General features: G+C 42.8%; 2 protein-coding genes and 1 pseudogene across 3 annotated transcripts; 1 reads left to right on the top strand and 2 right to left on the bottom strand.

Moving 5' to 3' along the window:
* Positions 1 to 31,074: 31,074 nt before the first annotated feature.
* On the bottom strand, positions 31,075 to 31,481 carry LOC100604792 (annotated as a pseudogene).
* Positions 31,482 to 60,874: 29,393 nt separating this feature from the next.
* COG2 (component of oligomeric golgi complex 2) lies at positions 60,875 to 111,644 on the top strand. 2 transcript variants are annotated; one of them, XM_030812712.1, is made up of 18 exons: positions 60,875 to 61,099; positions 77,882 to 78,043; positions 79,178 to 79,243; positions 81,568 to 81,648; positions 82,897 to 83,000; positions 86,923 to 87,031; positions 87,602 to 87,781; positions 89,768 to 89,892; positions 92,564 to 92,690; positions 96,491 to 96,630; positions 101,160 to 101,221; positions 102,691 to 102,842; positions 104,541 to 104,738; positions 105,672 to 105,744; positions 106,028 to 106,167; positions 107,608 to 107,747; positions 109,032 to 109,212; positions 110,955 to 111,644. In XM_030812712.1, exons 1-18 carry the CDS (start codon positions 61,028 to 61,030, stop codon positions 111,054 to 111,056), a joined length of 2,214 nt encoding a protein of 737 aa, XP_030668572.1. In that variant the 5' UTR covers positions 60,875 to 61,027; the 3' UTR covers positions 111,057 to 111,644. The 2 variants fall into 2 exon arrangements, with proteins under 2 accessions (XP_030668572.1, XP_030668571.1); XM_030812711.1 differs by having other exon boundaries at positions 106,025 to 106,167.
* Positions 111,645 to 120,174: 8,530 nt separating this feature from the next.
* Positions 120,175 to 131,931, bottom strand: AGT (angiotensinogen). Its single transcript, XM_003267249.4, has 5 exons — positions 131,709 to 131,931; positions 127,646 to 128,504; positions 123,588 to 123,855; positions 121,841 to 121,985; positions 120,175 to 120,978 (listed from the first exon to the last, which is right to left on the bottom strand). Exons 2-5 carry the CDS (start codon positions 128,499 to 128,501, stop codon positions 120,790 to 120,792), a joined length of 1,458 nt encoding a protein of 485 aa, XP_003267297.1. The 5' UTR covers positions 128,502 to 128,504; positions 131,709 to 131,931; the 3' UTR covers positions 120,175 to 120,789.
* Positions 131,932 to 144,179: the final 12,248 nt, after the last annotated feature.

Below are 144,179 nucleotides of genomic sequence, written 5' to 3'. Positions count from 1 at the left end.
CATATGGTAATTGTTTAATTTTTTGAGCAACTGCCATCCTGTTTTTCACAGTGGCTGCACAATTTTACATTCCCACAAAAAATGCACAAGAGTTCCAATTTCTCTCCACATCCTCACCGATATTCATACCTTTATAATAACCATTCTAATGGTTGTGATGTGGTGTCTCATTGTGGTTTTCGTTTGCATTTCTCTAATGATTAGTGAAGCCAGGCATCTTTTCATGTGCCTTTTGGCTGTTTTAATATCTTCTGTGGAGATGTTATGTCTGTTCAAGTCCTTTGCCCACTTTTTAATTGGGTTAGATTTTTTGTTGTTGAGTTGTAGGAGTTCTTTACACATCCTAGATATCAATCCCTTATCAGATATATGATTTACAAATATGTTTTCCCAATCCATGGGTTGCCTTTTCACTCTGTCGCTATTATCTTGTGACATTGTCTTGTGATGCACAAAAGTCTTAAGTTTTGATGAAGTCCAATTTATCTGCATTTTCTTTTTTTACCTCTGCTATTGGGGCCATACTTAAGAAAGCATTGCCAAATCCAGTGTCATGAAGGTTTTCCCATATGTTCTCTTCTGAGAGTTTTATAGTTTTTTGTCTTACGTTTCAATCTTTGATCCATCAAGTTTATTTTTATATATGGTATAAGGTAAGGATCCAACTTCTTTCTCTTGCATGTGGATATTCAGTTTTCCTAGCACCACTGTTGAAAAGACCATCCTTTCCCCCATTGCATGGTCTTAGCCCCTGTTACTTGTACAAACAATCTAATTAAATCTGAATCCAAGCCCCCATTCCCATCATTGGGGCTTCCCCAATCCCAGAGTGGCACAAAGATCCCCCTGGATATATACCAGCCAAGGAGGTCTTCATCTGCTGTGTGAGCCCACAAGGTCCTTTCAGGTTAGGCGGCTTTGCTGATGCCGTGCCAAGTTTGAGGCAGGGCATTGGCAGCTTTGACAAGCACAGGTACCTTGTTCTCTTGGGGCACATCAGATTTCACCCTCATAGAGGTTTGCTACTTCCTTGAGCCATACGAAGTTTCCCTCTTATCTTGTCTAAGCCCCTGCCTCCTGCTCTGTTTTAGTCATAGGGAAATCTCTTGCTCTCTCTTGCTACTTGTTACTGTAAGGCATTCTCTCTCTTCTCTGACTCTCAAAGGCACACCCTAGTGTAATCTCTTCAGTGATTTGGAATTTCACACAACACAGGAAGACCTATTGACTTCTAACAGCTTCTGTTTTCTGCCCTGTAAAACTCATGAAGCAAGAAATTACTAAAGACCTTGAGGTAGGGGGTAAACAGAGAACAACGCACAAAATAGTATAAAACACACACACAAATAAAACAGGATTACAAAGTTGATCCTACCATACATAATATTCTCCAGCTTGCTTTTTTAACTAAAGAATATATCAGACAAAGCTTTTCTTCTCAATTAAAATTACACCAATTCTATCTTTTAAAAAAGAATATAACAGACATATTTTTTTGCCAGATGTAGATCCTGAGATCTACGTCTTTTTAAAACAACTAGGCAGTATTGTATTCCATAATTTATTTAGCTCTCTCTCTCTTAATGGAGATGTTTTTTTCCGTGAAAAAAAGATGCTACCCTCGTACATGTGTTTTTGTGCACATAAGCATATATTTCTGTAGAAGAGAAACTTAGAAGTTGAATTACTGCATTATTGGGTTGTTGGGCATATACTCTTCATATTTAAGTAAATATTGCCAACTCCTTAAAAATGTTGAACTAATTTCTACTTCCAGAATATCTGAGCACATCAATTTTCACACATCCTTACCAATCCTGGTCATTATCAATCATTTTATTTACCCACCTTGTGGGTGAAAAATAACATTTTATTATTATTTTGTTCAGCATTTCCCTAATTACTGGAGAGGTTGAGCATCTTTTGGAGTTTATCAACAGCATCTACTTTGTCTTCATGATTATCTTCTCCTAATTTTAAAATTTTTTCTTTCATTGATGCTAAAGAGAATGCAATTTTCTATTTCATGGATGTTAAACTGTTGTCTTATATAAGTTACAATGTTAGATTCCAGTCTGTAACTTATGTGTCAACTTTATTTATGGTTGAGATTCAGACTTAATTAGCAAAAGATGGAACCACAGCAGCAGTAAATTTTCCAGAGCTCCCCCAGGTAACTAACCAGCCAGGGTTGAGAATCACTAATGTAAAGGATAAAATACACAAGGACCAAGAAGCAGGAAATGCTTCATATGTAACTGATTTACAGAGCAGTCTTAAGTCATTGAGATATAAACAGAAGGCCATTGTTATTACCAGCCCTACGATTTCCCTAGTTTTCTCTTGCTTTCAATTTCATGAAGGCCAAACGTTTCTTTCCAGCCCAACTTGCCCCCATGGCTTCCTGTTGCCTTTATAATTAAATCTAAACTTCTTATATGGCTCCTAAGGTCCTGTGTGATCTGGCCCTGTGGATTCAACTTCATTTTAAACCCCTCCAACCCTTGATCATTTGTATTCCTCACATCCTTCTGCTCTTTGACTGCACCGAGGCATTTGAAATTCACGGGCTTTACTCTTGCCTCTTCTTTCCACCTTCCATCTCCACTGCTCCCTTTTGCACAATGAGCTCCTCATTCACTCTCCTTCACAGCCCTTCAGAGATGTCTAAGAAGATGCCACCACCCCAGCACTCACTCTCCACCTCTGCACCCTTGTTATTAACATTTCCTTCATAACACCTACTATGATTTGTCATTATGTAATGTATTTCTTTATGTTGCTTTTGGAAACAAGCATTCCCATTGATCTGTCACCCCTGTGGTGTGGCCCATTGTGTTCACCATGACACCTGGATATCCCATTGCCTGTCACACTTCTTGGCACATACAGGCGCTTTGATCACTCTTTGTTAAATGGGCAAATCACAGCCTGGCCCCACTGTTGTTTCTTCCAACTCTGTTCCCTTCCCCCCACGTAGAATACTGGCTGAGGGGAGGAGGAAGACGTGGCCCTAAGGTGTAACATGAATGGATGCTGTTCTTCTCTGTGGCCTCCCGGGTCACTGAGGTGTTTGTCAAGCTCAATGATCAGTGGGTGCCCAGGGACTCTGCCACTGCTTAGAGTGCCTGGCCCCCCATCTGTGGTGCAGGGCTGCTAATTACCAATCCCAGGAGAGGACTCTCACTGCATGGTGAAAAGCAAAGATCATAATTATGCCAACTAGGAGACACAGGAGTCCATATACACTTGCCCACCGCATCTCAGGTTACTACCTAGGATCATGAAGCACCGATCACCAATGTGTCTGAGTCCATCAAGGCAGAACACACATACACACGAGGTATGTGAAGTCTCATCCATTATGAGCCAGGTCCTCAAGGCTCAAGAAAGCTGCTCAGGGTAGCTGGAGCCACTTTGTGCCACAGCAGATGACCCCAAAAGGCAGCCTGCCCCGGGTTATATGCCTCAGGGACTATGTGACACAGGTGGCAAAGCATCGAAGGGCATCCTGCTTTAGGGGAGAGAGGAACAAAGCCTGCACTGCCCTGGGTAGTGCCTTTCCAACTCAATACACTACACTCCCTAGGAGGAACAGGAACAAGTCCAGGCTGTCCTGCTCCCTGTCTCAGGATATGTCATTCACAGCACATCCTATGGTTATTCCTGTGGACTACAGGCAAGAAAAGGGGGAGAACTGGGTTGGTGCAAGGCCACCAAGAGAACTGTCCTGCATTGCCCACAGCTCTCAGCTGGGCCAGTACTCTTTCTGGCTGTTGCTCTTGGTCTCTGCTCTTCAGCACTGGGATTTCTCTGTCTGGGACCCTTGTTCCAGCTCAAGATGTTTTTGAACTGAACCGGAGTCCTCTTGCCCAGCGCAGCAAACCCAAACACTGATATTGGGATAGCACTGAGAGAACGTGAGGCATTTATTGCCGGGTGCCAAGCAAAGAGAAACAGGCAGCTCGTGCTTCAGACCCAAACTCCCAGATGGCTTACAGGTAAGAGTTTTTAAAGGTGAGGAGGCAGACATTGCAGGCAATGTCATCAGTCTATACATGGAGATTATAGATTGGTATGACCTAAAACGGCGGGACACCTCAAGGGAGGGGGGTGCCCACAGGTCATAGGTAGACTGAAAGATTTTCTGATTTGTGAGTAATTCAGGGGATAATGCTTTGTCTAAACATTTAGGATCAGCAGAAAAGAATGTTAGCTCTAACTCATGAGCATAACCTCTTCCAGGCCCCTCTAAGAAATTTAGAACAAAGAATGGTGGCCAGCATTCATCCCTCAGTTTCCCCTGATCTAATGTCTGTGTGCCAGCAGATCTATTTAGTGGAGGTCTGGGGTCCTGAAAAACAACACAGGGACATATGTTAGGCTGTTATCTTTAGTTTCTATGGAAACAGGATGTTTCCTGACTCTAGCGTCCTCGGCTATTGCTTTAAGTTATGATTACCTTCTTTCTTATCAAGTTGCTCATTTATTTTTCAGGGCTAGCTTGGTGCCTGGAAATTCCCTTGAAGGGACTCAAGAGTTTCCTTTATTTCCATGCATGGGAGGGCCCCACAGCTCCTAAGTAGAGTCCTTACTTCATCTCAAAGGTAGCCTTTCACCTTCTGCCATTTTGAAATTTGAGGAGAGAAGGGAGGATGAGAAAGTCCCTTAGAGGCATTTTGTCCCTTTTCTGAAATAGACCTAAAGCTCTCAAACAAGCCAGGCATGAGCCCCCTCAACTTTTCCATTTCCATCATCACCTACATGGGTGAATGTTAGGCTGACTCAAAGGATCCTGATGACAAACCTTCACTCTGGTCTTTCTGGAAACCGGTAGCAACCAGCAAAGGGCTGCCCACTGGGAGCATATTCAGAGGGATGCCCCACAGTGTTCTGTGATGGGCGTGATCCCTGCCCAGTATCAGGGTGCAGTCCCTCTGTCACTTCCACTGTTTAACATGCCAGTCTTGGCTGCAGCAATCTTTCACAGCTCTTTGCACTGACAGCATGCAACCCAGCAGACTGGAAAACAGGAATATTACATCCAGTAGAATGCTGAGTCAATTGACCACCAAATACTGCTGGTCCCACCCAGCCCAAAGGGTATTCCTGACAGCACGATGGTGTCCGTCAGTGAATCTACATGCTTCTTCAAGGTGACCAGGAACACAGTTGTGGGTATGAAGACAGGTAATTTGGCCCTCAAGCCAAGGCAATTTTTGTAGTAAATCTTGAATCCTTGGAGAAAGGTGGCCAGGCAAGAAAATAACCTTGTTCCTGAACCAAACCGTGGTCCTCCCACCCTATGCAGCAAAGCCAAACACTGACGTAGGATTGCAGCGAGAGAAAGTGAAGCATTTACTGTGAGGCGCCAAGCAAGGAGAATTGGGCAGCTCATGCTTCAGATCTGATGTCCCCAGCGGCTTGCACATAAGGGTTTTTAAAGGTAGGAGTAAGTTTCAGGAAAGCAGAAGCCACAGGCAAAACTGTACATTAATACGTGGTGGTTACACATCGGTTTGGCCTAAAAAGGGTGGGATATCTTAAAATGGGGGCTTACAGGTCATAGTCAGATTCAAAGATTTTTCCGGTTTGCAATTGGTTAAGAAAGAGAAACTTTGTTTAATACTTTGGGGTCAGCAGAAAAGAATGTTAGTTCTGGTTCATGGGCATGACTTCCTCCAGGAACCTCGGGATACGACCAGGTTGTGGTCAGAGCTCCGTCTTCAGTTTCCCCTCGACCGAGGTCCATGTGCCAGTGGATCCACGTGGTGGGGGGCTGGGTTCCTGAAAAGCAACTCGGACATATGGTAAGATGTTATCTTTAGACTCTACAGGGAACCAAACATCTCATGATTCTTTCTTGGCTATTGTTTTAGCTACTATTATGTTCTCGTTTATTAAGATACTCTTCTATTTCTTAGGGCTAGGTAGGTGCCTGAATTTCTCTCAAATGAACTCAAAATTTTTCTTTATTTTCAAGCTTCTGGGTAGGAGTGCCCAGCAGGCTCCTAAGAGAAGTCGCTGTTCTGTGCCACTGTGAAACATGAGTCATTCTCCTTACACTGAAGCCCAGTACCTTTCCCCACATAAGGAAGCTCCAACAATTCTCTCAGGGAAAGATGTCAATGACCTGGAGAGGTCTTTGGGAATGGAGGATATGTCTGGTAGAGATGAGCATCAGTCAGTTCAGCTCACACCCATTTCTAGACAGCATCAAACGGTCTTAGAGGAGCATAAAAGAGGCATCACCAACACAACCTGTCCCTCTTTCACTCCTGTTTTCTTTAAATCTACCTAGGCTGGTTCCCCACGCCCCTCCCTTTAGGTCTCTGGAGGGAATGCTGGCATGATCTCAGCTTTCTCTGTACCCTGTTGCCCTGCCATTAGGTCCTGGGCCCCATGGATAGTTGAAGTTTCCTCCTTCAGCACAGATTCAGTACTCTGGCTTAAGGTCAAAATATTTTTTCACTCAAAATAAAAATAACTTTATTGAGTTTCATTTAAAAATGTGTTTTTTAAATTGGATTACCTACTTTATTGACTAAAGGGATTCAAGAAGAAGTCACAAATGTGTGTGTGCCCTTGTCTGGTTTTGGATTCAGGCTAATGCTGGCTTCATAGAGTGAGTTTGAAAGAATTCCCTCCTCTTCATGTTTTTGGAATAGCTTGAGAAGAATTCAGTCTAGTTCTTTAAAGGTTTGGTAGAATTCATCAGTTAAAACATATGGTCCTGGGCTGTTCTCTGTTGGGAGACTTTATTAGTAATTTGATTTCATGACTCGTTATTGGTCTGTTCGATTTTCTGTTTCTTTTTGGTTCAATCTTAGTAGGTTAGATGTGTCTAGGAATTTAACCAGGAAGCACCCAAGGCTTATTGTCCACTAGCATGTCAAAGTTCTGCTTTACGCAAGAGGTGAAAACGCAGAAGCAGCTTTCTAGGACTTCGTGCTGAAATTAGATCAGGACTCTACCCACACTAGGAACCGGAGGTTGCTTTTCACTGTCTTCCCTACTCTCTCAGGGTAGTTTCGTCCACTTCCATGGTGTCAGCTCTTGTCCCAGGATAATCACTAAGAATCACTAAGATGCTCCTTACCTTCAGCCAGTCTTCAGCTTCCTGGATACCTGTACATGGATGTGCTGCAGAACCTTCAGACTCACCATGTCCAAAGTCCAAACTGGCCTAACCAACCCTCCCATAGTTCTCCCTGCATTTCAGACCCTGGGATACAGTCCCTCCAGCCACCCAATGGCCCCACGTTGAACTAAGCTCTGAGTGCTTCTGGTGATGCTGCAGTTGTGCCTTTAAAATCCTCCATCTTTGCTTTCTCTAACTACTACCTTGGCTCAGACCCCGCCAGCCTGGGCTAGTTTTCCTTTCTCCATTATCTCCTGAAATCCTGCAATACCCATCTCATGTACCCACCACATGACCTTAACACTTTGGTTCTGCAGTGTTAATGGCAAAACCAAATTCTATAAAATATTTTAAAGAGGTTTATTCTGAGCCGATATGAGTGACCCTAGCCTGGAGAAACACAGTCTTGAGAAAGTACACCCAAGGCGGTTGGATTGCAGTTTAGTTTTACACATTTTAGGGAGGCAAGAGTTGTAAACAAAGACATAAATCAATACATGGAAGGTATACATTGGGTCAGCCTGAAAAGGTGAGATATCTTGAAGTGGGGGCGTGCAGGTCATAGGTGGGTTCAGAAATTCTTTAATTAGTAATTGATTAAAGGAGTAAAGCTCTGTCTAAAAATTTGGAGTCAACACAAGGAATGTTTAAGTTAAGGAAGTCAGCTAATCTTCCCGTGATGTTATGCAAGAGCTGGGCTGCAAAAGCAAGCCACATTGCTCTGGTCAGAGTGACCTGTGGGGGCATGCGATTTAACCCTTGCCTGGCCTGGCTTAGGTCCTGTTTATAATCTGGTATCTTATTGCCACACAGAGTCTGCCCTGTCAGTCTTGTAATCTCTATTTTGACATTAATCCTTGTCAGCTGTTTTGTCTAAACTGTGAAGGGGTCGGGGGAGTGTAATGAGGTGTGTCTGACCTCCCATTCTGTCACGGCTAGAAACTCCATTTCTAAGGTTTCCCTGGGGTCCTCTTGGCCAAGAGGGGTCTGTTCAGTTGGTTAGGGGGCTTAGGATTTTTTTTTCAGTTTACATCCTGCACCAAGCACAGCATTTGATGCACAGACAATGCTCAAGAAAGCTTCTGAAATGAATGAATCAACACACTGGTGGTGGCAGCATGGCATCTGGTTTGAGGCCGCGTGCCTGCAGGCAGGGAGACGATAGGAGGGCACTGTGCTTGTCTTAAAGAGACCACGAGGCCAGGCATGGTGGCTCATGCCTGTAATCCCAGCACTTTGGGAGGCCGAGGCAGGCGAATCACCTGATGTCAGGAGTTCGAGACCAGCCTGGCCAACATGGTGAAAACCTGTCTCTACTAAAAATACAAAAATCAGCCGGTCGTGGTGGCAGTCACCTGTAATCCCAGTTACTTGGGAGGCTGAGGCCAGAGAATCGCTTGAACCAGAGAGGGGGAGGTTGCAGTGAGCCCACCTCACGCCATGGCACTCCAATCTGGGCAACAAGAGCAGAACTCTGTCTCAAAAAAAAAAAAAAAAAAAAAAAAAAAGAGAGAGACTGCAAGCCTGATTTAAAACAGTGGGGCTCGAAATACAAAAGACTGGTGGATTGGAGTGGCAGTCAGTGGCAGAATCAACTTACCTTAGTGATTCAGTAGGTGCGTAAAAGAGAAGAATCCAAGGACTCATTCAACAAGTACTTTGGCTTCTGTCCGGCTTTGTCAACTGGTGAGCGGTGATGCCCTTCACTACACAGAAGATACAGGAAGGAAACACATTTCTTCTCTGTTGTTCACTCAAGGTCCTGTGTTCCTCTGCTTGGGCCCAGGGAAGTTTCCAATACTTCCCCATGTTCCTCCAGGAACAGAGCTGCAACCATCCTCATAACAAACATCTATGAATACCTGCTCTGTTTAGTACAGGGGTAGCTGTTTCTGGATTCCTGTCACTTAAAAAAAAAACCCACAAATTCCAAAATAGGAAAATTCTGACATGAATATGAGTTTCTTATTTAGCTACAATTTTACTGTGAAATGATGGTTTGAATTTGCAACTTCAAAATTTTATCAAATGGCTAAAGATAAATATGATTGATTTCCTGCACTTAAGATGCAGATTCTGCCTCTGTGAGAGATGAGACTAGAAATGGGGCTGCCAGCAGGTTCAGGGTGTGGATAAGCCTCTCCCACCTGTGTGGCTCTGAGGGCAGCCCATCGTTCTCCTGCCTTTAGAGACTGTGAGTCTCTCTGGATGTGTTATGTATCTTTATTTCTATCTGTCACTCTGATTCATTGATCAGGGAGCTCTTTATCTACACTGAAAAATATCCATAGGCGGGAAGGAAATTAAGACTGTGTTAAGATGGGGTGTGCATGGGGGTGGTGTGGGGTGTGCATGTGTATGTGTGTGAGATATGTATTGCATTGTGCTGTGTGTGGTGTGTATTTGGTGTGCATGTGTGTTGTGTGTGGTGTGTTTGTGTGGAATGTGTGCATTGTGTTTTGTATGTGTGTGGTGTGTGTATGTGTGTGGTGTGTGATGTCTGTTGTGTATGTGTGTGGTGTGTGTGTGTGTTGTGTCTGTTGTGTATTTTGTGTGGGGTGTGAATGGTGTGTATGTACGTGCGTGTGGAGTATCTATGTGTGTTGTGGGTGTGTTATGTATGCACAGGGCGTGTGTGTGTTATGTGTTGTTTATGTAGGGTATGTGTGTGACAGGGATGTGCAGCTGGTTTGGTGGGTTCAGCGTGGATTCTTTCTACAACCACCTCACCTTTTTGTATGGAAGTTAAAGTTGGTTTCTTAATTTACTGAGATTTTAATTAATTCCGTCTTTTAAACTTTCATGTGTGCCCAGGGATAAATGTAGATTTCAAATGCAGAGTCCTAAGCCAAGACCCTAAAATATTTTGGTTTGCAAAAATCTACAGCTCAAACCCATCACTCCAGAATTTTCTGAAAGAATGAATTCATTTAGTATTGCCTATTTTAACAGCGGTTCTCAACCATAACTGTGTCCCATAATCACCCAGGGAGATATTTTTTAATGTAGATTAAGAGCTTCCAGACCAATCAATCAGAATCACCAGGGTGGTAACCAACTTCTTCTTCTAAGCTGCCAAGGTGATTCTGATGGGCAGCCACTTATAGAACTGATAACAGATTGGCACCAGCCCTCTTGGGGTGCAAGTTTGTCCTGTGTTCCTGAGGACCTTTGGTGTCAATTTCTATAGGCAGAACTACACCCTTTGGGGCTGGCTATGTGAACTGTGGTCCATTGACCAGCGGCATCCATGTCACCTGGCAGCTTGCTGGAAAAGCCTCATCCCAGAGCTACTGAATCAAAACTGGCCTTTTCCCTAGACTTCCAGATGCATCACAGGCACATTCAAGCTTGTGGAGCACCACTGAGTGCCAGCAGTCTCAGTACTGGCTGCACAGTAAAATACTGATGCTTGGGCCCCAACGCCAGAGATCCAGATGTGATCCACCTGGGTATTGGGAATTTTTACCATCTCCCCAGGTGAATTCTAATGGAGAGGCAAGGCGGAGAACCACTGATCCAAATGGCCTTCAGTGATTTGCAACCTGTCTTTCATCCTAGCAGGTTTTGTTGGGATATGCCTCATGGTGGGAGTTCAAATCCTACAAAAATAATCCCAACCTCTTCTTCACCAGAACAGAAACCAAGTCAACTTTAAGCCTGGGTCTTCCCTTTCTTTTCGGTATTTGGAATAAAAAGACTTACGCTTACATAGGGTTATTTATATTTGAGGCAGTTTCCTCCCAGCAGTTAAACATTTAAAGTTTGAATGTTTTGTATATTTCGGATCTTCACACAGAGAAAAAACCAACCACAATAGAGCTACTAATAGCTGAAGGGGGTCAAGAATTTACCAGCCCCAAATATGCAGCTCTGGCATATTGACTATTTTGAGTTAAAGGCACTTAAAAAACAGCAGGTGCAAGAAGATCGCTCTGAGCTTCTTTCTGTTTCTAAAGAGGAGAGGAAATTCTCATGTGAAAAGATATCATCCTATACCAAAAGAAGTGTTATTCTTATCATCAGGGACTAGAAGTTGAAGCCAAGGGAAATTTGTACAAACAAACCTTGTTAGACTAGCCCTTATCTTCCTAGTCACTTCTCTACCCAATTAACTGCCCAGCCCAAGTCTTATCACATTTTCACAGTTTACTACTCTTTGTCCAACTCAGTATGTAAGTGTTTGACTCCACTTGTATCTTTGGGTCTTTATTTCCTTATGAAGGCTCCAATGCCACATAAAACTTGTATTAAATGAACGTATATGCTTCTTTCCTATTGATGTGTCTTATGTCAGTTTAATTCTCAGGCCTAGCAAAAAAAAAAAAACAACAACAACACAAAACAACAACAACAACAACAAAAAAACACTTTCAAACTCCCCTACATGGTAATTCTCAGAATGGAACATAAACAGACAGGCTCACAGTAGGAAGAAAAGAAAAAGAAAAGGAAGACAACTCCACAACACACGATGCTAGGCCAGAGGATTACCCCAAAGGTAAAGCAACACCTGGGACCCTGCAGCAAGATCCTGTGATCTTTAACTTCTTGCCAAAAAGAAAATGCCTCAAACTACAACCTTATGAGAAGTCTGACCACTTCAAAGTAATCCAATGTGACTTTTAGAGTGGACAGAGCCACCAGGAGTGGTGGCTTGCCCCTGTAATCCCAGCTACTTGGGAGGCTGAGGCAGGAGGATCCCTTGAGGCCAGGAGTTTGAGGCCACAGTGAGCTATGGTCTCACCACTGCATTTCGGCCTGGGCAACAGAGCGAGATCCTGTCTCTATAATTAATTGATTAAAATAAAGTAGACAGATCCTTTGATAAGGATTTTCTGCTGGACTTGCAGCTTTTTGCTTTGTTTTTACCTGAGCTTCTCAAGAGAGTTGAAGAGATGTTGCAGAGAAAGTAAAGTTGAATTGTGTGTGACAGACATGGAGGAAAATACCTGTCTGAAAATCTTGTGATGGTAGATGAAGATAACTCTTTTCCAAACATTTTCTAGAAAGCTGGAGGAATATATGCCTAAAAGCATGGGTTCTGCCTCTGCCTGAGTTTAAATTCTTAGTCTCCCCTTTGTATCTATGATGGAGAAAGTTACTTTCTGAACTATAGTCTCTTCATCTGAAAATAGGGGTAATAACAGTATCTATCTCCTAGGTAAATGTAATGCATGTCTGAGACGTGAAGCATGACACCTGGTATCTCATAAACCCTCAGGAAATGTTAGCTATTATTAAAAATCTTACTAATATACCTATTTTGTGGATAAGGCAACAAAGGGCTAGAAAGGTGAAGTATAACAGGCCCAAGGTAGAGGCAAGATTTGAACCTAGGCATTCTGACTCCAGCACGTCATACGTAAGTACCTAATTACTACACACTGGTGCCTCCTGATGGCCCCTTCCCCTTCCCTGGCAGCCCGTCCCACTCCCCTCCTCCTCCTTCTTCTCCTCTTCTTCCTCCCCCTCCTCCTCCTTCTTCTTCTCCTCCTCCTCTTCTTCCTCCTCCTCTTCTTCCTCCTCCTCCTCTTCTTCCTCCTCCTCCTTCTTCTTCTCCTCTTCCTTCTCCTCCTCCTTCTCCTCCGCCTCGTCCTCCCCCTTCCTCCTCCCCCTTCCCCTTCCCCTCCTTCTTCCCCTTCCACTTCTTCCACTTCTTCTTCTTCTGCTTCTGCTTCTGCTTCTTCTTCTTCTTCTTCTTCTTCCTCTTCTTCTGCTGCTTCTTCTTCTTCTTCTTCTTCCTCTTCCTCTTCCTCTTCCTCTTCCTCTTCCTCTTCTTCTTCTTCTTCTTCTTCTTCTTCTTCTTCTTCTTCTTCTTCTTCTTCTTCTTCTTCCTCCTCCTCCTCCTCCTCCTCCTCCTCCTCCTGCTCTTCTCCAGACAGGGTCTTGTTCTGTTGCCCACAGTGCATTGGTGCAAACATGGCTCACTGCAGCCTCAACATCATGGACACAAGTGATGCTCCGGCTTCAGCTTCCCAAGTAGCTGGGACTACAGGTGCACCACCATGCCCGGCTATTGTTTATTTTTTGAGGAGACAGGGTCTTGCCATGTGGCCCAGGCTTGTCTTGAGCTCCTAGGCTCAAGCGATCTTCCTGCCTCAGTGCCCAAAGTGCTGAGATTACAGGCGTGAACCACCATGCCTGGCTCACCTGACTTCTTAACGACTGTCTTCCTGTGTCCCAAGACTCAGTCAAGCCATTTCTATGAGGTTTTTCCTGGCTATTTCTTACCAAATGGATCTGACCCCTCCTCCTTTTGCGCCCTGTTTCTGTACATCCTTCTTTACAACATCCACACCATCACTCTGTGGCTCTCTGTTTACTTGTAGGGAGCAGGGCCCAGTTTGAGTAGCCAGCCTGCCTGAAACCCACCCAAGCTCTGGGCTTTAATAAGCAGACATATTCTCTTTTTGCTTAAGGCTGTTTGAGTTGGTCTTTCTGCCACTTGCAGAAGAGACCTGATGTACATCTTTCATATCCCAAGGTTCATTCCAATCATGGACCATACTTGAACATGAAAGAGCTGTACACAGGGTCCTGGAAACCTTCCTTTAAGTGGACATCAGTCAATTAATCAATACGCTTTGGGTATGGTTATTAAACCAGTGACTACTCTACTTAATTGTAAATAGCATCTAATCCATATTTCTTTACACAGTTCTTAAGCAGGTCACGAAAAATTGCCAAATTACTGGTGCACTTTCCAGATCTACCTATTAATGCCATCCACATGGAAACAAGAATTTTCTAAGTCACTGGTTCTTAGACCGGGGATGGTTGTCACCACTGATAACACTGCTCGTGCAGTGGGGGGTATGGGGTGTGGTTCTCATCTATGTGGTTTCTCATGCATCTCCTTGATGTCAAGAACTTTCTAAGACTCTACAAAGTTTCTTAGCTCTCTCCCATGTCTCCTCCACTTCCAAGGTGGAGTTCTTTAGCATTTGTGCACATGTGAGCCAATTGTCCCTATAGCACTTAGAGACAAGTAGCCCCATGTTGGGAAAGAAAAATAAAAACTTGGGACCCCAATTCACTTTGACAGAAGGAAAAAAAAATAAGCTGAAAGCTGAATCATGCAAGAAGCTGCCTTTCCTTTTGTTACTAAGCAGATAGCTACAGATAATAAGTTAAATATCCCCACAGACAGCTACTATATGTTCACCTTACCTTACACAAAGTGCCAACTCACTGAGCACAAGACTAACACATAATTGACTATTCCCTTACCTGCTCCTTTTCTCTTGCAGCTTGTGGCTTCTGTACTGTGACCATATCCTCCTTCTTTCCTTTTCCACCTGCTTTTCCCTTGTAAATATTGAAGCCCTCAAAACCATCTTTGGAAAATGGCATGGAACACAGATTGTTCCCGCAGATTTGTAATCCTTATTTCCGGGCGTGTTTTTAACTTTGGCAAAATAAACTTCTAAATTGATTGAGACCTGCCTCAGATACGTTTTGATTTATAATGTTATGTATACACCCGTGTTTCCCATATTCTGTCCTGTCTCAGTCAACTTATTGTATCTATTTTTTTTTTTTTTTGTAATGATTGGTTGCGTGGCAGATCTACAGTCACTCAGACTCTTGGACTCAAAGAATAGCAGACCAACAGCAGCAATCAGCACCACCTGGGAACTGTTAGAAATTCAGAATCTCGGGCTCCATCCCAGATTTACTGACTCTGAATCTGCCTTTTAACAGGACAGCAGGTCATCCACATGCACGTGGAAGCTTCAGAAACACAGAGCTAAACTTCGCATAGCGGAAGGGCGAGTGGTGTCCTTCTGGGTTGCCTTTGCCAGTTTGTGTGTTTTCCAACTCTCTGTGACATCTCCACATCAAACGTCCTCCTGAATAATTGGTCGTTTAATGCCTAAGTTGTTAAATAAAACAAACTTTGAAAGTCAGCTTTTTTTTTTTTTTTACAAGCCTTAGCTCACAGTGGCCTTTTGCTTCCTACTGTTTTTCTTATGTATCTGGGCTGTTCTGTTCTGTTTCTGCATGGCGTTTGCCTTGTATCCATCATTGGTATAGCGTGGTGATATGCTTTCTTTCTTTGAATTTGCTTTAATTTTTTATTTTTAATTTTTGAGATATATATATATATATATATATATGGTACCTGAGATATTTTGTTACAGGGATGCAATGTGTAATAATCACATCAAGGTAAATGGGGTTCCATCACCTCAAGAATTTATCCTTTCTTTGTGTTACAAGCGTTCCAATTATACTCTTTTAGTTCTTTTAAAATGTACAATAAATTATTGTTGACTGTAGTGCTATGGAAGACTAGATCTTTTTTTTTTTTGAGATGGGGTCTCACTCTCTCCCCCAGACTGGTGTGCAGTGGCTCGATCTCAGCTCACCACAACCTCCACCTCCCAGCCTCAAGCAATTCTCCTGCCTCAGCCTCCCAAGTAGCTGGGACTACAGGGATGCGCCACTACTGCCTAGCTAATTTTTGTATTTTTAGTAGAGACGGGGTTTCACCATGTTGGCCAGGTTGGTCTCAAACTCCTGACCTCAAATGATCCACCTGCCTCAGCCTCCCAAAGTGCTGGGATTACAGGCATGAGCTACCCCGCCTGGCAGGATACTAGATCTTATTAATTCTATCTAACTCTATTTTTGTACCCATTAACGGTGATATGCTTTCTGGACAGGCAGACTTCTTCTTTGCTAATGCCTCCTTTTCTTCCAATATCATTTGCAATTGCACAGTTATTTGGCTTCTTATACCACCCTATCCCCACCTGTTGTTTGCTATCCCCCATCTCTCAATCACAGGTTTATTGTAATTTTGGTTAAATCACTTTAATTGCCTTTATATTGTTAATTACACATCTAATATATTATAATTCCTTTCTTTTATAATTAATTGCTAATTATGGATTTAACCATTGCTTAAATTTAAGTGCTTAAATCACTTTCATTTTCTTAGGCATTTTCTTGTGCCTCTAGCCAGTTCTTCCCATTTTCTCAGTTAACTCCTCAATATAATTTTCTACGTGATGAAGTAAATTTTAATTCTCTTATGATTCTTTGTATGTGTAGATAATTCTTCCCATGCCCTCTACAGCTTTTCAGTTAACTTTTCCATGAGATGAGAGAAGCTATCAGTTGTCATTTTGTTCCAGAGACATCCCTCCTTGGAGCCGTCTGGCTTCCTGTTGTAATTGGAACGAGTTGACGGACAGGCCAGCGGCCCAGCTGACGTTCTGGGGCTTCCTTTCATTATCATCTTGCTTATCAGTGTGGGTCCAATCAGGAGACAGAAAAAGGGGAAGTTTAATATAAGCAATTATTAAACTATCATAGGAGAATAACTATAAAAATGTAAAGAAAACAAAAACGGGTACCCGAGGGTTGGGGGAAAGGCCCTAAGGAGGGGCTGCCGGGAGGGGCGCTTCTTCCCCAGGTTGCATCCTTGCTGAGAAGGTGCGGTTGCAGACTCTTGGATGGCCAGGGAGTTTCTGGGCTACTGGGGCTTGAGCTTCTCCGCCGTCCCTTGGTAAGCAGGAATCCAGCCTCTTGAGTGTGAGCCAGCCAAGGCTGGTGCGGGGCATGCAGAGGGAGCGGAGGCCACACTGCAGTCAAAGGCCTGAAGCGCAGTGTCTGTCCCGGGGCTGGGCAGTGAGTGGAGGATGGGGGCACAGCAACGTGGTTCCTTGGCCCCAACCAGGACCGCAAAGCCTTAGGAGGCTCATGCTCCGGACGTGTGGCTGGGGCAGAGCACCAGCGATGTCTCCATACAGAGCACACTGCGGGTGGTCAGAGCGGCGGGTGCAGGAAAAGCAAAGCACAGCCACTGCAGCCGAAAAGGACGTTCCCTAAGTGCCCCTCCACTGCCCTCTACTGACGAAGCTTAACATCGTGTTCGCTATGAAAGAAGAAAGCTTGAAAGCTCAGTTCATTTTTGCACAGCAGGTACTGACGGGTGAATTTAGAGCTGACAGGCCATAAATGGACCCCTGGCACAGACTACCCCTTCGAATATCCAGCTTTCATATGCACTCTTCTACACACATTTGACTGTCATACAAAAACCAAACAACTCAGTATTTCTACCTAACAAGATATGGCTCTCCTTACGAGGAAGGAATTCTCACCTTTCCCCAAGATAAAAAGTAGCAAAATCCCAAAAGATGCAAAACCCCAATTACTGTATCCATCACTGCCTCTATTACTCTTCAAATTTAGTCATGGTCCCATGGAATATTCTATTACCTAAAGACTAAATTGTAAAGTTGACCTCCAACAACTTTGATAAAAATTTTAAATAGGAAGGAGATATTTAAAAATGGTTAGTGTATGTCAGTAAACACATGCATACAGAAAGCAAAGAGAAAATATGCAAAGCTTCTACAGTCCTCACTTCTGTAGTTGGTCCTGAGCTCCTGGTTAGTATCTGTGGCTTCTTTCTTCCACAGTCCAGTCTATAGCTTTCTTTTCCTCCTGGCCCAAATCTCAGCAGCTCAGGATTTTCTACCTGGTAGAATGACTCAAACTTTCATTCCCAAAAGGTCTGAGTCCCAGCTGTGCTGCTTTTTCTTTTGTTGCCACATAGTCCATTAATCTCTTAATTTCTTTTGTTGCTACATTGTCCATTGATTAATGGAAATGTTGCTACATTGTCATTAATTAAAAAGAAAATTAATTTCTTTTGTTGCTACATTGTCCATTAATCTCTACTGCTGGACAAAGGAGTACTAAGAGATGACTCAGTGACTTCCCTTGGGTTCCAGACATGGTCCTCCTTGCCTCCATTACATAGCAGCAGCCCAATCGACCCAGGTAATTGGGATCAATCACTTCAGCCAATCAGCATAATGTCATCAGTGTCATGGACCCAGTGGGATGTTTTGTGGAACATCAAGATGATCAAGATCTCTGCGGACTACATGACAGCAGAGAGCTGGGAAGTTGATATCGCTCTGAGGCAACACTGTGAAGATATACCGTTGGACCAGACAGGTAAAAGCAAACTGCTCTGTTAGCCCTTGAACACTGGTATGGAGAAAGGGCATCGGCCAGATCGGTGGCATCATACCCAGTGCCAGAAGCTGTGTTGATTTGCTCCAGTAAAGACACTGCCTGGGGACAGCAGCTTCAAGTGGAGTCTCACGATTTGATTTAGTTTAAGATGGTTCACAGTCATCCTCCAGGATCCATCTGGCTCTGCACAGCCCAAACAGGTAAGTTAAATGGGGGTGTGATAGACATTGCCCTCCTATTTCTTTCAAGTCTTTGATGGTGGCATTAATCTCTGCAGTTCCCCCAGGAGTGCAGTATTGTTTCTGTTTTACTATTTTGGTAGGAAAAAGACATTACAAGGGCTTTGACTCAACATTTCCTACCAGCATGTCCCTTGTTGCCAAGTTCTCAGGAACTGGAGAAATAGCCACCGAGTGGGCCCGCTGTGAGTTAGACTCCACTGATCACCTGACCATCATAAGCCTTTGCATTGACTGGTGGGCCACAGTGTTGTTTTTTTTTGAGACAGAGTCTTCCTCTGTCACCCAGGCTAGAGTGCAGTGGCACAATCTCGGCTCACTGCAACCTCCCCTTCCTGGATTCAAGTGATTCTCATGCCTCAGCCTCCTGAGTAGCTGGTATTACAGGTGTTCACCACCACACCCAGCTAATTTTTGTATTTTTAGTAGAGATGGGGTTTTGCCATGTTGGCCAGTTTGGTCTCAAACTCCAGACCTCAAGTGATCTGCCCACCTCGGCCTCCCAAAGTGCTGGGATTACAGGCATGAGCCACCACACCTGGCCCACGGTGTCTTTTGAGTGAGCTGACATTTGGCACTGCTTTTCCTCTGGAGTCACTTGCTGATTCTAAAGCTGTAACTAAGAGGCTGAGAAACTGAAAGAAAATGCAGCTGAAAGTCTGAGAAGCTGAGTAGAACTATCAGAACTCTTATGGGGCAGGGAGAAAATATTAAAACCCACCAAGGAGGAGAGGCCCCAATAAATCCCAAGGCTTGCAGTTGGGACCCCCAAAAGGGTATACCATTGAAGGAAGGAAAAACTGGAAATAAACCTTCCTCCTAGCATCCAATCAGCTCAATCCACAATTCCTGCCATCTGCCCCAAACTGTCTGCAGAAACAAAAGCTAATTCTTTCTGGGAGAAGATAACATTATTCAATGTCTCAAATTATCACTCCACTTTTTTTTTTTTACTGAATTAAATGTAAAGACATGCAATGATACAAGCATTAGGGGAAGGGATGGTTTTTTTCAATACGGTGTTGGGCTGGTTGCAATCCACACGGTTAAAAAAGTAAATTACACCACATAAAAAAATCAATTTCATATAGACTATAGATGTAATGTGGAAAGGAAAACAATAAGCCTACTAGACGATTACATGGAAAGCAATTTCAAGACACTGATTTGGCAAAGATTTCTTAGAATATCATAAACATGAACAATAAAGAAAAAGATTGACAAACCATATCACATTAAAATTAGAACTTCTGTTCATCAAAAAATGATGATAAAGAGAATGGAAAATGTAATATACAGTGTGGAGAAAATATTTGTGATAAAACTGATAAAAAGATTGTGTCCAGAATATATATATTTTAAAGTTCTGATATGCCAAAAAGAGAAGCTCAAACAGCCTAAAATAAAAACGAATAAAAGGCCTAAATAGGAACTTCACAATAGAGGACATTCAAATAGTTAATAGGCCTATCAAAATGTGCATAGTAATCAGAAAAATGCAAATTAAAATCACAATGAGTTCCTACAGCAAACTCACCAAAATGGCTCAAATTAAAAAGACTGACCCTACCAAGTGAAAATGTGGAGTAACCAAAATACTCATATGTTGCTTGTGGGAGGCTAAGTTGGTACAACTTGGAAAAAATATTGGGCAATATTTTCTAAAGCTGAACATATGAATGCTCATGACCCAGCAAGTCCATTTTAAAGTATATATCTGTGGTAGGCAGACAAATGGCTCTCAACGATTTTAACATCCTAACCCCAGCTCTTGTGAATATGTCACCTTACATGGCAAAATGGACTTTGCAGACTTGATTAGGTCAAGGATCATGAGATAGATTATCCTGGATGATCCTCCTGGACTCTAAATGTGATCACCAAGGTCCTTATAAGGGAAAGAAGAAGGCAGGAGAGTCAGTGTGAGAGAAGGCCATGTGACAGTGGAAGCAGGGTTTGGAGTGATGCCATTGCTTTCTGGAATGGGCCACGAGTCAAGGAATGTGGACAGCCTCTAGAAGCTGGAAAAGGCATGGGAACAAATCCTCCCTAGACTCTCCAGAAGGAATGCAGCCCTGTCAACACCTTGATTTTACCTCATTGAGACCCATTTTTGGACTTCTGACCTCCAAAATTGTATTAAATTTGTATTGTTCTCAGCCACTAAATTTGTGGTAATTTGTTACAGCAGCAATAGGTAACTAATACAATATCTAGCTGAAATAAGTACATACGTGTACTGAAATACATCCAAAAAGTGTTTCAAGAGCATTATTTGTTAAATACAAAACTGTAAATCATCCAAACTTCATTCACAGTAGAATAGATAAATACATTGTAGTATAATCATTCAATAGAATACCACATAGTAATGCAAATGAATAACTACTGTTGCACACAACAGTATACAATGTGGATGAATCCAGTGGTGTATGTAAATTTTTAATGACTGTCTCTGGATGGGGGGTTATATACATACATGTATGTTTGTGTACACACATGTGTGTATATATATATATATGCTTATTATAAATGTTGCTAATATAAAGGATGTATAAGATATAATTTACAAAAAATAAAATATATAATACTTATTGTAAATTCCATATTGCCAATTGATTCTCAATCGATTTTGTTGATTTTTGCCAAACTCTTGAACCTGTAGTTCTGTCATGAATGTTAGTTGACAGTTTTATTTATGTTAAAGACTAAGACAAAAGACAATAAAGATTTATGTCAAAACTTCTTTCATTTGTTGGCCAGGCACGGTGGTTCATGCCTGTAATCCTAGCACATTGGGAGGCCGAGGCAGGTGGATCACCTGAGGTCTGGAGTTCAAGACCAGCCTAGCCAACATGGTGAAACCCCGTCTCTACTAAAAATACAAAAATTAGCCAGGCATGGTAGGCAGGCACCTGTAATCCCAGCTACTTGGGAGGCTGAGGCAGGGGAATTGCTTGAACCTGTGAGGCACGGAGGTTGTGCCCCTGCACTCCAGCCTGGGCAAAAGAGTGAGACTCCGTCTCACAAAAAAAAAAACAAAAAAAACTTTTCAATGACTTCAGCAAAAAGAGAGAAAAACTTCTCTCATTTGTCAAACTATCATCTTGAACTGGATAGTATATTTGAATACTGGAAGAAGAATTCCTCAATTATTTTGTGTACTTCAGTGTAATGGCCACAGACACAACACACTTAAGTTTAATCTGCAATATTAACATTTTTTCACCACTTAAGTCTAGACAATCAAAAAAAAAAATCCATCCCTTTTTATTTATAGCATTTTCTGATTTCTGTGATGTAAAGATTCCTACTGTGGCCAATTTTAAGCTATCATGGTGACACAATTGTAAACAAGGTCAGGAAGAAACACACAATAGCACATCGTCATATAGTATTCCACTCAATTACAACAGGTAGAAACAACCCCAAAGCAGAGGGCATACTACAGTGTAGTTAGAGAAATAGGAAGTAATCAGTTTGAGTATTTATTACTTGTGTTTTTAATTGTGATTTAATTATGTTTTTATAATTTAACTTTTCTAATAATTATGTTTAAAAAATAAATTTCAAAATTTCTGAAAATGTAACCATCAGCTCTTGTGAGGTAGTACAAAACATACTCCTGAACACACGTTGGACAAAACTTTAAAAATAACATTGAGTGAAATTAGCTAGACGTAAAAAAATACTGTATGAGTTCATTTATATAAAATCCTAACAGAAGCGAAGCTTAACTCTTATGCTAGATGTCAGGATAGCGGCCTAACTAAGCCCCATCTACATCAGCTGACCCCCAGGCACACAGGTGAACCCAGGGTAGCAGAGCCAATGGGCTGAGCCCAGCCTGGATCACTGACTCTCTTGCTAACTCACACATCCATGACAATAAGTGACTGCTGATCCATGATTTTAAGTGATTGCTGTTTTAAGCCATTGAATTTTGGCATGGTTTGTCATGTGGCATTTTTCTGGCAATAGCTAGCTAATAGAGAAATTGTATGAAGGTACTATTCCGCCTTTGAGGAGGAAGGTGAGGAGGGTGGCCAGAAGGGGATGCAAAGGAGACTCCTAGGTGCTGGTAATGTTCTACTTTTTGACCTGTGGCTGTTACATGCATGTATTCCCCTTGTGATAACTCACTGAGCTATACTTATGATTTGTACTGTTTTCTTTACTCGTGTTTTGCCTCAATAAAAAGGTTTATTTAAAAAATACAATTGGCTGATTAATTCATGAAGAAGTGCTCAATTTCTCTAGTAATCAAAGATAGTGAAATTGAAATCTTTAAATACTATTTTCCACCTAACTGGTTGGCAAAGACTTTTAACTTTGTTACTCAGTGTTTAGAGATTGCAGGAAAATGAGTATTTTCGCATATTGATAGTGTGATAAGATGTTGGAGGGGTGATTACATATTAGTACAAACTTTTTGGAGTGTTATTTGGCAAATTTATAAAACAATTAGCAAAATATCTTTTGACTTGCAATCTTACAGTTGGAAGTTCATATTAAGGAAATAATTATAATTATTTGCATAGATCTGGTTATTGGTACGTTCATCATAGCATTGCTTTTGATAGTGAAAAATACAAAAATATGAAATGTTATAAAATTGGGTTTGGTTATATAAATAAGGTATATTCCCATAAATGTGGTCATTTTATATGATGAAAAAAATGTGTAGTAAATTTCACAAAAAGCTGTTTGTGATCTGTTACTTAATGAAAAAGAAAGCAGTTCATTAAACAATGTGCTGTATACAATGGTATACTCTGGCCTTTGTAAAAATAGCTACATATTGTATAGGTAGATTTACATGTCTAGGTATTATAGATAGGTGGATGGTAGCCATGTAAGTAAGCAGGTAGGTATGCAGGTAAGTAGGTAGGTGGGTGTACAGGTAAGTAGGTAGGTGTGTAGGTAAGTAGGCAGGCATGCAGGTAAGTAGGCAGGTGTGTAGGTAAGTAGGCAGGCATGCAGGTAAGTAGGCAGGTGTGTAGGTAAGTAGGTAGGTGTGTGGATAAGTAGGTAGGTGTTCAGGTAAGTAGGTAGGTGTGTAGATAAGTAGGTAGATGTGTGGATAAGTAGGTAGGTGTGCAGGTAAGTAGGTAGGTGTGTAGATAAGTAGGTAGATGTGTGGATAAGTAGGTAGGTGTGCAGGTAAGTAGGTAGGTGTGTGGATAAGTAGGTAGGTATGCAGGTAAGTAGGTAGGTGTGTAGGTAAGTAGATAGCTGTGCAGGAAAGTAGGTAGGTGTGTGAATAGGTAGGTAGGTGTGCGAATAGGTAGGTAGGTGTGCAGGTAAGTAGACAGGTGTGCAGTAAGTAGGTAGGTGTGTAGGTAAGTAAGTAGGTGTGCAGGTAAGTAGACAGGTGTGCAGTAAGTAGGTAGGTGTGTAGGTAAGTAAGTAGGTGTGCAGGTAAGTAGGTAGTTGTGTAGGTAAGTAAGTAGGTGGGCAGGTAAGTAGGTAGGTGTGTGGATAAGTAGGTAGGTGTGCAGGTAAGTAGGTGGGCAGGTAAGTAGGTAGGTGTGTAGGTAAGTAGATAGCTGTGCAGGTAAGTAGGTAGGTGTGTAGCTAAGTAGGTGGGCAGGTAAGTAGTTAGGTGTGTAGGTAAGTAGATAGCTGTGCAGGTAAGTAGGTAGGTGTGTAGCTAAGTAGGTGGGCAGGTAAGTAAGTAGGTGTGTGGATAAGTAGGTAGGTGTGCAGGTAGGTAGGTAGGTGGGCAGGTAAGTAGGTAGGTGGAAAGCTATGAAAGTCTGGCAGGAGACACACCAAAGCATGAATCGTTTTTATAACTGCATAGTGGAGCCATAGGTGATTTTCATTTTCTACTCTGATCTGTATTTCCTAATGTCTTCTCCCACGTGTGTGCACTTTGTTTAATTACAAGTTACAGAAACAAGCACCGACAGCAACAAAAAAGACTCTAAACAGTTTCATATCAGGTCAAATTTTGCTGCCAAATGATTCATGAAAAAACCTTTTAGAGCTTTCTGGATATTGTAATTTCAGCTAAAGATTGGTGAGCTAGAAAATATTTGCACTGGAACTGTATTACCTATTTCCTCTAACAGATTGGGTGGCCTATAGCATATGTCCACTGGGGTATTGTTTTTGTCATTTTTTTCTTCAATCCTTACCCCTATGCTCCACCAAGATTTCTGCTGGCAGGTTTGTGGATATCCAGACGTATTATAGAACCCGATCTTGCTACTTAACTGTCTGCTTCTTTTGTGTGGAACAATCTTCTCCATCCCTGCAGTCCATTTTAAGCAGTATCTTCCAAATCTCTGTGATAATTAGATTTCCCACTCCAGCTTATAACACAGATTCACTCAATTTACTCTGCACATTCTACACGATGGAGTATAAATGGCCAAGATCATGTCTTATGCCTAGCTCCCTTCCTAACCGCATGCTCATATGAATCACTGGATACCCTTTTCTTTGCCAGAGCTGCTGTCTTCAGTAATAATTGGGTTCATCTAGGTTTCCCCTTTCTTACTCATATTTGCTTTAAATCGCTCTTAATCAGATTCACTAGACTTTAGGGAAATAACAATATAACTGTTATCAAAAGGTATATCAAATATTTATATCACACCATGGAGTTTGTTTTGTTTTGTTTTGTTTTCAGAAAGAAGGAGTCTCACTGTGTTGCCCAGTTTGGACTCGAACCCCTGGGCTAAAAGTGTCCTCCCATATCAGCCTCCCAAGCAGCTGGGACTACAGGTGTGAGCCACTGTGCCCAGCTACTAGCATTTGTTTTTTTAAATAAAAGAGCTCTCTCAGTACTCTCTTGGATTATAAGTATTAATAAACTCGTAAATTCAGACAATTTGGTTTTCAAATATTGTTTAAATAAAGGGAGGATGTTGTTACAATTCCTGAATGTTAGAACTGGTGCAAGAAAAGAAAGCAACAGTTTAATTGTCCACATCAAGGCACTGAGGGTGCCAGGATGGAAAAGGAGATTCACGGATGAGTGCTCATTCATTCTCCTTCAGACCACAGCAATGTTGCTGCAATTACCTTCCCCAGGCACAATTCTGCATAATGGTGCTTTCCATTACAAAGCTACTCACTTGAATCATTTAAATATTGCAAAAAATATACAATTTACCTATGTAATAATGTTATTTATAGCATACCTTTCATCCATGGATATGAAAGAGCTTTAAAAGCCACACTTAATACAGACTTACAGGTGCTTCCAATCTGACCCGTGCAAGCAGGCTAATATTGCTGATGTCATTGAGTCTAAAGATGAAAAGATGTGAGAGTATCTTCATATATTAATATATTCCATGTCTTCATATTCTTAATATATGCCGAGCTGTCCTAAGCTCTTTCCCAAGATCACACACCTCATTCTTTAAATACATTTTAACCCACTTTTGATCTATTTGACATTCAAACCTTTGGAAGCAATGCCAGAATATGGCATTTCAAATGACTTTATGTGAGGACTCTTTTTTTGCTTCTTTTTTTAGACAAAGTTTCGCTCTTGTTGCCCAGGCTGGAGTGCAATGGCGCGATCTCGGCTCACTGCAACCTCCGCCTCCTGGGTTCAAGCGATTCTTCTGCCACAATGTCCCAAATAGCTGGGATTACAGACATGCGCCGCCATGCCTGGCTAATTTTGTATTTTTAGTAGAGACGGGGTTTCTCCATGTTGGTCAGGCTGGTCTCCAACTCCCAACCTCAGGTGATCCGCCCACCTCAGCCTCCTAAAGTGCTGGGATTACAGGCGTAAGCCACCACGCCCAGCCATAAGGACTTTTTTTGTGAGCTGAAGATATGTGGATTAGGGAAAAAAATACTAAAATATTTAGGTGCATTCTTAACATTTCTATGATTAAAAAGTCAGCCTTGAGATGGGAGGATCACTGGAGCCCAGGAGTTTAAGGCTGCAGTAAGCTATGATCGCATCACTGCACTCTGCACTGGGCCACAGAGCAAGACCCCATTTCTAAAAATAAAATAAAAATTTTAAAAGTCAGTCTCGTATTAATGGATATTCTTTTTTAGTTTTAACTTGCAAATCTCTCTAAGAAATTAATGACTTTTAGACATGTTTGGTAGGCTTCGTAAGTTTCAGATGCAACATCATAATCTTCAAAAGATCTGTGCTTTGAAGATATAATAGTTAATCCATGTTACAGTTTGGAGGAAGATAGGTGGCGGTAACAGGTGGAGTGGACAGAACCTAAGTGACTTGCTCAGGGTTACCAACATGATCAGGGGCTTCCAGGGTTTTAAAGTTTAAAATTTCACGTGGACGACATGTTCTATCCTAGAATGTAGAGGGCAAAGAATGGGAAGGTAACTATAGAAACAAACAGCTTAGCTACTAAAAGTGAATATTACATAAATTAAAATAAGTAGTTTTGAAGGTCATATCTATAGGTCAAATGAGAATTTAGGACAGTGCAGAAGAATCCCCCACCGTGATAATCATGATCCTCTCTCCATCTTTTAGTCTATCACAGTGGAGCTTCAGTTTTACTGTGCTCTCCAGCATTCGTTCCAGAAATTTGTAGGAAGTTGTCATAGAAATGGGATGGAAGCCAGCTACGTTATCTCTCCAAGCTTCCCCAGTGTGACCCTGATTTTATCCTGGAGCCAATTTTATACATTCCTTTCTTTCCCCATCCCATCTGCCCATCATAAGCTGCCCCTGATCTGCAATCATCATGGGTGGCTAAACATTATTGCATAATTGGTCCTGGCCATAAAACTAGAAGCACAGCCACATCTTCAGGATCATAGCAATGCCAAAGTGAACATTCCTATGCAAATACCCTGTTGAACATGTGCAAGTGTGTGTAGAATGGGTTTCTTCAGCTCTACTTTCAATGAAGGGGTGAGGATAAGTACTACCAAGAGGGTTACAATGGAGGACAGAAGATCTGGGTCCAAGATCCTGCTCTACTGCAGCAGCACTGAGCTGGCAGAAAGCAGCAGGCAAACACCTCCTTCTCCTTCTTATTAGGGGATGTGGAGAGGCACTGCACAGGGAAGCAAGGCAAAGCAAGAAAAAAGTGAGCAGCTTCCCTCACAGCAGCAACCAAGTCACACTGCAGATGGTTAGACAGGCAGGCCTGCGTTCAATATCCAGTTAACATTGAGCAGAGACTGCCTTCCGCCTGCAAACCAGGGAAAGGAAAGGAAATGGGCTTTGTTATCATTGGCCTCATTGACCAGTGGCTCTCCCTTTTTTATCTCCAGAGCTCATTTGTTGTCCAGACACCCTACATCTGCCTCTAACTGAAGCCAAAGGTAGAAGGTTAGAAGACTGGCAGCTTAGGGACATAAGCAGCGGGGCTCTTGCCTGGATACGGTGCCAGAGACTTGCTGTCTGCTCTTTTCTTCTACCATCCTATCCCACTCCCACCCAAGGGCTCTACAACAATAGGCTCTTAACAGGATAAAGAAGCCTTAGAACCATCCAAATCCATCCTAAACTGTAGGTGTATCAGTCAGGGTTCTCCAGAGAAAGACCACCAGTAGAAGATATATAAAAAGAGATTTTTATAACATATTGGCTCATGCAATTATGGAGACTGAGAAGTCCCATGATCTGCTGTCTGCAAGCTGGAGACCCAGGAAAGCCAGTCGTGTGGTTTGAAGGCCTGAAAGCTAGAGGCCAGGTGGCATAGATTCTATTCCAATTCTAAAAGCCTGAGAACCAGGAGAGCTGAGGGCAGGAGAAAATGGATGTTCCAGCTCAAGCAGTCAGGCAGAATTAATTCAACTTGCTTCTACCTTTTTGTTCTATTGAGACCCTCAATGGATTAGATGATGCTATCTGCTCTTCTCAATTCACCAACTCAAATGCTAACCTCTTCCAGAAATAATGTTTAAACAGCTATCTGGGCATCCTGTGGCCCAGTCAAGTTGATGGATAAAATCAACCATCCCAGTGGGTAGAACAAATACAACTCCCAAGAGGGAGACAGGGGCAATCTTTAAGGACAGTGCTTTCTCAAGGGCAGGAGGAGGGAGGAAGCACCACCTTAAAGAAGAGTATGATGGAAAGCAGGAACAACGGAATCTATTCCACACACATATTTGCACATGTTCAAAAGGGTACATGCCCAAGAATGTTCATTTCAGCACTGTTTTTAGATAGCAAAAAAATAAAAATAAAAAGTTGGAAACCATCTAAATATCCACTAATAGTGGGCTAAATAAATCAATTACAACATGTTCAGATTATATTATTCAGTGAATACAAAAAATATATGAGATTGTTATGCTCTTCAAGCTATATTATTAAATGAAAAAAACTCAAATTGCAGATTAATAATCTTATGCAAAATATTTTTTAAAATTTAAAATTAGATGTGTAAATAAATTTAATTTACATATATCCATGTACAAAAATGTCAGAAAAAGGTCTAGAAAAGTATATGCCCAAGTGAGGAGACAGTAGGGTTGCTGTGTCAAAGGGGACTCATATCATTTTATTCAATAGGCTTGATTATTAGAATATTTTCCAGTAACTGTGTGTTTATGTATTATTCATGTAGTTATAAACAAAATTGCCTTTGTAAAAGCAGGTCTGACATTTTGAAATGTGGAGCTGTAACTGATCTATGAACCACAGGAAAAAATCAAAATTTATCCGTTCCATCCTTATATTTTTGTTGTACAATGCTCTTGACAGAAAGTGGAGGTAATTTCCAAAGGCACCCTGACTCCCAGGAATCAAGATGGCCAAAAGGCATAATAATTTTCTGTGTTCAGTTGACATTTTGTTATCCAACTAAATGGACTCTTTCAGTTCTTTAAGGTTTAAAGGTCTTCCATAAAGACCTTTATGGAAAGTTTTGGCAGGAAACATCAAGCTTTGCAAGATGCACATTATATGACCCTCAAGGATGGAGCCTAAGACACTGTTTCACATTTGGGGTCTTCTCGCAGCCTCTGGTCCATGTTTTCCTCAAGATGGAGGCTGACCCAGTGTTGGTTGGCTGGCTCCCTAAGATTCTTCAGGGACATGGGCACTTTGCTTCCTTAAGGGTGCTAGAATACTTACATAAATAAAGAGCTTACTTCTCAAATATATGTAAATCTCAGGGTACTTTGATTTGGATGTAGCTTGACTTATTGTAATGTATTCATGGGTTTTTAGGTCTTAAGATTTATATTGAGAAGACAGTGGCAAAGCATAGAGCATATAATAATCTTCAAACTGGCGACAAGGAAGGGTAATGAAATAATAGAACCAAGTAGCAGAAACCACAAGATCAAAAAGAAGGAATGGGGCTGGGCGCGGTGGCTCACACCTATAATCCTAGCACTTTGGGAGGCTGAGGCGGGTGGATCACCTGAGGTCAGAGGTTCAAGACCAGCCTGGTCAACATGGTGAAACCCCGTCTCTACTAAATATACAAAAATTAGCCAGGCGTGGCGGCAGGCACCTGTAATCCCAGCTACTCGGGAGGCTGAGGCAGGGGAATCATTTGAACCTGGGAGGTGGAGGTTGCAGTGAGCTGAGATCACACCATTGCACTCCAGCCTGGGTGACAAGAGTGAAACTTGGTCTCAAACAAAAAAAAAAAAAAGAAGAAGGGATGAAGAATAGATAAGTAATTTTGTAGAAACTGAGAGAGAATTCTCCCAGAGATGAAGTTATTGTATTTTTTTATTCCTTTCTCTTGTCTCCTTTGCTAAAATGTTCCCACCTCCCAACTTAATAAAGAAATCCACAACCCTGTCTCATTCGTAAGTAGCTATGACGCATCTCTCTCCTTTCATTCCCAATCAGTAGTTGTGAATGGTTTCCCACTATCATCACCTTCACAGCTATTCAGGTACATTGGTGAGACTGCAGCATCAGCATGGCGGCACAGTATTAGCTCAGATAGACTCCATCCCCTAGGATATTTCTAAAGAAGAACTTTTGTGAGAGAGTGAGTGGCTATAGGAAGAGGGTTTTCTAAATGCGGTGGGGTTTGGGAATGGAGATGTTAGGCTCACCTTTGACCCTGAGCTAGGCAAGTGGCCAGAGGGATGAGAAAGGATGGATTATCTAGGTCTAAACTATTAATAATATCCTCGCATTTGAAACTGGCCATGGCTTTCATAGCTTCTCTCACTCAAATTTGTATTACATGTCATGGCCAGTTTAATCTTCCTAACATTGTTATTACCACCTAACTCTCCTGTCTGAAATCAGTCGTGGCTGCCTTCTGCTTGTACAATAAAGTCAAAATACATTAGCTTGGCTGGCAGGGTCCTCTGGGAGTGAGCACTAATTTATATCTTCCCAAAGTCCTGGTGTTCTAGAAATGCCTGAATCCACACCTACCCTTGAGCTTCCCACTTTGTACAAGTATTTTCACTTAATTCTTTCTATAAAATATTGTGGGGCTTTGTTCTGAAGTTGGCTCCTTAAGAAGAGGAAATGTTTCAGGACAAAGGCAGACAGCTGTCTCTGCTATTAAGGCTCTTTGATTTGGCTCAGTACATTCCAATCTTGCTTCCGTAAACCATCCTCATTTGCAATCGTGTTATCCACCACCTGAGTCCCACTGTGGTTACCTAGTTCTAATCTCTCCACCTGATTCTGGGGCATTTCAAGGTCTAAGTGGCAGCAGTAGGATGCCTTTCTTTCACTTGAAAGTTTTTAGTTTATTAATCCACACAATGTCTGCGGATAACATCATTGCAGCATCTTTACTCCTTTGGCTTTTTGCCAGCACCAACATTGGCCTTTGCCAACCCCCTGAGTTTCTTCATTCTATTCTTGCGTTTGTCTCACTGCTTTCTTGAGGTCTTTTTCTTCTCATGGAGGCAGGCCATGTCTTGCAAGTCTATGTTTGGGTTCATGGTTCTTTACATAATCCAAAAAAATCATAAATCACACCAAAGTCAGCTATCTTGCCACCACCAAAATAAGTTCTGAATCCAAATACAAAGATGACATCCAATGTGGTCTTGTATATTTTGACTAATTTTTCCAGAATTTCTGTCTTAGGTACTGTTGCCTTCCCAGTGTTAAGGATATCTATGACCATTTGTTTCCTTTGAAGTAGTTGGTTGGTCCTGAGTTTCCTGGTCCAGATAGTTACTGTGTCATTCATGATGGCAGGTGATCTGCAGGCAACCAGGGAAGAAAACTCAGGAGGATGCTTTAAATCAGATGAGTCTATCTGTTTCTGAGCCCCAGATTGACACTGACCTAGTATGTGTATGTGTGTGTGTGTCTGTGTGTGTGTGTGTGTGTGTGTGTGTATACACATACACATTTTATGTGGTATTCATTAATTCTATCTATGGCTATGTAACAAATTACCCCCAAACTAGCAGCTCAAAACAAGAAATATTTAAGTAATTATTATTTCACACAGTTTCTGAGGGTCAGAAATTTATAGGCAGCTTAGTTGGGTGGTTCTCTCTTAGGGTCTCTCATGAGGTTGCTATCAAACTCTCAGCTGGGGCTGAAGTCATATGAAGACTGGATAATGCACTTTCAAGTTCATTTGTGTGATTATTGGCAAGTCTCCATTCTCTGCAGGGCTTCGGTTCCTCACCACATGAGCCTCTCTCTACAGGTTGCCTGGGTGTCCTCAAAAGCCAATGATGAGAGAGACAGAGAACAAAACAGGAGCTGCAGTGTCTTTTGACCTTAATCTTGGAATTGGTACATCATCATTTCTGCCATATCCTATTGGTCACACAGATCTGGGAGGGTACTATGGAAGGGTGTTCACACAAGGACAGAAGGATATTTGTGGTCATTTTGGTGGCTGGTGGCCACACCCAGCCATGTTTTTATGCCTTCCAATACACATTCTAACATCTTTGAAATTGGGGTGCATCTTATAATCAATGGTATGTCATAGTTTAATTGGCAAAATCTCTAGTTAGTGGTATATAAAGTAATCATATGTCTTATAATTGTATCTCATTCAGGGAAACATCCCATAGGGATAGGAGGCTTTCTGACTCCTGGCTACCTGTCTCAACCATGTTGCTCATGGTCCCATCGAAAGTCTAGTTCCTGTCCCACCATATGATGCTCAGCTCCTTTTCTACACCCTTGCCCACACTGGTCCTTCTGAGGTGGCTTCTTCATAACTTAAATGACTACATCAGGCCTAAATCCTCCAAAAGCTTTCCGTGACCACCCTAGAGCACCATAGTCTCAGTATCCTCTGTAGTCCCATAACACTTGTTAATGATTCCATCCATTCGGTGCTTAATTTTGTACCTTGTAGTAATTGTTGAGGTTTCATATGTACCTACTTCACACGTACATGCTGTGTATATACCCAGTGTGAACACTAAATGTTGCTGTATGCATCTGGATTCCTGTTTTCTTTCTAAAGCAGAATTTTGGGACTCTTCATAAAACAACAACAATAAATCTCTGCTCCTTGGGTGAAATTTTATAGCTAATCTGATAGACAAAATTATAATAATCAGAAATGTACAACTACACAAAAATGTATAAGTCAAAGATGCAAAGGCTGAGTTAGAGCACCTCAGTTTCCAACAGTTCATCTACTTCATGATTGTTTTGTTCTCTGTAACATCTAAGTTATAAGATTTATTTGAACATGACTTCTGTGCATTCCATTGCACCATAGGGTGGAGAAAAAGGTATCTGGTCTATTTTTGCCCACAAAAATAGGAATTTTTTCTGGGAACAGGGTTAGGAACAAAAGATCAGTACCTAACAAAACTCCTGTAAGTGGTTTAGCTTATTGTCTTATAATATTTTTCAGGATTCATTTAAACAAGTGAATTGATTTCATCTATCTATCTATCTATCTATCTATCTATCTATCTAAGTTAAGGGAGGTTCAACAGAATGCATATTATAAGAAAAAAAAGTTAAGGGAGGGTAAAATATATGAACTTCAAATAAAACTAACTAGAAATCCAGCAGACAGTATTGCTAAATTTGGGTATTTTCTTTCAGTTCCTTGGATCATTTACCATCCGCTTCCTCATAAAACAAGCAGTTCAGGATTGTTGCTGGAAATGCATTGGTAAGGCCCAGCCCAGCTCTACTCTGTCACTGGCTCAAAAGCACTTCTATCACCAGATATATATAAGAAAAAATGAATCATCACTTCTACCTCATATCACATCCAAAAATTATCTAGAAATGGAATATAGGCTTACACACAAAAGCTAAAATTATAAAACCTCTTTAAAAAGCATAGGGCAAAAATCTTTATATATTTGGGATAGGCAAAGTGGGTTAGGCCAGGTAGACTGTTCACTGGTCACCACTTTTCAATTCAGAGGGGCAAGAACTAAGGCGTTCCCTTTCAGTCTTGGGTCTAAGCTGTACTGACCCACCTAGCCCTAAATACCTGACACATTTAACTGAATTTGGTTGGTATCTATTCTCAGTATAGGTTAGAGCCCAGAAAAGGGGATGATTCACGGGCACCTCCTCTGACATCTAAGAGTGCATGGATCTAATGTTCTTTAGTTCTTCCAGGCTTGGGAATAACTATCTTATAGATGACATTACAAGGGTGGATGAGATAGTGTCTAAAAAACACTCTGAGATCTCTAGAAGAATGATGTCTAAAATTCACAAGGGATCACTACAGGTAACTACTCTTCACAAGAATATGTTCTGACTTGTTGTTTCCAAGAGTCTGTCTTCCATATGTCTTGGGATGTCTGTTGTCTTACTCTATTTTGTGCTGCTGTAACAGAATGCCACAGAATGGATAATTTATAATGAACAGAAATGTACTTCTCACAGTCCTGGAAATTGGGAAGTCCAAGATCGAGGCGTTAGTATCTGGCGAGGGCCTTCTTGCTGCATCATACCATGGTAGAAGGCAGAAGGGCAAAGAGAGGGAGAGACAGAAAGAGGCATACACTCATCCTTTTCAGGGTCAAATTCATCCTTTTATGATAAGCCCACTCCCACAATGCTGTGGTTTGAATGTGTCTCCCAAAGTTCACATAGGGGAAACTTAATTTCCAGTGTAATAGTGTTGAGAGGTGGGGTCTTTAAGAGGTTATTAGGTCATGAGGGCTCTGCGCTCATGAATAGATTAATGCTATTATTGAAGGAGTGGGTTATTGTGGGAGTAGGTTCCTGATAAAAGGCTGAGTTTGGCCCTCTTCCTCCTTTCTCTCACCCATGGGGTGACTTCCATCATGTGCAGGAAGGCCCTCACCAGATAATGGCACCCTGTTATTGGACTTCCCAGCCTCCAGAACTGTGAGAAATAAATTTCTTTATAAATTACCATCTGTGGTAGACTTTTATAGCAGCACAAAACAAACTAAAATGCGTGATAATGAACCCACTCCCATAATAATGACATTAATTTGTAAGGGCAGAGCCCTGATGGCCTAGCCACCTCTCGTTAGACCCCAACACTGTTGCACTAGGAATTAAGTTTCCAATATATGCTTTTTGGGGGACACATTTAAACCACAGCATCTGTGTTTAAACATTTATAGTTAGTTTCAGGGTTTGTGGGTGACTCAGGGAGCTGGTAGGTTAACACAATATACACGATATACCCTGCCTGTCCTGTGCCCTCTGCCTTCCTCCTTATTGTCTAGCTCCCCTTGAGCATGATGACAGGCAAAATTTGTTCAAATAAAGCAATTGAAGAGCTCTTTTGTTAACTTGGTCCCTGAGTGTCTAAGTCCCTGAAACACGAAACGGAGACATGTCTTCAACTTAACAACATCACAGCCTCCATCCCTTGCACACCATGGGAAGCATTAATCATATTCATTAAGGATCTAGTTGCAGAGTATATATCAAAGGAGGAGGACAGAAGTGAGGGAAAACAAGAATGTTTAACAAATGAACTAAAACAATTATGCAGCCACCCACTGAGTAGAGAGCTTTGAGCTCTGCTTCAAACGGGTTATGAAATAACTAACTGAGAAACTGTATTGCAATTGAGCTGGACAGCTATTTCAGAGAACTCTTTCACAAGATAAGTCAACCAACATCACTGGTTAGAGAAGTCTAAAAGGTGCTCTGTTATCAGATCTCCTGTGAGTCTACAATTAGCAATTTTCTGTAATTTTTAGAAGTTCAATAATAGCCATATGAAGACATTAAAATGCTGCCTCTGGTCATCTTGTGACAGTTACATTTGTTATAATTTTTGACTGCTCAACGTCTCCTGGCCACTCTTCCTATGTGGAGGAATCTCCGCTATTTTACCTTGCCTCCCCAAGGCAGGAACCAGAAATGTTCTTTCCCATCCTACCTTGGCAACTTTTGGAAACCCACCTCCTCATGACAGGCAAGACTTCTATCACGTGGCTGGAAAGAAACATCTATGACATTTATATTTATTCCATGACCCATGTATCATTTTGTAGGCTGCCAAACATTCAGCCAGCAAGTGAATGGTCCATTTGCAAGGAACATACAGCAAGCTAGTGAGTGGTCTGTTTATTTGCAAGCTTGGATTGATGCTTCTTACCTCTAGAAGCTAAGAACTGTCATTGCTACCAAAGATTGGTACAGTTAAGCATGGGCATGTGTCCTAGGTCAATCAGACACATTGGGGAAATCAGAAGCTTCAATGGGGAAAGAAGAAACAGGTACCACACAGACCTGTTTCTAAGAAGGATGGAGACACAGTGTTGGAGCCTTACAGCAAGCATGACCATGGTTCTCTCTAGGCCCACAGTTGGGGTATCACTGCAGTGTTTCTCTGGAATGCTTTGTGGTGTAGCATGTCTGGCTCTGTTGGGGGCACAGCTATAAAACCTGGATTTGACCTTCCTGTGTTCTTTAATTTCCCTGATACTCTTTAATAAAATTCTTTCCTGCTAGTTAGAATGCTGAGTGATACACAATGCTTTTTGGAAGCTAAATAAGAGGAGAACATGTGACTGTTTTAGAAAGCTGTTAAAAGTTTATGCCAGTTGGGCAGGCACAATGGCTCACGCCTGTAATCCCAGCATTTTGGGAGGCCGAGGTGAACAGGTCACCTGAGGTCAGGAGTTCGAGACCAGCCTGGCCAACATGGTGAAACCCCGTCTCTACTAAAAATACAAAAAAATAGCCAGGCGTGGTGGCATTTGTATGTAGTCCCAGCTACTCAGGAGGCTGAGGCAGGAGAATCGCTTGAACTCAGGAAGCAGAGTTTGCAGTGAGCCAAGATCACGCCACCACACTCCAGCCTGGGTGACAGAGGGAGACTCAGTCTCAAAAAAAAAAAACATCGTACCAGTTGATGGTGGCAATGGCAGTACTCAGCTTTTAGAGATAAGAAGCATTGGCCCAAGCTTGCAAGTAAACAGACCACTCACTAGCTTGCTGTATGTTTGGCAACGTACAAAGTAATACATAGGTCACAAAATAAATGTCATAGATGTTTCTTTCTAGCCACATGATAGGAAGTCTTGCCCAGGATGAAGGGGTGGGTTTCTAAAAGTTGCCAACACCATTTTTAGTGTAGGAACTCACTGAAATAATCTCTGTGCCCTGTACTCTGACATTAGACACTGGTCCGTTGGGAGGGTAGAGAGACACTTAATTGGTGATTAGCCACTGAAGGCTGCAGAAGACTTCAGCTGAGTATAAATATGACCCGGGAGAGACAGTGCATGGAAGTGAGAGACCTGTGCTATGATTTGAGCCCTTCAGCTAACCAGCTCAGAAAATATACCCTCCTTCCATCTGCAAGGAGCATAATACAGGGTGAAATGATTGTATAGGATTCCCCAGACAAATCCTTTACTATAATGTCTTTCTACAAATATTAGGCTCTGAACAAACACATAGAGCGAGCCACCTGCAACTTGTCAAAACAGTTTATAATCTTTTGCCAAATATTGCTAAGCCCAGTTTATGGGCAGGTATTGATTTTTTTAGGTAGACATACCTTTGGCACCCTAATAAGTTCCCCTAAAGTTAATTTTGAGATTCTGTGCCAGGTAGGCTGTCTTGGGTCAAAGAAAGTCTACCAATCTCAGGAGATCAGAGCCTAGTGTAGGAAGACCTAGGGAAGCTGAGATGAAGGTCTCCATGTTGGCTGCCACCCTGGCTGGCACTCAAGCACCTGGAGAGTTTTCTCTAGCCATGGGTTCTTTGGGGTCACTCTCAGCAGCAGGCACCTGCCTGGCTTTCATGCTCAGTCATTGCTGTGATTCGGCTCCATTGTCCCTTCTTCCTCCACTCCTGCACTGTGAATTACCTTCCCTCCTGCCTTCAGAATTCCCTCTAGTTTATGGCTTCTGCTTACTCATAAGCACTTCTGCCTTATGGCTTCAGTCGAGTGCCTTTTATTTGTGTCTTTCAGCTTCTGCTCCTACTCCTGACTGCTAATATCGATGACACCAGTTATCTTCAAATTCCTCATAAGAGGCTCCAATGACTTCATTTAGCCACTCTGCACAGCAGAGCCTATTAGAGCTCTCCAGCTGTCCTCCAGAATGCAGACTCAAGCCCGGATAATATGGTAGATGTAGTGGTGTGCCTTGCTTCACCCAGCCAGTTCCCCTTTTGTGTTCCATATTGCACTACACCTCACAAATGGGTGCTTGTGCTGTACTCGTCAGCTCCTTCTCATATATTAGAGCACAGAAAAGAGATAGACAGCTAGCTTGTGAACATTCTGAACTTGCAAGTAACAAGTTGTGCAGAGAGTATCTGGGCAGATTGTATTTTCCAAAGATAACTGCACCAATATATCTCATCCTGCATTTTCTCCTTAAGAGTGGGAAGTTGACACTGTGGGTCCATGGTCCTTCCTGTTGAATCTAAGCAGGCCTATGACTACAGTGGAAGGGAAGCTACCTGACTTCCAAGGCTGACTCATAACAAGTGGTAAGGCTTCCACCTATCTTCTTGGGGCCCTTGCTCTTGGAATCCAACCGTGACGCTTGTGGAGGTGTTTCAGCTCAGCCCTCACTGATGTCCTGGCTGACAGCCAGCATGAACCACCAGACGCACGAGCATTCAGATGATTCCAGCCTTCAGCCCCCAAGCTGCCCCAGCTAATGGTGAGTGGAGCAGAGACAAACCATCTCCACCAAGTTAAGCACAAATTTGCAGATTTATAAGAAAAACAAAAACAAAACAAAACCAACTCCATCTTAATCATTTAGGTTTGGGGTACTTTGTTACCCAGGACTAGACAATTAAAAGTATCTCTTACCATCTCCCCAGTGATCTTATCCCATCCACAGATCCCCATCTTTCCTGTATCCTCACCATCATCATCTCCACTGGCTCCTTAACCTCAGCTTTTAAATGTACTTTATCAGCTTCCAGCCTAAAGGAAGAAAAAAAATCTCTTTATCAAGTCAGATCCCTTCTTTCACTCTTACCCACTAGCTCTGTTCTTTCACATTCAAATTTACTATAAATTTACTATAATTTATTACTCAGTGCAGCTACCTTCAAACTCCTCTGAGCTACTCTATTTACCACAAGCAAGCATTTTCCCTCTGCCCAGTGAGCTTCTAGTTCCAAAACCAATGGACAACACTCAATATTTATCTTCCTACTTGTCTAACACTGCAAATCTCACTGTGGGATGTCATCTGCTCATTTGCTCCACTACTACCAAAATGCCTTCAACTCTTTATGTACTGATGTGCAACTCTTATGCACTAATGACTCGGGGCTGGAAAACAGCTGGGAGGAAAGACAGAAATGTAAACCAAAGAAAACGACTGAAGCAAGTCTCAATCAATTTAGAGGTTTATTTTGCCAAGGTTGAGGATGTGCCTGGGAAAAAGGAACACAAATCACAGGAATATCTGTGATTCATGCTTTTTCCAAACAGGGTTTGAAGACTTCAATATTTAAAGGAGAAAGAGTGGGCAGCAGAGGAAAGAAAAAGAATAAAAGGAGGGAAGGGTAGACAAAAGGTGGCAAGTGGTTTCTTTTGAGGCTGTACAGATCCCCATCCTTCCTGTACCCTCACTATCATCCTCTCCGCTGGCTCCTTAATCTCAACCTTTAAATGTACTTTAGCAGCTTCCAGCCTAAAGGAAGAAAAAACAAATCTCTTTTTTTTTCTCATTGTTTTTGAGGCTTTGATTAGCACTCATCAAATCCACATTTTATATGTTAAAGGAGTGGGTAGAGGAACACAGTCAACTATGCACTTGTCTCATGTTCAGTGAGTTTGCATTTTTATATAAGATAAAGTAAACAGAGACCAGGGGAAGCATTCATGAGACATGCATTTGTCTCAGGTGAGTGGAGGAGGGATTCCTAGTCCTGCCTGTCCTGCACCTGTGAAGATAAGCTCTTAATTTACATTGTCAGGGTGAAATTCACAAGAACTCTGTTTCAGAATAAAGATCTTGGGGCCCCCAAAGAATTTTCTCATGAGCAAATTGTGAGGGAGGCCACCTGGGGAGATATGTGACCTTCTATCTTTGCAGCTATCTACTTAGGAACAAAATGAAGGCAGTTTTTGCGTGACTCAGTTCCAAAGCTAAACTTTTCCCTTTGGCATAGTTTGGGGTCCTGAATTTTTTTATTTTTCTTTCATGTAAACAAGTTAGGATTTATTGAAAGACTTCCAAGTGCCAGGTGCCTGTCTAAGCACTGTCAAGCAATAAAATTTCAACAAATTGAGTTTAATTATCTAACTGGCTTTTATGAGCAATTCATGAATCGGGCAGCATCCCATTTATGAAATAGAAAGGTGCTCTAATGAGCTGAGCAGAGGAATTTGGCTTTACAGAGAGCAAATGACAGAAGAAAGCAAAAACAAGGAACAAAAAACAGATTGTTCATTTTAAAATTATTTTCCTTATAGGGTTAAGGCACATGGGAATTCATTATCATGCTGCCTCAGGCTGACCAGGCCCCTTTGGACTGATTACTGTGAATCTTGCTGTTTAGGAAAACGTCCCATATCTAAGTTCAGTTTCATTACATGGCACTCAGCATGAGTGACTCCATTCTGGTTTGGTTTGGTCTGGTCTGCTGGGGATTAGTGCATGAGCTCAGTCAAAAACTATGGCCTCCCATAAATTTCATTTCACAGCGCTTTTGCCTAGGTTGACAGTAAAGAAGGAAAAGTGTAGTAGAAATGTGGTAGCTGGCCCTGAGCTGGCCCCCAGAGATCCTTACTCCTGGAACCCATGCCCCTTTGTGGTCCCTTTTCACAGTGAATAGAGCCAACCTGTGTGACCAATAGGATACCGCAGAAGTGGTGGTGTGTTGCTTCTAAGAATAAGTAATAAAATGCATTGCAGCTGCTGCCTTGGCTTCTGGGGAAGCCAGCTGCTGCATGGTTAGATCACTCTGCAGCAAGGCCCCCACAGAGTGCAACTGAGGCCTCCACAACAGCTGGCACCAGTGTGACAGTCACGGGAATAAACCACCCTGGAACTGGATCCCATCACCCCAAACAAGTCTTCAGATGGCTGCCAGCTCAGCCAACATCCAACTGAGCCTCACGAAAAATCCCAGACATGGTGAGCTCCCACAGACAAGGGAATCAACTTCATCTTTTCTTTTGTTAATATATCGATTGTCAGTTAATTTGCAGACCCCTGGTATCTGGACCTAAGTTAATACAGGAAAAGTTTTTCTCCCAACAGTAATATAGCACCTTCAAGGAATGCCATAGGTATCAAAATAAAATAGAAATAATAAAGGAGTACCATTATTAACTTGGACTTAGAGAACCTTAACCCTAGAATCCATTTTGTCCAGTTCCCTGTGTGATGTAGCTGGCCCCGAGCTGGCCCCCAGAGATCCTCACTCCTGGAACCCATGCCCCTATGTGGTTCCAGAAATGGAATTCTGCAACTTCTGTCAGGGGCTGAGCAGTACTTTTAAGCCACTCTGAGACAAGAAATGGCACATACATGCTTGAGCCAGTGAAAACTGGCTGCTGTTAATGAGGAGATCTTTCAGAAAAATTCTTCTGAGCCAGCCTATGCCTGCCACCTACTCTCTTACCTTCAATAGCTGATTAGCCCCTCTAGTTCTCAATTCTGTCTTTCTCTTGGATTTAAGATTTCTAGATGCCCCTAATTACCCTTTGCAAACAATATATTTCACATTACCATCTTGCGGTGCAAAACCGGGTAAAACTGTTCAAATCAAGAGGACTGTGATTTCCATTCCAATTTGCAGGAGATTCGGTCTTTTCTTGCTCCATTATCCCATCTAGATAGTCCTGAGATGCCCCTGCGTGGCCTGTGCTGGTTCCTGGCATCTGCTCCTGCCATCAACCTTCCCCTTCTAGCTGGGAGGTAGTGAAAATGCAGGCAAGGGTGGCTTCTTTTGCTGTGGCCACTTAGCCTTCTGGGGGAGTCTCTAGACCTCCAGCCCAGAGTGCCAGGGAGATCTAACTGGCCTTGAGATGGGCAGGCCCATAGTGCCACCCAACAAGGGCCCAGTTGGCAGTGCAGTCATGCCTCTCCCCACAGGTACCCTTGCCCAAGGCTGGATGATGCCCCTAGGCACCTCAGGCAGGCTAACTGGGCTACAATTTGGTCAGCATTGTAGAGGTGCTGAAAATCCCAGCGGCACACCCAGGGCTTAATGGAACCCACCTTCTTGTTTTTTTCCATTTTTTAGAAAATTGTGGAAAATATACGTAATATAAAATTGGCCACTTGTTATGGTTTGAATGTCCTTCCCAAGACTCATGTTGAAACTTATCCTCAATGTAGAGTATTGAGGTGAGGCCTTTAAGAAATGATCGGATCATGAGGCCTCTGCCCCGGATTAATCCATTCACAGATTAATGGATTAACATTATCATGCAATGCCCTGTGCCACCTGAGGATACCACAGAGAGTCCTCACCTGCAATAAGGCTCCCCTGACCCCTGACAACCATCATTCTACTTTCTGTCTCTATGCATTTGACTCCTCTGGGTACCTCATATAAGTGGAATCACACAGTCTTTGTCTTTTTGTGACTGGCTTATTTCACTTAATATAACTTCCTCAAGGTTAGTCTATGTTGTAGCATGTGTCGGAATTTCCTTCCATTTTAAGGCTGGATAGTGAATATGCCATTGATACATTTTGTTTTATCCATTCATCCATCTGATACAGGAGTTAAGAGGAAATCACTTAGGCAGATAGTAAGGGTATGAAGTCCTCGGTGAGGCTTTTCTTTTTAATGAAAAGCAGCCCAAATCATTTTCTAACAAAAAGCAGCCTTTAAAGTCGAGCTGCAGACATAGGCAAGCAAGTTGGGGGCTTGCACGGGTGAATGCCGGCAGGAACTAGGGACTAGACACGCTCAAGATGGCGGCTCCATCATCCATTCTTTGCCAGACACGTGTATAGTAAGAGTAGACAAGATGGCACCGGCCACGGAGAATTCATTTGTGTAATAAGATTAGAGTGGGGCGACCAGCCGTCCTCGTGCTATGACGTGCGATATGACGCACGCTGTGACGTCACACCTGATTGAACCAGTCTTTGAGCCCTGGGTAAATAAGACACCACCTCCTCAAGCTGGACTATAAAATCCCGTGCATTTGCCACCAGCCGTCTTTTCCGCTGGGAGACCCCTTTCTCTCTATAGAGAGAGCTGTTTCTCTTTCTCTTCTATTAAACCTCCGCTCCTAAGCTCCTCGCATGTGTCTGTGTCCCACATTTTCCTGGCGTGAGAAGAGGAACCCCAGGGTATATACCCCAGGCAACGTAGCCGCGTCACATCAATGGACATTTGGGTTGCTTCCACCTGGCGACTGTGAATAGTGCTGCTTCGAACACTGGTGTGCCCTCTCTTCTTTTGAAGGGAGTTTAGTGGCCTTCAGTTGTCACTTAAGCAAGTCCCTGGCAAGCCCTAAAGCTGCCAGTCAGAGTAACCCTTCCAGCTACACAGGCTGATCTTATCTCATGACATTTCCAGGGTTGTTTTAGTGCCCCCCTTGTCGACCACCTGGGCAGGCCACCCCTGAGTCTGGCTTTGGGGCAGAAGTTTCTGCTCTTTCTGACAAGAACGTTTCAATTCGTGCACACACAGCCCTTCCCTGGGACATGAGCCTTCGTTATTATAGAATGGCCCACAGAGCTCGTCTATGTCAGCTGCCTCCAGCCCAGAACCAAACTCGCCTTGTGCAAGTCTCCTTGGGCCCCCATGGTGGGTTCTCTCTCAGAGCCTCAACGCTCTCCTGTGGTTGGGGCCTTAATTATCACAGTCACCCCTTCACATTCTGATATTTTTCGCTACTTTTAGGTGGGGAGACAATATACTGCCATCATATGGCAAAAGGAAATGTGGCTTCTCCATTTTTCTTGTCTGTTCTTCCTCATAGACCCCCACCTTGCAGGGAAAGCAAGGGGTGGGAGAGTTTAAGGATTTCAGTCTCTTCTAGTTTAAAGAGAGTCCTGCTGACAACTGAAATGCGGCTCCCTCTCAAGGCCGAGTTAAGCCCTCTCATTTGTGTGACCCAGTTCTTCCAGGTAAAGGCACCCTTTTCCGATTTGTCCTCCCCATCTCTGCCCCACAGTGGTGTGGGCTGGGTGAAGACCCCAGGGCAGAGGGGCGGAAGGGCTCTGGATCTGTGCTGCATCCTCCAGCATTGTAGGTCTTTGTTGGCTTGTGGGTTGTCATGGACATATCTAGTGGGCTCCGCTGCTGAAGTCTGGATCCCATTGTAAAGTCCCAGTGTGCTGTGGCCTTATCACATTCCCATTCCTCTTACTGTCACTTTCGCTCTCCACCAGGAGTAGGGGCCTCCTATAACCTCTGCACACCACAGGCAGCCGTGGGGAGCCAGGAGCTCTGCCGCAAGTTCAGCCAGCCAGCTCTTCACCCCCACCTCCCAAAGCCTCCTGTACTCAAAGACACGAAGCTTCTTGGCTCAACTTGAGAGTTGGAAAGAGGATTCTCTGTGTGTGAAAGAAACTTTATTCTAGAGTCTATCAGGCCTGGCTCTTAAATGGTTAAAAGAAAGAAACTTCGTCTAGCTGTAGATTTAAAAAAACCCAACTGTGAGGCTCAAAGACGATCGATGACTATTTTGATTTCGGTGGTACCTGCTGTCTTTCCTGAGACTGATGATTTGACAGTAGGAATGGAAGCCCACATGGGAATGTAATTTCATGCCAAATTGAAAATATATTGACTTCATTTTTATAAAAGATAATCTTCATTACCTACAGTCAATCTTAAAGAGAACAAGAGGGGTTTCTGTTCTCTTCCCTTTGGGGGACCCACTTCTGGTTCTGCAGATTGTCTCACTCACTCCCAGCAAACCTAACCTGATCACGGAGTGGACTTGGGCCCATTCATGGAAAAAGGAGGAGGGGGAGCTCAAGTCAAATGGAAATGTGTTATAGTCTCACTACCAAATAATGGGTGTACTCTTGCTTTTCTTTTTAAGAAATTAAAATGTAAATTGATGTTTCCATCTTCAGAATCCAAAACTTGCCAGTACCCCACAAATGGCCGACTTCAAATATGGGAAGCTTACTAACTCCCTCTTTTGGCTCTCTGCCATTTGGACAATGTTTACATCTTTGACTCTGCATCCTGTGTCACAGATGAAGCGTGAGCCATTTCATGTGCTGCTGTTATTGACCTTTTTATTTTTATTTATTTCTTTATTTATTTTTGAGACAACGTCTCGCTCTGTTACTCAGGCTGGAGTGCAGTCATGCATTCTCAGCTCACTGCTACCTCTACCTCCTGGGCTCAAGAGATCCTCTCACCCCAACCCTTGAGTAGCTGGTACCACAGCCACTCAAAAAAAAAAAAATAGCCCTGCTAATTTTTCTATTATTGTTATTATTATTTTTTGTAGAGATGGGGTTTCACCATGTTGCCCAGGCTGGTCTCGAACTCCTGGGCTCAAGCAATCCACCCGCCTCGGCCTCCCAAAGTGCTGAGATGTGAGCCACCATGTGCAGCCTGATCTTTTAAAACCTGGGAGGCACAGCAAGAACTCTGGAAACCAGAGTCTTTGAGTGAGTGAATTCCTTCTAGAATACCTGAAACTATCCCCAAAGTCTTTTTTTTTTTTTTTTTTTCCTGAGATGGAGTCTCACTCTGTCACCCAGCTTGGAGTGCAGTGGCGCAATCTCAGCTCACTGCAACCTCCGCCTCCCGGGTTCAAGCAATTCTGCTGCCTCAGCCTCCCAAGTAGCTGGAACTACAGGCACACACCACCACGCCTGGCTACTTTTTTGTATTTCAGTAGAGACAGGGTTTCAACGTGTTGTCCAGGCTGGTTGCAAACTCCTGACCTCAGGTCATCTGCCTGCCTCGGCCTCCCAAAGTGCTGGGATTACAGGTCTGAGCCACCACGCCCAGCCACAGTCTTTTATTTATACCTGCTTTCCCTCAAGTGCTAATGGAGGTTCATGAATTGTAACAAATGCACCCTCAGGTTGGGGATGTTGACCGTTGGGGAGGTTGCGCATGGTGGGGGAGTGGGGAAGGATATATAGGAAGTCTCTGTTTCTTCCACTCAATTTCGCTGTGAACCTAAAACTGCTCTAAAAAATAAATTCTATTTTTAAAAATGGGAAAAAAAATCCAAGATCCATCACGTGTAAAACTGATTAAAGTATATTTCATTACTATAAATTTGTAACTGAAAATTTATAATATTTACTTAATTTTTAGTCAATGAATAGGAATCATAAGTTGATACAAAAAAACTTGGAATGAGGAGTTATATTTGACAATTAGAGAATCAGCATCCAAATTATATCTATGTTTTATGTTGTATTCATTTGTATTTTGTTCCTTGAGTAAATTTTGATTACAAAGGTAAATAATTACAAATAAAAACTGACTCATAATAATTTGTATTTTGTTCCTTGAGAAAATTTTGATTACAAAGGTAAATAATTACAAATAAAAACTGACTCATAATATTTTGCCTTGAAATCTCAAGGTATTCTTTAATCTAAATTGAAGAAAAGGTAACAGAAAATCTTTGCTTCAGAGTTGAATCACTAAGAATGTCTAATACATGCTTACATTCCTAAATGCAAACATAAACATTTTATAAGGAGTACACAAATTTACACCATGATGTATAATTGTACGCCATCGTGTGCTAATACATGGCTGGCTATCCTGTCCTATGGGGAGCATGAGGATCTCAGGGAGGAAGACAAGTTGAGACTTGCCCATTTGAGCAAAGTTAGTGTGCATTTAACACCTTTGTCTAAGGTCTTGCAGGTCAGTACAGACCAAGGCATTTTTGACGAGGCAGCAAGGGGAGCCAAAAGCCATGCCATGCTCTGTCCCCAAGTCATGCACCCAACACAGAGCTGCATCTGCCCAGAAGAAGGAGTTTCTTTACCTAATTCGCATGCAGGTGCCTTATAAAGACAATAAGGCACTATATAGTCAGCAGTGAGAAGTATAGTTGTGTATTCACGCATTTCAGTTTTATGTGCATGAATATGCACAGGCATGAATTTCTTAAAAGAGCAGTTGAGAGTTTCAATTTTTCTAACTAATTACATATTTGGAAGATCAACTATATGCACAATAATGACGAGAACAATTTTATTCAATAGTCTGCACAAAGATAAATTAATCATGGCTGCATAAGTTAATGTAGTGGTATTCTTTAAAGTGTCAAAATTCAGTGTATAATACACCTAAGAGTATTGTTTGCATCATTTTAGTAGAAAGAAAATGAATAAATATTTTAAAGGCATTTAAATGAAAACTAAATGTGCAGTCTCAAAAACTATGGAATAAAAATGAAGTCACATATCCATTAAATCGAAATTAAATGACTTAAATTTTTTTTTGATTGTGTTGTTTTTACTAGAGACAGGGTCTATCGCACAGGCTGGAGTGCAGGGTGCAGGGTTGTGATTATGGCTCACTGTAATTTCGACCTCCTGGCCTCAAGCAATCCTCCCACCTCAGCCTCCCGAGTAGCTGGGACTACAGGCACATGCCACCATGCCTGCCTAAGTTTTTAAAATTTTTTGTAGAGACAAGTCTCAGTATGTTGCCCAAGCTGGTCTTAAACTCATGAACTGAAGCAATCTTCCTGCCTCAGCCTCCCAAAGTGTTGAGGCTACATGGGTGAGTGAGCCCCTACTCCCAGCAAAATGATTTCAAATTCTTACCCACTTCCCTAGATGTAGTTTGAAGGTCAAAGATTGCTGGGCTGTTGGTTAAGATATCCTTGCTGGTACTGCTGCCATTGCAACCACAGCAGTGTGCAAGGGATATTATGGAATCATAAAAAAGAGACACCTAAACCTGATTTAGGAGAAGATGCTGAAAAAATGCTAGGAAAGATTGTATTAACCCTGCCACTTATTTTCTGTATTCTGTTGCTTTTATATCTGAGGCCTTGCTGACCCTGGAGGGACTGCCTGTCCAGGACTATTTAATTCCTAGAAATATTAAATGACTTGCCATGGAGTGTGCCTTTCATATGAAAACCAACCAATCCATAGCCCACACCCCACAACTCCCTTTCTTATTGGGGTCTCATACGTAGGGCCACTATTCTCCTATCCTAATCGCTTCATGGCCAGGTGTGAGACAATTACAGATGACCTCTGTGCCCCAGAGCCTGTTGAAATTATTCAAACTACACCATCCTAGAGCTGCTTCCCTGTCTCACCCATTCCTTCCCACAAAACCACCACAAAAGCTCTCTCCCTGGATCTCCTGACCAACCCTGGTGCTTCCCCATGTGGCCCTTTGTGATATGGTATGCCCCCTCCTCTTGGGAACTGTGAGTAATAAATGATCTTTTCAAGGATAATTATCTTCTGATCTGCTGGCCTCATTACACTTGAATAATAATAAAATCCACATGTTAAAACAAAGACTTCCTGAAGGAGGTAATGTATGAGATAAGGTCTGAAGAATGTGGAAGTATCAACTTTGTATAATGAGGCAGCAAATGGTGTTTTAGGTACAGAGAGCAGTATGTGCTGGAGATAAAAGAAGGCAGAAGCCACCCAAGAATTTAAGTAGCTGACTGTGGCTGGATCACAGTACATGAGGAAGATGTGGGTTAAGGTTGAGTTGAAGAGGTTGGCAGGCAGCAGATCTGGAAGGTCTTTATGTGCCATGTTTAATAACCTGCAGAAACCACCAGCTACTGAGTTGTGCCTGACCACTATGCTTTCTCATCTTCCTTCTTCTGCAGACAGCCTGCTAATGTCTGTGGGATATTTCTCCCACACTTTATTCTGTCTGGTTGGGGACATCTCATTGGTCCACCTGACCAAATTTGACCAATCAGAATCTTCCCTGGGATTGATATAGAAATGGTGAGAAAGATGCTGTCTTTCCACAGAAGCCACTGGCTTTGGTGGATGTGATTCCAGAGCTGGCAGTGGCAGTCTTCCCTGACACTTGAAAAGATGCTGACTAAAGAAGAAAGCAGTCCAATGGAGACAAGTAGACATGAGACACAGACAGTGAGAAAAAAAATATTCCACTGATTTTAACTCCCGATTTCTTGATCCTGAAATTCTAGTTTTTCTGCTTTTCTTTGAGTACTATGAACTACCATAGAATCCTTTTCTATGTGAACATGAAAATTCCTTTTTTAAAGTTTTGCTTTGTATTTTTTTCCCTTTTATTCAATCCAGTTTGTTTTGGATTGCTGCCACTTGCAACTAATGGGTCTTAAAAAAATCCTTCACTAAGGAAATTTAGAGCTCTTGAGTAATTTTAAGTAGGAGAAGGATGTAATGGGATATATATTTTAGAATGATCATTTTGGAGTTAATGTGGAGAATGAATTGGTGTGGAGAGAGAAGGGAAGGAGACATCTGGCTGGAGGTGGGAAGACAAATTGGAAAGCTTTTGTAGTAATTCTGGCAGAGTATGGTGAAGGCCCAAAACAGAAGGGAAAACTGGGCAGTTGGAAAAGATTAGATAGATACAGAGGCGGGATGATTAATGAGATTTTGGTAAAATCTGAAATTGTTTGGCTTCTAATACACTTATTTTAGGATTTAACATTATCATCTTTAGATAATTGTCTCTAGTGGTGATGATACCATAATCTTTTCAGTGATTAAAGACAAAAATCTTAATCTGGCTTGGTTTGTAAATAATCAAATGGAGTTTAAGAGCAATAAGCAGGGCACAGTGGCTCACACCTGTAATTCCAGTATTTTGGGAGGCTGAAGCGGGAGGGTAACTTGAGGTCAGAAGTTCAAAACCAGCCTGGCCAACATGGTGAAATCCTGTCTTTACTAAAAATACAAAAATTTGCCAGGTGTGGTGGTGTGCACCTGTAATCCCAGCTACTCAGGGGCCTGAGGCAGGGGAATCGCCTGAACCTGGGAGGTAAAGGTTGTAGTGAGCCGAAATTGCGCCACTGCACTTCAGCCTGGGTGACAGAGCAAGACTTCATCTCAAAAAAAACCCAGGAGCAATAAAAAGCAATTCAAGGGTTTGGAAGGGTGGGTGAAGGGGAGTGATAGCATTCCGCTCACATTTTAAGAATATCCTTTGACTGCTGTGTGGAGAATGGCTAGAATGAAGGCAAAAGTGCAAACAAGGAAACTAGTCATTCTTCAATATTTATGGAACACCTACTATGTGCCAGGTACCATACTAGACCCCAGAGATGGAATAGTTAATAAGAAGGATACAGTTTCTGGATCCATGGAGCTTCCATTTTAGTGGGGCTGTCAGACAATAAGCAGACAAATTATCTATCTATCTCTCTATCTATCTATCATCTATCTATCTATCTATCTATCATCTCTATCATCTGTCTATCCAACCATTTACCTATATCTATCCATCTCTTTCATCTATCCATTTATATGTATCTATCTAATGTGTCTTCTATCTGCCTACTTACCTATCTCTATCATCTATTTATCTGTCTCTACCATCTACCCATCTAGCACCTATTCATCTACATATCTATCTCTATCATCTGTGTATCCATCCGTCTATCCATCTATCATCTATCTATCTACTCATCTATCTATCTATGCATCTATATATCTGTTCATCTCTCTGTCTATCAATCCATCTATCTTAGGAGTTGATAAATGTTAGGAAAAACGGTAAAGCAGGGTATGGGGCATGGCAGGTGGAGGTTTACATTAGCAGGTTGCTATTTTATTAGGGCTGTGTCAGGGAAGTTTATCTTATTTGAGCAAAGACCTAGAGGAAATAAAAGTATGAGCAGCAGTAATATCTGCAGAAGAGCATTCCAAACAAAGTAAACAGCAAACTGAACATGGGAGCCTGCCTGTTGTGTTTGAAGAAAGGCACAGGGATCAATAGGGATGGAGCAAGAGGGGAAGTGGTAGGAGACGGGGAAGAGAGGTAGTGGAGACCTGATCACGTAAGTCCTCAAAGGCCTTTGTTAGGATTGATCCTTACCTCTGTGACCAATGAGAAGCCATTGTATGGTTTCGAATAGAGAAGAGGCCTGCCTTGGCTTAGATTTGAAAAGAATCCCTCAGGCTGCTTTGTGGAGTATAGCCTCTCAGGAGGATGAGCAAGAGTAGAGGCAAGGAGACAGTTCGGAGGCTACTTGTGTTCATCTAGATTAGGTTTCACAGCCTCTGCACCATTGACATTTAGGGCCAGATAATTCTTTGTTGTGGAGGCTGCCCTGTGTGTTGTATGATGTTTGGCAGCACTCCTGGCCTCTAACCACTAGATGCCAGTAGTGACCCTTCTCTCAGTGGTGCCACGAAAGATGTCTCCAGACATTGCCAAAACCCATGGGGAGAAGAGTGGACAAAACCTTCCCCAGGTGACAACCACTGATCTAGATGACTGATGACATTGGCATGGACCAGAGCAGTAGATGAGCAGGTGGGGAGAAGTGGTGAGATTCTGTATGTGTTTTGAAGGCAAAACACACAGAATTTGTTGATGCATTATGCGCGGATCCTGTGAACAAGATAAGGATTGGGAAGATTTTAAGATTTTTGGCCTGAGGCACTGGAAAAATAAAGCTGCTGCTTACCAAGATGGGAGAGACTATAGGAGGAGCAAGCTAGAGGAAATCAGGAGTCTGGTTTTGGATGTGTTGAATTTGAGATGCCTGTTAAATCCACATGGAGGTGACAAGCAGGCAGTTGGATATACAAGTCAGGAGTTCAGGAATGAGGTCCAGGCTAGAGACAGAAATGTGACAGTCATTAGAATAGAGGTGTTACTTAAAGTCCTGCGGCTGGGAGAGCTTGTCCGTGCAGGGAGTAGAGATAGGGAAGGTGTGTTAGCCAGTATTTTAAGATGGCCCTCTGATATCTGACCTATGTTATGTCCTTTGAAAGTAGACAGGACCTAGACTTGCTTCTAACTAGTAGAATATGGCGAGGTAAGGAGTTGTCCCTCCTACAAGTACACCATGTTACATAAGTCTTTTTTTGCTGACTGGAGTCAGTGGCTCTCCTGCTGACTTTGAAGAAGCAAAGGGCTTCTTGTCAACCACTGTGGAGAGGTCTCGTGGCAGGGAACTGCAGGAGGCCTCTAAGACCAGAGGGCAGACTCCAATAGATAGCCAAAAAGAAGCTAGGGCCCTCAGACATATGGGTGCAAGAAAATGAATTCTGCCAAAAACCTAAACAAGTTTGGAAACAGATTCTTCCCCAGCTGAACTTGCAGATGAGAACATAGCCCAGTCATGCCTTCATTTTTTGCCTTGAGGAAGACTCTGAGTTAAGCAAAAACAGGTCTGAGTTCAGGAGCACATTGGTGCTGAAAAGTTGAGGTCAGGACAAGCCAACAAAGACTGGCAGAAAACAAAGGCAGAGTCAGAAGCTAAGTGAATAAAGTGAAACATTTCGAGAAAAACAGAGGGACTACTGTGTCAATTGGGATGACAGGTTGAGTAATCTGAGGTCTGAGAATGACTTATGGGATTTGGCAAAGTGGTGATTAAGAGTGACCTTGAAATGACCTTGAAAAACAGCTGTCTCCCTAGAGAAGCGGGACTGAAAGCCTGATGGCAGTAACTGAGGTTGAAACACACACACACAAACACACACACACACGTCAGGATTTGGATTCATATGGGAACAGCAATCAAGTCTGCATTCTGTTTTGGAGGTAACATCAACAGGACTTGCTGACACATGGGAATAGGGGAAGGGAGAAGTCATCCCAAAGGTGGAAGCCCTAGCCACTAGGTAGGAGGGAATGCCTTTTACTAAAATGGGACAAAACCAGGAGAGGAACAGGTAGAGGAGGGAACCGGTTAAAATTACGTTAAAAACCTGGTGTCTCTAACATATTCCCATAGAGAAATTCCATAGGCAGTTGGATATGAGTCTGAGCTCAATAAACAGGTCAGGATTAGAACTTCAGAGACTTCCATTTACAGACTTAAACCAATGATACTGTCTAGAATCATCAAGAACAGTGGTTCTGAAATTGAAAGATGAGGGTACATAGGAGGCGGCGATCTTGCTTCCAGGGCACACTGGGCAATGTATGGAGGCATTTTTTATTGTCACAATTCAGGCAAGGAGTGCTACTGGCAACTAGTGTGTAGAGGCCAGGGATACTGCCAAATATCCTACAATACACAACAAAGAATAATATAGCCCAAAATGTCAGTTGTGCCAAGGTTGACAAATCCTGGTCTAGAAAGCATGTGGCTATAGAAGGAGACTCAGAATCAAGCTCTGGGGAATCTGAAAATGTGGAGGTCAGATAAGAAAGGGTGACCCTTAAGGGAGATTTAGGATATAGGTCCAGAATGGTAGGGAGAACACCTACGTGACTATGATAAACTAAGAAAAGAACAGGAAGTGAGAACCGGGAGACCCTGAGTACGGGTTGCTAGGAGTAGACGTCTTTGCTCACACACCTCCTGATAGAATTTATGTACCGTCTTGAAGATTTTTAAGTTGACACGTGAAATAGTTCATCATAAGTCTATATTTTTTTAAATTATTTATAGGCTGAAAATATTTAGTATTTTAAAAATATAACATAGGAAAAGATTGACTGGATTGGAATAAAACTTGCCTGATACAATTTACTTTTGTTTTAAATGCTAGCTTTTGGTTATTTTGTTTACTTAACCATACTAAATCTGAAAAACATCTGTGAAAATGCTGATTTGTGTTTCTACCCCCATTGTATCTAGACAGTTTTGATAGTCCCTCAAACCAATTTAGTTTAATTTAAAAGAATCAATGTCACTAACCCAAAGGGATTCTGCTTTTCTGATTTCAGAGCATGTTAACATTAACCCAAAGACTCTTTTTCTAATGATACCCTTTGCTCTTAACAAGAAAGAATGGAAGTCCTAAGTGTTGAAGTTTCTGCTAAAAAATTAAGGGAGACCAGTTTTTTGGAGCTGAGCTCCTGCGCTAGGCCTCAATGGACCAGACTCAACCAAACTGGAGTCACTCGTGCTAACTGCCATTTAATCAAACTGAAACTTTAAGGAAGCAGATAGATCCCCAAACAGACCAGTTTTTTCCTGAAAACAGGAGATTCCAGTCTACTTGTGTCAGCATCATATGGAAGTTTCCCCTGCTTTAACCGCTACAAAAGTCACCTCCTGAAGTAACCTGATGTTAACCAATCAGCTTCTTTTGTTCTATTGTTCTGGTTCCTTGTTCCCACCTTACAAAACTTCCCACTCTGCAATTTCCCAGTGGGACCTCTTGTTCTTTTTTTTTTTTTTTTTTTTTTTTTTGAGACTGAGTCTCTCTCTGTCGCCCAGGCTGGAGTGCAGTGGCACAATCTCTGCTCACTGCAACCTCCACCTCCCAGGTTCAAGTGATTCTCCTGCCTCAGCCTCCCGAGTAGCTGGGATTACAGGCGCCCGCCACCACACCTGGCTAATTTTTGTATTTTTAGTAGAGACGGGGTTTCACCATGTTGGCCAGGCTGGTCATGAACTCCTGACTTCAGGTGATCCGCCCACCTTGGCCTCCCAAAGTGCTGGGATTACAGGCATGAGCCACCGCATCTGGCCCTCTTGTTCTATTTTGTAGGATGGTGGCTGTCCTGATCCATGAATCACAAATAAAAGGAAATTAGATCTATCACTAATGATATCTGATGCATTCTTGGGCATATCAGTTTTACTAAAGAATGTATATGGGAAGAGAAGATCTGGAAAGAGACTCTCTTACAATGATCTGTGCACAAAACCGTATAGCGAGTTTTCAGGTATCCCCAGGGGAATGGTAACCAAGCTGGGCAACCAGGGTATAAAGAAGTATTTTACAAGCTATACTGTGAATGACAGCAGGGCAGGAAACTCAGAGGTTGCTGACGGGAGCGGTCCATTAGAAAGTAGGCATTGAGGTCAGGTGCAGTGGCTCACACCTGTAATCCCAGCACTTTGGGAGGCCGAGAAGGGTGGATCACTTGAGGCCTGGAGTTGAAGACCAGCCTTGTCAACATGGTGAAAACCCATCTCTACTAAACATTCAAAAATTAGTTGGGCATGGTGGTGCATGCCTGTAATCTCAGCTACTCGGGAGGCTGAGGGAGGAGAATTGCTTGAATGGGGACCTGGGAGGCGGAGGTTGTAGTGAGCAGAGACAGTGCCACTGCACTCTAGCCTGGGCTACAGAGTGAGACTCCATCTCAAAAAAAAAAAAAAAAAAAAAGAAAGAGAAAAAAGAAAAGAAAGGAGGCATTAAGTTACCTCCCAGAGTGGAGTCCTGGAAAGGGCTGGAGAGAATGAGTCCCAAGCACCTGAGGAGGGACCTGGCTGTGTGACAGCAGGGATACTTGCCCCCCTATGACATTCTCTCACCACTCTTCTCACTAACTCTGCTTTATCTCTAGTGAACTTTTAGTTTTTATTAGCTTATTGTGCATCTGTTCAATTACAATGGAAATTCCATGATGAGAGGGACTTTTCTGTATTGTTCATTACTGAATTACCAATGCTGTGTATTGCCTACCATAGAGTAGGTGTTTAATAAATGTGTGTGGAATAAACGATAAAAAATGAAAATACCTGGACACAGATATAGTATAGATTTGATCTGATGGTAAGAACATGTGAGAATTGTTGTGCAATTTGCTTCTGTTTCCCCAACAAAAGGTGATAGAAGGGCATGAGCTAAGACGGAGGGTGCGTTGTGGGGAAGAAGTAGGGGAGAAAGTCGCAGCAAGTCTTGAAGGCATGAACTAGTCATTTTCATTAGAGGGAAAGCAAGCCCGCTGGAGATACAAGGGAGTTTGCAGTCACTGCTGAGTATCCTGCTGGGGCTCAGAAACTGGTGCCCTGAAATATGGCACTTTGACACATTGAACTGGAGAAGCAGCCTCAAGGTCTCTACCACCCCCTCGTCTTCTCTGGCTCCAGTTCTTTGTCTCTCCTAAAGCACAGGATGAAGTTCTTCTCTGAGGTTCCCTAATATACCTGGAAACCAGATCCCCAAAGAGGAACACAATTGCCCTCCACCAGTTCCCTGAAATCCCATTCTCTATCACAGGAAAGAAGACTGAGGAGTGCCACCACATCTGGATGGACTTTTCCACAAGACACTATCTGCCTCTAGGGCTCATCTAAATTCCAAAGAGAATCATTTTCAGGTTAATTTCTGTCTCCTGGGTCCATTCGTTTCCCCTGTAAATTATTTCACTCCTACACCCCCATCTCCCCACTTCCCAGTGAAGAGCATACTTAAGCATCAACCAGCTGGCTGTTTTGGAGTTTTCATGTTTTGTATGATTCCAGTGCACATGTGTGCACATAGTAAATTTCTGATGCTTTTCTCTGTTAACCTGTCTTTTGTTATAGGAGTGTCAGCCTTGACCCCTTATGATAGGGAGGAAGGGGATCACCTCTTTTCTGCCTCTACACCCATTTGAGGTTTGTGGTTGAGAATTTTAAAGTGCAACCGGTTGGCTCAGTTCTGTGATTGATTTCTGGGTGTTTGGCTTATGCAGCTGGCATTTGGTGGAGCCATTTATCAAGAAACAAAATGAAGGAGGATAAGCAGGCCTTTCGGGAAAGATAATGAATCAATTTCAAACATGCTGAGTTTGAGGCATCAGTGGGACATCAAAGTGTAGTAGTATTATACATGGGTCTAGTGGAGCCGGGAAAGAAGCACATGGTGAAGATATGATGGGAGAACTGTGAGTGTGTGGACCAGAGCTGAAACCCTAAGGGCACAGCTGAGATGACTGTGGGAGAGGGTAGCATGGAAGAGAAAGGTTAGCCGAACCCTAAGGAGCACTAATGTGAAAGAGTCACATACATTTATCATGCTTGAAGGTCGTGTCTCTCTAAGCAGATTCTGAGCTCTTCAGGGTCAAAGGCTGGGTCTTGAGCTTCATTCATTCTTAGCCCCTGTCATAGTGCTGGCCACACAGAAGACAATTCTAAAATTCACTCTGATTTTATTTCTCTGCACTTTCATTTATGAGGATCCTATCACAGTTTATGATTTGAAATGCTGCTAAGGGATAATTTTTTTAAATCATAACTTTCATATGCATATAAAAAGAATACTTGTAAAGATTTGAATTCAGTACTTAACAAGAGAACTAGTAAAATGTTACCACCACTTCAAGAGACAATCTAAAGAGCAGACAAATATACAGCCAAGGATGTGCGAATGAACTTCCCTAAGATACGCAAAACTGGCTTTTTTCAAAGGAAATTGAGGTAAGATGGGCAACTGTACTTTCACAGGATAAAATTTATTTGCATTTTATAGACAAATGTTACTATTATTTGCATTGCTATCAGTTATGCACAACTTACAGAGTTGTAAAATAGCTTAAAGTCAAGAAAGGCACAGGATACACCATAGAGTCACATCTGGAATGGCATGCTAGACTGACTCTTTTTCCTTTGAAGACAACTGTAACCTTCTTGGTTCATTTCAAAGTCACAATTTCTCCTGTAATGCTAAAAAGGAAAAGATATTATCCCTACCATTTCTATGAGCGGGGTCTATTACAAAACATAGATGGAAGTATATTTGGGTATTACTATAACATTTCCTAGTTGATGAGGGAGACGAGGCCGAATTGGGGACCCCCCTAACATAATGTCTTCTAATTGGCAAGGGAAATGTTCACGAATCAAACCAAACCACCTCAAATCCACCCTGGAATGAGGCAGAGTTATAAACAAAATATAGAAGATGTTGAAATAGCCCAGTTGGTTCATTGAGCTTTCCAGGTCAGAGTGCAGGTCCCGAAGGTGGTGACTGTCTCCCCTGTCCCCTCCTGCTCCACCCCTACCCCCGTGTCTGCCCTCCTCTAGGAATGCAGGACCGTCTGACTGTATCCTCAGCCTTCAGGTCAGGCACATGATCCATTTAAAAATGGAAACCCTCCTATCCTTCGGTAGTGAATAAGGGCGACTCTGGTTGCTTTTGGAAAATTCAGCTGCTTTAGTCCAACAGTTCAGGAGAGGATCAGCATAAGAACTTGGTGATGATTACTAGAGAAAATGCTCCTATGATTTCCTGAGCATAATATTTCCCCTTGCAATTTTTGAGTGTTCTGTAGCAAACCTGCCAAAAATGTGGAGCCTATAAATAGGGGAGAGTGGGAAGAAAAAAAATGGGACCTGTCACAATGCCACTGAAAATAGGGAACTAAAAATTTTCCAGAGATGCAAAGTCAAAGGGGGATTAATATTTACTTAGAAATGAAGTAGCAGGTGCATGCTTTATAAAGAAAAGCCAAGAAAGGATGAAATTAGGGGAGAGACTGAAAAAGATGGAAAAATGTGTCAACTAAAGTCTCATTTTGAAGAAAGTTACAGATCAACAAAGGGGGAAAAACTCAGGTACAAAGATTCCATATTATGTCTTGCATTGATTAGGTAGGTGCTTTATATGCACTTTAAAATTTTCTCTTCCTGAAAATACTGTGAAATAAGTATCACTACCAGAGATGACATTCAAATATTTAACTGCAGACAAATATTTAACAGCACAGACACTAGCCAATCAGAAGCTGGCTACAGGAGCCCTGCTAAGCTAGGCACTAACCCTCTAATGGGTGGATCATGAGGCCAAGGTAGGGGTCAGGGCAGCAGCAGATTCTGTACAGAGGCTGTTCACCAACCTTTGAGATGTTGCAATATTTACCAAGCAGCTGAAATAGTGTGTGCCAGTTGAACATCAGCTCTGAGTGGAAACCCAGGGCCGTGTCCTCTGGGCAGGTGTAGGCTTTCTCTCTTGCCTTTGTCCTCTGTAGAGTATGATGCTAGCATTGAAGTCTTTCTTGTTGCGCCTGGCTGTGGTGGTCTGCACCACTGTGTCTCCAAGCCGCAGCCCACTCCATGGGGTCCTGATGGTTCCCTTCTGAATCTTGGGAGGACAGCAGGCAGCAGGGACCCTCAATCGCTGTTGCCACTTAATCCCTTTAGCATCCTCAAGATAAGCCCAGTCTGTACAAATTTAGGTTCATTTTATTTCTAAAGCCTCAGGAACAATGTCAGAAGGGAATTACAGTGAAGAAAGAAAGAGTTCAAGTTCCAGCTTACCTAGACTTCCTGCAGAGCCTCGAAAGAGAAGGCAGGGTTGCAGACATCTTTGTTTCATCTGTCCAGCATCCTCTCCCGTGCCTTGGTACGGGGCTTTGAAGCCAGGCTGCCTGGGTTTGCAACTTGCCACTTATTAACAGTGTGACCTTGGGATAAAGGCCCACCTTTCAGAGCCACTATAGATTGGTTATTAGAATTGTTGGTTTTGTTAGGTGTTACAAAATGTCAGGGTTTTTTTTTCTTCTTTTGATGTGTAAACTGAGGTATTAGGAGATAGGAAATGATATGGTGTTTGGAATTTGCTTTAAAACATATTCCAACAAAAGGGCTGGACTCAGTGGCTCATGCCTGTAAACCTAGCACTTTGGGAGGCTCAGGCGGGTGGATCATCTGAGGTAGGGAGTTCGAGACCAGCCTGACCAACAGGGAGAAACCCCATCTCTACTAAAAATACAAAATTAGCCAGGCATGGTGGCACATGCCTGTAATGCCAGCTACTCGGGAGGCTGAGGCAGGAGAATTGCTTGAACCTGGGAGGTGGAGGTTGCGGTAAGCAGAGATCACGCCATTGCACTCCAGCATGTGTAACAAGAGCGAAACTCCATCTCAAAAAAAAGAAATATATATATATGTATATATAACAACAAAAAAGGAAGGTCTTGATGCGGTGGATGGGGAGGGGCAGAGGAGACAGGTTGAGATGGTTGAAGCGAGGTGCTAAGTACATAGGGTGGGGTTCTTGCGCTCTCCAGACTTCTGTGTATTTGAAAATTTTCATAACAAGAGAAAACAAAAAATTAAACAGAAAATGAAGTTTTCATTTCCTCTAGCAAAACAAACATAACAGGGACTTAGGATGCACTTTTCCCGATCGCTCCTCTGGCAGAATATTTTGATCCTCCAGCTAGCTTCCAGCTCTCATCCTGTTCATCTGTTCTGTAGACACTGGCAGGAAATAGGCTCTTCAACAGGGCCTGCTAGGTCCAGTGCTAGGGAGTAGAGCGTTTTGGATTCTATGCCCACATTTTTTTTTTTAAGTGACCAGTTTTCTACTTGAGATACTTGAAATACAAAGTCTCATGGTGAGGTCTTACCCTCTGCTGTCCCATTCCTTTTTACGGGCCATCATGGCGTTAATCTTATCTCCAAGAAGAAAAATTGGGAGGAGAGGCCTAGATTCCTCAATAGAAGCAGGAAGGAAAGGTCTGCAGAATGAAGAGTGTGAAGTGAGGTTTACGGTTTGAATCATCCGAATGTCAAGGAGAAAAGAAGAAAAATGAATCATCATCATTTGACCACGGTATTTACAGCTAGCGGAAGGGACGAGAGGAGAAAAAAGCAAGGGAGGAGAAAAAGGAAGAACGTCTCAGAATAAAATTGGGGTGGGTGGGGGGAGGAGGAGGAAGACAGTCTGAGAAAATGGTTTGGTTGCACCAGTACTGGCCACAACACAAAAATTTGTCCATTCCTGGTTGAAATTAAAAATAAATATGCATGCACATGTATTTGTCTGCTGTGTTTAATCAGATAGCGAGGCACTCCTTTAAGCCCCTTGAAGACCCAAAGTTGCGCTCAGAGGCTGCCCACCTGGAACGGAGCCCGAGGTTGAGCAGGGAGCTACTCAGAGGACCCAAAGCCACCTAGCTGACCACCTTCTTCCTTATGAGTTCCCAGTAACGGAGCCCAGTAGAGGAGACGCTACACTTCTCTGTGGGTGCAGAGGCTAAGGGCAGGGGTCTCCATAGAGGCGTCAGCGCCTACCAGCAGCAGTGACCGCGCACAGGGAGGTGAAGAATGCGACCACAGTGATACGTCCAACCTGGAAAATGGGCCTGAGAACCAAAGGGCCAACTTCTGGCCATGCATAACGAAGTAGAGCAGTCTCAGGGGAGAAGGCACTGGAAAAGCGCTGCAGGCCAATTTTTCCCAGTAGAAACGGTGGGGTGGGAGGGAGACCCGCTCACCCCTTTTGACCCACCCCTGCAGCTCAGCCACGCCTCCTAGGGAGGTGGGCAGCCTCGCAGGAGCCCGCACGAGGCTGCAGTACCGCCCTCCGCCGCATGAGGGCAGCACGGCCTGCCCGTGCAGCAGCGGCGGCCCCCGCGCCCCTCTTGGCCAGAGCCAGGCGCAGGCCGGCTTGCGGTGCCGTCGTTCATTGGCCGCGGCGCGGGCGCTGCCATGTTGGCGGAAGCGGACCCCCTGTGCCGTGGAAACTGGCGGTGCCCGTGGCCGCGGCCGCCGAGTCCGTCTGCGCAGCCTCCTGCGTTTTCTCGCTTGGATCTTGGCACTGAGAGGCGGTGGCCGGCGGGATGGAGAAAAGTAGGATGAACCTACCGAAGGGGCCGGACACGCTCTGCTTCGACAAGGACGAGTTCATGAAGGTGCGCGCGGCGTCCGCTCCCCGGAGCCGGGCCATGGGGGTGCCTCTGCCCTGTGCCCTCTGGGGCCCTCTCTTCGGTCTGCTGCTCCTGCCCGCGCACGCTCAGTGTCAGGTCCTCCGCCGAGTCCTCGCTGCACTTCGCAATGACTCTTTTGGCGTCAGGTTTGGCGGGTGCAGCCTGGAGAAAGCACTTCTGTAAAATAGTGCATGTTACATGAAAAGGCCTGAAAGTTCTGGGCAAGTGGTTTTGAGCTGAATGTCAAAGCCGCTGTTACCCGTTCCTGTTACCATGCAGTGCAGTCAGATTGCCAGTCCCCTTGTCGGAAAGAAGCTTGTTGAGCGGGGCCTTGGAGCTCATTAAGTGTGTGTTGAATAAATCTCTGAGCCCACCTACTTTCCTAGGGACTCGGGTCGGAAAGAAAAAGAACTTAATCTGAAGTTTTGCTTAACATTCAGCTAAAGCTTCCGGAATGGGATATTTAGAAGCTTAGAGCATTCTTACTGGCTACTGCAGTACGACAAAACAAACCACTACTCTTTAAAGAAGTTGCTCTACTTCTTTTTACATGATGCATTTAAAGAAGTTGGTATAGTTGTAGGTCATAAACTTAGAGAAAAGAAATATAAACTGAAAACACTTCACTGATGATAAAGTTCATCAGGCACAGCCTTGAAAATGGCCAGGCTTTGAGTGAGAGCTAGGACGAGCTTTGCTCCTATTTGGTATATTCCTCTGGGTCTGCACTTAAACCATTCAAAAAATGTTTATATTTAATTTCCTGAGGACTAGGATTTTTGACACCGTTTAGTAGCTGCTTTCTGTGTTAAAAAGCGAAAAGTTTTAGCTTGTTAGTAGACACCTACAATTTTGAGCAAGTGAGTTGAAATCTTACTCTGCCTTTCTTGGTGACTTCTGTTTTCTATTTTTCTAGATTAATTAGCCTGTCTCTTTTTGATAATATTTGCATTCAGATTACATCTCCAAAGCTCTGTTGTTTTTTTTTTAAAAGTATATCTGTATCTTCTCCAGTGTGACCGTATCATTTTTCATATGTAGGACTTACATATACCCATGAATGACGTACCTTATTCTTGTAAGTGATATTCCTATTAGACCACTGTACTAAAAGGTGTAACTTCATTAGGATGTCTGAAAGAATGTACAGAATCAACTCATTGATCCAAAAACCCTTTGTTTTGCCTACTGGCTAAGAACTACCCTGAAATGAGGGTAGAAAGAAACAGCTAAGGGTACATGTTGGGGAGTGGTGCCCTGGAAGAGGAAAGGCCACACACAGAGATCAGGGGCCTTGTTGACGTCAAGAATCTTGGAGTACAGGATAATCTCAACTTGTCCATCTCTTGACTTCTTAAGGCTCAACACCGGCATCTTCTCTGACTCACTAGCCCCACCACCTTTCCCACTCTGAGTTGACAAAATGCCTTTGGTAAATGCAGCCTCAGGAAGTGAAATCACAGAAATATAAGTTCTAAAATAGAACTTAGAGTGCAAACTGGGGGGGGTTGCTAGAATGCCAGCAATTGCATATTTCGTGGCTCTGTGAATATGCCGTACATTTTGTAGTGCTTATAAAAGTGACAACATACATAGAAGAAAATACATAGAACAGCTGTTCTGTGTAAAATGTTGTTGATTTTTTAGGTGGAGCTTGGAGATAAAAGTTATTTGCAAATTTGTGTTTCCTTAAACATATAAAACTATATATAAGTTGCACCTCCATGGCAGAAAGGATGGTTGGAACACTTGTCGTCCAGGCTATATTTCTATGTTTGTGTCTCATTCAACACATTTTGTAATTGGATAGGTTTTGTGCGTGTGAGAAGATTGCGATATGACATTTGCATTGGGAGATTTGAGATTGCTTGAAAATTCAGATTTGAGGTTGCTTGAAATCCACTCTCTTCTGGTATTACCTCTCTTCTGGTATTGATGGGAAACTGTTTAGGTGGCCATAGATCATGAGGGCATGCTAGTGCAGTGGTAGCAATTGTTCAGTCAGTGGGCATTCCATCATCACCTCTATGTGCAAGTTGCAATGGGCCTTGTATACTGTACTGACGGATTTGCACTTCATGCAGTATTCATTGTGGAGTTATAGTCAGGTTAAAAGCAGGAAATGACATGATCATGTATGTTGCAATTGGAACTGACTGGTGGCGGGAGGCTACTTAAAAAGTTATTTCAGTGGTTTTTATGAGATCTGAGAAATACAGGAGGGGATAGTTTGTGAAAAATATTATGTAAATGATCAAAAAGCAGGAGTGGCAGATGAACGAATCACTTGAGGGGTCAAAGGTGGTGGTGGCATGATACTGTTGACTTTGTCAGCTTAATAAAATATACACACTGAGCAACATAGTGAGAATGCATTTCTCCAAAATATTAAAAAATTAGCCAGGTGTGGTGGCACATACCTGTAGTCCCAGCTACTTGGGAGGCTGAGGTGGGAGGATTACCTGAGCCTATGGAGGTCAAGGCTGCAGTGAGCCAGGATTGCAGCACTGCACTTCAGCCTGGGCAACAGAACGAGACCCTGTCAAAAAGAAAAAAGAAAAGAAAAAGTACAAACACTCTTACAGAGGGTTGACGATCAGTAGATGAATTAGGATGTAAGATACTGGTAGTAGGAGAGAGGTGGTAGGCTAACAGGGATAACTTAAACCCACTTACCTAGGTGTGCTGTGGAAATCACATCCTTCTGTCTCACGTATGACTTCATCTGTTTTACAGAAAAAATAGAGGCCATCAAGCGGTAGCTCCTTCATCTTGCTGACAACAGCCTCATTCTTGCATTTGTACCTGTTCTCACTCCCGTCATTAACCTGTTGTGTAAGGCAGTGGTCCCCAACCTTTTTGACACTTTTGGAAGACAATTTTTCCATGGACCAGGAGTGCATGGGATGGTTTTGGGATGATTCAAGTGCATTACGTTTATTGTACACTTTATTTCTATAATTATTACATTGTAATACATAATGAAATAATTATACAACTCACCATAATGTAGAATCAGTGGGAGCTCTGAGCTTGTTTTCTTGCAACTAGACAGTCCCATCTGGGGGTGATGGGAGACAGTGACAGATCATTCGGCATTAGGTTTTCATAAGGAGTGCCTAACCTAGACCCCTCGCATGTGCAGTTCACAGTAGGGTCCATGCTCCTATGAGAATCTAGTGCTGCCACTGATCTGACAGGAGGCAGAGCTCCGATACACAGTGGCTGTGAGTACAGGCTGCGCTCCTCCTGCTGTGCCACCCAGTTCCCCACAGGTAGTTGGGGACCCTGGTGTAGGGGTCTTTCCTTCCTCCTGAGGTCTGCCTCCTATGCCTGGATCCAGTGCCCTCTCCCTTCTCAGGACCCTGTTATTCCCACCCTCTCCATACTCCTTCCCATTGGCTTTCAGACACACTCCTATTTTAGTTTCTCCTACTGGACCCTCCAACCTCCAGTTAAAGCCCATCGCTCTCTTCCATCTCACAGCCAAATGCTCAAGGGTTGTCTTTACTTCCTCTCCCTTCACTCTTAAATTCACTTCATTGTGGCTTCTGGCCCCATCATTCCACTAAAGACTTCTCACCAAAGTTAACTAGATGGAAGTCGATCCACCAGACCTTTTCTGCCTCCTTCCTGACCTCAGTAGATCAAATGCTCCCTTCATTTGCTTTCTGAAACCTGGTGCTTTCTGCTTATCTTTTGGCCTCTCCGGTCTCCTTGTCCCTTTTGCATAATCATTCTCCTCAGAGCCATTAATTGGTGGGTTATGGACTCAGCCACGTGTCTGTTCCTTTTCACATGCTGTGCACTTTTCCCAGGTGACCCACTTCATGCAGCTTCAATGACCACGTGTAGACAGGTGAAAGGTTCATACTTCTGGCCCAAATATCTTCCGATCTGCAGCCTCCTGTGCACAGCGCCTTGACATCTCTTCTTGGCTATCTCTGTGGCACCTCAAACTCAGCATATTTAAAACTGAATTTGTCGGGGGAAGATGAAAAAAACCAACCTCCTCTCAAACCTAGCTCTCTTCTGGTATTACCTATCTCAGGTAATACTAGACTTGAGGTAGTCCATCCATCTGGTTGTGAGTCAGAAAACCAGGAGTCATCCTTGATAACACCTCTCTGCCTTCACATTCTTCAAATCCAATCTGTTACTAAGCCTTAGGATTTCACTTCCCAAATATCTCTGAAATTCGTCTACTTCTGTCCATCTCCTCTTTTCCCACTTTCTGACTCATCGTTATCTCTGGCCGTTATAATCTAGTAGCTTCTTACTATAGTCCCCTGGCATCCGTTCTTGCCTTTTTCTAGTCCATGTTCTACATCACAGGCAGGGTGCCCTTTTCAAAACGCATCTCGGTGCTTGCAGGTAACAAGTGCTTGTATGTAATCAGACTGCCACCTGTGTACACCATGAAAACATGAGAAAGCATTTTCCAGAACATTTGGAAGTATTCCAGAGCAGCTTACTGCATTGATGGACAGTTCTATTGATTAGTAGCTATCTTGGTTATCAGATTGAAAAAACATAGCATATATAGAGTTGGGTACGATCTGTGGCTTCAGGCATTGACCATTGACCAGGGGTCTTGGAATGTATCTACCTCAGATAAGGGGACCCCTTACTGTAGTTCTGAGGCTCCTCTGTATTCTAAGTGTGTGAATAGGGAATATTGAAACAGGAGGTGTGTCCAAGAGAGTAATGCCTGGCTGATTGAATAGCAGTGACCTGGAGATGTGGGCCCCAGTTTCAGCTCTACTGACCACTCATGTGTGATTTTATGCAAATCACTGGCCTCTGGGCTTCAGTTTCCTCATTTGTGTCATGGGGTGATGCTTATCTCGATACTCTTTGCAGTGTTTCTGGCTCTTGTCATTTTATGTTTCTGCGAATAAAGAAACTTACAGTTGCCCCTCAGTATCCGCAGAGGATTGATTCCAGGACACCTCCCACCCCTTCACAGATAGCAGAATCTGCAGATGCCCAAGACCCTCTTGTAAATGGTGTAGTATTTGCATATAACCTACTTACATCCTCTGGAATACTTTAAATCACCTCTAGATTACTTATACTACCCAATACATTGTAAATTGTTGTTATACTGTATTTTTATTTGCATTACTTTTTATTTTTTAATTATTTTTTTAAAGAATCTTTTCAATTAATGGCTGCTTGAATTAGAGGGTGTGGAATGCTTGGATACAGAGGGACAACTGTAGCAGATTCTTCCACTTTGCAGATAAAGAAACTGAGGTCCAGAGGTGTTGTGACTTCCCCCAGAGTCACACAGCTAACTGGGGCAACCCAGGGCCCTTATCTCGTGACTCCCAGGCTTCAGTACTGGAAAAATAATTGTGTCATGCTTTCCTTTCTAGATGGTAGGATCTTTGGAATGTGTGATTTTGAATACTGAGAACAGTCCAAAAATGTCACACAGTCCCTATGCTAAAGCACATGCATTTTATCAGTAGGGGCAAGATTGAGGGCCATCACTTATTTAAAACAAATTGTAACCCATCTAGTGATCTGGACTCTTGGCCTGTAGATGAGATACAGGAAAGCGGATGTAAGTGTGAAAGCAGCACAGCCCAGTGTTGCTGAGTGCCCGGCACAGCATGTGCATCATTTCACCGCAACTAAAATGCTGACCTTACAGGTTCATGGTTTCATTTTCAGTCTTCATGAAAAGCTTGAGTTCTCTTTGGCTTCAGTTTGCAACAGAAATAAAGAATATATTTGAGACTGATTGTCACAGAATTTTCTAATTACCCACATGTGGAGCGATTTCCTAATGTGAAATACTTTTCTTGATGGTATGAGATCAGTACCATTGGACATACACAGTTTATTCAGTTGGCCTTTGGTAAAAAGAAGTTCTTTGGCACGCAAAAAAAAAAAAAAAAGTTTTTTGAGCAGTTCTGGCTTTTGATTTTCCAAGTCACTTCTTGCAATATTATAAAATGTATTACTTGAATAAAATGTTGAACTCATGGTCCCTTGAGTTTTTATTACTTGGGATATTTCTTTGTTCAAAGTTAGATGAGCATCATGTAAATAGATCTTTGTTGTTTGGTCATATAGCATTTAACATCAAATTTCTTTGAAGGTTTAACTAAACAAATTAATCACAAAATGGTGCTTGGGCTTCCTCAGGTGTCCCTAATTCACCCACAGCAGTGAGCACTTCAGAATGAGATCATTCTGCTTGAGAGCTCAGGAAATTAAGTGAGAAAGTAAGCTAAAAGACCACATAGATTATCATTAGTGTTAAATTGGGGTAAAAAGGAGAGAGAAAGAGAAGAAATCAGCTAGGACAGAGCACAAATATTTGTTAAATGGAAGTGACAGGTTATAGGTTTTCTTTGCCTTCTCATAAATACGTCAAACACAGGTACAGTATTGAAGAGAGGATTTAGACATAAAATTGATTAATCCATTTAAACATAAGTTATTTAGAACTTAAGTGCTGCCATTTCATAAAACTTCTAAGATCATCTGTCCATAGATGCTGGAAAGCACTTGAGCATACATTTTTAATTTCTCAAGCTTCAGTAATTTGGTAACCAAATAAAGGTTTAGAATCAGCCTTGGAAGACACGAGTTCCAGACTAACTGGGTCGTGTCAGTGGAGCCATCCTGCACTGGGGACAGCACTAGGTTTGAGGGCAGGGGCTGGAGGGAAGAGCTCCAGGGACGTTTTTGCCCATAGCTTGCTGTTGTGAGGAAGGGTTCCCTTCCCACAGTCTTTCCCATGGCTGGTGCCTTCATGACATTCAGATCTCAGCTCAGATTCTGCTTTGTAAGGGTCTTCTGTCCCCTTTTCATCACTCACTTTCATAGGGTTCCATTTTATTTTCTTTGTAGCACTTACCACTATTCATAATGTTTGCTTACATGTTTATTTTCTCATTTCCCCATTAGAATATATGCTCCTTGAGAACAGGAATGTTGTCTTTGCTTTTCATTGCTGTGCCCCCCTGTAATTACAGCAGTGCCTGAGTCATACTGTGAATATTTATGTATTTATTGGGTTTTACTTTTGTTACTTATTTATTTTATTTTATTTTAGATTCGGGAGGTACATATGCAGGTTTGTTACGTGGTTATAGTGTGTAATGTTGAGGTTTGTGCTTCTAGTGTACTCATCACCCAGATAGTGAATGTTGTACCCAGTAGGTAATTTTTCAGCCCTCATCTTCCTCTATCCCTTCCCGTTTTGAGTCCCCAGTGTCTATTAATTCCATCTTTATGTCCACATGTACCTATCATTTATGTTCCACTTAGAAGGGAGATTATGTGGTGTTTGACTTTGTGTTTCTGAGTTAGTTCATTTAGGATAATGACCTCCAGCTCCATCCATGTTGCTGCAAAAGACATGATTTCATCTTGTTATGGCTGCATAGTATTCTATGGTGTATATGTACCATATTTTCTTTATTCAGTCCTCTGTTGATAGACACTTAACGTTGATTCCATGACTTTGCTATCGTGAATCGGGCTTCAATAGACATAGGAGTGCGGGCGTCTTTTTTTATATAATGATTTCCTTTGGGTGGATATTCCCTAGTAGGATTACTAGGTCAAATGATAGTTCTATTTTTAGTTCTTTGGGAAATATCCATACTGTTTTCCATAGAACCTGTACTAATTTACATTCTCACCAACAGTGTATAAGCATTCCTTTTTCTCGCATCCAGTGTTGTTTTTTGACTTTTTAATAAAAGCTGTTCTGATTGTTGTTAGATGGTATCTCATTGTGATTTTAATTTGCATTTCTCTGATGATTAGTTACGTTGGACATTTTTTCATATGTTTGTTGGATGCTTGTATGTCATCTTTTGAGAAATGTCTGTTCATGTCCTTTGCCCACTTTTTAATGGAGTTGTTTTTTTCTTGTTGATTTAAGTTCCTTGTAGACTGTGGATATTAGTTTTCTGTTGCATGTATAATTTCCAAATGTTTTCTCCCATTCTGTAGATTGCCTGTTTACTCTGTTATTTCTTTTGCTCTGCAGAGCTTTTTAGTTTAACGAAGTCTCATTTGTCTATTTTTGTTTTTGTTGCATCTGCTTTGAGGTCTTAGTCATAAATCCTTTGCCTAGGCCAGTGTCCAGAAGAATTTTTCCTAGGTTTTCTTCTAGGATTTTTATAGTTTCAGGTCTTACATTTAAGTTTTTAATCCATCTTGATTTAATTTTTATATATGGTGAGAAATAGGGGTCCAGTTTCATTTTTCTGCCCGTAGTGAATATTTAATATTTATCGAATATGCAGGGCCATTTATTCTTATCTGTTGGCCCTTTGTCTTAAAGAATGGTTTGAAACACACAGACATACAGGAGCTCATACTAATCTTTTATGACTTTCAACTTGTAGTTTATTTAGTCCACAGTTTAGCACATAATATTTTGTATTGGTATTTATCTCAATGAGACTGAACATGTTTTGAGTGCAGAGATCACGTCTTCAGCTTGGTGTTGCCTCTTAGTAGTACCTCCCATCATTATGAATACAGAATGATAATGTCTGGGGGATTTGGGTTCTGTCACCGCTGCAGTAGCCAATGATTTGATAGTTTTCTATATTTGGGGAACATTTTACTTTTTGGCGTTCAGCATGGGACAGCTTGGAGAATTTTGCTCTTCCGTTAAAAGTTCTGTGAAATTTTCTTAGTGTTAAGGATATTGATATTTGGGTCTCAGGCAAGCCGTAAATGATTACTTCCCTAGTTCTCTTGTGTTAGTCATTGTTTGCCATCCTTGGGTGCAACTAGTTATTAGAGCACCTAAACTTCTAAACTTTATTTGGTTTTAAATTTGATTGTCACTGCTATTCTAGTTAATGGTTCTTAAGTTTTCCACAGCTGGTTTGTTTTGCTGTCTTATTATCCTGTATTTGATTTGTTAGTCAAGTTCTAGCTGTTTGGGGCATTTGTACTTTACCTGGGTTTAAGTCAGAAATATCTCTGAGTATAAAGAGAAGTGATTTTTCTTTTAATTTCTGGACTTACAGACCATAATTCTTGACTTCTTCCAGCTTTTCAGACACAGGCATATATATTTTAACAAGAAAAAAAGTCTACTTTTAAAAATATTGCTTTTTAACTAAAGTAGCTTATTTTCAAAAAGTGGGTACTATTCCATTCAGGAAAAAAAAGTTTATCTACCTTAGTATTTTTAAATTAATAGACTATTTTTTGGAGCAGTTTTAGCTTTATAGAAGAACTGAGCAGAAAGCACAGAGGTCCCATCACCCCCTCCTGCCTCCCCCTTCACAGTTTCTCCTAGTAACATCTTGCATTAGTATAGTACCTTTGTTACAATTGATGAACCAATATTGAGGCATTATTTTTAACTGAAGTGCCATAGTTTTTATTAGAGTTCATTCTTTGTGTTCTACATTCGATGGGTTTTAATAAATACATAGTGTCATGTATCCACTATTACAGTGTCATACAGAACAGTTTCACTGCTTTACAAATCCCTTGTGCTCTGCCTGTCCATTCTTCCCCCTCTCCCAGCACCTTCAGCACCCCCAGCACCCTCCCATCCCTAACCCCAGGCAACTACTGATCTCTTTAGTCTCCGTAGTTTTGCCATTTCCTGATATGTAGTAGGAATCATACAGTATATATTGCCTTTTCAGATTGACTTCTTTCACTTAGAAATATACATTTAAGATTCCTCCATGTCTTTGTGGCTTGATATAGCTCATCTCTTTTTATTGCTGAGTAATGTTCCATGTATGGATATACCACAGTTTGTTCATCTGTTTACCTATTGAAAGAAATCATATTTGCTTCCAAGTTTTGGCAGTTAGGATAAGGCTGCTATAAACATTCACATGGAGATTTTTGTATGGACATACATTTTCAACTCATTTGGCTAAATACGGAGCACAATTGGCAAGACTGTTTAGTTTTGTAAGAAACTGCTGAGCTGTCTTCCAAAGTGACTTCCATTTTGCATTCTTACCAGGAATGAATGAGAGTTCCTACTGCTCCTTAACTTCAGAAGCATTTGGTATTGTGTTTTGGATTTTAGTCATTCTGTTCATTAGTGTCTTGTTTTAATTTGCAATTCCCTAATAATAACTCATGTTAAGCATTTTTTCAGATCTTTTGCTCATTTTAAAATTAGGTTTGATGTCATACTGTTTGCCCACCCCAGCTTTATTTAGGTATGATTGTCAAATAAAAATTGTATGACAAATAAAAATTATATACAGTGTGATGATTTGATAATGTGTATACATTGTGAAATAATTACCATAATCAAGGTAATGTATTCATCACCTCACATAGTTAACCCCCTCTTTTTATAGTGAGAACACTTAAGATCTACTCTCTTAGCACATTTCAAGAATACAGTATATTATTAACTATAGTCATCATGCTATACATTAGAACTCCAAAATTTATTTATCTTATAACTGAAAGTTTATATCATTTGACATTACTCCCAGCCCCAATCCCCGTTCTCCAGCACCTAGTAACCACCATTCTACTTTTTGTTTCAATGAATTTGACTTCTTTATTTTTCGTTTTTTTTTTTTTTTTTTTTTTTTTTTTTTTTTTTTTTTTTGGAGACAGAGTCTTGCTCTCACTGTTGCCCAGGGAGGGGTGCAGTGGCACCATCTTGGCTCACTGCAACCTCCACCTCCAGGTCTCAAGCGATTCTCATGGCTCAGCCTCCCAAGTAGCTGGGATTACAGGCACGTGCCACCACGCCGGGCTAATTTTTGTATTTTTAGTAGAGACAGGGTTTCACCATGTTGGCCAGGCTGGTCTTGAACTCCTGACCTCAAGTGAACCACCCACCTCAGCCTCTCAAAGTGCTGGCATTACAGGCGTGAGCCACCGCGCCCAGCCAGAGTTTGACTTTAGATTCTACTGAGACACTCCATATTAGTGCGTGTCTAATTTTGTGCTGCTGAAACAGAATACTGGATAATTTATAAACTATAGAAGTTTATGTGGCTCACAGTTTTGGAGGTTGGGAAGTTCAAGATCAAGAGGCCACATCTGGTGGAGGCTTTCTTGCTGTGTCAAAGTGGGGTGTAGGGCATCATGTGGCAGAAGTTGGATGGGAGGAGCATACAAGAGCAAGAGAGGGCTGAACTCACTTTTATAACCCCCTCTCAAAAATGAATCCACTAGCATGGTAACAGCATGAATACATTCATGAGGACAAAGCCCTCATGACCACTTCTTAAAGGTCTCCTCTCAACTCTTGTATTGGAGATTAAATTTTCTTGTATGTTTAAGTTCTTTGTAGACTCTGGATATTAGCCCTTTGTCAGATGGACAGATTGCAAAAATTTTCTCCCATTCTGTAGGTTGCCTGTTCACTCTGATGATAGTTTCTTTTGCTGTGCAGATGCTCTTTAGTTTAATTAGATTCCGTTTGTCAATTTTGGCTTTTGTTGCCATTGCTTTTGGTATTTCAGACATGAAGTCTGCCCATGCCTATGTCCTGAATGGTATTGCCTAGGTTTTCTTATAGGATTTTTATGGTTTTGGGTCTTACGTTTAAGTCTTTAATCCATCTTGAGTTGATTTTTTGTACAAGGTATAAGCAAGGGGTCCAGTTTCAGTTTTCTGCATATGGCTAGCCAGTTTTCCCAACACCATTTATTAAATAGGGAATCTTTTCCCCATTGTTTGTGTCAGGTTTGTCAAAGATCAGATGGTTGTAGATGTGTGGTGTTATTTCTGAGGCCTCTGTTCTGCCCCAATGGTCTATATATCTGTTTTTGTACCAGTACCATACTGTTTTGGTTACTGTAGCCTTGTAGTATAGTTTGAAGTCAGGTAGTGTGATGCCTCCAGCTTTGTTCCTTTTGCTTAGGATTGTCTTGGTTATGCGGGCTCTTTTTTGAGAAGTTTTTTCCAATTCTGTGAAAAAAGTCAGTGGTAGCTTGATGGGGATAGCATTGAATCTGTAAATTACTTTGGGCAGTATGGCCATTTTCACGATATTGATTCTTCTTGTCCATGACCATGGAATGTTTTTCCATTTGTTTGTGTCCTCTCTTATTTCCTTGAGCAGCGGTTTATAGTTCTCCTTGAAGAGGTCCTTCACATCCCTTGTAAGTTGTATTCCTAGGTATTTCATTATCTTAGTAGCAATTGTGAATGGGAGTTCACTCATGATTTGGCTCTCTGTTGGTCTGTTATTGGTGTATAGGAATGCTTGTGATTTTTGCACATTGATTTTGTATCCTGAGACTTTGCTGAAGTTGCTTATCAGCTTAAGGAGATTTTGGTCTGAGACTATGGGGTTTTCCAAATGTACAATCATGTCATCTGCAAACAGAGACAATTTGACTTCCTCTCTTCCTATTTGAATACCCTTTATTTCTTTCTCTTGCCCGATTGCCCTGGCCAGAACATCCAATACTATGTTGAATAGAAGTGGTGAGAGAGGGCATCCTTGTCTTGTGCCAGTTTTCAAAGGGAATGCTTCCAGTTTTTGCCCATTCAGTATGATATTGGCTGTGGGTTTGTCATAAATAGCTCTCATTATTTTGAGAACGTTCCATCGATACCTAGTTTATTGAGAGTTTTTAGCATGAAGGGGTGTTGAATTTTGACGAAGGCCTTTTCTGCATCTATTGAGCTAATCTTGTGGGTTTTGTCATTAGTTCTGTTTATGTGATGGATTATGTTTATTGATTTGCGTGTGTTGAACCAGCCTTGCGTTCCAGGGATGAAGCCAACTTGATTGTGGTGGATAAGGTTTTTGATGTGCTGCTGGATTTGGTTTGCCAGTATTTTATTGAGGATTTTTGCATTGATGTTCATCAGAAATATTGGCCTGAAATTTTCTTTTTTTGTTGTGTCTCTGCCAGGTTTTGATATCAGGATGATGCTGGCCTCATAAAATGAGTTAGGGAAGATTCCCTCTTTTTCTGTTGTTTGGAATAGTTTCAGAAGGAATGGTACCAGCTCCTCTTTGTACCTTTGGTAGAATTCAGCTGTGAATCCGTCTGGTCCTGAACTTTTTTTGGTTGGTAGGCTATTAATTGCTGCCTCAATTTCAGAACTTGTTATTGGTCTATTCATGGATTCAACTTCTTCCTGGTTTAGCCTTAGGAGAGTGTATGTGTCCAGGAATTTATCCGGTTCTTCTAGATTTTCTAGTTCATTCGCCTAGAGGTGTTTATAGTATTCTCTGATGGTAGTCTGTATTTCTGTGGGATCGGGGGTGATATCCCTTTATCATTTTTTATTGCATCTATTTGATTCGTCTCGCTTTTATTGTTTATTAGTCTGTCTAGAGGTCTATCTATTTTGTTGATCTTTTCAAAAAACCAGCTCCTGGTTTCACTGATTCATTGACTTTTTGAAGGGTTTTTCCTGTCTCTATCTCCTTCAGTTTTGCTCTGATCTTAGTTATTTCTTGTCTTCTGCTAGCTTTTGAATTTGTTTGCTGTTGCTTCTTCAGTTCTTTTAATTTTGATATTAGGGTGTCAATTTTAGATCTTTCCTGCTTTCACTTGTGGGCATTTAGTGCTATAAAGTTCCCTCTACACGCTGCTTTACATGTGTCCCAGAGATTCTGGTACGTTGTGTCTTCGTTCTCATTGGTTTCAAAGAACATCTTTATTTCTGCCTTCATTTCATTATTTACCCAGTAGTCATTCAGGAGCAGGTTGTTCAGTTTCCAGGTAGTTGTGCGGTTTTGAGTGAGTTTCTTAATCCTGAGTTCTAATTTGATTGTACTGTGGTTTGTGAGTCTGTTTGTTATGATTTTCATTCTTTTGCATTTGCTGAGGAATGTTTTACTTCCAATTATGTGGCCAATTTTAGAATAATTGCGATGCAGTGCTGAGAAGAATGTATATTCTGTTGATTTGGGGTGGAGAGTTCTGTAGATGTCTATTAGGTCCCCTTGGTCCAGAACTGAGTTCAAGTCCTGAATATCCTTAATTTTCTGTCTGGTTGATCTGTCTAATATGGACAGTGGGGTGTTAAAATCTCCCACTATTACTGTGTGGGAGTCTAAGTCTCTTTGTAGGTCTCTAAGAACTTGCTTTATGAATCTGGGTGCTCCTGTATTGGGTGCATATATATTTAGGATAATTAGCTCTTGTTGCATTGATCTCTTTACCATTATGTAATGCCCTTCTTTGTCTGTTTTGATCTTTGTTAGTTTAAAGTCTGTTTTATCAGAGATTAGGATTGCAACTCCTGCTTCTTTTTGCTTTCCATTTGCTTGGTAAATATTCCTCCATTCCTTTATTTTGAGCCTGTGTGTGTCTTTGCACGTGAGGATGGGTCTTCTAAATACAGCACACTGATGGGTCTTGACTCTTTATCCAGTTTGCCAGTCTATGTCTTTTAATTGGGGCATTTAGTCTGTTTACATTTAAGGTTAATATTGTTATGTGGAATTTGACCCTATCATTATGATGCTAGGTGGTCATTTTGCCCGTTAGTTGATGCAGTTTCTTCATAGTGTCGATGGTCTTTACAATTTGGAATGTTTTTGCAGTGGCTGGTACCAGTTTTTCCTTTCTACGTTTAGTGCTTCCTTCAGGAGCTCTTGTAAGGCAGATTTTGATGGTGACAAAATCTCTCAGCATTTGCCTGTCTGTAAAGGACTTTATTTCTCCTTTGCTTATGAAGCTTAGTTTGGCTGAATATGAAATTCTGGGTTGAAAATTGTTTTCTTAAAGAATGTTGAATATTGGCCCCCAGTCTCTTCTGGCTTGTAGGGTTTCTGCTGAGAGATCTGCTATTATTCTGATGGGCTTCCCTTTATGGGTAACCCGACCTTTCTCTCTGTCTGCCTTTAACATGTTTTCCTTCATTTCAGCCTTGGTGAATCTGACGATTATGTGTCTTGGGGTTGCTCTTCTCAAGGAGTATCTTTGTGGTGTTTTCTATATTTCCTGAATTTGAATGTTGACCGGTCTTGCTAGGTTGGGGAAGTTCTCCTGGATAACATTCTGAACAGCGTTTTCAAACTTGGTTCCATTTTCCCCGTCACTTTCAGGTACACCAATCGAACGCACATTTGGTCTTTTCATCTAGTCCCATATTTCTTGGAGCTTTGTTCTTTCCTTTTTATTCTTTTTTCTCTAATCTTGTCTTCTCACTTCATTTCATTAAGTTGGTCTTCAGTCTCTGATATCCTTTCTTCCACTTGATTGATTCGGCTATTGATACTTGTGTGTGCTTCACGAAGTTCTCATGCTGTGTTTTTCAGCTCTGTCAGGTCATTTATATTCTTCTCCAAGCTGGTTATTCTAGTTAGCAATTCGTCTAACCTTTTTTCAAGGTTCTTAGCTTCCTTACATTGGATTAGAACATGCTCGTTCAGCTTGGGGGAGTTTGTTATTACCCACCTTCCAAAGCCTACTTCTGTCAATTCATCAAACTCATTCTCCGTCCAGTTTTGTTCCCTTGCTGGTGAGGAGTTGTGATCCTTTGGAGGTGAAGAGGCGTTCTGGTTTTTGGAATTTTCAGCATTTTTGTACTGGTTTCTCCCCATCTTTGTGGATTCATCTACCTTTGGTCTTTGATGTTGGTGACCTTTGGATGGAGTCTTTGAGTAGATGTGCTATTCCTTTCTGTTTGTTAATTTTCCTTCTGACAGTCAGGCCCCTCTGCTGCAGATTTGCTGGAATTTGTTGGAGGTCCACTCCAGATCCTGTTTGCCTGGATTTCATCAGTGGAGGCTGCAGAACAGCAAAGATTGCTGCCTGTTCTTTCCTCTGGAAGCTTTGTCCCAGAGGGGCACCTGCCAGATGCCAGCCAGAGCTCTCCTGTGTGAAGTGTCTCTCGGCCCATACTGGGAGGTGTCTCCCAGTCAGGATACACAGGGGTCAGGGACCCACTTGAGGAGGCAGTCTGACCCTTACCAGAGCTCATATGCTATGCTAGGAGGTCCGCTGTTCTCTTTAGAGCCATCAGGCAGGGACATTTAAGTCTGCTGAAGCTGCACCCACAGCCATCCCTTCCCCCAGGTGCTCTGTCCCAGGGAGATGGGGGTTTTATCTATAAGTCCCTGACTGGGGCTGCTGCCTTTTTTTTCAGAGATGCCCTGCCCAGAGAGGAGAAATCTGGCAGTCTGGCCACAGCGGCCTTGCTGAGCTGCAGTGCACTCCGCCAGCTCCTGAAGATCTTGTTCAATAGAATACTCAATATCCATATAAAACATGAATGCAAATTTATATGGATTATGAAAAGACATCCAAGTTGTATCGTTATATGGGGAAAAGCAGTTTACATAACAGCATGAATATTAAGATTCTGTGTATGCATGTGACATATAGAAAAACATCTGGAAGGATGTGAATCACAATGTTAGGTAGAGAAAAAAATTAATAGTGCTTATCTCTACAGCATGAGAATTTGAGTGATTTTTTTTTTTTTACTCTGATGGAGATTTTTAATGTAATTCTTTGTTGTTTGAAAGTTCTACATTGAACATGTTACTTTAAAAGTAAGGGGAAATGTTTCTACTTTGAGGAGAACCTGATTGAATTGTGTTGTTTTGAAAAAGAAGTTCACTTTTAGAATTTTAGGCAACAGGAGAGGATGGTCTCAGTCAGGGGCCACCCTTCTTGGCACCTTTATAACGCGGACAAACACCTTCATACTGTCATGTATAAGCCGAGATACTTTCTTCCTGCAGCAGCATGGCCTTGTAAATGACGGGAATGGGCTTTCTTACTCTTTCTTCCATTTCATTTGTATGTGTCACTCTGATATCATTGCCATAATTTTTTCTTCTCTGGTTTTATTTTTCAGGAAGATTTCGATGTCGATCATTTTGTGTCTGACTGTAGGAAGCGGGTCCAGCTGGAAGAACTGAGAGATGACCTGGAGCTGTACTATAAACTTCTTAAAACAGCCATGGTCGAACTCATCAACAAGGATTATGCAGATTTTGTCAATCTTTCAACAAACTTGGTAAACTAAATCCACGGCCCCATTTACACACATACAATTTCTTTCTCACTCATACTTATTCTTAGAAGTGTTGTGTGTTTTTAGAAACCTTTTAGTTGATGTCCTCACGGAAATTTGAAGAGATCACTAATGTCATCAGTAAAATAACCAAACTTTCTTGTTATACAATTTTGCTTTTTTACTGATTTAAGACTATTCTAAATTAAGTATTTTTTGAATTTGATATAATTAGTGAAAAACAAAGGCTAGCAATAGCAGACTGGTTGTTTTTGTTAGCTGCTGATTACCATGAAATCTCTCTGGTTTAGACCAATTTGCAAGAGCAAATATCAACTGTTCTTAAGGAAGTGTTTAATTTACTTTCAGATACATATGCTAGCCAGAGCTAGATTGAGAGAACATTGGCCAATATTGATCTTTAGGAGGCTTGGTTTTATAAAATGTAAGAATAGTTTGTCATGAGCATATCAGCTGTTTATAAAAGTAGGTTAGAAGTGCTTATGTTTTAATACTCCCAAAGTTTGCCTTTTGGTCATCCTGTTCCTATTTTATTTTACTTTTAAAACTCTCTCCAAGGAAGTACAGAAAGTAGCCATCTCCATGGAAATTTTAAGAAGCATTCAAATTAATGAGCCATATTTGCATTTGGGAAATGTACATCTAAGATAAATGTTGTAGTAGGATTAGAAACCTAGAAAATTATATTTCTATTCTATTTCATTTGGATTTTTCTCAAGGGTTATAATGGTTAGGATAGATATACTCCTTGAGACTTTCACATCAACTGATTGAATATTGTAAATTACGGACAGATAGCTCTTTATCTCCAGTTAAAATTTCTCAAATTCATTAAAATATTTTATTCAGAGGCAAATTGTGCCTAAGGAGGCTTTTATTTATTATGACTTCTCTTATTTTTATAGTTTTCATGTACATCAAAGGTTTTTTCACGTTCTAGCAACAATATTTATTATAAAATAACATTTGTTATTTACTTACTTAGCAATATATGGTTGTTCATTTTGTTGTACAGAAAGAATAACCTAAGTCTAGCACTGCATTGATCATTAAATAGATACTTAGCTGTTACTCTTGATTGTGAGGTGTGTGTGCCAACGTGATTTCTGCATTTAGGTTGGCATGGACAAAGCCCTCAACCAGCTTTCTGTGCCCTTGGGACAATTACGAGAAGAGGTTCTGGTAAGTTTCCCGAATAACATTAAACAGTTTACCCTAAAGCCTGATATGCTTGTTTGCCCCTCCAGAAAAGAATTCCTTTAATCTGTTAGGTTGTTGATTTTTGTTTTTTGAATGTTTAGTAATTATAATACTCATCCTCAGAAAAGTTGTAAATCATTCTCTATTTTTTGCATGTGATACTGTAACCAAAAAAAATTATGTTTGATTTGAATATGACAGATTCTTAGAGTAGACAGCCTTAAAATGTGGGGAGAGGAGAAGAAGGCTATTTGAAAACTCAACTTGTTACTGTCAGCTCACTCATATGTAGGTAGTCACTAATTTAAGAATAGCTTCTATTTTAAAAATTTGTAGTTTTACAAATATTTTCCCAAATAATATTTTATATATTGTTAGGTTCCTAGACTAGTCCACAGAAGCTCTTTAAACCCTAATGTAACCAAAGGATAATATACAATTAATGTAATAACTAATTGTATTTATTTTAATGTTTCTATGAGATAATGTCTGCTGTGAGTTGGGACTCCCCATGTCTCCCATGTCTAAGCCATTGGAGACAGGGACTCCATCCGGATGAACAATAGAGAAGGGAGTTTTGGCATCATTTTCAACAGAAAAGTGTGCTACCCTGTCCTGTCCCTGCTGGTCCACCCCACAGTCTGTGTCAGGCACCCTGACTTCCATGCTGTCTTAGCATTAATGAACTGTCATAAACTTGGTTCATTGCACCATTATTACCTGTGTATGTCACCATTAGATCATGCGCAGCTTGTGTAGCCTTATGCATTTAGCCCCTAAGACAGTCCCTGGCACATAGTATGCTCACAGTAGGTGACATAAGTAAACATTCAGTGCATGTGTAGTGCTGAAAAAAAAAAATGCAGAATAATAGAAATGTCAGTGTTTAGAAGTCCATAGGAATGGCAGGCAAGAAATAATTCTTAAAGGAGAGGTCTCAAGTTGTGCCTTGAACTAGCAAATATTTTCAGATGTTTATGTCTTGTTTGATTTTTTAAAAAAGCTTTTAAAGTACTTCTTCTTGGCATGGAAGGAAAACTGTTTTTGTGATCCAATGTTGGATTCCACACTCTGGGTGGCTTTTACATGGCTCTTGGGTGGCTCTCCTGCCTTCTTTTCAGTGTACCTCTTCCTACCCCCAGATAGGGTGTTTTCCGAGCCTCAGTCCTCAGTCCTCAGCCCTCTCCTCTCCTCTCCCTCCTCTCCTCTCTTCTCTCCTCTCCAAATTCTCTCCCATGGAGGTGGATTCACTCTCCCAAATTCTGCTCTGTCATTGTTGACTGCTCTCTCACCTGCAGGCTCTAGTATTTTCTTTGCCACCTGCCAGCACCATATGCTCTCCCTCCTTTCACAGCTGTCTCTATAGCCACCTTTTTCCTGATTGGTTTAGCAATAGACCTGTTCTTCCTTTTTGACCTCCAACTCATGAAGCTACTCTGTGAGATTCTGCAGTCATTGAGAAGTGAGACTATTTCTATCTTGTTCACCATCGCATCCTCATTGGCTTGCACAATAGCTGACATTTAATAGGTATTTTGTAACATTTGTGGGATGAATGAATTTATTTTTCTATAGAATTTTTGTGATTTCTCCAGTTTATTCTAGTTTTTCCATTACTTTCATTTTGGCCCTAATTTCTGATTAATTCATTAGCTTCTGGACATGTTTCTCCACCTACGACCTCTCCCTTTTCCTTGCCTCCTGTTCTTGACTTCTTGATTCTGAATTTTCCCAAAACAACTTTTTCATGATATATTAGGACTTAAAATGTGTAGAATCTAGCCTAAAGTCTTATCTTGTCATAGCCCTCTTGAATTAACCGTTCCTGTTTTATTTCTACTTTTGTCCAAATTGATGCCTACAGTACCCCCGGATGTATTCCTCACTGGCCCTGAAATATGTCATAACTGTTCTATCTTCCTGCCTTGTCTTCTGATAATCTTTTCTCTACGCTTGTCAGCATCCACAAATTTTTAGAATCTACCTCAAGTCTCATCTCCTCCACCAGACACCCTTATACTTTGACTCAGGTTATCCTTTCTTTACCCTGACCACCTGTGATGCTCGTTGTATATATATTAATTTTCTTTTGGCAGGCAATCCTGTATGACCTTGGCTTTATATGTCATTTTCCCCCTAAATCTTGAGACACAAACAGCAATTTTTTCTAATATTTTGTAATTTGTCAATATCTGTGTAATACTGTCCTGTAGGTGTTAAGTCCTGTGGAATTGAATTAAATGTGTAAATTTCATAATGTTACAAAACAATCTCTGCAGTACTTTTTTCTTTTTTGTCTTTTAAAGAGCCTTAGATCGTCTGTCAGTGAAGGAATTCGGGCAGTTGATGAACGAATGTCTAAACAAGAGGACATTAGGAAAAAAAAGGTATACTCAAATATTACAATATTAAAGCGTTGATTCACTGTAGCACCTAGTAGTAACAAGCACTTTCAGGCATATGGTCTGATTTACTCTTCTTGATACCTTTGCAGAGAGGAGTGTGATGTCTGTCTTTTATATTAAAGTGTTTTCTAAATGTATTTATTAGATGTATTTATGTATTTATTTTTCTTTTGATAACTTTAGTACCCAAGCACATTTTTTAAAATCTCAAGGGAGAGAAGCCTGTTTTAGAGATTTTCTGTTTAATTCTCCTTTGGATGCCTTCTCAGCTTTTGTCCAAAGATTCAAGAATGTAGTGCATTGCTAGAAAAGATTGTCTACTTCATGAGAAGGGGATTTTTGCCTGTTTTACTCACTTAATATCCCAATATGTAGAAGAATGTCTTGGTTCATGGTAGATGCTTTGTAACTATTTATTTAATGAATGACTTTATTTTTGTTATTTTAACAATGAGTTTTTATAATGTTCCTTGATAATATCTGCCTTGTGTAATAAATGTCTTTAATGAATTGGCACTTAGGTTTATCGGTATATCATGCACATGTAAATGAAGAGGACAAATATGATCGGAAACTAAAAACATGAAAAAAGGATCTTACGAACATAAATGTAGTACCAAAATAAAGGTTTATTTAAGATGGGGAAGAGAGTCCAGGTGTGGTGGCTCACACCTGTAATCTCAGCAGTTTAAGAGCCTGAGGCAGGCAGATCGCTTGAGCTCAGGACTTTGAGAACAGCCTGGGCAACATAGCAAAACCCTGTCTTTACAAATAATACAAAAAAATTAGCCAGATGTGGTCGTGTGTGCCTGTAGTCCCAGCTACTTGGGAGGCTGAGGTGGGAGGATCACTTGAGCCTGGGAAGTTGAGGCTGCAGTGAGCCAAGATCACAGTACTGCACTCCAGCCTGGGTGATAGAGTGAGACCCTGTCCTAAAAAAAGATGGGGAAAAGAAAGAGGGAATAAGGATATAATAGAAGAAACCAAAAAAAATAAGTTTTTTTTAAAATTCTAAAATTGTGATAGAATATTGAAATATGTTTGTTCTAGAAAGCCAAAAGATTTGCATTCTTGGGAATTTAGTGTTATGTAGAAATACTAAAAATATAGAATGCTATAGGTAATTTTACGTTGACTTTTGACTTTGTATTTTCCTGCACTTAGGATGAAGAAATAAGATAATTAAGATTAAACATGACAAAAACTTTTTTTCTTAATTTTTATTTATAGATGTGTGTATTGAGGCTTATACAAGTTATTCGGTCAGTTGAGAAAATTGAAAAAATCTTAAACTCTCAAAGTTCTAAAGAAACATCTGCACTAGAAGCAAGCAGGTAAGTATTTTTTTTACTACATAATTCATAAATTAATACTTCACATTCATGGTAAAAATTTTTTTAGTTAGAACTCATTTCTGATAAAGAAGAAAATCCCAGTCTGTTGCTTAGCGTTTTTAAATGTAGCTCAAGCAAAGCAGACTGCATGAAATGGTAAAGCTTATACATGTTATTATACAGCCTTGATGGTCATAGGCCACTGTTCCAACACAGCACCTTTCATGGAGTCAGAGAATGTGTACTTTCTGTGGAAGGTTTTTATTTTTGAAATTGCCTTACCCATGGACTAGTAAAATCCCTACTGACCTTCAAGTTGTGGAATAGCATTCATCTTATTTAGACAGGCCCAGAGTATTCCAGTTGATGTATCTTGAGGTTCAAAATGCATGGGTGTTGTATCATTAAGAAATAGTACAGGACACATTTCACTGAAATTTATAAACAGCAAAGAAAAAGCTTATGAAATAAGCAAAAGATGACTGTTTCCTTTGTTATACTGTAGTGTCTTATTACCTTCCCACAGTGAATTTAAAATCAGTCAGGTAGTTGAGTGACTCAGAAAATGAATTGAATGGATCATTATGAACATTAATGGGAAGCCCCATGGTGCAGTGGAAAGACCATGGGCTTAGGCTTACGTTGCATGTACCAGCTGGGTAGCCTGAGTCAGGTTACTTCACTCTGTGTCATCTCTCATATAAGGCTAATAGGAACTTCACTTGCAGGATTGGTAGCCAGAGAGTAGACCCTCATACATGTCTAGTTTGGGCCTAACACAAACATCTCTGAAAGTCATGTTGATAGCCATCATATTTTTCCTTGACTAATATGGGATAAGCTACAGGAAAACCAAATGGAATATACCTGCAGTTCAAAGTCCTGATCATACTATCAAGAGAAGTTGGATTTCTTAATTTTAGGAATCAGAATTTTAGATTTGGAGAGACTGTAGAGACAGTATGCTCTGTATCTCTCATTTTATAGATGAGGAGATGAGGGATCCCAAAAGGAAATTATTCTCATGTCCTAGGTCTCTACTTTATTTCCTGATCGAGATGTATAAATAAGTGGTCAGTCGCTGCCATCTTTTTTCTTCAGCCTGTAGTACTTGTGCTTCTGTCTCTTCTGTTTCCCTTCATCTGCGCTCATCAGAGTCCCTGTCAGTATCCGTTCTGAGAGCCCAGTGGAGCCCTGTTCCACTAACTGCTGTGCTCCTGTCTTCCACTCAACAGCGTTGACAGCCCCTCCCAACTGTGTCCTCACTCGGCATCTGTGATACCTACCTCCACGTTTTCTTTTCCTCCTTCCCCATTCCTACTCTGTTCCTTTAATGGACCCCACTGCCCTTTTTCATACCAGCTTTCTCCAGGGCACTGTTCTTGGCACTGTACTCTTGATCAGCACTTTCTGGGTAACCTCATCCAACCCCATGGTTTTAATGGCCTCCTGGATGCTGATCTCTTTATCTGCAGACGAACTTCTGTAGTCCTCAGACTCATCAGTCTGATGACTGCGGGGAGTCTAGCGGACATTCTCCAGGCACTTCACATTCATCATGTTGAAAACTGAGCTCTCATCTTCTTTCCCTGCCTGTCTCCACCAGCAGAAACATTTTACTCCTCCCTTTCATTCCTTGTCTTAGGAAACGGTGCCTTTATTTCCTTCAGTAACCAGGTTAGACATCTTGGGGGAGTCATTTTCTCCTTTTTTCCCCCTTCATCTCCTTCTTTCTAGGCAAGCCCTGGAGAGTCTGCTGCTGTAGTGTCTCTGAGATTGAGAGATGTCTGCCTCCCCCTCTCAGTTCTCCCACTGCCTCGTTTCAGGCAGTGGCCTCCTGACTGACCTCTCATTTTCTCTAGGACAACTAACTCTGTAGCTGCCAAATGGATCTTTTAGATTGGTCTAATCACATCTTACTATGTGATTGGGAAACAATGGTTTCCCAGTGTTTTTAGGGTAAATCTTAAACTCCCAAGCTGCTCCTTGCCACTTCTGTATTCTTCACTAAAGCTATTCAGAACTACTTGTGGTACCCTGACTGCCCTGAACATTGCTGACTTATGCTTCCTTAATTTTACTATGTATGGCCATTTGTTGTACTAAAAGCCCTTCCTTTAACTTCCACCTCCCTTTCACCTGCCTGATTTCTCTTTATTCCATCCAAATCTAGCTCAAAACATGCTTAAAGTATGGAAAGTTTCTGAATACTGTGCTAAGTGGAAAAAAAGCAGGTTATAAAATGATACGGATTTGTTTTGTAAAATTTATTCTTCTCTTTTGTGTGGGATACTGTTGATCCCTTCTGCTTTCTTTAAAACTGTCTCACTCAGTTCTGTGAAAGTACAAACAAGACGCTACAAGAGTTCCCTTCCATAAAGCTCAATTACAAGACCACCTCTTTTAGGAAGTCTTCCCTGACCTTTCAGATTTAGATGCTCCATCTCCATGCATTCATCAGGCCTCCAGGTCATCCACCAGACAACTTACGGTTGAGACTGGAACTGTTGATTGACTTGCATGCCTTCTTCATCGGTCTGTAAGGCCCCTGACATCTTTACACCCACAGTGTCTGGAACTAGTAGGTACCTAAGAAAAGATACCAAACGTCTCCCACTAGTGGGGAATGGGCTTCTGATGACCTCAGTGATGTCTGTTTCTAGACATACTCTTATATTATTATATTATATTCAGTATAGTAGACACTGCACTCTTCCTTGCTCCAAATCATCTTTGAGGAGCTTTTCTTAAATTTAGATCTGCAAATTTGAGCTGTAATGAAGGTAAAACCAGGGCAATATTACTGAATAGTAGGTATACCATGCTTGTTAAGCCAAGAAACATTTAGATAATTTATAAATAATTAATTCACACGAGATTATTCAGGAAAGAGTTAGGGATATTCAAGACAGAGTTCACCTTTTTGGTTGGTCACACTGGGCAGTTCCTGTTCCTCCAAACTAGTTTGGATGCTACAAATACAGAACTGGGTAGACCACTGATGGTCTCAGTGCAGCATTTTATATGTCCTCATGATATGGACATTTTTCCTCACTAACTGGTGAGCCATCAGTGTACACAGGATGCCTCAGTATACACAGCAGGTGATTATGCCTTTATACTTCTCCTCCGCTATTTTACTTCCTTTTGAGTGATATTGACACTTTATAATATGTTTTGGGGGAAAAAGTGCGTGTATTGTATTTTGTGCCAGATGTGTAAAGAATGCCTTCTCACTAGGACCCAGAGCATATAGGCTGACTGCTCTTGCTGTTTGGTAAATGTTATTTTAAAGTAAGTTATTACTATTTAAATTTAAAATAAGATATTTTGAGATACTTATTGCTGCTGGAGGGTCAGTTTCATTTATTGAGGAGACAAATATATTTGGTATTTTAGAAATATTTAGAGGTATTTTAGCAAGGAAAGTGAGGCAGGCAGAGAAGTGGAAAGGATCCAGCTATAAGAAGTGAGATGGAAAGAGAAAGAAAAGATAAGGAGGGAGAGGGGGAATGGGGAGAGGGGGAAGAGGGAAAAAGAAAGGAGGTTAAAGCTGAAGAAGAAGGTCATGAATGGGAGAGTTTGGAGTCGGTGGCAGAAACACATATTGCATGTACACAGGCCTGGCCAGCCGTGCTGCTGTCTGGTCCCTGTGGGTCAAGGCCAGGCAGCATCAGCAGCTTGTACTCAACAGATTCCCCAGTGCACTTAGAACATGCTGTGCATATGGCTTTTGGGGAACATTGACTGATGGCACAAAAGACGCTTTAGCTTTCACCTTGTAACAAGGTGGCCACATAAAACACTCTGACAAAAGTCAAAATATAGTGGTTATGAACGTCTCTCACTGCCAGGCGTGTGATGTATTCTCGTGGAAATAGAGACCTTGGGATTACACTTCTATAATTGTTTTCTCTACTAGCCCCCTTTTGACTGGACAAATTTTGGAGAGAATTGCCACAGAATTTAATCAGTTACAGTTTCATGCTGTTCAAAGCAAAGGCATGCCTCTTTTGGACAAAGTAAGACCGGTAAGTGTTGTTTTGGATTTCCACAGTTTGGTGTTTAGGGACTTGCTAAATAATTCTGGTTTAAACTAGTAATATTGTTGATCTACAGGGTTTTGAAGCAAACCTTGCAATTTTTTTCAATTTTTAATTTTTTGGGCCCCAGCTTCCTAAGCGTCACACATTATAGATTTTGTGTAAAGACTCAGTCACATTCTCCAGATGATAAGAGTAAAATTAATTCTGAATTTCATGGAATTGGACATATTATATGATGTAGATAATTAATTTATCCAAAGCCCTTAATTGGATTTTAAATCCATGATGTTTCCTAAAGATTGACTTTGTAGCTTAAGAGGAAGATAACTTTTTTCTCATTCTGTAATTCTGTCTAAATTCTTCTTTGATGAAGCAGAGATTTACTTATAAAGTGATTGGGGTGAGGGGTTCCTTGTTATTCTCCAGGAAAAGTTATTATTTTTATTTTATCTGTGTCATCATCTGTTGGTGTAAGAGGCTTGTTATATATCTATTTGCAGTTTCAGAAATTGTTACAACTAGAGCCTTTTTTTACTTACCCACCTTTTCTTGCAGCGTATAGCTGGCATTACAGCCATGTTACAGCAGTCACTGGAAGGTCTCCTATTAGAAGGCCTTCAGACGTCTGATGTCGATATAATACGGCACTGCTTGCGGACTTATGCCACGATTGACAAGACACGGGACGCGGAGGCCTTAGTTGGCCAAGTACTAGTGAAACCATACATAGACGAGGTCTGTGTACCTCCTTAAACAAACATTCATGAGCTTCTGTTCTGTCTTTGACTCTTTACTGGGTGTGAGGAAGATAAGAAGAGAGAACAGAGATCTTTCTGGAAAGATTCTCAGTTCCTACAGTACCAGCTGTAAGGAAGGCTTGGTCTCTGTGGGTTACAGTTGGGAAGTAATGTTACGATGCTAGGAATTGGGCGTGCCCTCTCAGGTGTCCTAGCAATGCTGTGGTTCAGGCTTCAAGGGCGAGATTCTCACCTAGGGAGAATGTGTGCATCCACGTGCTTTTAGGTCAATTTTATGGGAGGCGATTGTTCCTCAGTAGTTGTTAAAAGAATGTTTTCAAACTACTGGTCTTGTGGGTGGGCTAAGGCAATTAAGCAGTGACAACACTGCAGTGTACAAGGAAGGTGCAGAGAGTGCTTGAGTGTGGAAAGGTGTGTGAGTGGAGTAGACAGTGGTACCCTCAAGTCTTCAGGGAATAAATGGCATTTGGCCCAAGTCTTGAAAAATACAGAGGAGTTTGCTAGACCAGGAAGGTGAGAGGAGGAATATTCAAAGATCAAGGGCTTTTATAGAAAATTAGCCAAGTAATACCTTAAATCTAGAACTTGGCTATGCAGTATCCTTCACCTAGTAGGATATAGTTAAAATATAGGAAATAAGTATATCCCGCTTCTGAGCAGCCAGAGTATAGATTGCGCCATATAAAGTTGCTGATATTCAGCAGTTTCTGACATAGAAAAACAGCAGCTTTGTCTGCGTCAAACTGAGAGAAGTCACTGAGCCCGTCCTCGGTGTTTGGGGACTTTCCTCCAGTGTCCTGTCAGTATGAATGTTCTGACTGTTAGTAAATACAAAGATTATACTCACATGATTTCAGGGTGAAAGTCTTGTATTTTTTAAAGTGGAAAGTTGAGATTCCCAATGATAAAAATGAAATGTAGGGACTAATTTTAATAATGATTTTGGCCTTGTTAAGATTATTAAAAATAAATGATCTTTCAGTTCTCTGTGTTTATATCATGTTATATTCCATAGCTGTTTCTATGGGGGTGAAAAAAATTATGTACATTATTTGTCAGAAGTGAAAATTTTTGTTTGTGGTTCGGGGGACAGGGTCTCACTGTGTCGCCCAGGCTGGAGTGTAGTGGCATGATCATGGCTCACTGTAGCCTCAACCTCCTGGGCTCGAGCAGTCCTCCTACCTCAGCCTCCCAATTAGCTGGAACTACAGGTACACACCACCATGCCTGGCTAATGGTTTTTATTGTAGAGACGAGGTTTTGCCATGTTGTCCAAACTAATCTTGAACTTCTGAGCTCAAGTGATCTGCCTGCCTTGGTCTCCCAAAGTGCTGGGATTGTAGGCGTGAGCCATTGTGCCCAACCAATGAAAATATTTTAGTCACTAATCTATTCCTGTTTCACTGAACTGAATCTAGTGTGCTAAATTAATGTTTGAACTTTCAGTGGCACATTAAATTCAGTAGCCACATTGTGTTTTATTTAAACTCAACTTATCTTGTCATATCATTCTTGACTCCCAATTTTATCACAGAAAATAAAATAATAAACTAATATATTTTCTTCTATCTTTCTCTGCCTCAAACCCTTCCCTAATCTGAATGATGGTAGAAGAAAAAGCCAGGATGAAGACAGTGAGGGGTTGTGGTGGAGAATCGTGTGCTCTGCTTTCAATCTTTTTTTAAAAGATATTATTTTATTTTCAGACTCACAGGGAAGCAGATGAGAGTGCATGGTTTATCAGCCCATGTCTCCGCCACGGTCATAACTGTGCAGCCTAATCCGAGGAACTAGTTTTGAATGTGACCTGTTATTTACTTCACTGTTTAGAAAATGTGTCACAGGGAGGAGGGTGAGCGTGAGGAAGCAGATTTGTAAAGTTTTCTTTATTGTTTTCTCTGAAATATATAGTTTGTACTTCCCTTTGAAATGCTTTTTTAAAAAATGATATTCCATTTAATAGGTGATTATAGAGCAGTTTGTTGAATCTCATCCCAATGGCCTTCAGGTCATGTATAATAAACTCCTGGAGTTTGTTCCTCACCATTGCCGCCTTCTTCGAGAAGTCACAGGAGGTGCCATCTCCAGGTAATTTAAACGACCCCATGTGGACCCCCACCTCCCTTTCAGTGACCACACCTGCTAACTGGAGGTGCACGACGGACGATGACTGTCTTGTATGAACTGTCTTGTATGAATCCATTATGAATCTTGTTATTTCATTGTTTCTACCCGTGGTACTGTGAGGCAGGTTCCATTAGCCTTGTTTCAAAGTTGTGGAAACTGAGATGAAGCTGAGACTAAAGACCACATTTCCGAATCCAAAGCCTAGCCTTTCTTCTTCTCTGCACTTCTTCCTAAATTTAGTTTGAAGTCAGAATTGCTTTCCTTCCATGATTCTAATATGTCATAGTCTGTCTATAAATATTAGTTCAGTTTAATTCAACAGGTTTTATACTAATTGTGAGCTCATCTTCCGTTTTTCCTCATTTTGGTCAGTTTCCATGACTTCCTGATTCTTTTTCATAAATATCCCATTACTTTTCACCATTGTCATTGTCCCAGTCCAGGCCTTGTCATCTGCTGTCCACAATAATAGAATCTTCCCACCCTTTCTTCCTGCTTCCAGTCTCTCCCTCTCTTGTCTAGGCTTCTGACTGTCATATTTACCCAGAAATCTGAGATTCGTAGATTTCTTCATAAATCTTTAGTGGCTTCTCAGTGCGCATGGAGGAAGATCCAGGCTTCTCGAAGCAGGGCAGGAGGCCCTTTTTGTTCTTGCCTGGTAGCTCTCTACTGTAGAACTCTCTCTGCCGTGGAACTTTCCCTCCATAGCCCTGGATGCTCCAGCCACACAGTGCTAGCTGCCTTTCCCCAGCTCCCTTGTACTCATGTGCTTCTGCGTTTTTCCTCTGCCTGCCCTGCCCTTCCTGTGCCCTTTGTTTTCCTGTCAAACTGCCTCTCCACATGAAGCTCCAGCTCAGATACCACCTCCTTCAAGAGACCATCCTTGACCAGGTGTAGTGGCTCACACTTGTGATCCCCAGCACTTTGGGAGGCCAAGGCGGATGAACCTGTGTTGCAGGTTCTGCATATCCCTTTCCTTCCCATGCTCGGCTCCTGGCTTCAGATTTCCAGCTTGGTGCTCCCCTTGTCACTCCTTTTTTTTTAATCATGTGCCACCCTTCATGAGCTTTATAACTGGCAACACCAACAACATTCGTGATTTCTCCTCCAGAGAATACAGATGAGCTTTTCTAATCCGTCAACTGTGAATCTTGCAGGTTTTACATTCTCTCTTTGGGGCTTTCATTAGACATTAACTTTGGGAATGAGGAAATGTTGTCATTTAATGGTGATTATATTATGTATATCTGTAGTTTGGAGTCCTCAATTTTGTGATTTCTTTCTCTAGATACCTTAACAGAGCCTGCTCTTACTATTATTTGGAAGTGTATAATATGATGTGTGGAACTGGATATATGGGAGGCAGTCATCTTCTTTCCCCTTCCTGGCCCTCCTCCACCCCCACCAGTAATTTCCTAACAATACTTAGGTGAAACCATAATAACATTATTTGCTAGCTCTTCCTGGACAGTGAAGCAAAGCTTCCTTGATAACTTATCTGTCTTGATAATTTTTGTTAAGCAGGAAAATTATGAAAACTTTTAAAAAATTTATTTTAATACTTACCAGAATGTTAAGTCCCATTTTGATATGGCAGCTTAGCTACAAAACTCCCAGTTTTGCTAAAATAAGAACATTTATTAAATTGCTTGGCATTTTAAGAAATTACCTTAAAATGGAGCAGAATACACAATATGAAACAAAGTGGGCAGATTAGTGAAATGGTGTTTGCCTAGAATGGAAGTTTACGGGTCTTTGGGTTTGCGAGCAACTTAAGGAATCTCACTTATTTAACCGTTACTAACATAGGGCTTTTACTATATGTTAGGCTCTATCCTAAGTACTTTACAAATACTAATTCTTATAATGACTTTGTGAAGTTGGTACTATGATCATCACCATTTTGAAGATGAAGAAACCAAAGCACAGAGAAGTTAAATGATTTGCCCGTGCTCCAATATTTGAATCGGGCACACTGGCTCCAAAGTGCACGCTTTCCCTCAGTGCTGCCTGTCATCTACATTTGGGAATTTGGAATTTAAAAGTCTGGTGCTAAAAAGAGACAAAATAAGACAGGCACACACACACACACAAAACATTAATCTGTTAACAGGTTTTTGTGTCAAGATTGGTGATAAGATTTCACATTTGATAGTCATAGAATTTTAGAACTGAAAGTAATCTTAGAGATAGCTCAGTAAATACAAAGCTGTTAGTAATTTATAAATTAGCATAATTTACAATGCTGTGTGGTTTAGTGGTGTTCAGTAACATGAAGGTTATTTTTCCTGTGGTATTAGACTACTGTACTTTTTGTTTCCAAGGTAGAAGTATAAAGGGGGTGGGAAGTATTTTAGAGGGAAAAGTGTACCAAGGTGATTTTTTTCCCTTAGCCTTGACACCAGGTGGAGGAGTCAGGATCCAGGAGATTTGCCAGGTTTGAGGTGAGACTGAGATTAAGGAGTGAAATAGAAACTGAGTCTAGAAACAAACTAAATTACAAATACGGTTTTTTTAAAAAGTTGAAATAAGTTTTAGACTGCGGATCTTTTGGCAGAAGCAACACAGTGGAAGTTTGCTCTTTGTAAGTGGATTATGGTGTATTTTACTGATACGTGCCCTTATTTTACAGTGAAAAAGGCAATACTGTTCCTGGATATGACTTTTTGGTGAATTCTGTCTGGCCACAAATAGTACAAGGATTAGAAGAAAAGTTACCCTCGCTTTTCAATCCTGGGAATCCCGATGCATTTCATGAGGTATCTCCCTCCATCGTCTTGATTCTTGAAGATGTTAACCGGAGACTGGAGAAATACCGTGTTCTCTTCTACTTAGTCTTGGTTCTGTGGTTTATTAAAAATAAAAATTTGAGTTGCTAAGTGAACAGTTACCTTAAAACACACACATCATCTTATCCAAGATATGATCTATGATACTTTTAGGAATAAGAACATTTTCATTTTATAATATAAAGTATAATTAAGGCTAGATACAGGTGTGAGTAGAAATGTACATTATTTTGTAACTTTCTTAAAAACATCCTGAGGACCATTAAAAGCCAGTGTTTTTGCAGTTTTCTGTGAAAAATTAAGTTTGTACATCTCTGCCATGTAATTTTGAATGAAAACAAAAAGTATTCATTGAATGTTTTCAAGCAGCAAGTACAAAGGAATTGGTTGGATTTTAAAATATACTATATAAATGTCCTTTATGATTTAAAAAGTTAGAAAGCCCCAATATTTATTTCCTTTTTTAATTTATATTTTATTTTATTATTACTATCACTATTTTTGAAACATGGTCTTACTCTGTCGCCCAGGGTGAAGTGCAGTGGCGTAATTATAGCTCACCGCAGTCTTTGACTCCTGGACTGAAGCGATCCTATGCCTCAGGCTGCTTCCTGAGTAGCTGGGATTTCAGGCGCACACCACCATGCCTAGTCAATTTTTCTTTTCTTTTCTTTTCTTTTCCTTTTTCTTTTTCCTTTTCTTTTTCTGTGGAGATGGGTCTCACTATGTTGCCCAGGCTAGTGTTGAACTGGCCTCATGCAGTCCTTCCCCCTCAACCTCCCAAAGTGCTAGGATTTCAGCCCCCACGTCCAGCCCTATTCCACCACCCCTGCTCCCCACCTCCTCCTTAAAAAAGTAATCATTATTTAAAAGATTTGATGGTTAGGATTTCAAAAGTTAATGTATAAGTTTGTTTTCCATTGTATCATTTTAAAGGCTCAGCCTCTTGGCACTTTTCTTCCTTCTCCTTCCCTGGATTTTGGTTTTTGGTTTCTTATGCAGTTAGATAATCTTTGTTGTTTAATTAGGTACTTTATTAAATTTACAGTGATTCTAATTGTCAATGCATTTGACTCTTATTTTGTACTTTCTCTTTGTTCCAGTTTTCTTCCCTTATTTCCTTCCTCCCATCTTTTCTTCCTCCCTTCTTTTTTCACCTTCTTTATATTTTAGACTTTTGGGAATCTGTTTTCCATCTTTATTCCATTTTGTCCCCTCTACTAATTTGGAAGTTGTGCCCATTATTTCTGTATATATTGAGTAACCTTAGTGGTTACTTAATGGAATCTACAGTTGTTTGATGTTCTTGAGCCTTCTCCTGGACAGTACACGGAACTTAGAGCACACTAACGCCAGCCATCCCTGCTCATAGTTTATATTTTTGTTTCCTCATGCGTACTTCTATTTTGTTTTTTTTTAATCTTAAAAACTGGGCGTTTTTATTGTTTTAAATAGTCATCGTCCTCTGGGAATTACCCTAAATGTTTGTTATTGCTTACTGTTCCTTTTTGAATGTCAGCTCATCCTTGAATCATTCTTCTGAAATTCATGTTAGAAGACTTTTTAGTAAGGCTCTGTTGATGATAATTTACTTTTTTAAATAATTTCTCAGTTTGTGTTTGTCTGAAAATAACTGTATTGCTTCTGTTGGTAAGGTCAATTTGCTGGATATATTAACAGAATTCTCAGCACTTTGAGTATTGTCTTTTGAGTTGCATTATTAAGTTAGCTGTTAATTTAATTGTTATTTCTTTGTAGTTAATGCCTTTTTTCTCTGGCTGCTTTTAAGATGTTCTGTGTGACTTTGGTGTGCTAAGTAAGTTCTGCTATGATACGTCCAGTAGAACTTCTTTTTTTTTTTATTATTATCCTTAGGATTTGATAGGTTTTCTGAATCTGAGAATTGGTGTCTTTCATCCATTCTGGAACATTTTTATTTATTATTTCTTCAATTGTGCTTTTCTTTCATTCCTCTATCATCTCCATCTAGATCTCTTGTTTAGACAGGCTCACCCTATCCTCTGTATTTGCTGCATTCTCGATAATTTCACAGTCTGTCTTCTAGGTCACTAATTCCTTCTTTAGTTGGGTCTAAACTCTTTTCCACCTGCACATTGAGTTTCCAGTTAATTATCATATTTTTTTATTTCTAGAAGTCATATTTGTTCTTTGTCTAGCCTCCCTGGTGAATTTGTTTATTAGTTTTTTAAGTGTAGAGAGGCACAAGATAAGCATAAACAGCCCAGGGCCCAGCAGGTTTCCCACAGATAAGACAACACATTGGGAGGTTTACCATCCCAGAAATGCAACTTACCTTATCTTTTGGCTGATTGTCCCATGCTACAGTGCATTGAATAACAGGATTGTGCCATTTTCAATAAATTTTGTAGCAACAACATTTGTGATTTTAAAAAGTAGGGCTTTTTAAATAAGATAGCATAAAGAGAGTGAAATAATGGCTTTAAGCAGTAGCAATTGTAAGCTTTAAGCACTAGCAAATGTAAAGACGCTTTACAATTTGCTATGTGCTTTAGAGACTCATTTTGACCATGTTTGACTCAGGAAATGTTTCAGCTCAGAAATGAATCTTTCTGATAGAACTTGACTGTAGAATTTTAGGCTAATACTTAACATTTGTGAGTATAGTTTCCAGCAGATAGTATTCATTTATTTCCAGAAATACTTTCAGCTTTAAGCCTTAATGTAACGTGTTTCATGTAAGAGGGCAATATCTTTATATTTGTTTTAGCATCCATTATACGCAGAGGTATAGTTTGTCCCAAAAGGGAAGAATAATCCCTATTTTTGTCCCAACTCCACACACCTAGACCACCCGCTGGGATAATATAAGACAGCCCAAAACCATTTGAAATAAATTTAAAGCCTGTAGTTTTTACTACTATAAGATCCTGTCTAAGCACAGACTTTAGCATATTTAGATTAATGGTTCGATGACCCTGGATTGAGCCCCTTTTAATTGAGAAGAACATAAAAAATTCAACAGTGTTCTTAGAGCCTGGGGGCTTTGGGAATAAAGTACCCACAAAAGCAGCATGCAGCCGCAGTTTTGCTCAACTGACTGACTAGCATTCTGCTTCCTCTACCTCCTAGCTTGTCTTTTGAGCAGGTTCTCTGTGAGCCTCAGCAGAAGAAGAAGTGTCATTTGTAAAATGGGGGATGATGATGATGATGGTAGTTGCCTTGTGGGGTAGTTTTGTGGGTTAAATTAAATAAGACAATTCTAAGTACAGTGTGTTCATGATAAATGCTACGAGTTAGCTGCCACTCTTAATGGTTTTGGTACATCTCCCTGTCAGTTTTCTGATTTATAAAAATAAAGTGAATACTCACATGGTTTGATTATTTCTCTCCTCTCTCTCTCTTCTTCAGAATTTTCTCCTTCTTTCTTCTTTGTGAGGCAATGATGAATTATGTCATTTAATCTGCTGTCAATTCTAATTCCAGTGGGCTGGGGTAGGGGGCCCTAGAACATGAGCCCTGCCATTTAAAGAGCACCAGACTTAGAGTGCCTGGGTCTCAGATGGGCTTTGCCATGGAAGACACGGAAGACATATCACAGAACCACTTTGGGCATTTATGCATCTTTAAGTGGGGACATTGGAAGGAAGATCTTGTACAGTCCCTGTTAACTCTAGAAACTGTGATTCTTATGTGTTGAGCTTCTTTATCTTGATTACAGTTTTCAGTACATGCTCCCTGTTCTAGTTAGTTTTCTGATAATGAAAATTTTCCATTTGTTTTTGTTTTAGAAATATACCATAAGTATGGATTTTGTCAGAAGATTTGAACGGCAATGTGGATCACAGGCTAGTGTAAAAAGATTAAGAGCACATCCTGCCTATCATAGCTTCAATAATAAGTGGAACTTGCCTGTTTATTTTCAAATAAGGTTGGTCGTTTATTCACCGCCCCCTCCCCCCGCCACCCTTCTAAAACAGAATGTGAATGCCAGTTAAGGATATTGCCTTAGTTAGTGGCACCTTTTCTCTGATCATCATAATAGGCTTTGGAAGACAAAATTGAAAATGGAGAAAAAGATACAAGAAGTATTATAGTTGCCAAAGTCTGGCTTGCATGACAAAAAGATAAGTTTTCTTTTTTGGTAATTGGAGAGCTCAGAACACAAGAGTTGGAAGGAGCTGACTCCAAGCCCAGCCTCATTCCCACCCACCATGTCCTCATTCATTTTGAAAAGAGAAAGTAGGAGTTAGACAGCAGCTCTTGTTTTCCATTTTCCCTGTTTCATCGTCTGCCTCAAATAATGAACCTGTCTCACATCTGTTTTTGCTCATCTGAGATACTTTTCCCCTAGAGGGAATGGGGAGAAGCAGAGCTTTAAGTGTTCTTTGCAGCTGGTTCCACCTATTCGTTTATGAGAAGCCTAGTCATTATTTTGGCCTCCCTTATCATCTTTGTGACATTTGTGCCCTCTATTCGGGAAAATGGTGACATTTTTCTTCCAGGTTTCATGATGATATCACCTTTGTTAATAAGCCATTCTATAAAATACTTGGGGAAATTAGGATGACCCCTTAACATCATACACTGCATTGGAAAAACAATGATAATAGCCATTTTTGCAGATTCTCTTGAATGAAGTCATGGTATCTTCTTCCATAGAATGGCATTTTACTTGAAATGCTCTTTGAAGAATCATAGGCTTTTTTATTTAAATTGCTGGATGCTTTCATTAATTATGATGCATTCCTTTCCCCTGCAGTTCTGATGAATAATTACAGAGAGGGAAATCAAGAATTAGGTACCCTGATGATAATTGCTTGAGATGATTGAGAATGTATGTAATCATCTTTTTATAATGAAATCACAGTTCTCAGAATGAAGTAGTAAGGTGCCCTTTCACTTACAATATGGTGTTTTATGCTAAATTTTCCAAGGTTGCATCATCACGTAGTTTGTCTGTCAGCAGGAAATTATGGATTTGTTCATCTAAGATATTAATGGGATGCACTGGAAATAGTTGGTATATGATAATCAACATCAAGCCAGGGCAAGAAGCCTTTTTGATATGTGAGCAGGATTTAAAATAGCAAAGCATCATTTTATAAAATGATACTGCTATGGAGAAATAATGTTTACATTTGTCCATCTCTTTTTGTCATCCAGGTTTGGTGTTAGATTGCTTTAGTTATCTAATGCTGTCACCTCACAAACATACTCCTCTGCTTCCTGCCTCCAAACTCTTTCCTGGTCCTTTTCCTCAGACCCTGGGACCCATGCACCATCACCTCACTCTTCCATCCCACCACTGCACCTCCTGGAGCCCCCATGGGCTATTTTAGCCCATGCTCTTGGCTCTGCCAGGCTGGGCCCCTTGGTGATGGCACAGCTTGGCTTCAGCTGCATCTCCCTTCATTCAGTTTCTCTCAAAGCTGGTAATTGGACCTTAAACTACATTGAAACTCAGCCAGTTCCCTGAAAGTCTTTTTTACCTTCACCAGATTTCAGCCTTAAGCCTTCAAAGGAGCTGATTAGCCTTTTTTAAAAAACCTCTTTTATTTAAAAATTCATGAAATTTTTAAAAAATACGTTTGAGTTATGGAAGTGTAGAACTTGTCTTTAGTACATTTGTTTTTCCATCTAAAAAGTAAATTCCATAAAGACTTTGTAGAACTTTTCTGTTGATTTTTATCAGGTGTTGGGTTGTTTGCTCTGAAGGATGACAAAAAGTTCCGCAAACATGGTTAGGGTCAGAGTTGCATTGTCATCAGATTCATTTCAAGGTCGTTTGAAGTAAACCTAAAGACAGTGGGGTGGTGATGGTTGGACATTTCCTGAGAAGAAATATTAATATTGCACTCTCAGTAATAGTTTTCTGCTCCTGAATCTGACTATATACCCACATCCCAGTCATCTTCAGGAAGAAGGCCACCTCCCCACCCCAGCCCTCACCACAATTCTTGTGAACACGTTTTGTATACTCTCACTCTCCCTGAGACCCCACTGTGTCTACATTTCATTTGCACCTACGGGCATATTGAAAAGTAGATGAGGACTTAGTATCTCATAGGAAGAAATTAAATGCAGATGTGATCAAAACAGCCTCAGATTATAATGAGTCAGTGGCTGCCTGGAAACTGCAGGTGTTAGCCCTTTAAATGCCAAAGGCTAAATTTCAGTTGGCTGTTCTTTTTAAAATTGAAATCTTTCTAGTACATTCACATGTATATACTGTATTACATAGTATATGCTGAACAGTCTTAGGATGTGGAATCTACATAGTAGTATTAAGGCGCAAGTAGCCCTTTCCTGTTCCTGCACTCCTCTCAGACATGTGTATCCACAGAGACAGGTGCACTTACGATGTTTCCAGTACTTCAGAGAAAAAAAACAATACGCATCACTATTATTATTGCCATTGTTATTTTTATTTAAGTATTATTGTAGACCTGTGATGTTCATGGAGGAATATGTCTAGAGACCTTCCCCAGGCCTATATTTAAGAATTTAGAAATGTTTGTATTTGGGGTCGCCCTTCTTACATGGATCCTGTTGAGTGTAGAATGACATTCGATGTGCACATGAAAACCACAGCATGGCTTCTCAGATTTCAAAGGTTCCCTCTCACTTTTGGCCATTTTCCAAGAAGAAATATGATATGTTGCTTCCTTTCTGGAAGTTACTGCACAGCAGACCTGTGTGAGGGGCTGGTCCCCTGGCTGGGGTGCACACCTAGGCCAAGTGATTCAGGCAGTTGTGATCATGCATCATTGTCCCTGCTCACAGACAGGCAGAACCTCTCTGTGAAGTGCAGGGGTCAAGGTTCTGCTGCATTTTTTTGGTCCTTTTTCATTTGTATGCTTTTCAGAATTATCATAAATATACATAAAACTTTGTGTCCCATGACTTTGCATAGTACTAAATTATACCTATTTTTCCTTATTGGTTTATAGCATCAAGCTTCCACATTAATACTGCATACTAGTCCATTGAATATATCACAGGTTCCATAACCGTGTTCTTTCTTTTGGCCATTTAGGTTGCTTCCAGTTTTTCCCTGATATAAACAGTGCTGTGCCAGCTATCAGGCCTTTTCTGTATCAGGGCCAACTTCCTGTATTTTGTTTAGATTTTGAAAAAAGGCAGGACGTGGGGGTCTGAGATTGAGCTCTAGGTGCTGGTTTGCTGTCCCAGGTACAGAGCAATCCCATCTCCCTTGTTCCCGTGCTCAGTGTCACTGCCTCCTCTTACTGCTGTTCCTGGGCTAGTTTCCAGTGCTCTCTTATCGCATTTTTCCATCTGTCACTTGTTCCTTCTGTACCTCTCAACTGCAGCTTGAAAAGAGTAGCCTTTTGTAAGCTTCACTGGGCAATTAGAGAGTTCCTTTCCTTCCATGGGGCAGACGGGACAGCTACTGGAAACCAGCCAGCTATAATGGTCCAGGATAGCCTTAGTGTCTTCAGTGCTCAGCTGTGTTGGGTAGGGCTGCTGCTTTTTGTCTCAAGCTGTTCTTTTTACTCTTCAGACAGTTGCCTTTAGCTCAGTCTGTGAACCGCTCTGTAAAAGCACATTATGTACTACAAAAAGTAATTTAATATGAGTTGGATAAATTGATATTGAGTATGCATCAGAATTCATTACTAGTAAGGCAATTAGCAGGTGACAAAAGAGCATGCTAGTAGAGATATATGAAATTGGAAGAGTTATATAGTTAGAAAACAATGCCTGCAAAAGCAGCTAGCTTAAAAAAACTATATAACACATTTGCCATTTACAAAGTCATAAAAACATGTCCATATCCATTATTAGAACAGAAGTCTGTGACAGGATGAGCTGAGGTGCCAGGTGGGCCAGCTGTCATCAGGGAAAAAAGAACGCACATCTAGGAAGCGCTGGTACAGACATTGAGCCATAGAACCTGAAGGGCAAGTACCATGGACGTGGCAGAGGGTCACAGATTAGAAGAGCACCAAGCAGCGAGTTCTAGTTTTAACTGGCTACTTCCTGTGATTTTTCTCAAGCTGCCAACACAGGTACAGAATGCAGCTTTCTTAGCTTGGGGACGTTTACCTTCCTGTGATGGTGTTAAGATAGATGGGTTGGAGGAACCAAAGTTTTATGGCCTTGAAGTGAATAGAGGATCATAATCAAGTGCTACTCACCAGCAACAACTTCTTGATGGAGACTTAACTGGCAGTTTGTTTAATTTGAGAAACATGGAGTAAGTTATGATTCAGACCAGCTGCAAATAACAGAGAACCCTTATATAACAGTGGCTTAGTCACGATTTTTTGTTCAGTTTAAAAAAAAAAAAAAGGCTGGGAGAATAGGCATTCCGAGGCTGGACTTACCAGCGAGTGACAGAGGAATTTCCTGTTACTTAGGAAAAACAGAGAATGGATAGGGAAAGGCATCTGTCAGAGTCATAAACACTAATTTGTGTTCTTGTTTTTATCTCAGATTTAGAGAAATAGCGGGATCCTTAGAAGCAGCACTTACAGATGTCCTGGAAGATGCCACAGGTAACTCCCTTAAAGTGATAAGTGGCATGGTATCCTAAATGAGTTCATTCAGTTCGCCAAGTCAGCTGGATCGTAATACTCTGAGCATACTTTTACTGTTTTTTTTTTTTTTTTTTTTTTTTTTATCATACAGTAAGTTGGACCTTAAAAATCACTTAGTTTGACTTCTTTTTTTGGGGTTTTTTTTTTTTTTTTTTGAGATGGAGTCTCACTCTGTTTCCCAGGCTGGAGTGCAATGGCATGATCTTGGCTCACTGCAGCCCCTGCCCCCCAGGTTCAAGTGATTCTCCTGGCTCAGCCTCCCAAGTAGCTGGGATTACAGGTGTACACCACCACACCTGGCTAATTTTTGTATTTTTAGTAGAGACGGGGTTTCACCATGTTGGCCAGGCTGGTCTCGAACTCTGACCTCAAGTGATTCACCCACCTTGGCCTTCCAAAGTGCTGGGATTACAGGCATGAGCCACCACACCCAGCCTGACTTCTTTTTTTTAACAAGGTAAAAATAAACCAAATAGTTTTGGTGTATAGAGTATCTTTCTTTATAGAGATGAAAAAGGAATAAGAATATAGAAAACAGACCTCATTTTCATTCCTGAATATAACTTGTCCAGGGGATATGGCCTCTTGGTGTGCTTATGTGATCAGCTGTTTTTTTTAGCAAATTGGCTGTGATCTGCCTTCCTCCCAGGCTGAGGACTGGTCTGCATGGTAGAGGGTCAGGGTGCTCCTGCCTCTCACTGAGAATGACTCACAGCTGGAGCATGCATCCAGGGCCTCCTGTGCCCTGGCCACCTATCCTGGGATGTTGGGCAGGTAACAGTTGTAGGTATGTGGACTTACCAGTACATGTTTGCATACCCTGACAGCCTCATTAATTTTTGTATCATATATTTATTCCTAGTGACCACTGACATACTGTGTGCTGATATCTAGGTTCCTCAACTTAAATTTCCACTCTCTTTTACGCAGCTAAGTCTACTGTCATTTTGAATCAATTTTAGCTTCAGAGTTAGTTTTCATCTGTCTTTGCCAAAAATGGTCATATGTAGTTAACTTCTTCTATAAAAATAAGAAGTGTGTTGAGATAGAGGAAGACTCTTGTGAAACAGGACAAATTTGAAACTGAAGTTTAAACCTCTGCAAGTGATTGCCACTCCAGCCCATTTTGTCGATTTGGTATAAAGTACCTATTAAACATTATTTCTGAATGCTATATGTGTTTGATGTTTATCCAAACACCTGGGAAATAGTGTCATGTAAAATTGTGCGTGGCGTGAAGGATGTGGTAGGGAACATGGATTGTGGCCACTCCTCATCCCTGTGCCTCCAGCAGCTTTGCTGACCACATGGTTTTCTTCAGAAGGCCTCTTTCTTTACCTTTGAATCGTACATCGAAAGTCTCACGCTAGATTATAGCCTAAAATTGCCTGAAATTCCTTAAATGTGTGTTGTTGTTTTTTCTCTAGCTGAAAGTCCATATTGCCTTTTGGCTTCTCATAGAACTTGGAGCAGCCTTAGGAGGTGTTGGTCAGATGAGATGTTCTTGCCATTACTGGTGCATCGCCTGTGGAGACTCACTCTGCAGATTTTGGCACGATACTCTGTGTTTGTCACTGAGGTAAGGGCTGGCCGTGGAGCTCATCCATAATCAATACTGATAAAAATTAAAGATATGTTAGGCTAACTCCTTAAGATTTTTGTAAATGCCGTGAGAGGTTAATTCAGAGGACCACAGTGTCTGACTTCCCAAGATTGTCTCCAGCTCTGTTTCTGTGTTTCATTTTTACTCCTGCAAGCATTGCATTTAGGGGTGTCTATTATCACAAACTTGTTTTGTTGAAAAGCACAACTCTGGCAAGTCCATTTTTTTCCTTCTCAAAACCAGAATCTTTGAACTGCCCCCAAATTAAAAAAAAAAGATGTTCGTTTTAATTTCAAGGTGATTATGAAAATGCTTAGACATAAAAATGTATGCATTTTAATACTTAATATTTGGAAGTTTACAAAATGATATTGTCATCAACATAAAAAGGTATTAAAATTATCTTTTCTTTTTTGAATATCCTTTTCCCTTTTCAAATAATCAAATGTATTTAAATATCCACATGCCCCTGATGACTTACTAATACTCTACGAAAAGCCAGAAATTCTTGATCCACAAGAGCGTTGGTCCAGTCCAGTGCTGAGCACCAGCCCAGCGGGTCCTTGCTAGGACCTCGGATTGCAGTGCTGCCCTTTCTCTGGGGACAGCATGAGTAACAGACACCCGGGTAAACCAGTCATCGCAGTGTGAGGAGTGTGCAAAGGAGATGTGTTGTAAAAATTTAAAAAGACAACATGGAGAAAACAGCACACTTTGAATGAAATCTTTGTAATTTGGAGTAAGAAAGGATCCCAGTCCTCCTCTTGCAGTGTATTTTAATGGAAAGAGTGTCAGCTCTGGAGCTAATGTCAAACGTTGGCTCTTCAACTTTTAAATTCTGTGGATCTGGAGAAATTAAGCTGAGTCTTCATCTGGAGAATGGGAAAACAGCTTCTAAACGTGGCTGTTGGGAGGATTCATTTGGACTAAAGCTCCTGTCAGGTAATGGGAGTCTAGTGAAATCTAGTTCGTCTTTCCCTTTTGCCTTCACTCTGCTCAGAAGGGTCTTAGTGGACCACCCTGGGCTGTCAGCTGTTTCTGAAGACCACTGTATGATTCCCCTGACAGAGTGGGGTTAGGACGATTATTCAGTTAGGCTAAGCATGCGTTCTTGCTAGCCAGGAATTTTCCGTTTATCTCTAATAGGTCACTTTGCCCTGAATGTTCATTATCCCATTCTATCCCACTCTTTTCTTGATGCTAGCTTGCTTCTCTTTGATTTTTTTCCCTTATAAACAATGTTACACAAAGAACACTTTGTTTTTTGTATTTGAAGGTTTGGATTTTGATATTTTACCTTTATTAATTATAATTACAAATGTATTATGGTATGTTATTTGCCTCTTTGATTTTTTTAAAACCTGTGATGTCCCCAAAATCAATTTTATTGTGGTTTGGGCACTTTATTTTTCACATGTTGTTTTTATCACCAGAAATTAGACAAGTTCCAGAAGGTAAATGTACACGGGGCCGTAGTTTGTCCTTGTTTCTCTCTTAGTGCTTCACTCCTTCCTGTAGATACAATATTGTGTACTTTTATTAGTAAGTTTTTACTAAATGCTATGTAGACAGCTAGCATTTAATGGTGAGTTATTGACACACACATATATAATATATAAATGCTCATGTGTCTTGCTAGTGTAAAAGTAGTTAATCAGTGAAATCCTTTTTCAGCTTTCACTCAGGCCCATTTCTAATGAAAGTCCCAAGGAGATCAAAAAACCTTTGGTAACTGGTAGCAAAGAACCTTCCATCACCCAAGGAAACACTGAAGACCAAGGAAGTGGTCCTTCGGAAACAAAGCCTGTGGTTTCCATTTCCCGCACTCAGCTCGTGTATGTGGTTGCAGACCTGGACAAGCTTCAGGAGCAGGTAAGCCTGTGTCCCAGAAGAATTCCAGGTGCCTGGTTTAATGTTTTCACGAAGGTAGTATGTGTAAAAGGTAGACACCATTGGCCCTTACGGGGCTTAAACTGGGGGGCCCATGGGTGCCCCAAGAGAGAACCTCTCACTCACCTCCCTTTCTAGGTGTCTCTCCAGCTTCCCCTGACAGATCATGTCCATGTAGGGTTTCTAAGGGTATGCACTTCTCCTCCTGCGTGGAGTGCATTCTGTATTGTATTCGCCTCCACGCTGCTTCCTTTTCAGTAGTGATGGGCCAGCTTGAGCAGCCATGCTCCCCCACTTTTTTCCCATTGGCTCACCTTATTCTGCTCAGGCATCATCTTTAGTGGGCTGGATTTTAGTTACTTTACATTAATTTACCCCGATATTTTCGGTTGATGTTTAATCTTCAGCTATACTTTGAAAGTGCTAAAATATTAAAACTTCTTCCTCTTTTTTCTCTGTATAGATCCGTATGTTTTTGCTTTTAACATTAACTCTGTGGGGTGAATTTAGTGGTTAAGTCCTCTGATACACAATTCTACTTTCCTCAAGTTTAGATATTTTGTGGTGCTTGAATAAATACTGTTTTGAATTCTAAAATTTATGTGTTTTCAGTAAGAATACGGTCTTTACTGTGAGCTATTTTCGTATTATGGAGCGCCATAGAGTAGAAAATGTTTTTGCTTATTCTCTGTGCCTGTTAGTAGCCATTAAACCGTGTGATTTCTCATGTTGTTGAAATCTTTTTATAGTAAAAGCATTAAAACTGTTTCTTTCCTTTGATGAAAATTACTGAAATTCCTGATTTTAAGTTCACCATTCATTAGCAAATTCTAGAGTTTGTAGATGCAAATAGAATCGCCTCTTCCTTTGATTTATAAAAAGTAACTGAATATATAAAGTGCATATTTATTTCAGCTTCCAGAACTCTTGGAAATAATCAAGCCAAAACTTGAAATGATTGGCTTTAAGAATTTTTCTTCTATCTCAGGTAAAAATGAATCTTGACTAAGCAAATCTTTGAATAAGAAATGATTTAAAATAAAATCTCAGAGACTGTAGGGTATATTTAATTTAACATTTTCTTCTGTAGTTGTAAATCCTTGGTTGTTTCTCTATTCTGTTCTGTATTATAACTTCCCTAAATAAGATGTTTTATTCAATTCATTTGATCTGATTTATTATAGTACACACTGTAAATGCTGTGACAGTATTTCAAATGAAGTTCACATCTGAGCATGATGATTAAATCCAGTGTTTAATCTCAACAGCAGCCCTGGAGGACTCCCAGAGCTCTTTGTCAGCCTGTGTGCCCTCCTTGAGTAGCAAGATCATCCAGGATTTAAGTGACTCTTGCTACAGTTTCCTAAAAAGCGCCCTGGAGGTTCCCAGGCTTTACCGAAGAACCAATAAGGTCAGCGCCATTCATAGCAGAGAATTTTGAGGTGGGGAAGTGTGTATTAGGAAAGCCAAAGAGGAAGGGAGGAAGCGGCAGATTCCCAGGGTAGCCTGAGACAGACTGAGTTCATCCCATTCTGAGAATGGTATTGATGAAGAGAGGGAGGTTCAGCAGGGGTTGTCGGGGGCTCTGGGCCACAAACTGAAATGAACCTTTCCCATCCTATCCTAAAAGTATTTAAGGATATACTCAGTTTCCTTTTGGTCTTGAGGAAAAGTATGTTTTTCAGAAGAAATCATTTTAATAACATTTTAAAGTCCTATACATTTTTGTCTCCATATCTGGTATTCCACACTTTATATCTTGTTCCCTCTTTATTGTTACTGGAAGTGTAGTTGGCCCCTTGTCTCCAGGTTCTGCATCCACAGAGTCAACCAACTGTGGATCGAAAATATTTAGGGGAAAAAAAAATACAACAATAAAAAATAATACATGCCAGATGTGGTGGCTCACACCAAAATCCCAGCATTTTGGGAAGCCGAGGCAGGAGGATTGCTTAAACCTAGGAGTTTGAGACCAGCCTGGGCAATGTCGTGACATCCAATCTCCACACACAAAAAAAGTTTTTATTAAAAAAAAATATAAATTTTAGTAATCTAAAGATGATTTAAACTATACTGAAGGATGTGCATAGGTTTTATGCAAATCTTATGCCATTTTATATTTGCTCTTTATTGTCTGATTTGAAGCTGCCACTTGGAAGTGGGAGAGAGAAACCAATATGTTATTTTTCTTTAGTAATCTACCAACTCTCCCTTTCTATTCAACAGGCTGTTAGAGTCATATATTTACTGAGAGTTTGTTATGGGTCATTCACTATGCTAGACACTTTGCATAGTCTTATTATCCTCCTACGAAATGGGTGCTAGTATTGTCATTTGCAGATGAAGAAACCAGAGCTAAGAAAGGTTACATTCCTGACCCTGGATCCTTGCTTCTCAAATGGTGGTCTGGTGATCAGCAGCATTCACATCACCTTGTGGATGGGAGCTTGCTAGAAAAGCACAATCCCAGAACTCAACCCTTCCACCCACTGCCCCCAACAGAATTAGAACCTGAGTTTTACGAGATCACCAGGTGATTGGTGTGGACATGAAGCTATGGGAAGCAGTGCCCTAGTTTCGGTGCCCTGAGTGGTGGGTGGCTGTGCCAGCCAGCACCTCAACCCAGCCTGGCTCCAGACATCACCTTCTTGTGCTGGCTCTTCTTATTCCCTCGTGTTCTCCAGGCAGCTTTCTGTGGACCCCAGTGTTACTTTTGGGAGGGATGGAAGTTGTCCATGTCTCAAAACTAGAACATTAATAGTATCCTTTTGGACTTGAGGTCTGGGTACTTACTCTGTTTCTTTTCTGTTTTTTTCCTGTGCATCTTTATCTCATACCAACCTCATTCCAGGAGGTCCCAACCACAGCTTCCTCCTATGTGGACAGTGCTCTGAAGCCCTTATTCCAGCTTCAGAGCGGACACAAGGATAAGCTCAAACAAGCAATAATTCAGCAGTGGCTAGAAGGCGCTCTCAATGAAAGCACTCATAAGTAAGTAAATTAAAAGCAGACCTTGTGGGCCTTGCTTAGAAGAGTCTGCAGCAGAAACCCCCGAGGCAATCAAGCACTGTGTATGGATAAGGCAGTGAGACTGTCTAGCACTTCTTCACTGGATTAGTCAGAGTGTGGTCCCATGGTTTGCTTCCTCCCTCCCCACAGCCCGCCTTCCTCTGCCTGGGCCGCAGCCTCGGGGCCGGGCCATGTGCACAGTGCTCCCGCATCTCCGGGCCCTGCCTGTGTTCCCTGCAGGTGCCGTTCTCCCGGGTCCAGCCACATTCTTCTGGGAGGCCCTTTCTTTGCTCAGATCCCTGTCAGTCCAAAGTGGCTCTTATCATAACAGATACTCAAAGGACTTAGGTTGGTGAAACCCTTGTAATCAAGGAAGAGAAAACATACATTTAAAAGTAATTACAGCTGACAAGGACTCAATTCCTAAAACCTCTAAAACACTTGAATGTCTTTTTCTAATGAAATCTGCTTTTCCCAAATCAAAAAGTATGTTACTCAATTTTGTTAGCGATTTTGTTTAATTATTAATCATAATTTTCCAGTAGCATTTTATTTACTTGAGATTTAAGTGGCCATTTATGGGCTAATTTGGAACATAATATGTATAATACAGTTTTTGTGGGCAAATGTATTTCAGATGCCAAGTAACCAGCTTGTAGACAAAGCTTTGAAATATAACTCATTTATAATTTGAAAATTATATTGAAAGTATTTTGAGGGCAATGAGCTTTATTTAAAATTCTGAAATACTTTTACACTCTAAAAGATGAACTGTTCCTAGAACTGATTGGAAATGAACCTGTTACTTGATCTGGGGCATGAGCTACAGATGTCCACCCTCTATATATGAAAGACAAAATTGGTCTATAGTTTTCTCCATGTTCAGGACTAAAAATTTAAGCAAAATCCACGCACATACGTATTTCTTAAATTCTGAGGGAATGCTATGTTAGACACTTAAGACCATATATATGTATACACACACACACACACACATATGTGTATGTGTGTATGTATATATATATATATATACGTATATATGTATATGTATGTGTATATATACATATATACATATATATATATATACACACACACATATATATATAAAATGATCTTAAGAAACTTAAATACTTACCATGGCTGAATTTTTGTTGGAAGTGAATTTTTATCTTAAAAATCTCTTTTTTTGGTCCACAAAGCCAGTTACTCTATTTGGTGTTACACACAAATGCCTCATTTCACCAATAAACGTGTCTTATATTCAAGGTACTATGAAACTGTGTCAGATGTATTGAACTCTGTGAAGAAAATGGAAGAGAGCCTGAAAAGGCTGAAACAAGCCAGAAAAACCACTCCTGCCAACCCCGTCGGTCCCAGTGGTGGCATGAGCGACGACGACAAAATCAGGCTGCAGTTGGCCCTAGATGTTGAGTACTTGGGAGAGCAGGTAACCCATCAGCCGCTGGCAGCTCCAGTGAGCCTGAAACCAAATTCTGAGAGCCGGGCAGTTACTTGGTGGCTCACATGATCCCAGAGATGCTGTTGCAGTGGCTAGGGAATTGCTTCCTGTGTTAAGACAAGGAGTCGGGGCTCCCAAATTACTTTGCCCCTAGGCAATATGAGAAGGAAAAGGTAGAAGAAAATGGAGAATTCCCATTTTGATGTCCGGCAGCGTGCTCTCTGGCGCTGTTGCCATCTGCTTGTTTCCCCAGTGCCCGTGCTCACGGAGCTCACTACAGTGGGACTTTTTGGTCCAGTGCCTGATACTTAATTGGTGCTAACCCCAGGCTTTTGAAATGCTTGCTGGTTTAGCTTAAAATAACTGAAAGCATTACTTCTCCATGGTGCATGAGAAATCCTTTGAGCACAACTTCTCTGCTTCCCTGCTTGGCTTTTGTAGGTTTCCTATAAAACACAGATTTTAGAATCATGGCATGTGATTGAACGGTAATGTGGATATTATCACTTAAGAGGTGATATGGATAACGTGCAATGAATGTCTTTTCATTTTCACTGAGGTGAAAATGAAATTTCACCATAAAATGAAATTTTATGATACTGTGAGGACAGTATCATAAAACCTCTAGATGTTCAGAAACTGGCCTTCTAAACTGTTAAAATGTCGCACATAGTAGTAGGTCCTCAAGGAAGGCCTTTCCAGAGGGAAAAAAAGTGAAATCATAAAGTTTCCACAAGAGGACACTTGGTGGTAATTTGGAGAACTGATACAATGTTAATAGAAAAAGCAAAAAAAAAAAGCAGTCAAAACAAGACACTTGATTTTCTGGCTCACTAAGGAATTTCTTTTACACATCATGATCATCACTGAAAATTCAACTTTTTTCTGCTTTGAGATGAATTTAGAGATATATCCCAGTAAAAGTCAACTGCCACGTTTCTTTATTTGGCAAAAAAACCTAAAGACTTTTTACAAGCAAGAAAGTATGTTATAGAAGCATGAAGAGCCAATGGGCAAAAGAAAGGGAAGGAAGGAAGGAGAGTGGGATAGGGAACTAAAAGGAAAGAGAAGGGAAAGAAAAGGTGTTCCCGCAGTCCCGGTCCCCAGAACAAACCACAAAATGCTGACAGAGACTTGGTGTGTATCTTTCTGGATCTTTCTCTGTGCATGTGTGTGGTGCATGTGTGTGTGTGTGCGCGTATGGATGTATACGTGTGTGTGTTGTTATTGTCATTTTTAAACAAAAGTGGGAACATAGTGTGCCATGTCTCAGTGACCAAAATAATCCACGGTAGTTGCTGTGCCAAACAAAGTGTTTTCAACTCATCTGATTCTAAAAAGTTTTTGGCAATATGTTAAGAAACTAAGAGCACAGGCCAGTACTTTTTTGAAAATTCTCTACTTAAAAAATAGTTCACTTTTTTATTTCCTCTAGTGTGGATTTTCTTTTCTAGAATTTTTTTAGGCCCACAAAAGAGGCTCTTATTCTGTCTGATTTGATGAACTGAGATAAATTAACATACTGGCTTCTTAGAATGCTAAGTGTTTGACCCCAAAATCCTCACATTTTACAACAAGTAAATTCTTTGCTCTAGAGGAAAAAATATCCTACAAGTCTTCAGGGAACTGTCTTCTGGTTTAGTAGAGGATGAAGATTTTCTTTCTTTTTTTTTTTCCCCAATATTCAGCTTGAATTGCAGTAACATAATTCATTCTCATGGCCTTTGCAGATACAAAAGTTAGGACTGCAAGCAAGTGACATAAAAAGCTTCCCAGCTCTCGCAGAGCTTGTTGCTGCTGCCAAGGACCAGGCAACAGCAGAGCAGCCTTAAGCATCTGGGAAGATCCCGAGGTTAGATTCTTAAGCAAGAGAAGAGTTGGACTTCCAGGCTGAAGGGGAGAAAGTGACTCTGTTCTCTTAGCAACCGTCCATAGCAAAGAAGTGCTTCCAGCATCACTCCAGCAACACGCCCATGCGTCTTCTCTCAGCGTATTTGGGTCTTCCTCTGCCCAAAAAGAACACAAAAGCCTTTTTCCATTGTATGGAAGATAGTTTTTAAGACATTTGAAACTTTCTACTATAGTTTACAGAACAAATTATTTTATTTTTATTGTAAATCTTAGTGTGGAAGAGCCGATTTCTAAAATATGATTAAATATATACCTATGAATATCAAGAGTCGCCTCCCTGAGCCTGCAGTTGGAAGTGACGACTGTAGTGGAGTGATGTCCTGTATAGAAATGCCCTTCTCTGAAATAAAGAGAACTCCTGGGCTTTCTACAGAGGTGCGGGAGGCCGTCCTCCACTCCCACTGTGTCTGAGAGCAGTGCTTCTGATCCTGCTGTCACCCCAACCTCTGGCAGGAGCTGGCGCCAGTAGGAAAGACCTCCTTCCTAAATAAAAGAAGTGTCTCCCATGAGTGTGTGCTCCTTTTCTTTGGGAATTCCCCACCAGGGAAGCACTCCTTGTCACTCGTGCCCTGTAATGACACACATTCCCTTCCAGGCAGATGCTCCTCTTAGCACTGATGGGAAGGGTCCTGGCCAGCACCGACCCTTTCTTTCGATGTGTGGAAGTTCCTTTCCTTGGAGGGGTAACACCTTCCTTAGGAGTCGGCAGGCCCTTCCTGGCAAGCTGATGTGGACAGAAGGAAAGAAGACTGCCCTGAGAAGAAGAGCTGGAAGCAGTGGGGAGAGGCACTCCAAGACTGGTTGGTTGGTTGAACTCACATAGGCAGCATGGAGTGCCGTGCAGCCCCCGCCTAGCTGTGGCTCTGACCCTCCCAGCCTGATGAGGAGCTGGAAGCAGCTATGTTGAGTCCTTAGTCTTGCATTCCCGTGCATCTCAGTCCCTTCTTTGTTCAAAGGTTAGCCCTAGGGAGAGGAAGTAAACGGTAGGGAATGAGGGCAGGTCCTGTAGTGAGCAGGCTTGAGTTTTTTAGCACAGACCGGGATGAGGAGGGCTAGAGAAGTCAGAGGAAACCCCAGTGATGAAAGCACCAACAGCCAGGTGTGTGTGGAGCCCCAGGGGCTTCCATGCAGCCCCCAGCCCGCCAAAAGAGGGGCTTCCACTTTCTGTTTGCAGGTAACAGACCTTGGACAGTGGTGCCCTGTGTAGAGAGCGTCTGCTTTGGGCTTAGCACTGGAGGCCCTGCCCCTGGAGGGGGAAGTGTCCAGTTCTGGAGTTCAGTGTTGGGAAATTTGGTTAGTGACAGAACCATGGGAGAGAGACAAAGAAGGGATTTCTTCTCAGGGCTTGACCTCCCTGGTGTGGGAGCTGGCTCACCTGGCAGGGCTGTGGTAGGGTGGGGTACCATCAGCAGGGGGCCATCAGAAGGAAAGACGGGCGTGCAGTGGGGGAGCGAGAATGAATTGGAACCCTTGGGGATAAATGGAGCCAGCATCTGGCTCTTGCTGCCTCCTGGTCTCCCCAGTTCAGTGATGGGGTGATGTGCAGAGGAAGCTGCACAAGCACTTGGCCCAGGATTCGGGGAAACTGAAGGAAGAGACCCAACAGGAGCTGGAGGAGTTGCATGCCTGCCTCCTGCCCCAAGCCAGCAGGAGAGCCTGCAGCTCTGAGTCAACGTGCAAGAGCTGCAGTGGAGCCCGGGCTGCAGCAGCCTGCTGTGTGTCAGCATGCAGCCACCCCACCCCACCTCCTGCAGCTGTTTCCAGTGACTAAAGCCAACCTCAAACCATCCCAGGAAGGGAGTCGTGGGGAACACAGGTTCAGCCTAGCTAAGTTGATCCAGTGCAAAGCTACCTCAGTAGCCACATGGAGGTAAGCTACTTCCTCCACCCCAGCCTTCATCAATAGACCCCAAATGTTTGTCCCCATCTCCCTGAGTGCTCTGCCCTTCTCATTTGTTTTAGAGCATAGGAGGAGAGGGTTATGACTAAACAGCCCCTCCAACTCCAGCATTATTATTCCCATTTCCCAGATGAGGAAACGGACAGCTTAGGTCATCAAGATAACTAATAAGTAGGGTTGAAACCCAAGCAAGATAATCCCAGAGCCTGGTTTACTAATTGTTACATAATTCTCCATCCCCAAAATCAGTACTACAAGAAAGAAGTTGACAATCAGGAATTGGAATGCAAGTTGTTGATTTCTTTGACCCTGTCAAGCCCCAGGCTGGCCCTGGACTTGGCACACTGCCTTTCTCAGTGACAGCCTTGATGCCATAACACCTATTTCTAAGAAACACGCCTGTAATCCCAGCACTTTGGGAGGCCGAGGTGGGCCAATCACCTGAGGTCAGGAGTTCGAGACCAGCCTGGCCAGCGTGGTGAAACCCCGTCTCTACTAAAAATAAAAAATTAGCTGATCGTGGCAGCATGTGCCTGTAGTCCCAGCTACTCAGGAGGCTGAGGCAGGAGAATCACTTGAACCCGGGAGGCAGAGGTTGCAGTGAGCCAAGATCACGCCACTGCACCCTAGCCTGGGCAACAGTGTGAGACTCCATCTCAAAAAAAAGAAAAAGGAAAGAAACAAGAATCTTTCGGTAAAAAGTGAAAGGCTTCAGAGCCTTTGTCCATGGCTCCCCCAGAACATCTCCTTTCTTTGGTATATGTTTTATTTGCTTTGCTTTGGAGAAGTTACTATTGAACAAAGCTTAAAGATGAAATAGTACTTATATACTGTAAACCTGTAATTAGTTTCAATTTTTCTAATACATAGACTCAAAAGTGGGTGTCAGCCACAGGAGAAGTTTTTTTGTTCTATAACACTGCTGGGGAGGCCGTGAGTAGGTCATTCGGGGACCCATGCTGACTGGAAGTCAGCCATCTCCATCCTATGGCTTCCAAGTTCACTCTGGGGGAACCTCCTGCATTGATTTCTAGGGCTGCCGTAATAAATTACCACAAGTGTGGTGGCTGAAAACAACAGAAGTGCATTCTCTCACAGTTTCGGAGGCAGAAATCTAAACTCAACGGTGTCCGCCGGGCCGTGCTCCCCCCGCAGGCTCTAGGGGAGATTCCTCGCCTCCTCCAGCATCTTGTGGCTGGAGGTGTTCCTTGGCTACAGCAGCATCACCCCAGCCTCTGCCTCTGTCTTCACGTGGCCTTCTCCCCTTCTGACTGATAAAGACACTGTCATCAGATTCAGGACCCATCCGGTTAATCCAGGATGATTGCATCTTGAGATCCCTTGCTTAATTACATCTGCAAAGACCCTTTTCCAAATATGTTCACATTCACAGGCTCCAGGGGATGGGACGTGGACATATCTTTCTGGAGGCCACCATTCAGCCCACTCCCCCTCCACTGCAGCCTACCAGAAAGGGAGAAGAGTGTGAAGGGGGGCGCCCAGAGTGTGACTGTGGCCCCAGTTTGGATGAGCACAAAATCCTTCCCCCTCACTCCAGTGTGTGGAGCTCAGGCACGTGGGGCCTGGAACTGTAGTTTTAGCTGTGTGTCCAGGAAGGAGGGAAAGAAAAAAAGGATTTGGAACTTCTGGAGACAAACTCCCCAATCTCTCATCTGGGATCTTTATTGGTAATTCCTCGCAGCTCCCTAGAACTGCTATATGGAGTTGCCCGTATGAGAACCGCACAGTCACCAAACAGTGCTGCCCATGGCTTAATGATCCTAGTGATGGAATAAAAGCAGGGTCACTCTGGAACTCTGTAGTGCAAGAGGTAAGGGCTAATTTTCCTTTGCGGGGCCCTTTTGAAATAACCATGAAGCTCTCTGGTACTGGGGTCTAGATGTCACTCTAACAGCAGCAACAGCTCTGGTGGTGCAGTAATTGGAGCCAGCATGGCCGAGTCATTGACAACGTGGACACCTCCATGGTGTGTTCGTGTCTCAGAACTCAAAAGCAGTGATCAACTGCAGATGCTGAACTGTTAGATTCTTAAGCAAGATCTGTTAGGGGTCCACGTTTGAAGGCAGTGTTATTTTCTCTGTTCATGGCATCTGAATAGATCTGGTGGATCTCTCCCTCCCTATCAGCAGCCAGACAGTCCAGTCGGTTCAAGCAGTTTGTGAAAAGCAGGCCTTTGCCAGTCGGCAGTCCTCTCTCCGTGTAAGACCTCAGCCTCAGCGCCCTAAGGGAAACGCTGTCTGTCTTTTGAGATGTGCAGACATTCTTGGTGCTGCCCGTGAGTCTCAGTTTTTACCCTGAAAATATCCTGCTACTTTTGATCAGCCACTAAGCTTCCTGTTGGATGGCTGTGAACATCTGTAAATTGTTGAGTGAAGGAAGTGTTACCTTCATTTGATTGTGAAAGTTTCTCCATTTGCCACTCAACCCTCAGCTGGTTTTCATGTGGAGACTGAATTTCAGAACAATCAGCATTCTCATTTTTCCTTAGCTCTCACTAATCTTGAACTAAAATGTATTATTGGCCAGGCACGGTGGCTCACACCTGTAATCCCAGCACTTTGGGAGGCCAAGGTGAGCGGATCACCTCAGGTTAGGAGTTTCGAGACCAGCCTGGCCAATATGGCGAAACCCTGTCTCTACTAAAAATTCAAAAATTAGCTGGGTATGGTGGCGGGCACTTGTATTCCCAGCTACTTAGGAGGCTGAGGCAGGAGGATTGCTTGAATGCGGTAGGTGGAGACTGTGGTGAGCAGAGATTGCACCATTGCGCTCTAGCCTGGACAACAGAGCGAGATTCAGAGTGGCATTCTGACTGTTTAAATCTCTTGTGTAATCCAGCTTGATGGCATGTTGGGACTTGATTGACCCTCCCATCCTGAACAACTGAAAATCGACACTGTGTGAAACAGCGCTGCTCAGTGTTGGATGCCGGCAGTGCCGGGTCCTAGAGAGAAGGGGCAGGTGGGGGGTCCTGCGATGGCCCAGCGTCTAGCATGGAGGGTCTCTGGATGCACAGGAGCATCCAGAGCCCAGCCCACTCCCTGAGAGGAGGCAGTGTAGAGTTTGAGGACACTGAAAAGGCTGGAACTGGGGGTGCAGAGTAATGGAGAGGAGAGAGGTCTGTGGAGCGTCGCTTTGCTTTTGGAGCTGGGTATTGACCAGCCAGCCTGTGTAAAGAGGTTGTCAAGGCCAAGGAAAGAATCCCCAGAAAGGAGCAGGTAGAAAAAAGCCCCAGAGCAAAACGGGCCCGGGAAAAGTGTGTCCAGAGTGGAAAGACGTGGAGGGTGGGGGTATGGCCCCAGCAGTGGAGCCAAATTAACCCGATGTAAAGGGCTGTGCTGAAGCCACCTCACAAAACATAGAATCAAGCCTCGAAGGATGACACTCACTCCACGTAACTTTCTGTTTTTCATTTTAGCTGCAGGGTGTACATATGCATGTTTGTTACATGAATATATTGTGTGATGCTGAGATTTGGGCTTCAATGGAACTTGTCACCCAAATAGTGAACATAGTAGCAAGTAGATAATTTTCCAACCCTTGACCTTCTCTTTTCCTCCCCTTTTTAGAGTCTCCAGTGTCGGTTGTTCCCATATTTATGGCCCAATGTGTACCTAGTGTTTAGCTCTCCCTTATAAGTGAGAACATGTGGTGTTTGGTTTTCTGTTCCTGCATTAATTTGTTTAGGGTAATGGCCTCTGGCTGTATGCATGTTGCTGCAAATGACATGATTTCATTCTTTGTTATAGCTGCATAGTATTCCATGGTGTATATCTACATTTTCTGTATCCAGTCCACCACTGATAGACACCTAGGTTGATTCCATGTCTTTGCTATTGTGAATAGTGCTGTGGAAACATATGAGTGCATGTGTCTTTTTGGTAGAATGGTTTATTTTCCTCTGGGTGTATATGCAGTAATGGGATTGCTGGGTCAATGGTAATGCTATTTTTTTGTTCTTTGGGAAATCTCCAAACTGCTTTCTACAGGGGCTGAACTAATTTACAATCCCAGCAACAGTGTATGTGTTCCCTTTTCTCCTCAGCCTCACCAGCGTCTTTTGTTCCTTTGATTTTTTTCATAGTAGCCATTCTGACTGGTGTGAGATGGTATCTCACTGTGGTTTTGACTTTCCTCTCTCTGATCATTAGTGATGTTGAACATTTTTTCATATTTGTTGGTCGCTTGTGTGTCTTCTTTTGAGAGGTGTCTGTTCATGTCCTTTGCCCACTTTTTAATGGGGTTGTTTTTACTTGTTGATTCGTTTAAGTTCCTTATGGATTCTAGATCTTAGACCTTTGTTGGATGCATAGTTACTAATATTTTCTCCCGTTCTTTAGTTCATCTGTTTCCTCTGTTGGTAGTTTCTTTTGCTGTGCAGAAGCTCTTTAGTTTACTTAGTACCAGTTGTCAATTTTTGTTTCTGTTGTGTTGGCTTTTGAGGACTTAGTCATAAACTCCTCTCCTGGCTCCAGCTAACTTAACAAAAGAATGAGGTTACTCAAGTTCAGGGGTGTGGGCCCTGAGACCCTTACTCTCTTGAAGGGATAGAGTCACTGACATGTTTGTGGGTCTATCAGAGTCACTCAGAACATCTCTCATCATTGAACAACTTTAAAAATTGTGTGGGGTAAACATGTCTACACAAAAACCCACACATGGGTGTCTGTAGCAGCTTTATTCGCAATTGTCAAAACTTGGAAACAACCAAGATGTCCTTCAGTAGGTGAATAAATAAACTGTGAAACATCCAGACAGTGGCATAGTATTTAGCAATAAAAAAGAAATGAGCTATCATGAAAAGACATGGAGGAACCTTAAATGCATATTACTAAGTCAAAGAAGCTAATCTGGAAAGGCCACATACTGAATGATTCCACTCTATGACATCCTGGGTGGGAAAGGCAAAACTATGGAGAAGATGGGAATAGGATCGGTGGTTACCAGTGGTTAGGAGGGAAGGAGGCGTGAATAGGAGGCACACAGAGGATTTTCAGGTCAGTGAAACTCCTGAAAATTGTCTAAACCCATAGAATGTACAACACCAAGAGCCAACCCTAATGAAACGATGGACGTTGAGTAATAATGATGTGTCAATGTAGGTTCGTGCGTTATAGGAAATGGACCACTCTGGGTGGGGGATGTCAATAATGGGGGAGACTGGAAGGGAGTAGGGGGTATATAAGAAATTGCTGTATCTTCCTCTCAGTTTTGGTGTGGGCTTAAAACTGCTCTAAAAAACTAAAGTCTGCTAGGAAAAAAAAAATTACACGGGATGGTATTCAAATTCACCATCCGCTATTCAAAACCTTCAGTCCATGTTTCAGTAGCTGAAATTTTTCAGATTTTAGGAAGGTAAAGTGGCCCATATAGTGTATATCCCATAACACCCCCAGGGGCTTCTGGAACAGCACCTTAGAATCACACGTACATCTTCGTGTGGCAAATTTAGGAATATTCACACTATCAACTTTTTCTTCTGAGGATCTTAAACAGCCTGACGTCTGTCCCCATCAGGTTTTACTGCCAAGTGAGTAATAAAAATCTTTCCATTTTTCAAATGCACTAGTTTCCTCAGAGGCTGTTCAAAGCATCCCCTGATCGTGGTCTCATGCCCAGCTGAAATCTCGGATTGACAGTGATTGTAGTTGGCGAGTAATTGCTTTGTCTAGGAGATAGGCACTTGCAACTCCAGGAAGACTTAGAATTTAGTGAAAAAGTGTTTCAGAGAAACTGACCTGTGGAATTAAGTGTGTGTGTGTGTGTGTGTTGTTAAGTAACTTGCAAAATGTTCATATTTTGTATCCTTGTAATAGCTGAGAGATCTATCCTGACCCAACTTCCCATTTATAAGTGCACAGAAAACAGCGGGAGAACAGCGCTGGTTGGCAACTTTATACTCTTAGAGACTTCCAGAAGCCAAAGCCGCCTCTAAGTAGAAGAAATTGGTTTGTCGACTGCCAGCTGCCTTTTAAAATAAAGTCACAAACTTAAATGCTCTGTTTTTCCAGCACATGGCTGCGCTGTCTCAGGTCACTACGAGCAACTTCCAAGCCTGGACCTCCTGTGAAACTGCAGATTCTGACTCTGTAGGTCCAGGAGGGGCGTGAGAAGCCACATTCTAACAAGCTCCCAGGGCAGCTGCTGCCACTCCATGTCCAAGCGCCACACTTTGAATAGCGAGACCTTAAGGCACTTCTGGTCTCTGTGCTTCCAGTTCTCCCGAGAAACTTGGCATCCTGCAGCCGTTTCGGAGAGTCCATGTGTGCCAGCTCTACCCGCTTTGAGAGCAGAACAAGCCAGGAAGCACTGAGAGTGGGTCTGGAAGGTAACTGAATAAAACTGGTGACCGGGAGTTACGACAAAGCAACTAAGGGCACTGCTGTCGCCGACAGAATCTCTCACCTTGACATCGAGCTAGGGAGACATGTTCAAAACCAGGGGAAGACTTCCGGGAACATGAGGGGGAGAAGCCAAGGTTTGTAATCCCCGTGGCCGACTTCACTTTAGTTCTGATCAATAGCTAACACATTGCACGGCTTATTTATTTCAATATGTACGGAAGGGAGGAAGGTCGAATGCCTTACACACATAGGTAGGACAGCATCACCATTGCTATCAGCCGACGGCCATGGGCCTGCTGGGTGCCTACTGCCTCCTTGGCTGTCCCCAAGATTCTGAACTGTGGGCCTAATCCCATCGAGGAGGAGCAGGCAGAGGCACTCAACAGATGGGGAAAAATTGCAAATGTTTATTTGTGAAGATTTATTTCTCTACCTTCCACTCCCGGGGCACAATACCAGCAGCAGTCTGGCCCTGTGTCACCAGGACAGAAGAAGTCCCATCTGCCTGGTTCCTTTCCCAGGTGCCACATGGGGTATGGGGCCTTCCCTGTCACCCTCTTCCCGCCCCCTGTCCATCACACAGATGGCCACCACTGCTTACCAATGGAAGTGTCCAGAGAAAAGCATCACCTAAAACTTCAAAGGACTGCTAAGTACTGGCTCAGACCTCCCATGGAAATTCCATCCAAAGTCCAGGAAAGCACTTTCGTTTGCACAGTCTATCTGCTAAATTGCATACATCTGTTTGGCTGCTAAATGAAAGATAAAATTTTGGGAGGCTTATTGTGGCAAGACGTTTATTACTAACACAAGGGAGAAATAACCAGCTATGGTTCCACATTCAAACAGAAATTCTGATGCTTGCATCTTTCACGTGTTGTTCAAAAATCACAAGCATCTGTGGAAAAAACTAAGGTGTTGTAGACACTACACGGAGGTCATGTTCTTACATTCAAGACACTAAATACAAACCAAAGGCAATGCAAAAATGTATACTTTAATTTTAAAACCCAATTTTTGTTCTCAACTTGAAAAGGGAGCACTTTTTTGTTTCACAAACAAGCTGGTCGGTTGGAATTCTTTTTGGAACAGTAGTCCTGCACTAAACACTGGTTCTTGCCTCCCCACCCCCCATTCTCTCAAATAAACCCAGCAAACTGGGAGGCGCATTTGCGCCGCTGCAGGCTTCTACTGCTCACTCCATGCAGCACCACTTAGACCAAGGAGAAACGGCTGCTTTCCAGCTCAAAGTCGACTCATTAGAAGAAAAGGTGGGAGACTGGGGATGACACATCGCTGATTTGTCCAGGGTTGATATCTGCTGCTGGCCTTTGCCTCAAAGGCCAGGGGCAGAGGCCTTGCCAGGTGCTGTGTTCTGGGGCCCTGGCCTCATGCTGTGCTCAACGGGTTGGCCACGCGACCCAGGAAGTGCAGGGCAGTGGCGCTTTGATCATACACAGCAAACAGGAATGGGCGGTTCAGGGTCACCTCCAAGACCTCAGGCCTGTTAAGCTGTTGGGTAGACTCTGTGGGCTCTCTCTCATCCGCTTCAAGTTCAAAAAAAATGCTGTTCAGCACCTGCAAAGCAGCAGACATCAGGATCATTCTGAGGGCACACTGGGGGACCCAGGGTGCTGAGGGCTAGAGGGCCGGGGTGGGCTCAGGACCTCTGTGCTGTGCACTGTCCTGGAGGGGGACATTTTCCAGCCTGCCAGGAGGATGCATAGTGTATGCCTGCCCCTCAGTGTAGGCAAGGGTGTGTCTGTGTGTAGGTGACCCTTAATGGGCCACAATGGCCAAACTCACATGCCGGCTCCTCCCTAACACACCTCTGACATCCTCCCATCTTCACATTCTGCCCTGATGTCCCAGGCAGAATTCCTGGCTCCCTTGGCCATGGCCCACCAGTGCCAGGACTTAGCTAACTTAGCACAGAGGGCTCATCCCGCTGGCCCCTGTTAGAACTCCCACTGTCTCCCCAGCACTGAGCACAGGGCCCAGAACATCAAGGCACATCCTTGGTAGCTGCAGATGTGCATGGTGCCACATGGCAGGGGGACATTCTGTCTGCTGCTCAGCATTTCCCTGAAGAAGGGGCTGGGCCCAGGGCACCAGGTCCAGGGTGCTTGCTCTGTTCGTCCCGGTTTCAACTCCACTGTAGGATCCCTGGAGGACCCTGAGGCAAGGCAAGGCCGAGCAGGACCGTGGAACACACACCTAGCAGGAGGAGGCAGAGCAGGGATGGGGAGGGATTTGCTGCTCTGCACCTGGAAAGCCCCAGAATGCTCTGGCCACTTCTCTCCCACCTTTGGCCCTACTCTCCTCTCCCTCTTGCCCTGCTGGCCCCACCCATAGCCTCCTCTGTGTCCCTTCCATCCACGCCTCCCACCCTGTGAACACTCGGAACCCAGGTCAGGCAAAGACACAGGCTCGCACATACCTCCCCCACCCGGAGGTTGTCATTGCTCAGTTTTTGCAGGTTCAGCTCGGTGTGCAGAATGGCGGGCAGCTCGGCCTGGGCGAGCAGGTCCTGCAGGTCATAAGATCCTTGCAGCACCAGTCGGGGCATGGTCAGGTGGATGGCCCTGGGGAGATGATGCACAGTTAGGAAGGCTCCAGGCCACACAGCGAGGGCTCTCCCAGAGGCCAGGCGGGCATATGCTCCTTGCACCCAACCCTGACGACAGGGATGTTTGCTCCCCCCCTCACCCAACTAGATCATCCTCCCCCTTGGGGAAAATTTCAGCAAAACCTACAATAAAAATCCTTCATGTCATTTGAAATACTATGAGAGGGAAATAGAACATTTACTGATGAGGACCTAGGAATGGTTGTCCTTTGGTGCGTTCTGTTTTTAGGTTGGCTGCATTGAAGGTGTGTTACTTGGGTAATTTTTAAATGCTATTCTCTAAAATAATGCACTGTGTCTTACTACTGCCACAGCAGTGTTCTTGATGACATGACACCCATGAAAAGGAGAGAGGCGGGAGGGTACAGTGTCAACCTCGTGCTGGACACGTTGCTATGTCAACTCGATTGATCTTCCTATAGAGCCTCTTCCATCTTTCGGCATCCTTCAGAGCCCATGGACATTTCCAGTGACGTATCAAGCACTTATAAGAGCTGACAGTACACCCATGTTTACAGGGTACACTGCACTATTCACAGCAGCTCAAAGGTGGAAGCAACCCCCGTGTCCATCGATGGATGAGTGGATACACAAAAGGTGGTAACCACATGCAATGGAATATTATTCCGCCTTCGAAAGGAAGGACATTCTGACACGTGCTACAACATGGGTGAACCTCAAGGGCATCGTGGTGGTTGCCAGGGGCCAAGGGGAAGGGGAAATGGAGAGTTAGTGTTTCAGCGGGACGGAGCTTCGGTTTGGGAAGATGAGAAGATAAGCGGAGATGGACGGGGGTGATGGCTGCACAACAGTGGGAATGTGCCTAGTGCCACTGAACTGTGCACTCGAAAATGGTTATGATGGCAAATTTTGTTCTGTGTATTTTACCATCACAATTTTTAAAACATAAAAAACCCCCAGAGTTGATGTCAAGCCATCGTGTCACTCAATGCCTGCCTCTGGGAGCAGATTTCCAGGCCTCGATGATCTGGGGTGATGTGTAGTTTGAGTCCAGGGCTCTATGGAAAGGAATTGCAGCAGGAAAGAGGAGCTAATAACACCTATCCCCACCCAGCCGCCAGCCGCCAGCCGCCAGCAAGGGTGTTCTGGGGTCAAGGGACGAGCCCTAAAAAGGCCCCACCCCCGCTCACACGGAGTCCGAACCCTCCTGGCAAGTCAGTTCCAAGAAGCTCTTGGATGCCACAGATGTGCTGTGTGTCAGGTGTAGGACTAAAATGGTCCTCTCTCAGAGGGCGGATTGCAATGTTTTCTCCCCCTCCAAAACTGCCAGGCAAGTGTAAGTGTAGAAAAAGCATTCTTCCTCTCCTCCTTTACCTTGCCTGCACCTGAAAGACAGACACTAACTGGAGAGCTGGGTGCTGGCTGGCTGGAGAACTGGTAGGCAGACACACAGGCCGCCTGCCCAGCCCCGTGCCACCGTGGCCCTGCCCTGCTCTGCACCTAAGGCTCAGCTCGGGTGTGATACTCCCCACCCCGCCCCCAACCTGGGCAGGACAGTGTGGTTCCCACATTCCAGGGGAGATCGGGAGGCTCCTACCGGGGAGACAGTTTCTTCATCCAGTTGAGGGAGTTTTGCTGGAAAGTGAGACCCTCCACCTTGTCCAGGTCAGAGGCGTAGTGAGGCTGGATCAGCAGCAGGCAGGCGCTCTCAGTGAAGGGCACTTGAGTCACCGAGAAGTTGTCCTGGGTGTCACTCCAGTGCTGGAAGGTGCCCGTGCCAGAGAGCATGGGAACAGACACTGAGGTGCTGTTGTCCACCCAGAACTCCTGGGGCTCGGCCAGCAGCGAGAAGCCCTTCATCTTCCCTGAAATCAAGACAGGAGACAGGCAGGGAAGTCACCCGGGACAGGGGCAGGAACGAGGGCTGGCAGACACCAAAGGCCCAGATCCTGCCCCTGTCCCTGCCTCAGCCTCCTTCCTTGGCCCGCCCCAGGCCACTCTGCATTCTCCTGGCCACAGGACCGCAAGTGTGGCTCAAATTTTCCTCCGGTAAAATGCAGCCATCTGAGTTCACTGAGGCAGCCCTAACCGCCACCTGCAAGACACACAACATGCCAGGCACCAAACCGGGGGTTTTGCATCTGTCACCTTAAGGGACATATGCCACTGGTACCTGCCAGGTCAACTCAAACCTAGAACTGTCCTGACCCAAAGGCTGTGGTTTGACATACTCACTTTTTAAAAAATTTAAGAGATGTTATTTTTTAGAGTGACTTTAGGTTCACAGCAAAATCGAGCAGAAAGTACAGAAAGTTCCCATATAACTCTTGTCCCCCACTACACAGCCTCCCCCGTGATCAACATCTCACACCAGAGTGGCCCATTTGTTGCAACTGATGAACCTACATTGACACGTCCTCAGCCCTCAAAGTTGATAGTTTTCTTTGGGTCTCCCTCCTGGCGTTTTACACTCTGTGAGTATGGACGCACGTAGAATGACACGCGGCCACCACCGCACTATCCCACTGCTCCTAGAGGCCCCTGCTCGTGCTCACTTTTTAATCCGTGTCTAGCCTCAGCCATGGCAGGACCTGCCAGCTGTCCTGTGGCCCCCACCCTCCCCCATCACAGTCATAGAATACAGAGCTGGCCATGCATGCCCCGGGAACGAGGGCTCCATTCCTCAGCAGCCCTTGCTACTGGGGAGACTCACACAACCTCGGTGTGATGAATGGATTTGCACACTGGCCCTTGGGGGCAGGGGTGAGCCCTCTGTTTCCCCTCCTGCTCACAGGGCCGTGGAGATGACAGAGAACTCGGGAGAGCCCGTTGTGGGAGAAGGACACAAACTTGTGTGTGAGGCAGTTACCTGGGGTCTCGCCCTGACAGCAGCCCACCCTCTGCCTCGACCTTACACTAGCACATCCCTGCCCTCAGCTGTCCTCCCACTCATCTAGAAAGGCCTATTCTGTGGTTGTTTTTAGGAGAATAGGGTGAAGTTGTGTATGAGTTTGTCACGGAGCAGTCCCCTGGGCACGTGGCACTTGGGAGTCTGAGTAGAGATGGTTCAGAAACAGTGAGGTCTCCCTTTGTACTGAATCGGAGGTCCCAGCATGAAAGTAGGGCAGCTGGGAGGACAGAACTGGCAGGTGGGAGCTGAGCATGGCTGTGCCTCCCCTGGGTCCGGGTCTCGTGAGAAGGCAGTGGCAGACCTGGCGTATTCCTCGTCCTCAGTCCTTGGAGCACTCAGTCTCAGAAGGGCATGTGAGCGGGAAGCTGCAGGGTTCCCCTTGCATGTTCCCTGCAGGGACCTCGGTGCTGCCCACCCGGGCTGGCAAGGCTTTTAGATTAGAGGGGGAAAAGGACAATTCTTTTCTTCCAACAAACTAAACCAAAAAAGGGAAGCTGCCTCCCAAAAGACGCTGGGATTTGACATGAGAGTGGCTGCCGTCTTCCCTCTGCTCATCTGACACACACAGCTCACCATTCTCATCCGGAGGCTAGGTAAATCTGTCGAGGTCAAGTCAGGACCTGGTGTCATGGAAACCGCCGGGGCCAGTGCCCCGTGCTCAGGAGCACAGCAAGGGCTGGGCAAAGGGTGCCCTGGAGCCCGTCGGGCCCCAGATCCTCAGGTCCTCTCTAGTGGGACACATCTAGCTGCCTGCTGAGGTCACGTAAATAGAACGTCATTGCTAAAGGGGAACCTAGAGGTCCCGAGACAGCCCCCGATCTCCTCACTGGACAGACCATGTGGGCAGGAAGAGGCTGCCTCCTTTGATGGAAACTGAGGCCAGCAACGGTTAGGAAGTGGGGCAGGGTCAGGGCAGCATGCAGTGGAGGCCGGCGAGGATCCCGGGCTTCCTTTGAGGCCCGATGTGATTGGCTTTTTTATTCTTCCTCCTCTTCCTCCTGGCCTGGCTGTGCAGTCCGGGTCAGGGGCATGTGCTGTCTTTCGAAGGGAGACCCATTTCAGATGCCACTGGCTTTCTTGCCTTTGCCTTCTGCAGGACCCTCCTTCTCAGTGAGCGCTCCTCCCAGCACTCCTTCCTAGGAACAGCAGGCTAAGTCCACGTGTCCCCGCTCTGCCCTGCACAGTGTGCTGCCACGCTCAACCGGGCAACCCTTGGGCTGGCCTCTGCCCCGGTGACCAGTCAGTGCCAGGGCTGAGCAATCCCCCCATCTATCACCTCCCCCTGAACCCGAAGGGAAAGTCCTCAAGGAGGTTGTCGTGGTAAGAAAAGTCACTTTGCGCCACTGACCCTCTTTCTCCACAGTCCTGTCTTTCACCGCCCGCCTGGCTCTCTGTCCCTCACGAGGTTAACATCTTGACAGAGCCTCCTCAGTGTCTCTTAGACACACCCCTCAGCCCCACCCCACCCATGGATTCGCCGAGCTGCTCCCGTGACTGTGTGCCTGGACTCTTGCATAACCTTCAAACAATCCTCCCTGCCTCCAGTCCACACACGGCAGGCTTCCGGGATGACCTCTGAACGGAACGCGCCCCCATTCCCACACCTACCAAGCATGGCATTCAAAGTGTCTCCAGCTCTGCCCTCCCCAGGCCCATTTTCTGGTTCAACACTCATGCCAAGCCAACCGCCCCATCCTCGTTCCTTGCCCCAAACCCTGCAGGCTGGGCTCATCATGCTTGCTCCTAGCTTCACCAGCCCTATTTCCCTCACTGCCAGGCAAGGCCTGCTCTCCACTCCCCAGTGACCTCTGTCCTCTGAGGGGTCCCAGCCTTCCCTGAGCACCTTGTAGAGCACGTTTCCCTGCAGCTCCATATCCTAGGCATTCACCCACTGACCTTTAAAAGCCTGGAGGCGGGGCCTATATAGCCCTCCTCTGGCCTCCTCTGAGATGCCAGGCTTAAAGTCTTACAAGTAGCAAATCCTCAACAAGTATTTGTTAAATGAATGCTTTAAGCAATGTTTGGCTGGGTGCAGTGGCTCACACCTTTAATCCCAACACTTTGGAAGGCAGAGGCAGGAGGATCGCTCGAGGCCAGGAGTTCAAGGCTACAGTGAGCAATGATTGAACCACTGCACTGCAGCCTGGGTGACAGAACAAGACCCTGTCTCAATAAAGAAAAAAAAAAAAAAAGAAGAACAAAAAATCAACAATGTTTGTAGTAGGGGGTTTTCAGTAATGCCCCTCCTAACACGAAAGGGATTTAAGCAAGCCAATTGCTTATTTCTGCATGGGCCAGGGACCCCAGTTCCTGACCTTCTCAAGACATGAACCTGTCCCTTCTGAGTGTAGAGCTGGGCTGTGGGGCCAGGAGATGTGGGTTTCAATCCCAGGACTGCCACTGGTGGCTGTGCCATCTTGAGCAAGACACTTTGTTTCTCCGAGTCTCTATTTCTTCACCGGTAAACAAAGGCACAAATACCTCTTCACCACACCATAAGGGGATTAAATGATGTAAGAAAAAGGATGTTGTATAGTCGTGCACATAGTAGGGCAGCAGGTCCGGAAGGTGGACGGCCCATCCAGGGACCCAGCGGAGCAGCCATTTCCTCACTTCTCAAGGGCGGTCACCAGGTATGTCTGCAGGGCTGCCCCCTGCCCATCTCCAAGGCCTGACCTGCTGAGCTCAGCTACGCATTGGAAACTAAGTCTTAGGGCCGGAGCCGGCAGAGGGGTTTGCCTTACCTTGGAAGTGGATGTAGGTGTTGAAAACCAGGGTGCTGTCCACACTGGCTCCTGTCAGGGAGCAGCCAGTCTTCCATCCTGTCACAGCCTGCATGAACCTGTCAATCTTCTCAGCAGCGACATCCAGTTCTGTGAAGTCCAAAGAGCGTGGGAGGACCACAGGGGCATAGAGAGCCAGGCCCTGCACAAACGGCTGCTTCAAGTGCAGGCCTGGGGCTGTGAACAGGCCCACCACCGTGGACAGCAGCAGCTGGGCCTGGCTATCAGCCCTGCCCTGGGCCACCAGCAGGCCCTGTACAGCCTGCAGGGCAGAGAGGACCTTGTGCGCATCCAGCCGGGAGGTGCAGTTCTTGTCCTTCCAAGGAACACCCAGGATTGCCTGTAGCCTGTCGGCTGTGTGGTCCAAGGCTCCCAGGTAGAGAGACGCCAGGGTGCCAAAGACAGCCGTTGGGGAGAGGATGGTGGCCCCATGGACCACTCCCCATAGCTCACTATGCATGCCATATATTCGGAAGCCCAAGAAGTTGGCCAGCATCCCGACCATCGCGGCCCTCAACTTGTCTTCAGTGTCGAGTTTTGCAGCAACTAGCACCAGCTGGTCCTGTAGGGCCTTTTCATCCACAGGGGATGTCTTGGCCTGAATTGGAGCAGGTGTGAAGGTGGGATCTTTGGGCTGCTCAGCATTGGCCTTTGCCAGCTGCTCACAGGTTCTCTCGTTGTGGATGACGAGGTGGAAGGGGTGTATGTACACCCGGTCACCTGCAGCCAGGCCAGCCCAGGCCAGGAGGCAGAGGATGGTGGCCCTCAGGCTCACGCCGGCAGGAGCCATCTCAGACTGGGGTGCTCGCTTCCGCATACCCTGAAATATCATTTTGCAAAGGGTGAAAGGTGATTATCAACTGACCATTAAGTGCCATCTAACCAGATTTTTCATTGTCTCAATATTGCCTGTCACCATTTAGCCCAGAATAAATCCATTCATGTCTACAAAAAAACGAAGAGAAGAAGTGGATTCAAAGCTCCGTGGAAAATATCTACATGATCCAAGTGCAAAATGCACCAATATAAGCTGAATTATGTCCTACCTCCCCCAACGGCCATAATGCCTGTGTTGAAGTCCTCAACCCCAGGACCTCAGAATGTGACCATTATTTGGAGACAGGATCTTTAAAGAGATGATTAAGTTAAAATGAGGCCATGAGGGTGAGCCCTGATCTAATATGACCTGTGTCCTTATGAGAAGGGGAGCTAAGGACACGGACACACACAGAGGGAAGACCGTGTGAGGACACAGAGAGAAGATGGCCATCTACAAGCCAAGGATAGAGGCCCCAGAGGAAACCAGCTCTGCTGATGGCTTGCTCCTGGGCTTCTAGCTTCCAGAACTGTGAGATAACACATTTCTGTTGTTAAACCCTCCCAGTCTGTGCTACTTATGGCAGCCCAAGCAGATTAAGACATGCTCCTGCCTGCAGCTGTAAGTTCCCTCCTAGAGAAACAAGTGTGTGCCAATCAGTAGGTCTTTGTGGAGGCCTCCTAGACCCCTGAGATGCTCATTCGAGGGCCCTAGGGTGAGGGCTGGGGATGGTTTTTTCGTCTCCCTGTGGTCCTAACATGCAGCCAGGATTGAGCACCATGGGCTCAGCCCAAAGCCCAAGTATTTCCCACGTGTCCCAACCCCAAAACCAGCTCTCAACCATCCCTGCATAGCGCTATCCCCTGCAGAGCCCCAAAGGCACACATACCTAACATGGCTTGCCCAATGATAGTTGGATTCCTTAGTCTGTGCTGGGACCAGGTATAAAAAAAAAAAAAATTCTCAGGTGACTCCAATATGTAAGCAGGGTTTAGAACCCCTGCCCTAGACGCGAGTCCGGCACCACGTTCTCTCAAAGGCCTTGCAGCTGGGCTTCAGCCTCAGCTGCTACAAATGAAAGCTACCCTGAGACCCCAGAAGAGAAGGTTCTTGGGCTGGCCCTGCTAATTCGTTTCATCTGACTCTTCTTGATTGAAGGGATGAACATTCTATTGATTCATTCAATTCTAACATTTTGCACCACATCTCACTCATTTCTTGTGGAGGGGGGTGTACTGCAATATCATCACCTCTTAGCCTTTTCTGTCCCCCCAGGGCTAGGCCAGGCTTCCTTGGAGCTGTAGCATGTCATCACTGACTCAAGGCCACCTTGATGCCTAGATTTTTTCTGCTTCACCTAAGCACACCCAGTCATTCTTCTTACATTGGCAGCTGGCTTCCCTCACCCAGACCGGTAACCAGCACCTGCCCTCAACACGGTGCAGCTGCTGAAGTACCTGGTATGTTTTGTTCTGCTTCAGTCATTCAAATGCCAATGAGACTGACTTCTGACCTCAGCTACCATCTCACCCCACTCCCCATGCATTTGACTCCATCCGCTGTTCTCAGGAAGAGCCACATGACATGGAAAAACAGAACAGAAAACTCTCCCTGCTGCTTGCGGGCCTTTCTGTGCAGAGAAGCCTAAGCCACCACTTCACACCTAATGTAGACAGTCACATCCAATCAGGTCATCAGGGGAAACCTGTGGGAACCAACTGCTGGGAAGTCCTGCCTGACAAGCACCACCTGTTCGGGGTTTGTATGGCGCTGGTTGACGCAGCCCACTCACTGTGCTGCTCCTGCGCAGGCACTGTCTCCAGAGACGCAATTCCATGGGCCATTTTTGAGGCAGAGACTGTCGTTTGTTCTCAGTTGTGATCTGCGGCTGCTCCCTAGGCTGGTTCCAGGTCTGCACCCAGCCGCGTCCTGGGAGTAATGGTGCTCTGGGGTGGCGGGCCTGACGCCCTCGCCCTGAGCACCCCTCCACCTTCTCCCCTCCTGCCCCTGCCTCTTCGCCAGCACCTGCCCCTTCTATGTCTCGCTACTTCTCCCGGGCTGAATGCTAAAGGTGAAGATGATGGCTCACGCTCCTGTGGTGCCTGTCATTTGCAGGGCGCCATTCTTATATCAACCCCTCTGACCTCACCATCGTCCTCACCTTCCCTGAGGTTTCCTTGATGCGGTATTTCACCCTGCAGCTTTCCCCACCACACCGGGCACTCCCAGCTCTCTCATCCGGCTCCCCTTTTCCCTCCTTATAACCCTCTGTACCATGTAGTTATGAACTTATTCTGTCCAGCGTCTTTGTCTCTTCGCTCTGATGTGAATGTGAGCCCCGGAACAGGGTTCCCACTGTTGTGTTTACTAATACAGCCCACATTCCTAGGATAGTCCCTGGGACCTACTGCATCCTGCAGAAGTAGTTAATGAATTGGTTCATGCTGTTTTGCAGAGGAACAGACAGGTCCAGCGACTTGTTCAAAGTCACACAGCTGGGAAGAGACAGAACTAGGACTCAGAACCAGGCCCCCTGACTCTGTCATCCACAAGCTTAAGCACCAATCTACGCTGCCCTGGAATAAAATTGGAATCTGCCTTTTAGCTTATCCCAAAGCTTAGAAAGCACTTTCATGTTATATTAGTTCTCTTCAGCTATACCAGAGCCCCTGAGAGAGGGAGCCCAGGCATCATTATTAGTCCCATTTTATAGGTGAGCAAATCGAGGTTCAGGGAGACGGTGACCAGCCTGATGACACACAGGCGGGCAGTCTGTCTCGAGGGAGGGGTAGGGTGACCACTCTGGGGATCCCAGCTGGGGACTGACTGAGCCCAGCCCTTCCCTCCAGCCCCACTTCCTGCACAAGCCCTGCTATTTCTCCTGATGGCAAGAGGACCCTGTGGATTCTTGGCCATGATGACTCTGCTCCTGTGCCAGTCTGCTCTGTCCCTGAGGACCCTAACTCTTCTCAGCGGAAGCAGGAAGACGTGACCATCTTGTCCTACTGCTAAGGAGGAGCATCTCCTCCTATAAGTCTCTGGGTGGGCACTGAGTGGGGGAAAGCCCGCGTCGGATGACTGGTCTTATGGGAGGGGAGAGGTGCAGTCATCACCGTGCCTCCTCCCGGCCTTTTCCTCCTGGCCCACAGCTCAGTTACATCTGAGAGAGACAAGGCCAAGGAGGAGCTGAGGGGGACCCCGGCTTACCTTCTGCTGTAGTACCCAGAAGAGCGGCAGCTTCTTCCCCTGGCCGGGTCACGAGGCCCTATTTATATCTGAGGGGTGGGGCTGGAGCTCTTCCCAGGCTGCCTGTGCACAGGCTGGAGAGGGGGGTTACATCACTTGGCCAGACCACGGGCTGGCCAGAAGGACAGACGCCAGAAGTGACACTCATGCTGGGACCTCTTCCAGGAAGTCCTAGTGATCGATGCAGAGTTTCACTGCTGAACAGAGTGAGCCGGTGCAGGGTCGAGTTACACATTTACCGAAGTTTGCAGGAGTCAGGGCCAAGGTTCCCAGAAACGGGAGCATCTCCCTAGGTGTGTGACAACCTGAGGCCAACCACCCAGGCCTTCTGACCCAGCCCCGGGAGATGTGCCCCCAAGAGGCCACAGGGACATGCAGGCCGGAGGTGTGGAGGGCAGAGGGCAGGGGAGAGTCTTGCTTAGGCAACACGGGGGCCACTTCTGACCCTGCTGCCCCCTCATGGGATGTGTGACCTTCAGCTGCTCCAAAGAGCCTACCCTGTGCAAAGGCCTCTAATACACGCTGGGAAAAACACACAAGCAAGTGAAAAGTGCCTTCTGGAAGCTTCCAGTGTAGCTGGGGAGACTGCTAAACACCAACAATAGCGCAGCCAGATTAAAAGACACAAACAAAATGCCTTCAGGATGCAGGCATTGAAAGATATGCTGTTCTATGTTTATGCTGTACAAATTGCAAGTGGTAAGTTTCACATGACCAGTAAAAGGGTTATAATTCTTATTTTCCTATAGGTAAGACTTGCTTTTGTAGTCATTATAACGGGGCATGATAGAGACCTTGGTCAGAGTCGCCAGAAGCCAGTGATCACAAGTGACGCAGTGGGTGAGGCAGGTTGGGAGTGGTGATGTGGTCAGCCTTAAATACACAATATTAGGGCACTGAAGGGACAGGAAGGAAGATCCTGCTTCAACACAAGGAGGAGCCACGGCATATCCATGGTGGCAGACATGAAATTACCCAGGAATGGATCATTTAACAACAAAGAGCAGGAAGAGATGGTGCCTGGATATGAGGCAGAAGCTGTACATTCACTGACTGAACAATAAACAAATACACAAGTACCTCTTTTTTACCCATTACTCTAAATCTTCATTAAAAAAATTCGTATCTCCCATGGGCCTGTAAATTCTGAAATACATTTTTAAAATTACTTTGTTCCTATAGATAGGGACTCCTCAAAAATTACTTGTCTGGGGCCCCACAGTGACTTAGAGGTGGCTTTGTCTGAAGAAAACATTCAGGCCAGGTACAGTGCCTCGCACCTGTAATTCAAAATGCTTTTTGAGGCCAGGAGGTGGAGGTTACAGTGAGCTATGATTGCACCACTGCACTCGAGCCTGGGCTACAGAGTAAGACTCTGTCTCTAAATAAATAGACAATTTTAATTTAATTTTTTTAAAATAAGAGACCATTCAAAGTGCTCCTGCCTGTGAATGGGTTAGTCGGAACAGTAGAGACTGGGGTCCTAGGCCTGGCTGTGCCACTAACTAGTTGTTTGAGGATCAGCAAGTGGTTTAACTGCAGTAACAAGTAGACCTGGACACAAGGGGGAGGTAAGGATCTAGCACTGATTAAGCACCAACCTTGTGCCCAGTGTTTAAATATTTCAGTTCTTTAAAGCCTCACAATTTGTTTCATTCATTCACTATTCCTGGTGCTCAGCGTATGTCAGGGAACAAAACAAAGCTCCTGGTCTTTGGGAGAGTTTCCACTGTGCCTGGGCCTCCTGCCTCTGGCCCCTGGAATGATCACTCCATTCAACAGCAAAGATAATAAACAACTGATCAGGTAACACGCTGGAAAGCGGTATAAAAGAAAATAAAATTTCAGGACCCTCTAAATTTGGCCTCTAAGCAAGCCAAACTTCTCTTAATAATGACACGTTACTGGGGAGAACATAAGAAAATAATTTTGGTTAGATTGGACCCAATAAAGAATATCTGCTTAAACTTGTTGCAAGATTGGTTAAAAGCCCTTAATCCATGCCCAAGGCTGACTATCAGCTGGGGGATCTTCTATGTAAGGCTTTAAAGCTCCTTACAATCAATCAGAAAATTGCTAGAGAATTTTATTGAGAACGTAAATTATTCCCATAAGGAGCAGCCATTCAAACTGACCACAGACATTTGACCCAGCTCAGATTCAGGCCAGTTTTCTTCCCAGTAGGCACCTTCTGTTTCTTACGTGTTCATTCCATCAGTGGAAGTTAGGACAGAGCTTATCTGTGGCTAAATGAAGACTGTTGAATGAAAAGCAGAGGTTCTACATAGAAACCAAATAAGCCATCTGATATGGTTTGGCTGTGTCCCCACCCAAATCTCGAATTGTAGCTCCCATGATTCCCATGTGTCATGGGAGGGACCCAGTGGGAGGTAATTGAATCATGAGGATGGGTCTTTCCGGTGCTGTTCTTGTGATAGTGCATTAAGTCTCATGAGATCTGATGGTTTTATAAAGGGGAGTTCCCCTGAACATGCTTTCTGTCTTTTGCCAGCCACCATGTAAGATGTGCTTTTGCTCCTCCTTCACCTTCCACCATGATTGTGAGGCCTCCCCAGCCATGTGGAACACATAAGTCCATTAAACCTCTTTTTCTTTATAAATTACCCAGTCTCTAGTATGTCTTTATTAGCAGCATGAGAACAGACTAATATACCATCAGTCAGAATCGGATCCGGGAAACCAGCCACATATGGAGTCAGCAGAGCATGATTTTCAGTCAGGCAGGTGCTATTGGGATGATGATGTTTGGGATCAGTTCTACTCTCTGGTTTCTGAGATGAGACTTGCTCTAAACTAGAACTCCTACTTTCCAATCTCCTGACCACCCAGCTAGTCATGGGACAAACACATAAAATCCTCTCTCCAGCAAAACTAAACCAAACCAGGAAAGCAGGAGATTATTGATTTATGTATATGATGCAATCAAACCTGGAACCAGCTGTATGAGGTAAGGAAAGAATGAAGGGTAAATACAGGAATGGGGTTTCCATTTTTTGCCTCTGAGCCAAAACTAATTGTTTCACAGGAGCCTTGTCTCTGCTGGAATCAGAACTGCAACCCCACATCATGCCTTGGGAGAGGCATGTGAGCCCTGAACATAATTTACTGGAAAGCAGGGAGAGGGGTGGAGCCTACTGTCCTGCATCCCATGATGGATCCTTGAATTTCCAAGTTTTCCTTGCAGGACAAGGACACTTCCCAGCATTTCTGGTCCTCATTGCTGCCCATCTGTATCATGGGGGCTGGAACTGGGCATTTGGAGCTCTCAATTGTAAAATGGGCTCATTAGGGAAAAGTCCATTTCTTTCTAATAAAGAACACTCAAATACAAACAGAATTTTCTTAAGTTGGCTCACATGGGCTTTAGATTCCTGACAAAACAAAATAGTCCGAGCTCCTCCATTTCACCCAGGAGAAATGGCTGTATTTTTGTGTGTTGTTTTAGAGTTGGGGTCTTGCTCTGTCCTCCAAACTGGAGTGCAGTGGCAAGATCATGTCTCAAAGAATCCTCCCGCCTCGGTCTCCAGAGTAACTAGGACTACAGGTGCATGCTACCATATCTGGCTAATTTTTTTATTTTTATTTTTTGTAGAGATAGGGTCTTGCTATGTTGCCCAGGCTGATCTTGAACTACTGGTCTCAAGTGATCCTCCTACCTCAACTTCCCAAAGTGTTGGGATTACAGGCATAAGCCACCATTCTCCGCCTGTTCTTTCTTTTTTAATAATAATTTTTATTGTATTTATATAAGTTGTACAGCATGATATTTTGACCTGAAGATAGTAAAATGATTATGGTAGTCAAGAAAATTAACATATCCACATCTCACATAGTTACTCATTTAGGTGGCAAGGACACGTAAAGTCTACTCTTTTAGCAAAAATCCCAAGTGCAATGTGACGTTTTTAAGTATAGTCGTCATGTTGTACACTGCAGCTCTAGACTTGTTCATCGCACATATCTGCTGCTTTGTATCATTTGACCTGCATCTCCTCCCTGCTCTCCTCCTCAACTCCTAGTAACCACTGTTGTATTCTCTATCTCTGTATATTCACTTAAAAAAAAAAAGATTCCACATATAATTGAGATCATGCAGTATTTTCCTTTCTGTATCTGGCTTGTTTCATTTAGCATAATGTCTTCCAGAGTCATCCACATTGAGCAAGCAGCACAGTTCCACACCGCTTTTTTTTTTTTTTTTTTTTTTTTTTGTGAAACAGGGTCAGGGTCTCACTTTGTCACCGAGGCTGGAGTGCAGTGGCACAATCATGGCTCACTGCAGCCTTGACCTCCCTGGCTTAAGTGATCCACCCACCTCAGCCTCCCTGGTAGTTGGGACTACAGATGCATGCCATGACACCTGGCTAACTTTTTTGTACTTTCTGTAGAGACAGGGTTTCACCTCGGTGCCCAGGCTGGTCTCAAACTCCCGAGCTCAAGTGATCTGCCCACCTCAGCCTCCCAGAGTGCTGGGATTAAGACATGAGCCACCATGCCTGGTCTTTATGCTTTTTTGAAGGCTGAATAGCATCCCATTGTGTATATACAGTATGCCAAATCTTTATCTATTCATCTGTTGACAGACAGAAGTCGTTTCCATATCCTGGCTATTGTGAATAATGCTGCATTGAACTTGGGAGTGCAGATGTTGTTACTAGGTGTTGACTTTATTTCCTTGGGTGTATTCCCAGATGCCTGCTCCTCCTATTGAATCCTTTTAGACATCACCTGATACCTCAGGCAGTGCCCTGTGGACTGCTGTTGATTCAGACATAACTGTCCATGAGCTGGGGGAAAACAGTCATATAAGATAAAGTTCTGGGAAATTTTGTGATTGCAGCACATTTCTTTTTATTTATTATTATTATTATTATGTTTTTTGAGATGGAGTCTCGCTCTGTTGCCCAGGCTGGAGTGCAGTGGCGCCATCTCGGCTCACTGCAAGCTCCACCTCCCGGGTTCACACCGTTCTCCTGTCTCAGCCTCCCTAGGAGCTGGGACTACAGGCGCCTGCCACCATGCCCAGCTAATTTTTTGTATTTTTAGTAGAGACGGGGTTTCACCGTGTTAGCCAGGGTGGTCTCGATCTCTTGACCTCGTGATCCGCCTGCCTCGGCCTCCCAAAGTGCTGGAATTACAGGCATGAGCCACCATGCCTGGCTGATTCCAGCACATTTCAAAAGTTATAACCAAGCCAGTGGCTTTTCTTGTCAACAGTTGCAGATTTATAAATAAGAAATGAGTCGTTTGCCTCTATCAATGTCAACATTAGCTGACATAATTGGTGAATCCAGTTTCAGGTACTTATGAAAAGTGGTGTTATCAAGCAAAAAGTGATTACTGCCTGATGCAGTAGAAGCCAATGCTATGATTCTGGGTTTTTGACAAAAGAAAAGCTTTCTATTGCAACAGGGGTCAAGCTCAAACCTGTCTCCCTGAGATGGCTTTAAGGCAGGGCATAATTTTATTAGAAAAGGTTTAGGGGGTGGATATTGGGGTTGTAGGTGATTAGTGAAAGGAAAGGGGAGGCCTAGAAAGTCCTCAGGTTTGCACAGTTATCTCTTCATGCTGCCTCAGGGGTCCCATGAGAAAATTTCAGGGGGTTAATATGAAGCACGTGGTAGAAATTCAGGGCGTGACTTCAGCAAGCTCACTGTGTGCAAACTCCAGTTGGCCATGGTGGTTCCAACTGATTTCTGCTAGTTTTATCTCACAAGCAGAGGGAGTTTCAGCATTTGAGCAAGTTGTTTCTTACCTTGCAAACTCAAGAATTTCTGTTAGTTACTGACTTCTTTAATTCTTTAGGGCACAATTTCAGTGGTAATAACCTGTTGGAGGCTGACTACACCCCCCTATTCCCTAGCCCTTTCTCCTTTGTCCACATCCACAGAGAAATTGAGAAAATGAAATGCTCACTTTCCTACTAAGAGCAGGAGGAGGCAACCAAATGCCTAGGCAGATGGGGCGGGTCGCCGGTGAAACCCCCCCTCCAAGCTGAAGAGAGTTTAAAGCCTGAAAGCCAAGCTACAAGTTAAATCCTTGGACCGGATTGAGAACTTGTCTTCCTATTTTGTGTGCTTTCCTCTGATTGATCCCCACCCTTCACCTATTTTACATATACCTGTCCTTTCCTAACTGATTTTCTACACTGTCATGCCCACCTTTGAGTAGAGTCTTTGCTTTAACCTTTTTTGCATACTCATAAACCAATCAACACGTACTTCCCATTCTGAGTCCATAAAAAGCCCCAGACCCAGCCACATGGGGGACTTTCCCACCTTCTGGTAGGGAGACCACCCCTGCATCCCCTCCCCACTGAAAGCTATTTTATTGGTCAAAAAAATTCTCCATCACCCTCACCCTTCAGAGTTCAGCACAGCCTCATTCATTTTGGGCATGGGACAAAAACTCAGGAACTGGTGTACAAGCCAGACCTGGCCCAGGGGGGCTGATTGGGTGAGGCACCTCTAGTGACAGGTAGTGTGCCCCAAGCAAGGCCTCCAGCATCACCAGCCAGAGGTCCCTGACTGGCAAAGGGACCAAGAAAAATTCTGCATCACTGCTCTCTTCTGTAACCATTAGTGGTCAAGTTAAGATAGTTCTGACCAATGAGACAAACAGAAATCTGTTGAGGGCTTTTAGGAGAGCTTTCTCTGTCCTTTTATCAGCAGAGTCAGTGGCTCAGACACTAACCCTTCTTCCTCCTTCAAATGTTGATGTAATGTCTGGAGACAAAACAGCCATTTTGCAACCATGAGGCAGTAAGTGTAAGGACCAAAAGCCAGCAAGCAAAGAATGATAGAAAACATCTGGGTTTTTGCTTGGCATTTAGAGTTATTTAAACTAGTACAAATGATTGCCTATCTCTGCACTATTGTGTGAGTACTATTTGCAGCATTTTTAGGCAAGTAAATTAGTACCACAGAGAGTGGGACACTGCTGTAAAGATATCAAAAAATGTGGAACCAACTTTTGAACTGGATAGCAGGCAGAGGTTGGAACAGTTTGGAGGGCTCAGAAGACAGGAGGATGTGGGAAAGTTTGGAACTTCCTAGAGACTTGTTGAATGATTTTGACCAAAATGTTGATAGAGATGTTGACAATGAAGTTCAGTCTGAAGTGGTCTCAGATGGAAATAAGGAACTTATTGGGAACTGGAGCAAATGTCACTCTTGCTATGCTTTCGCAAAGAGACTGGTAGCATTTTACCCCTGCCTTTAGGATCTGGGGAACCTTGAACTTGAGAGAGATGATCTGAAATAGGAACTTATGTTTAAAAAGGAAGCAGAGCATAAAAGTTTTGAATATTTACATCCTGATGATGGGGTAGAAAATAAAGAACCATTTTCTTGGGAGAAATTCAAGCCAGCTGCACAAATTTGCATAAGTAATGAGGAGCCAAATGTTAATCAACAAGACAATGGGGAAAATGGCTCCAGGGCATGTCAGAGACCTTCACCACAGTCCCTCCCATCACAGGCCTGGAGGCCTAAGAGGGAAAAATGGTTTTGTGGGCAGGACCAGGGCCCCTCTGCTGTGTGCAGTCTCTGGACGTGGTGTCCTACATTCCAACCCCTCCAGCTTCAGCCATGGCTAAAAGGGGCCAAGATACAGCTCAGGCCATTGCTTCAGAGGGTGCAAGCCCCAAGCCTTGGCAGCTTCCATGTGGTGTTGGGCCTGTGGGTGCACAGAAGACAAGAATTGAGGTTTGGGAACCTAGATTTCAGAGTATGTATGGAAATGCCTGGATGTCCAGGCAGAAGTCTACTGCAGGGGTGGAGATCCCATGAAGAACTTCTGCTAGGGCAATGTGGAAGGGAAATGTGGGGTTGCAGCCCTCACACAGAGTTGCCACTGGGGCACTGCCTAGTGGAGCTGTGAGAAGATAGCCACCATCCTCCAGACCCCAGAATGGTAGATCCACCAACAGCTTGCACCATGCACCTGGAAAAGCCACAGACACTCAATGCTAGCCCGTGAAAGCAGCCAGGAAGGGGGCTGTGCCCTGCAAAACCACAGGGGTGGAGCTGCCCACGGCCATGGGACCTCATTGCTTGCATCTGTGTGACCTGGATGTGAGATATGGAGTCAAAGGCAATCATTTTGGAGCTTTAAGATTGAATGACTGCTCCACTGAATTTTGGACTTGCATGGGGCCTGTAGCCCCTTTGTTTTGGCCAATTTATCCAAATGCCTGTACCCCCACTGTATCTTGGAGGTAACTAACTCGCTTTTGATTTTACAGGCTCCTAGGCAGAAGGGGCTTGCCTTGTCTCAGGTGAGACTTTGGACTTGGACTTTTGGGTTAATGCTGGAATGAATTAAGCCTTTGGGGGACTGTTAGGAAGGCATGATTGGTTTTGAAATCTGAAAAGGCATGAGATTTGGGAAGGGCCGGTGGAGAATGATATGGTTTAGCTCTGTGTCCCCACCCAAATCTCATCTCGAATTGTAATCCCCACATGTCAAGGGAGGCACCTGTAATCCCCATGTGTCAAGAGAGGGAGGTGACTGGATCATGGGGACGATTTCACCTATGCTGTTCTCATGAGAGTGAGTTTGCATGAGATCTGATGGTTTTATAAGTGCTTGACAGTTCCTCCTTCACACACGCTTTTCTCTCTTCTCCAGCCTTGCAAAGAAGGTGTCTCCTTCCCCTTCCACCATGATTGTAAGTTTCCTGAGGCCTCCCCAGCCATGCAGAACTGTGAGTCAATTAAACCTCTTTCCCTTATAAATTACCAAGTCTCAGGTATTTCTTTAGAGCAGAGTGAAAATGGACTAATACAGGCAGTTATGTGCAGCTGAAAACATTCTTAAATAGCACAACCTTTATTCTCACTTGGAGGCCAGAAGAGCATTATTCAAGAACTCAATTCTATTAAGCACAGTATATTTCTTGTTGAATTTTGGCTCCCTCTTTGTAATAGGCTTTGCCTTTTACAATTGTTTTAGTTGTTTTGTTTTTAGGGGAGTCATCAAAGTGTAGAGTATAATATTTTCCTAAGGCCAAAGCTTGTCTGCTATACCCAGGTGAGACTAGTAACTCTAAGCCATGACTGAATACCAAAGCTAGTGTCATGCTTTGCTTTCCTGTTAGTTTTTATTTTATCATCTAATATGCTCCATCTATAATTAGTCCTGTGATGTGAGCCCGGGTGATTTTTCTGCTTCTATTTTTAGTAAGATAAGAAAAAACAGTTATCATCTCTTTGTCCATTCTCAAGAGGTTTTATGGTCTTAATTTAAGTCCACAGGGTATTGAGCTCCTCTAAGAAAATTGTATATAAGCCTGGTGATATATACATTGTTGGTACACAGAGCTTTGTATAACAGCTGTGATCCTGAAAAACTGGGCAAAAAGAAAAACTTTTCCAATGTACATTCCAGGAGCTCTCTATTTATGGTAGTTCATGGTCAGCCTGGCAACTAAAGAATACTCTAACTAAACAAATAATAGCATGAACATTTATCTGTTCCAAGGATTGGCAAACTACAGCCCATGGGCCAAATCTGGGCTGGACCACCATCTGTTTGTGTAAATAAGTTTTATTGCAACACGGCCATGCTCATTAGTTTGTGAATAGTCCAGGATGCTTTTGTGCTACAACAGCACAGTTGAGTTGTTGCAACAGAGAACATATGAACTGCAAAGCCTGAAATATTTATTACATGGCCCTTTATAGAAAAAGCTTGCTAACCCCTACTCTATTCTGTTAACTCAGATTGTGCATGACAGAGGAGTTAGCTCTAGACTTATATATTGTCCTTTCATTTAAAACTTAGCTTTATAAACACCTACTGTATTTACAACACTTATTTGATGTATAATTTTATTATTCAATTCCTATATGAAGGGATGACTATACTGGGAATTCTGAATATAATGACACCAAAATAATTAGACAATATGTTTTATCCAATCCATAATGAATATTATAGGTAGAAATAGTCACTTTGTCACCAATCAAAAATTGATTAAAAAGAATATTGCTGGCTGGGCACAGTGGCTCACACCTGTAATTCCAGCACTTTGGGAGGCTGAGGTGGGTGAAACACTTGAGCCCAGAAGTTTGAGACCAGCTTGGGCAACATGGCAAAACCCCATCTGTACAAAAAATACAAATAATTATCTAGGTTTGGTGGCACATGCCTGTGGTCCCAGCTTCCCCAAGAGGCTGGGGTAGGAAGATCACCTGAGCCCAGGAGGTCAAAGCTGCAGTGAGCCATGATCATGCCACTATACTCCAGTCTGGGTAACAGAGTAAGACATTGTCACAAACAAACAAACAAACAGACAAAGAGAATATTGCTGGCAAAATTTAGATATGCAAAATTTGAGCCTGAGACATTGGACTTGACTATGGCAAGGGAAAAATAAAACAAAAGGAAACTTTGGATCTGGCCATAAAAGAAAACTCACAGTGGCAGAAGCTATACTCAGGAAAACCTGATGAGGACAAAAATCAATTGATTAATCAGCTCTTTATTATAAGCTTTAAATGGAAAAGAATCTATCCTGATGAAAATTACTTTTCAGAAATAAAAATAGAAAATGTTTCATTAATTAACTTTTAGAAAAATAAAAATGATTTAACTACACTACGTAAAAATTGATTAAGGGATTAAATTGGTTTAATGGATTTTATTCCAGAAAATACTTTTTTGATGAAAATTCATCAGCAGCCACATAAATCTGAGTAAAATACTGTTATGTAAAATGCAAATTCTCCAGTGTCCTCAGTTTGTTTTGACGGGGGATGCATCCCTAGTTCAGGGATGGCCCTGGGCAGGCCTAGGGTGCTAGCTCCATGTCAGTAGAGGGAAGGACCATGAAAGTAGAGACAGAAAGTACTGTTTCCAAGTCCGTTATCTCTATTCAGACTTATTTGCCATTATACTACTGCAGCAACATGTCAGTGGTCCGAACTCTGTGTGTTTGCTTTGGCACTCAGGGTTGGGAAAAGTCTACAATGAAGAGTTCTGCTCACCATTTAATAAGTTTAGATAAGAAACAGCTATCCAAATGGAAAAATGTTGTCATCCTTTTCCCACCAAAGCCCCATAGTTGCAATGATATAAATATCGCCCTTGTGGGACTGAAATGCTATCTCTTGCGAAAACTGAGTTCTAGAAATAATATTTATTTAATGTCCAGTTTTTCTACAGAAAACATTGCAAAGAAATTTGGAAAGAGAAATATCAGTTAATGCCTTTCTACTGCAAAGAGAAGTAGAGAATTCAGAGTGGATCCAAGAGGCCAGTTATGGTAGGACTGCTAGGAAAGGCTCCCAACTAGAGAGCCAGTAGGACAGTAGTCACTGAGATTTCTGTCACCATTAGGGCCTCCTGCCAGCCATTCCACAGAGACCTAAAAGACTGAACATCATCGTGAAGAGAAGTGCCCACAACAACTGCTTTGCTCACCTTAATGATAAGAAGGATCAACTGCCTTATAAGTGGTTCAGTGGAAATGATCAATTCACGATGTCTGGGGCTGGAATTTCTCTTAGGGACAAGGCAGTGTGTACTATTTAGACTGCAAAATTGGAATGACTTCACTTGGCATTATGGCAGCCAGAGCCAACTTTGAATGGATCCCTGGATCTTCCAGGTGAATGGAATTTAACAAGCACAATAATAAACAAGTTATTGATGACTATGTGCCAGGAGTTGTGTTAGACACTTTATATGCAATGCTCCATCTTATTCTCCCTAAGACACAGACAGTGTTATTCTCCCCCATTTTACTGATGAAGATGACAAAGAACAGAGAAGACAGATCTCAGTTATTTAGGGAGCCAAGATTTGAATCCAAGCATTTTGTCTTCTGATACAGTTTTTAAACCAGCAAACCTACTGAAAAAAAAAGTCTGAATGTCATTCCAGTCCTTCCATACCCCTTCACCCATAGGTGTCATTTTTGTCATCCTAATCCTCCAAATTTAAAAACTAAAAGAACAACAACAACAACAAAAAGACTTGAACTAAGATGTCACTCTGCTGGCTAAGGTGGGAGAGGGCTCTATTTGATTTGCATTTACTATGTTTAAAAAAAAGTAGCTTGATGAATGACTTATATCATTTCATTACATCCTTAATCAATAGTAGGGAGTCTAATGGGTGAATGAATCTCTTCAATCATCCTTTCCAAGCATCTCTCCTCCAAAACTCAGAGTCTTATTCAAACTGGGAGAATCCTGATGTGGAGAGGAATAACACTCGAGTGCCATTCATCTCATTCTTTCTCCTGTCTGCAGATGCTTCCCACCCCACACCACTCTCTCGGATTCCCCCAGTACTTCCTAAGAAGACGTCTGGGCTGGCTGAGTGATGAATAAAGAATTTGGATAAAATACTGAAAGTTCTCCCTTCTCCTTTTCTCCTAAGTGGTCATGTGAATGGTGACTT

This window comes from Nomascus leucogenys, chromosome 5, assembly GCF_006542625.1.
Source record: "Nomascus leucogenys isolate Asia chromosome 5, Asia_NLE_v1, whole genome shotgun sequence".
Taxonomy (NCBI): Eukaryota; Metazoa; Chordata; class Mammalia; order Primates; family Hylobatidae; genus Nomascus; species Nomascus leucogenys.
Note: the sequence above shows the minus strand (reverse complement) of the source record. Positions and strands in the feature narration are given on the sequence as shown.

Bases quoted from the DNA above. Each gene is read 5' to 3' on its own strand.
- COG2 (XM_030812711.1), top strand. From the start codon at position 61,028: ATGGAGAAAAGTAGGATGAACCTACCGAAGGGGCCGGACACGCTCTGC. The intron at 78,044-79,177 runs GTAAACTAAATC...TTCTGCATTTAG, and splicing joins TCAATCTTTCAACAAACTTG to GTTGGCATGGACAAAGCCCT. The intron at 92,691-96,490 runs GTATCTCCCTCC...TTTTTGTTTTAG, and splicing joins ATCCCGATGCATTTCATGAG to AAATATACCATAAGTATGGA.
- AGT (XM_003267249.4), bottom strand. From the start codon at position 128,501: ATGCGGAAGCGAGCACCCCAGTCTGAGATGGCTCCTGCCGGCGTGAGC. The intron at 121,986-123,587 runs GTAGGAGCCTCC...TCATCTCCCCAG, and splicing joins ATGAAGAAACTGTCTCCCCG to GGCCATCCACCTGACCATGC. The intron at 120,979-121,840 runs GTATGTGCGAGC...GCTGCTTTGCAG, and splicing joins ACAACCTCCGGGTGGGGGAG to GTGCTGAACAGCATTTTTTT.